The 135,467-nt window shown below is 47.4% G+C and overlaps 3 protein-coding genes across 5 annotated transcripts in view; 2 read left to right on the top strand and 1 right to left on the bottom strand.

Annotated features, from left to right (window-relative positions):
• Positions 1-8,107, top strand: part of TXN (thioredoxin) — a 12,471-nt gene extending 4,364 nt beyond the window's left edge. The window contains exons 2-5 of the mRNA XM_008141811.3: positions 1,790-1,894; positions 2,304-2,363; positions 7,392-7,457; positions 7,905-8,107. Of these exons, the coding sequence (XP_008140033.1) occupies positions 1,790-1,894; positions 2,304-2,363; positions 7,392-7,457; positions 7,905-7,967 (294 nt within the window). The 3' untranslated portion in view covers positions 7,968-8,107. The remainder of the gene's footprint in view (positions 1-1,789; positions 1,895-2,303; positions 2,364-7,391; positions 7,458-7,904) is intronic.
• A 16,396-nt stretch (positions 8,108-24,503) lies between these two features.
• On the top strand, positions 24,504-28,428 carry C15H9orf152 (chromosome 15 C9orf152 homolog). The gene is made up of 3 exons (XM_054727219.1): positions 24,504-24,624; positions 25,192-25,384; positions 27,577-28,428. Exons 2-3 carry the CDS (start codon positions 25,192-25,194, stop codon positions 28,101-28,103), a joined length of 720 nt encoding a protein of 239 aa, XP_054583194.1. The 5' UTR covers positions 24,504-24,624; the 3' UTR covers positions 28,104-28,428.
• An 18,084-nt stretch (positions 28,429-46,512) lies between these two features.
• Positions 46,513-134,448, bottom strand: LOC129147046 (A-kinase anchor protein 2). Of its 3 annotated transcripts, XM_054726885.1 has the most exons (4): positions 134,298-134,448; positions 68,828-71,216; positions 55,624-55,802; positions 46,513-47,207 (listed from the first exon to the last, which is right to left on the bottom strand). In XM_054726885.1, the coding sequence occupies exons 2-4, from the start codon at positions 71,103-71,105 to the stop codon at positions 47,109-47,111; spliced, it is 2,556 nt and encodes an 851-aa protein (XP_054582860.1). In that variant the 5' UTR covers positions 71,106-71,216; positions 134,298-134,448; the 3' UTR covers positions 46,513-47,108. The 3 variants fall into 3 exon arrangements, with proteins under 3 accessions (XP_054582860.1, XP_054582859.1, XP_054582858.1); XM_054726884.1 differs by lacking the exons at positions 55,624-55,802; positions 134,298-134,448 and having other exon boundaries at positions 47,147-47,207; positions 68,828-71,163; XM_054726883.1 differs by lacking the exons at positions 46,513-47,207; positions 55,624-55,802; positions 134,298-134,448 and adding an exon at positions 58,513-58,749 and having other exon boundaries at positions 68,828-71,163.
• Between the last annotated feature and the right edge of the window lie 1,019 nt (positions 134,449-135,467).

Here is a 135,467-nt window from a genome sequence, read left to right as displayed (position 1 = left end):
TCTGGAAACACCATTTGTGAATTATTTCCCAAAAAAAAACATGAAGTAAAATTAGAAATCTAGAGAAGTAACTGTACTTCATGGGAATTCATTCATTCGAGGTCTTAGTGGTGCTTTATTTATTTCCTTTCCCTTTCTACGGGACCAGATCTGATCTGATTCTTAGCTGTCAAAGGAGGGGAACATTTGTGGGTTGGTTTTGTTTGTTTTTTTAAAATATATTTTATTGATTTTTTTACAGAGAGGAAGGGAGAGGGATAGAGAGTTAGAAACATCGATGAGAGAGAAACATCGATCAGCTGCCTCCTGCACACTCCCCACTGGGGATGTGCCCGCAATCAAGGTACATGCCCTTGACCGGAATCGAACCTGGGACCCTTGAGTCCGCAGGCCGACGCTCTATCCACTGAGCCAAACGGGTTATGGCGGAACATTCGTTTTTAATGAAACCAGTGTGATCCGCATTTTCTCCTTGAAGAAAACCTGGACTTCAGATGTAGATGTTTGTGTCTTGATTTCTCTTCGTTGCCCCGGTTTTGATCAGCACTGACTGACTAATTGTGGTTAAATGAGTTCCTTAACTGAAATGTTAGGTTCCCAGGGTTACAGTATCAAGTAAATTATTCACGGAGGTTGGTGGTGAGGGATTTCTTGGTCATTTCTGCTCCTGGCATTTTATTTAACACGCATTCCTTAGGAGGAACTAAAACTGTCTTTCATTCGGTCAACAATGAGGGCAGAGTTTTGAGATAAAGGGCAGAAGTCAGCTGTACACAGTTCTGATCTGAACTCTGGAAACGCCACTAAAAGGAATACTAGGAAATACGCTTAATGTCGCCAGTGACTGAATGTAAGCATTTGGAGGAGGTTACTTTTCTTTTTTTGCTTTTGGAAAGTTCCACCATAGGAAATATTAATTTAATGAAAAAAGTGTTAGATTAAAAAATACAACAACTTGTGTTGTAGATGGCAAAATTCTGTGTCTTTGTGACGCCTTAATTCAGGTGATCCCCTTTCACCAGGTAAACGTTTAGTAAATGTGTCCAAAATACAGTGGAACCTTGTTTCTCAAACGTCTCCCATCTCGAACAGTTCGCTTCTCAACCTGACAACCCTTTCATGCTGATACCTGTAGGATGAGTCACACATCTCCCAGGTGACAAAGGAGAAATTGTGCAAATATAAGTCAGTTTACTACTGTTAAGATATCAAGATATTGTGCTGTGAATATTTTTGTGGTTTTTTGTTTATTTTTTGCTGCTTATAATTTGTAAATTTTTCGTTTTTACTATATTTCCTTTAGTTTTTGTTAAAATTTAATTTACATTTCATGTCCTTTCTGTACTTAAAGTATTTATTTATAGATTACACAGAATAGACATATACTGTATGTGAGAAAGGTTAAAACGGAATCTTTGGGGGTCTGGAATGGATTATATTTCTAATGGGGGAAAAAAATGATTCGGTTTTCGAACAGCCTTCCGGAATGAATTAAGTTTGAGAAATGAGGTTACACTGTACCTAGATTTGATGTGGAAACATTTTTAATACAAATGTCTACTTTTTCCTTAGTTTGGATATAGATTGACTAATATTTTATAAAATATTCATAGACACATGAATATGGATACACTATACACATACTTGTTTCAAGTTTGTTTTTCAAGCAGTTTCTTTGGGTTTTTCTATTAAAAGATGGGTTTTGCTTCCAGGACCTCTGAATTGTGTCACATTTCATCAGGTTTTATTGGGGCTTTTTATTTGACACATGCCTTTCTTTTCTCCTCAGTATGCTTTTCAGGAAGCCTTGAACAGTGCGGGAGATAAGCTGGTAGTGGTCGACTTCTCCGCCACGTGGTGTGGGCCTTGCAAAATGATCAAGCCCTTCTTTCATGTGAGTGTGGAACGCCTTCTGCTTTGTAAGAGATTGGTGTTCCTTGGGTTGGTGGTCACAATCCCTAGGGGGGAAAAAAACATAGTTTGTGGGTTGGTGGTTGTGTCTGGTCTTTGGTCTAAAAGTAATAATGTAACAACCTAAATAAGTTAGCTCTGACACACAGAGCCCATTGAAGACAGCGTTGACAAGCTAATTCGGTTGTCTTACATAGTTCTGCTTTAGTTCGCTCTCTCTGAAATGGGGTCCTCGAGTTATTTTAACTCTAGGAGGAATTTGATTCTTCTGCTTACCTGGTCCCCAGTCTAAATTTCGGCATCTTTTGTTATATTTCCATTTAAGAAGGTTGGGGTGGACTGCCGTTAACAAGTTCTGATTCTTGGTGTGTTTCTCATTTAAAATGTTCCAGTCCCTGTCTGAGAAGTATTCCAACGTGCTGTTCCTTGAAGTGGATGTGGATGACTGTCAGGTACGTGGCTGGGAGTCTGGATGCTCCTTAGTGCACAGGGTTTCTTCTGAAAGAATAGGTGCTTGAGCCAACGAGGAGCTTACTCCCAGATATCAGGAGGTATGTGTATCGCACCCTAAAATAAGCATAAAAACAGATGGTTGAGGCTTCGGTACTTTACTTCCCAGTTATCTACCTCACGCTATAGAGTTGATGGTTATCACCACATGTGGAGACCACTTTTAAGGTTCTTATGAAGTAATGACATGAGAAAGTATATTCACACACTTATTCTTATCTAGTCTTAGTTGATTTTGGTCAATTAGAAAACCCAACGGTTTTAAAGAAAAAAACAAGTTGCCTAGTAGAGAGAGAGCTGAGAGAATTATTAAAGGAAGACTCCAGGTGGGCTGAATTAACAAATGCTGGTTTAGCACCTTATGGGCCAGGCCCTGGTCTGTGCCTTACAAGTACTGACTCCTCTAAATCCTGGTGCTGTCACCCCCATTTTACAGAAGAGAGAGACAGGTGTGAGGTGGTCCATGGAGGTCCAGTGGCAGAGCCTGGGTTTAAAATGAGGTCGCTGGCTTCCCAGCCCTTGCTCTTTCCCGCTCAAGGCCGCTCGGTGGTGTGGGGGATGCAGATCAGGTTCCCAGCAGGGGACCGTGCCCCTCACAGCCCCCTGAGCGAGGAGAGCCTGCCAAGGCGTCTCACTGGGCGCCCTTTAGAGCTAGGTGAGCATTTGCCCCTGCCCCAGTGGGCAGGAGCGGTCCAGGCTGTGGTGTGGCCACAAAGGCGCTAGACCTGGGGTCCAGTCCTGGCTCAGGGACTTCTGCTTCAGGCTAATCCTCCTTCCCTGAGCCTTGGTGTTTCGCTACGGTCAGATGTCAGTACCTGCCCCATCAGCTGGCCAGAGTTGCATATTCGTTGAGCAACTATGGAATGTACTAAAGGGTCGATACAAGTGGGTCCAGGGTTATACTTTCTAAATCTGCGAGGACCTTCCCACAGCACGTTCGCCAATTCCACACGCGTCCCCTCACTCGCTCTCTGTGCTCTGCGGGCTCGGCCTTGCCTTTCCTATATCTGATGAACTCCAGCTGCAGACTTCACATCTGTTCCAGGAATGCTTCTCCAGTTACCCCGCTTTGTGCCCCAGACTCGGTTAGTTTCCCTTCCTCTGTCCCCATGGTATCCTCGGCCCCTTTGCCTCTGGCATTTACGGTTGTGGAGTGGGGTGGATCCTCTTCCCAGGAGACTGCCTGCTCTCCCCCCAGCTCTGTCCCTTGTTCGCTGTACAGGCTTGGTTATCCTTCCTGTGCCTCAGTTTGAGCCTCTGTAAAATGGCAATGTTAATGCAACATCATAGGATAGTCATCAGGATTAAATAACACCTAGAAAGTGCTTAGAACAATTCCCGGCACATGTTAAATATTCACTGAATCTTTAGAATGGCCTGTGTGTCTATCCTTGACTGTTAGTCTCTAAGTTTCTTGGGGTCAGGAACTCGGTCTTACTCACCTTGGTTTCTTCACTAAGCACACCTTCCTGGCATGCAGTAGGTGTAAAGTGAATGGTTGTTGAGCTGTTGTTCTGATGTGTTGCATAGTTTTAGGGAAAATAGAATTGAGAGTAGATAGTACGTGTTAGGTTAAAACAGGGAGCAAGGGTTTTTTCCAACTTAAAGTCTTGAAAGAAACTTCTGGTGCTGACCCTGTCAGATAGCAACTGAATACATTTTTTATTGGAAAGTAATACCATGTGCTAGGTGTTGTGGGAAGCTCTCTGCATGCGTTAGGTCACTTAATCCTCACAGGAACTCTGAGAACAGCTTCTTAGCACCCCCGCTGAAGAGCTAGTGGACTGTAGCACAGAGGTATGTCAGTCAAGCAGAGTTGGGGAGTGGGGGGGGGAGGAGGCGTGTTGAGCCCTGCCCCGTAGCCCAGCGCTCTTACCACCTCCGGGGAGATGTGCAGAGCAGGCAGGACTGCTGTATGCCTGAGCTGCTCTTCCACATCTGGTTGGCATAATCACCCTGAGTTTCCAAACCTTGAAGTGCCCACTCACACACTGGGGGCCTTTCACTTTGCCTCCCTATTCTAAAGGTTGAATACCTTTAATGGCTGCCATTACAACCACCTTAGTAGCTTTATCTGTTGCAGAGGTAAAAGTTGAACTAATTCCAGAACCCTTTGATCACCACATACACATAGCTGCAGTCTCTGTCAGCTCCTACTCACCTGGTCATTCAGCCAAAAAACAATTCCTTAAACAATCCGTGAGTCGTTTCGCCGTGGAATTCATGAATTACGTGAGTGGGTCTTCTGGTTGCTTGGAAACTCTAGGTGAAACCATCACCTCGTGTGGACTCTGAAAGAATACAGATAAGGGGTGAAAATTACATCAGTCTCATTTCTGAACATTAGATCGTATCATTAAATAGATGGAATGCTTAATGACTGAATTAGTTTTTAAAATTTATGTACAGACCACTCCCGACCATGAATGTCAGACCCAGGGTAACATACCTTTATAATGTCTTTGGAGCAAGCAGCACAGTTTTGAAAGAAGGAGCTATAACCCCGAGGATAGGAAGAAGTTACCTGTTGGGTGTAATAGATTCAAGTGGGCAGCTAGGCGGCATGGACACGTAATGTGGTGCACCAGGGAAACTCGGTATTCACAGAGAAGTGTGCGTACTAGTCCTTTGGGAACGATGGGCTCCCAGCTCTCCGCAGAGTGTGGTGCTTCGGTAAATTAAAACAAGAAACAAGTGGTTTAGCCCTGCTAGTTCTGTGACATTTTAGAACAGCCAGAAATGAGTTAATAATAGAGCGGACAAAAGCAGGTTTAAAGATATTTTGCTATATGGAGTGTAAGCCAGAAGCCAATAAAACAAGGTAAAATGTAGTCTTGTTACACTTACTAATAAATGCTAATAAAAATCAGAGACTGGGTAAAGCTGTAGGGATGGAGAACAGGTCGGTGGTTGCTAGGGGGCGGGGTGAGCGGAGGGTTTGACTACGAGGGAGCTGCTGAAGGGAATTTGGGGGGAGTGAGGGCATAGTTCTGTGTCCCGGTTTGGGCGGTGTTTCTATGACTGTGCAGGTGTCAGAACTTGTCCACACACACCCCCAAAAGTGAGTTTTGCTATATGTCAGTTTACAATTGCAGATTGCTCACCAAAAAGAAACACACACAAAACAGGTAGTGGTGTTATTGGGGAGTAAGCTGGCTTTTCGTTTCTAAGGGAAGTGATAAGAATGTTTTCAAAGCCTCGGAGGTTACTACTTAATTTTTAAGTGCGCACAACTTTGAAATCACTTCAGAAATAGCAAACCAGTCCATAGAAGAAGAAGAAAACAAAAGTGATAAAAGTAAAACATTAACTTTGGATAGCAAAGGTCAAGTCCATAGAAGAGTGTGATAGGAATACTATGTTCCTGCAATATTGACTCAGTACTATTAAAATGTCAGACTCCCGCCCTGGCCGGTTTGGCTCAGTGACTAGAGCATCGGCCTGAGGACTGAAGGGCCCCGGGTTCGATTCCCTGTCAAGGGCACATGCCCGGGTTGTGGGCTCGATCCCCAGTAGGGGGCGTGCAGGAGGCAGCCGATCCATGATTCTCATCATGGATGTTTCTCTCTCCCTCTCTGAAATCAATAAAAACATATTAAAAAAATGTCAGACTCCCAAATTTGTCTAACTCAATCTGACATTTTGGGGAGCTTGACCGTGACATTCTGAAACAATGTGGCCAGGGAAACCCCACGGAAGTTCTTGGGTTTCCGAGATCTGGGTCCGGGGCTCTGCTGCCGAGGGGGCTGTGAGGTTCTCCGTTTCTTACCTGCTCCTCTCGAGTGCCGAGCGGGCACTGTCCAGCCCTTAACAGCTCTCTTCACCCGAAACACTTGTCCAAACACGACTATTTTCATGGCATTTCCCTCCAAACCTTATGTGAACAGAGTATTGTGTTAAAAGTTCCTGTGACAAAACCGAAGAGTGCTTGATGGCCTTTGAGCTGCAGAAAAATCTTAGGTGTGGGAAGAGCCGCATCTGGGAGAAGGAGATAGGAGCCCACCAGCCCGATTGACTGTGCTTTGAGTTTGCCCATTTGTCTCAAAGCTGGGCGGCCCATGACCGTTAGCGTCAGATGGGGCTCAGGCTTGTCGTGCCCCTCAGGCAGTTCTGACGATGCAGCCGGGCTTGTTTGAGAACTGGCAAGTCGAATTTTAATTAAAAACAGAGAAGAGCCCTGACCGATTTGGCTCAGTGGATGGAGCGTTGGCCTGCGGACTGAGGGGTCCCAGGTTCGATTCCAGTCAAGGGCATGTGCCTTGGTTGCGGGCACATCCCCAGTGGGGGGCGTGCAGGAGGCAGCTGACTGATATTTCTCTCTCATCAATGTTTCTAACTCTCTATTCCTCTCTCTTCTTCTCTGTAAAAAAATCAATAAAATATATTTAAAAAAACAAAAACAAAACAAGAACCAGTGCGTGCCCCTTTTAGATTCCCCGTGACATTATTCTTGAACAGTTTTTTCACAAGTAATTTGCTCCTCTTTCTAACACACTGGCCTTTAGCCTTTATGATCATCATCTCTGTACCCCATTCCCATAATAAATCTGGGAAAACGAGGAGCAAAGATAGAGGTGCTAATTCTGAGGACTAGTTGGGATGATAGCCCTCAGTGTGACTAAAGAATGTGTTGCTTTATGAGATTCTTGAAATAGCCAAGATATCATTGGACGAAACAGCTTATTGACTCACCGGACAGCATCGGATGCAAGTAGCATTCGGCTCCTTCCTCGGTGCCCCTCTGAGGAGAGTACATATTAGTAAGAATTTTAATTGAGAATATAACTAGGATTTTGTGTTACCATTATATTCATTGCTGATTTTTATGCGCTAAATAAAGGCCTCATACTGAGATATGATTTATACAACAGAAAAAAGAATCCGGTTTTGGATTCTGTGCTTCTGTCAAAGTTCAATACTAAATTTTATTTTTATTCTCTCTCCAACTACCCCCCCCCTCTCCAACCCAGGATGTTGCTGCGGAGTGTGAAGTCAAATGCATGCCAACCTTCCAGTTTTTTAAAAAGGGACAAAAGGTAGGCACATCTGACCTCGAAGACAGCTGAGTAATAGAAAATCATGATATAAATGAAGAAGTTACTTATTCCTTCATACCGAGAAGCATGTCCCCATTGTTTACTTTTAAGAACTTAAATAGGTCGCTCTTCATTGACTGGGTACATAATGTGGCATCTATTTGAAAATTGATCTTTGCTAGACCCAGTCACTAAATCTGTGACTGGTACTTCATATTCTATAACAAAGTATACTTGTCGTTGTTAAGAGGTATTTGAGTCTTTTGCCTGTTCTTGAGGGGCTATTTCCTCTTAGTTTTTGTTTTTAACTTAAAACTGTGTTATCTAAAGTGTTAATTTTGAATAAGATTATACCTCTCCTTGGCCCCCATTCTGTGATCATGTCTTATGCACAAAGTAGAGATAACAGAGCTACCATCTAATGTCAATTCAATGTTTTCTTAACAGGTGGGTGAGTTTTCTGGAGCTAATAAGGAAAAACTCGAAGCCACCATCAATGAATTCATTTAATCATGTTAACCAGCCATCGGCTCTTGTAATTTTTTTTATTTACAAAAAAAAAAAGAAGATAGATCAAGTATAGAGACTATATACTCAACTACCATCTGATTATAAATGACAATAAAATATTAATTCTACCCTTTTTAAAACTGTCTGGTGTCTTGACTAGCTTTCAAAATAAATGAAAAGTGGCCAATTAGAAGGTATTTAGTGTCCTAATTATTGTCACATATTCTTGATCCCTTTTTAGTAAAACTTGTAGGTCACTGATTGCTTTTAAGATTTTTCTTTTGTATTGTTACTACTTTCGTGTATTTCTAGGAAAATCTTGTTGAGAGCAATGTAGATTACTATTTTTAAATTCTATTGTTTTATTCTTAAGAACAGAGAAAATAGCATTCTCTACTCCTGCAGGCAAATCCCCTGTGCTCTCTGAATGATCAGTGTGACCCAAACTAATGTCCATCCATGAAGCAATTATTTCTCTGGTTTGAGATTCCTGTCCCACAAGGTCCCGTGAGCTTCAACTGACTCCTGTTATATCAGAAATTCTTCATGGGCTGCTCACAAGGGAATGAATTCCTGCAAACGTTACTGTGGGAATTTTGATTCCCTCAAAGTAGCTAAGAAACTAGTTTTGGAGAGTAGCTAGAAGTTCCAACCTGAGTGGTCAAGTGTGTGGGAGTTACTGGTTATTTCACTCAAAGAACCGGAAGTTTTAGACAGCAAAGCGCTGGGAGAATGCTTGAAGTTTTAAAATTTGTATAGTAATTAAAAAATCCTAGACTTAATCATATGCCCCATATCATCCTTAATTAATCTTTACCTTCAAAAAAGTGGGTATGTAAACTCCCATTTCCCAGTGAGAAAACTGGCCAAGAGGCTAAGGAATTTCCCCAGCATCACACTAGTCTGAGGATCCGAGATTCCAACCACGGGAGTCCGGAGCCCGGGCACGTGGCTCTCGACTGCCTCTCATTGCAGCAGGCTGAATAAATAGTAAAATGATGGTCCCTTTCCTGGCTTCCTTTTCTCATCTAAAATCAGAGAGTTGAACTTAGGTGATCTTTCAAAATATTCACAATGTTTATTCTGTGCGAAACTAGGGCTGTAACTGTAAGATACCCTTCCCAGAGATTACATGCAAACTAGGGGATGATAGACAGGAATTTTATACACGATCACGACAAGCCCATGGACACCATAATGGAGAATAACAGAGCCTGGCTCTGGATGGAGTGGTTGGGGCAGGGTTCTGGGAGGTGACAGACCCGGACTAACCTGCAGAGTTCCGTTAGAAAGAGCAGCATGCACAAAGGCCCTGAGGCAAGAACCAGCTTGGTACATTGTAGCCGAAGCAGGAGTTAAAGCTGGATAGAGTGGCAGGGACCAGTTATCTGAGGCCTTGTTGTAGATGCAACTATAAGCCGTTTAAGGGTAAGCCAGAGCTAAAGTACTCCAACAAGAGTTATTGGCAGCTGTATGGAAAATGGTCGGGGGAGGACTGGAATGTCAGGCCTTTGCAGAGATCAAGGCCAGAGAGAGTGATGGCTGTGACTGAGGGAGGGGGTAGAGATGAAACAGTGTGTCCAGATCCCATAACATTTAGGAAAGAATATCCAATAACTTACGGGAGTAGAATTCTAGAATAAATTCCAGCTTTAGGGTTTGAGCAACTTGGTAGTTGAAGTTGTAATAGATGAAGATTGGAGAGGTCATGTTCTCTGGACGTGTGAAGACGGATGCTCCAGTGGTGTGTATTCAAGTGAAGATCTCCTGCAGGCTGTTGGGTACTAACCTGGAACTCAGGACAGGCCTTGCTGGGGTAGGAATTTAGAAGACGTCATGTAGATGGCGCTTCAAAACAGGAATATGTGAGATCACCCAGGGAGGGAATTCTGAGTAAAGAGCACTCAGTGCCGCCTGACGAACATCAACATTTAGAGACCAGGAGAGAAGGAACCAACAGAAATCTTAAGGGAAGCCCATGGAGGAGGAAAACCAGAAAAGGGTTTTAGTCCCAGAAGTAAAGAGGAATTCAAAGAGGAAGGGGTGTCAACCATCAAATGTTTGAGAGAAAGGTGACAGGAACACACAACAGAGGTGGTGGCGTGTCCAAGAAGTTCTATGGAGCAATTGGGATGGAAGCCAGATGGGTGGGAACTGGAGAGAGTTGTCAGAAATGACCTGGAAGTCACACTTTTCATATCCTTCCAAGTATCCTATCTAATAAAAGAGTAATATGCAAATCGACCATACCTCTGCTACACCCACAAGCTATGCCCACCAGCCAATCAGGCATGAGTATGCAAATTAACCCATCCAAGATGGCTGCAGCCATGGAGCGAGCAGGAGGCTTGGGTTTCCCCGGTAATGGAGGAAGCCAAGCTTTCGCACACCCTGGCTGGCCTAGGCCTCCACTCAAGGCTACAAAGTTTCAATTATAGAAGATAAATAAATCCCAGATACCAGGGCCTCTGCTTGGGTCGCTGGGGAGTGTGGCCAGCCTGCAAACCACTAGAGGCCCCTTGCCCAGGCCGCCCCATGCCCCAAGGGAACCCCCACCCTCATCCGGGACACCCTTCAGGGCAAACCAGCTGGCCCCCACCTGTGCACCAGGCCTCTATCCTATCTAATAAAAGAGTAATATGCAAATTGACGATCACTCCAACACACAAGATTGCTGCCCTCATGTGGACACAAGATGGCCAGCAGGGGAGGGCAGTTGGGAGGGACCAGGCCTGCAAGAGAGGGCAGTTGTGGGCGATCAGGCCAGCAGGGGAGGGCAGTTGGGATGGACCAGGCCTGCAGGGGAGAGCAGTTAGGGGTGACCAGGCCTGCAGAGGAGGGAAGTTGGGGGCAACTGGGCCTGCAGGGAAGGGCAGTTAGGGGGAACCCAGGCCTGCACAGGAGAGCAGTTGTGGGGGACCAGGCCTGCAGGGGAGGGAAGTTAGGGGTGCCCAGGCCTGCAGGGGAGGGCAGTTAGGGGCAAACAGGCTGGCAGGGGAGCAGTTAGGCATCAATCAGGCTGTCAGGGGAGTGGTTAGGGGGTGATCAGGCTGGCAGGCAGAAGCGGTTAGGGGCAATCAGGAAGGCAGGCAGGCGAGCAGTTGGGAGCCAGCAGTCCTGGATTATGAGAGGGATGTTTGACTGCCCTCGAGGAGTCCCAGATTAGAGAGGGTGCAGGCTGGGCTGAGGGACACACACCCCCCGTGCACGAATTTCATGCACCGGGCCTCTAGTTACAGAATAAGGAGCTATTACTACTAAAATAGGAAAATCTCAGTGACTACGTGAAATAAAGCAAGTTGCAAAACAATATTAATTCAGCACTGAATAATTCCATTTGTATAAACCACAAGACTTGCTGTCTATCTCTATAGGTAAATCTGCATGTAAATTAACAGGAAAATGTCTCCAAGGAAACATTTCTAACTAATCACAGCAGTGATTTCTGGACACTTACAAATGAAAAAATATGTATTTTTAAGTAATAGAATGTAAAGAGGGACAAACAGGGCTGTAGAACTCATGAGAAACTTTGCTCTAAAACAGAGCTGAGCAATGGAGTTAAGAAGCATTTTGTCGCCCTACCCAGTTTGGCTCAGTGGATAGAGCATTGGCCTGCAGACTGAAGGGTCCCGGGTTCGATTCCAGTCGGGGCACATGCCCGGGTTGTGGACTCGATCCCCAGTGGGGTCGTGCAGGAGGCAGCCAATCAATGACTCTCTCATCATTGATCTTTCTATCTCTCCCTCTTCTTTCCCCTCTGAAATCAATAAAAGTATATTTTTTAAAAAAAGGCATTTTGTCTATAAGATGAGTGTGTTTGCTAGCATGCAAATAGAAATGATAGAGGTAGAGACTGATTTTGCAGGAAATAGGATACCTGAAAAAGGGAATTCCTTGTGCAGTCAAGAAAAAATGGGACTCATGCATATATGCATAACCCATGGACACAGACAATAAGGGGGGGGGGGTGAAGGTCTAGGGTGGGTGAGGCAGAGGCAGGCTTGGAAAAGGGGCATATGTAATACTTTCAACAAAGATTTTTTTAAAAAATGGACTCAGAGCACAATGGGAGAAGCTGGTCACTGCATCATAGCCAGTGGAATAAAGATGTGTGCATGAGCACCTAAATATATGAAGCACATATTAACAGACCTCAAGGGAGAAATAGGGAACTCTTAATGTCCCACTTAACATCAATGGATAGAGCATCCAGAAAGAAAATCAATAAGGAAACATCAGCCTTAACAGATACACAGCACATTCCATCCAAAAGCAACAGAAGACACATTTTTCAAGTCCACATTAACATAATAGATCATATAAAGTCATAACAAGTTTAAGAAGACTGAAATTATATCAAGAATCTTTCCCAACCACAATAGTATAAAACTAAAAATCAGTTACAAGAAAACTAGAAAATTCACAAATATGTGGAGATTGAACTACATGCCACTGAACAACCAATGGGTCAACAAAGAAATAAAAAAAATACCTTGAGACAAATAAAAATACAGTATATCAAAACTGATGGGAGGCAGCAAAAGCAGAGGAAAGTTTTAAGAGGGAAGTTCATCGTGATAAATGCCTACCTCAAGAAATAAAAATTTCAACCTAATTTTGCACCTCAAGGATCTAAAGAAAAGAACAAATGAAGCCTAAAGTCGGAAGGAAATAAAGATCTGAGCAGAAATAAAAAAAATTAGAGAGCAAAAACATAATTTAAAAGATCAATGAAACCCAGAGCTGGTTCTCTGAAAAGATAAAATTGACAAACCTTTAGCTAGACTCAGCAAGAAAAAAAAAAGGGAGCACTCAAAATCAGAAATGAAAGAGGTACATTACCATCGATACCACAGAAATACAATTAGAGTAACCTAACCTACAAGAAATAGACAAATTTCTAGTGACATAAAACCTTCCCAAACTGAACCATGAAGAAACAGAACACCTGAGCAGACTGATTACTAGTCAGGAGACTGAATCAGTAATCAAAAACCTCCCAACAAATAAAAGTCCAGGACCAGATGGCTTCACTGGTGAATTCAACCAAACTTTAAAGAATCCTCCTAAGCAATAAAAAGTCATAAAAATAGTTACAGTTATGAAACTAGTTGTGGTGATATGAAGGGCAGTATAGGGAGCACAATCAATAACACTGTCAATAACTATGTATAGTGCCAGATATATCCATAAGATATATAAATGCCTAATCACTATGTTATACACCTGAAACTAATATCGTATGCCAACTGTAATAGAACAAATATGCTTTTAAGAATCCTTTTCAAACAAATCACCCAATCCATCTCAAGGTCTTTCAAAAATGGAAGAGCAGACACTTTCAAACTCATTTTCCCAGGCCAGCATTATCTTGATATCAAAACCAGACTAGGATTCCACAAGAAAATTACAGGCCAATATCCGTGATGAACGTAGCTGTAAAAATCCTCAACAAAATATTAGCAAACAATTCAGTAATTCATTAAGAGGATCATACACCATGATCAAGTGGAATTTATTCCAGAGATGCAAGGATGATTCAACATCAGTAAATCAATCAAGGTGATATACACCACATTAACAAAATGAAGGATGAAAATTATCCAATAGATGCAGAAAAAGCTTTTGACAAAATTCAACATCAATTTATGATAAAAACTTTCAACAAAGTGCACATAGAGGGAACATACCTCACCATAATAAAGCCCATATTGATAAGCCCACAGCTAATTCGATATTCAACAGTGAAAAGCTGAAAGCTTTCTAAAAAAATTATCTTTATTGAAAGTATTACAGATGTCCCCCCCCCCCCCACCCCACTAACCCCTCCCTCTCCACTCCCGCTTCCTCCCCAGGCCTTCGCCACACTATTGTCTGTGTCCATGGGTTACTCATATCTGCATATAAGTTCTTTGGTTAATCTCAACCCCTCCCCCAACCCCAGGAAAGCTGGAAGCTCTTTCTCTAAGATCAGGAACAAAGCAAGGGTGGGCCCACTCTCACCATTTTTATTCAACATAGTGGAAGTCCTAGCCAAAACAAATAAATAAAAAGAAATAAAAGGCATCAAAATCGAAAGGAAGAAGTGAAACTGTTGCTATTTGCAAATAACATGATATTACAAAGAGAAAACCCTGAAGACTTCACCAGAAAATTGTTAAAATAAATGAATTCAGTAAAGTCGCAGGACAAAATCAATAGACAGAAATCTGTCGAGTTTCTATACCCTAATAACAAAATATCAGGAAGAGAAATTAAATAAGCAATTCCATTTATGTTGCATCAAATATGATAAAATACCTAGGAATAAATTTAACCAAGGAGGTGAAAAACATGTACACTGAAAACTATAAGACATTGATGGGAGAAACTGAAGATGACACAAATAAATGGAAAGCTGTTCTGTGCTCATGGGCTGGAAGAATTACTATTGTTACACTGCTCATACAAAGCAAACTACAGATTTAGTGCAATCCCTATCAAAACTCCAATGGCATTTTTTCCCACAGAAATAGAACAAATAATCCTAAAACGTGTAGAGAACCACAGAAGACTGAGAATGGCCAAAGTAATCTTGAGTAAGAATACCAAAGCTGGATGCATCATACTCCCTGGTTTCAAACTATATTACAAAGATACGGTAATCAAACAGTATGGTATTGGCATAAAAACAGACACAGATCAATGGAACAGAATAGAGGCCCAGAAATAAACCCACACATAAAGATGTATGCAGATTTATTTATTTTTAACATATATTTTTATTAATTTCAGGAAGGGAGAGGGAGAGATAGAAACACCAATGATGAGAGAGAATCATTGATTGGCTGCCTCCTGCATGTCCCCCACTGGGGATCGAGCCCACAACTCGGGCATGTGCCCTTGACCAGACTAGAACCCCGGGACCCTTCAGTCTGCAGGCCGACTCTCTATCCACTGAGCCAAACCGGCTAGGGCAAGATGTATGCAGATGTAAACAGGAATTTGGGTTTGGGGATAGGAAGATGGAATTTCCATCTGATGGTTTCTATATTCTGAAATGGAAATGGGAGGAGAGCAGGCAGACAATTTTAAGGAGAAGGAAAATACGGTGAAATAGTAATCTTGGAAGCGTGGAAGCAGAGCGAGGTTTCCAGGCGGTGTTGAACGCCCAATGAGACGTGTGTTAGGACTCCGAAGCCCCGTTCTGTGCTTCCCCAGCCACATTCGCTGCCTCAGTGCAGGCAATCAAAGGTGGGAGTCTGAGCGCAAGCAGGAGTGGGTCTTAGTAGGCAAGTCCAGTAGAGGGAGGATGCAAAAGGGTTGGCGGCATTTTCAAAGGGCTGATGATACTGAGGCAGTAGAGAACCGAGGCTGGGTAGGTAGAGAGGCACAGCCAGCAGGAAAAGGCCGGCAGAGAGAAAGAAGTGATGGGGGCTGGAGACCAGAGGTCTCGACAAGGTCAAAGAAAGGTGGCGGTGGGAGTGATTGAGCAAGATAGGAGGTGGTGGACAGAGTGGGATTTAAAAACAGATTTTAGAGGTAACGCCATTTCCAGGGTAGACAAGAATTCAGGTGACTTTGGAAAGGTAGAGGTGGGGTAGAGGGAGATGGTTGTAACTCCACAGGTCAGGGATCTGAGACCAGGGATTAGATGGGTCGCTGGAAATGAAAATGACAGCAGGAATGGAAAGAGTGAACCATCTTCAGTGAATAGGGGGACTGGCATACAGCAGATGATTGCAGTAAGGAGGGTAGGAAGTTGGTATAAGGGCATAAATGAGTTTCAGAAGAGTAGATTTTGCAGGAAGGAGAGGTGGTTTGTAAGAGGCATTAGAGGTCGAGCAAAAAAAAACAATCACCTCCTGACACGGGTATACAAGGTTAGGAGCGGGAAACCTTGGGAGATTTCTGTTGAGGAAGGAGGTGATGCTCCAAGAATACATTGAAGATGTAAGGAGGGCTCCTGATATAGATTCCAGCAGGTAACGGAAGGGACTGGGAGGGAGGGAGGGAGGGAGGGAAGATGGGGCGGGATTGGGTCAGATGAAGGGTTTGGCTCTCAGTCTCGGCAGCACGTTGGAATGCTAGTATGTTACAGAGATACACTCCATAGTATAATCACACACTGGAGTTGGTCATGGTCCAGCAGAGGAGAGAGATATCAGAACAACTACACGTGGCTTGACTGGGTCTGAGGTCTCTGGAAACGAAAGAGTAGTTATCGTGCCCAGAAATTCTGAACCCCCTTTGCACCGGTGATGGGGTTTGATCAAAGCCTAACGGGAAGGGGGCTTAGCGGCCTCTCGGGATCTTTGGAGAAAGGCAAGGAGGCCACCAGCTAGAATCTGGGGCTGAGCAACAGATGAAGCTGCGAGGAAAGGCTGGGCCCTCGAAGACCTTCGAGGTCATTTGGCCCCTGGGACCCTGTTTTGCGATGTTTCATGTCACGGTCCGAAAAGAAAACAATTGAGTAGCCCACGGGGTTGAAGTGGAAAGGATTTGGGGACATCAATATGTGGCCTAGTGAAATACTAACATATTATAAATCATTTAAATAGGAAAATGAACTAGAAACCATTAGGGAGGGTGTTAATAGAATTTATACAAAATTCCAAGAAAAACATCCTAATAATTTAATGTGACACTTCAAACGTGTTTTCAAGAATATAACTCCTTTTAAATGTTTAATTGTGAAATACAGAATATATAAAACACATGTGCAAATAAATATGTAAGTGGGATTGCAATAAATGTATTATTCTGTGGTCTGCTTCTTGCCCTCATCTTCATAACTTGTGAATATCACCCATGTTAACATGCACACCTGTGGTGCATTCGTTTTCCTGGCTGTATAGTATTCCATCACATGGCTGCTCCACACTTTATTCTCTCCACTGTTACTGAACGAGGGTTAGGCTCTGTTTTTATTCACAGTGTTGCTGTGAACATTGTTCTGTGAAAGGGGTTCTTTAAAATAAATGCTTGGAGTGGAGTCACTGGGTCACAGAGCAGTGCTTCTCAACCACGAATGCCTACAATGGAGGCACCTGGAGACCTTAAAATGAGTCTGACGCGTTTAAATCATAAGACCCTGGTTCAGGTCTGAGAGCCTGCAGCTTTGAGCTCTCAGGTGACGCCAATGCTGCTGGTCTGAGCACCACACAGAGAGCAGGCCAGGCGTTTTCTCCGTCTCACCAGGTATTGCCAGTTTTACAAGGTGCTTGTAAGAATAAGGGTTCCTCTTGTGCCACAAACTCCACAATACTTGGTTTTCAGATTTTACATGTAGATGAAGTGAAATCCAATTTAGTGGGCACGTAACCATGTTTTGTTTTATTTTGCATTTCTGCGGTTACTGGTGACGCCGGGCATTTTCATATGCTTTTGGCTACTCAGATTTTCCCTTTTGCGAAAGCACCTGTTCAAGTCTTTCCCCCTTTTTTCCTATTGCTTGTTCATCCTTTTCTGACTGGTTTTTCAGCATTCTTTATCCATTCTGGGCACTGGTCGTTTACTGATTTTAGGTTGCAAGCATTTTCCAGCCTGTGGCCTAACTTTTCGCCCACTTTGTGGAGTTTGGGGGTAAACAAGTTCACAATTTTTATACCACTGAACCCTTGGAAGTCGGGTAGAGAAGTTGCCTTTAGCACCTGGGGACGTTTTCTGATGGGGTATGTCTGCTACACAGCCATTTCTAACCACGTCTTTCAAACTTTTCTCTTTGTATCCTGGCTAGCGACCATCGATGAACCCCCAAACTTTAACCCCACACGTAGGTGATAAACCTTTAAGCAACCGTACCCATCAGCATGGAAATGACATTTAAAAGCAAGAACAGTTACTGCTAAAATGTAATGACGCCGATCGGTTTCAAATCCGTTCTCATGCTTTCAAATCAAATCTTTTCAAGTGCTACTGCCACTGGTTTTCAGAATCCGCCTGCACCTGCTGGAGTAGTCACCCTGGGACCATGCAGAGGACACACCAGTGACCCTGGGGCTCAGCTTGTGGCTGGTCTTTCCACCCACCCCAGCCCGCGTTCACCCCCCTTTCCCAGCCAGCCAGCCATACCTTAGTGTTGAGTTTCCTGGGCACTGCGGCCCTGTTCTCCTTCTGCCCCTCGGTTGGCACCTCGTCTGCAGTGGGCACAGGAGTTCACAGGGGCCGGAGGGGAGGGGAGATGAGGGGAGAGCAACCGCCACGCAGCCCGAGCTACCACCCCGGGGCTGGGGGCGGGACTCCGCACAGCTGAGCCCACGGGCAGGCTGAGCACCAGGGGATCAAGGTTTCCTGCCACACCTGCCGTCCGCCTGGCCTCTCTGGGACGCAGGCGGGGCAGCTCTGCTCTGGGCAAGAAGAAATCGTAGAGCACGAGCAGGCAGGGCGAGAAAGCGCGAGGCAGGCAGTGGATGAGTTACAACAATCACTCGTCCTGGCTGCACAGTCAGAACCGCCGGGTTTGCTCTGAAATCACGTTGGTCGCTGGGGCCCCGCTCCCAGTGGGCTGTGGGCGAGGCGCGGGCATCAGTCAGTATTTGTTAAACGTTCTCCAGGTGATTTAAAGACACAGCTGGGGGTGGGAATCGCTGTTCATATGCCCCAGGGCCGGCATGTCCGTGGGGAGTCTGTGCAGTGAGGAACGGGAGGACCTGAGTCCTTCCTGAGGCGTGGAAGAGGGGGTGCTGGCGTGGACCCCTGTTTCTTAGAGCGTGGTCCTGGACACTTCTCCCCCAGGCAGATGCCTGGGCCTGCAGATAATTAGGGTTTCTAGGGCTGGGACTCAGTGGTCTGCATTTTAAATAGGCTCTCTCCAGCTGGTTCTTACAACACTAACGTTTGAGGAGTGAGAGGTATTTTGGAGGTAGAACCTACAGGAGTCAATCATTACCTACAGGTATTGATATAAACATTAAAAAAAAAAATGACTTTAAGGATTTACCAAAAGGCACGCCCCAGAATGAGCCTCGGTAAAACCAGTAAAAACACGCCGGCCGCCTTCAGAGAATTCATTCACCTTGTTGTTCGCCAGTAAGCCTCGGTTTTGAGCTGGTTTGGGGCTCGGCAATCTATCACGGGTTCAGCTTCCACATACCTGGGTGGCTGCTGATGGGGGAGATTGTTTAATAGCCTTTAGGGTGGAGAAGCCATAGGTCAGAGAAAAGGCGTGCCAACTCCTCCTTCTCAGCCTGGATGCCACGTATCCTTTCCTGTCCTCAGAGACCCCCGCCGGCCTCCCTTCGGGTTTCCAAGCTCCGTTCTACCCACTCATTACTGTAGTGTTTGCAACAGTTGCACCTGGCAACGGAGGAACCTTTTGCAGTGTAACAGAATGCATCTCATCTTTTTTTTTTTTTTAATATATTTTTATTGATTTTTTACAGAGAGGAAGGGAGAGGGATAGAGAGCTAGAAACATCGATGAGAGAGAAACATTGACCGGCTGCCTCCTGCACACCTCCCACCGGGGATGTGCCCGCAACCAATGTACATGCCCTTGACCGGAATTGAACCCGGGACCCTTGAGTCTGCAGGCCGACGCTCTATCCACTGAGCCAAACCGGTTTCGGCAGAATGCATCTCATCTTGAATTTGCATATAAATATATAGGCCTAGATGTAACACGTGAAACGTGCTACTAAGGTATAATCCTTTCCATTGGCAAGTAGATGGACATGGGATACCAGAAATGAGTAGTTTTATTTTTTTAATAAAAAATTGTTTAATAAGGTTTAATTAATTTTCCCAAATTAAGTAAACATTTTGGCTTTAATGAATAATCTCTTTGTTTTTGTCCCTCAATTTTCGAAGCAATTCTGAATATATAAAGAGAAAAATCATTTTTGAAAATGTGAGACCATTCTGATTTTTTATTTTCTAACTTCTGATTTATATCTTTAGATTAAATTATATTAAAATTTTGAATGTTTGGAAACAGCTACACATCATTTTTTAATCTTTTGGATCACTGAAATGATTACGAGTCAAGATCATAATAGAAATAGATAATAATGTCAGAGGAGAAGAAAAACTGAAAAGGGACAAATAGAAAAATTCCAAATAAGAAGGCTGCTTAACTTTTTAAAAACTAGGAACAATAAAAATTAAGATTATATTGAACATCATCCTTGTAAAATTTAGAAGTAAGCATTATAAATTATTTATTAATGAAGGTTTAATTTCTCTTGAAAATGAGTAATTATTCTTATCGAATGCACACCTTGAACTTCAGGCCAGATTAAATGCTTGCAACTTCCTATTGCTTCCTAAACGATTCTTTAGTGCTGAATGAAAACATTGAGGTGGAAAAGAGGATTATTCATGCCAAATACATAATTCAGAGGTGACAACTGTAGCTCTGGGCTGCACCTCGCCAGATAAAGAAAATGATAGCCATGAAACCAGCAAATTAATCGGAAAGGACAAAACCTCTGGATGTTACTATGTTTGTTGGGTAACGATACTGAAGAGAGACTCTAACCCTTTTGATAGCAGGAGATTATTTCCAGCAAAACACAAATGTGCTTCATATTAATGGTGTAGACGAAAAAGGGGCTACATGGTAACCTGGCCAGCTGTGGGGAGGAGGGCGGAGTGTAATGCAGCTCCGACAAGCTCAGTGACCAATATTTACCACACAAGCTGCAAAACGGCCACTTTCCAGAGCATTTTCTCAATCTGCTGAGCTCTTGCTTCTGGGCATGTTCTCAAAATGTGGCTCAGACTCCTACAAAACGCTCTCTAGGTTTGGATGTTCTTTCATCCACGGTGATGATGGTTTTCCATCAGTTAATCATGACATAAATTACAGTATTGTGCCTGGCCGCGGTGGTCAGAGGTTGAGAGTCAACCTATAAACCAGGAGGTCACGGTTCCATTCCTGGTCAGGACACATGCCCCGGTTGGGGGCTCCATCCCCAGTAGGGGGCATGCAGGAGGCAGCCAATCAATGATTCTCTCTCATCATTGATGTTTCTATCTCTCTCCCTTCTCTGAAATCAATAAAAATATACTTTAAAGAAAATTACAGCATTGCATTTAACACCAAGTCTTTCACACGAAGTGTATCAAGCATGTCTTTTTATTCTGATGTTTTAACACCTGGCGCCTTACTGACAAACACAAACATAGTCCATTGGAATATCAGAAAGGGGACAATTAAAGATGAAAACTCCACAGGGAAATGATGCCACGCTGAACAACTCTCAGTTGGCTGATTTCTGTAAGCCCAGGGGGTCAAGAGCAAAACCTCCTGGGCTCCCAAAGTCATTTTCCAAAAGACCTCGATGCATGGAAGTCTTTGGTGGAAATAGAAGCCAAGAACCATAGGGCTTTCAGTAAATTTCCTGGCATTTGGTACACGTACTAGATCTGAGCGTGGTGCTCTGATGCCCACAGTGTAGGCGAACAACAGAGCTGAGGTCTGCACCTTGAATGACAACATTCTAAGCCGAAGCTCGCAGCCTGGGTAGCAAGACAGGGCAACCTTCACAGGTCGGACAGCTGTAGGGAAGTCCCGCCAGAAGTCTGAGAGATTAGGTTCTCTATTCTTCCCTGAGTCTGTGTAACGGGCCTGTGGAGTGCCGGCTCCAAGAGTAGAAGCTCATTATATAGCAGCTGAAACATGGAAAACACGCAGTTGTTTGTGTGGCTATGACTCAAAGTGCCCACTAGAGGGCACAAAACTCTAAGATGGATTTTTTATTTTACAGGTCAATAAACTGGATAAATAACTATTGGAATAAGTTAAAAAAAAAAAAGATAACTTTTATTGCACACTTTCTAAGGGCCAGGAACTCTCCCAAACACCTTATATGCATAACTTTATTTATTTACTGTATTCTCTTCACCTAGCCGCATCATAAATTATAATTAGGCAAATTGTTAGTTAACTTGTTGATTTTTAAATGTGATTAAACCAAAATGTATTTATATTTGGCCAGGGAATTTGAAATTTATTTTTCCAATCATCTTTTGCTTATCTTGTTAATTAATTGTATTCGTTAGTTAACTTGTTTTTCATTTCTGTCCCACCACTGGACTGGAAGTTCCATGAGGATAATGTGGGTTTCATTTATTGTTCTGTCCTGGTTAGTGAGTCTGGATCATTGTCAAAACTAAAATCAGTAAGATTGCCCCTTTAGAAGAACTTGTACTTTTATTTAGTTGTTGATTATGCTGATTAAAGGTATTGGTAATTATTTAGACCAATTTGTGAATTTACATTCAAAATACGCTCATATAATGCTGACCTCATTCCAAGCACAGTTCTAAGGACATTGCATTCTTACAAAGGTGCTGTTATTAGCTCCATTTAACAGACGTGGAAACTGAGGCACAGAGCTGCTTTTGTGTGTGTTTGTTAATTAATCCTCACCCAAGGATATTTTTCCACTGATTTTTTTTTTTTTTTTTTTTTTTTAGAGAGAGAGTGGAAGAGTGGGATAGAGACATGGAGAGAGAAACATTGATGTGAGAAAGACACATCGATTGGTTGCCTATCGCACCTGCTCTGGCTGGGGTGGGAGATGGAGCCTGCAATCGAGGTTCGAGCCTTTGACTGGAATTGAACCTGGGATCCTTCAGTCCGTGGGCCGATGCTCTATCCACTGAGCAAAACAGTGGCCAGGGACAGAGCTGCTTCTTATGTTAGGAAACATGCCCACGATTTCACAACCAGTAAATGGCATAGCCAGGACTCAAACTCAGGTGTCCTGGCTGCAGACTCCAGACACATAATCACTACTCCGCCTCTAAAATTCACCTAATGATTTGATACAATTATTACATAAAGCAGTAATTGCATCAGTAATAATTCTTCTGAGCCGCAGCAAACAAATTTAGGGAAACTTTTATGCCTTTTTCACAATGGACTTTCAATGTATTTGAAATAGTGGTGCTGGGAAAATAAGCATATCAAGGACAGAAGGTATCCTTGCTTCTCAAAACCTTGTTTTCACCTGGTGAAAAATTATAAAGCATGAGCTCCTTTCCAAAAAAACCAAACACCTGAACCAACTAACATGCAAAGGCCAGCCTTCTTGGCACGTCCACAGAAAAACCGAAGCATGAGACGCAGAAATCTTTTAATATCATCAGGGAAGTTTTGCAATTCAAACAACACACAAAACCACATGACTCGGCAATTCCACCTCTAGGCAGAGCACCCGAGAGAACTGAAGACAGGTATTCCAACAAAATACTCCCAGCAGCACTAGCCACAATGATGCGATTCACAGCAGCCAGGACGTCCATCAGCAGATGAATGGATACACAAAAGCTATTGCCCTGCAATGGAACATTGTTCACTGTCAAAGGGGATGAAGTGCTGATCTGTGCTACGACGGAGATGAACTTTGAAAACACGGGGCTGAGTGAAAGAAGTCAGGCGGAAAATGTCACACTTTGTATGCTTCTATTTATCCGAGGTCTCAGAAGAGGCAAATCCATAGAAACAGAAAGCAGATTAGTGACGGGGAGGTGCTGGAAAGAGAGGGGCCGAGGGACAGCTAGAGATTGGGATAACCAGCTTCCCCTGGAGTCTCCGTGGAACGCACTTGAAATGAAAGCCCTCCACCAGGACAGGGCTCACCCTGTCCCACCCGCACTGTGCACCTCGCTCTCCTGGCCTTCGCTTCTCAGACCGGCTCCCTCACAGCTGCCGTCTTCCAGCCCCTGGGACCCCACTCCCCGATGGCCGGCCTTAGGGCACAGGGACTCCAGTCGGATCTCTGGAGTAGTGCACTGGTGACAAGTGGCATTCAAGTCTCATACAATAGCGGATCTTTTTTCCATGTATTTTTTATTGATTTCAGAGAGGAAGGGAGAGGAAGAGAAGGAGAGAGGGGGAGAGAGAGAGTGAGAGATATCAATGATGAGAGAGAATCATCAACTGGCTGCTTCCTGCATGCCCCCCACTGTGAATCAATCCTGCAACCCGGGCATGTGCCCTGATGGGGAATCCAACTGTGACCTCCTGGGTCCTAGGTCCATGCGCAGCCACTGCCATAGCTGGGTCTTTGGGGCAGGAGCGAACGTGGATTCTCTGGGTTTCATTTCCTCTACTCTCAGCTCCAGTGAGAGCTGGAGGACCTGTGAGCAGCCCTGTTAGATGAAGCACAGGCTTCTCTCTCAGAAGACAGAAAGGGACTCCCCTGTCCAAAGGGAGCCAGGGTAGGTCAAAGCTGGTGCAAGCGACAGGATGCCTGCGGTCCAGAGAGCACACGGCGGGAGCAGGCCCCTGGCTGTGGGTAAGGTAAACAATGCTGGCTTGGCTGGGGAAGGCTGAGACCCCAGAGGCTGCACCCAGTATCTAAGCGGTGGGGCTGGCTGGGGGCCTGGGCTCCCCTGGGCTCTGTCCCCCAGAGAGAGGACGGCGTGGGGCTGAGCTGAGGGGACCTCTTGGGGACCCCTTTGCCACTGGATTCTCTGGGCCTTGGCTGCAGCAGGCACGTCCCCGGGGCCCCAGCTGTGCGAGGCTGCACAGCGTGTTCCTTTTCCTCCTGCAAACCAACCCACCCGACAGGTTTGCTGATGCGCGCCCCGTGCCAGGCCGAGAGGTGAGAGCGGCAGGCACTGGCATTCCAGCCTGGGCTGCGGCCTGCCGGCAGCCGGAGACCTCGCCTGGCTCTCGGAAGTGCAGTCCCACCTTCAGGACCAAGCGGGAAGCACCTGGAGTACGAAGCCCCGCGGAGCCCCAGGAGGACTCTGAGCAGCTCTGCCTGCCTTTCTCTTTATCCCCCTCCTCCTTCCCTCACCCCTGTACCCCTCGATCTCTCCCCCCACTCATTCCTTTCTCCTTCCTCCTCCTGCTGCCCCGACCGACCTCCCTGTCTTCTCATCCATTAACGCCCCCCCGCAACTATCTTCTTCCTCCTCCATTCTCTCCTTCCCTCTTTCCATACTCTTTCCTTCCCTGTTCCCCGATTCTCCCCCCTCCCCGACTTTTCCTTCCCCTCACATTCCCATCCCCCCTTTCCCTCCCACCCCTCCACCCCACCCTTAGCTTTACCCCTTCCTCCACCTTTCCACTGGGCCCAACAGTTCCCTCCATTTTGCTTCTTTTCACTTACCTCTCCCCCCTAATAGCTCCCTCTCCCTCCCTTTTCTTCCCGGTAGTCTTTCCCCTCCCTACATCTTCCCACCCTCCCTCCTCACTTCCCTCCCCCCGCCTTTTCCCCACCACCCCCCACGCCTCCCCGCTCCACCCCGCCCAGCAGTGTTTGCTTTTCTCCCGGATCCAGATGAAAGGGTTGCCCTGCCCCGGCCTGTGCCCTGCCCACTTCTGGCTGCTGGGGTCCTCCTTCATGGCTGAGGGCTCGGGGGCTCGGGCCCTGGGGAAAGGGCCCTCTCTCAGCATCCAGCTCCTGCGGGCCCAGTACGAAGACCTGAGGCAGCAGCAGAGGGCCCAGGCGCACTGCGTGCTGCTCCCCAAAGGTAGGGCCGGGGCAGCAGGGAGGGGAGGGGGGCCCGGCTGTGGGGGTGGGTGGGGTGGGTGGGGGGTCCGCAGCTCTAAGCAGGGCTGGGCCCGGGCTCTGCTGGCCCGCCCTCCTGATGGGGGAGAGCGGGAATACCTGCGCCTCGAGTCAGAGCCAGAGAGGCTGGTGCAGGCAGCTCGGAGGGCTCCGTGCCCCTGCCTGCTGAGCCAGGGGCCTCCCCCCCCCCCAGGCACCTGGCCGGCAGCCTGCTGTGCCCTGGCCTCTGCTCTTCTGTTCCCATCCTGCCGGACAGGTCTGCCTGGGGCACAGGCTTGGCCCCTGCAAGGCCAGGTGGGGAGATGGGAGCTCTGCTTCCTGGCTGGGTCTTACCAGGCACCTCTGGCAAACCCAAGAAACTGGCTCGGGAGAGAGGCAATGTGGCATCGCCACCAGCCCGGGCACTGGCCAGGGGAAGCGCAGGGCTCGGGTCCCAGGAGGAGCCCTGGCTGGGGAGCTGGCTCCTCGCAGCCTCAACAGCAGCCAGGGAGGTGCAAGGAGACACAGCAGCCCCCTCCTCCAGGGGTGAGGCTGCTCCCGTGGGAACTCAGATTTCATGGCAGGAGGACGTTAGGAACAAGGCGCAGAAATCCAGCGATTGTGAGACCCTGGCTCTGGGTCCAAGGAGGTGGGAGGTCCCTGCCAGGTCCAGGCTGTGCCTGGGAGTGGCTGTGGCCATGGGTTCAGTCAGGATGGGGCACTGAGGAAGCAGCGCGTCCCCACCTCCCCTGTTCTCAGAGCAGCACAGGGCACTTTGAATATTTGTGAAGGTTTTCATGATGTAAGGGTGTCAATCCCAGAGCACACAGCCCGGAAGTGAAGAAAACGGCACCGCGGCTACGAAGCAGGAACCGGCCTTCAGATTTCCCACCCGCGTTCGTGTTTGCGGGACAGGGACTTCGCAGACCTGGCACAATGGGGCCTGGTTTCTCCTGGATCCCCAGGCCTGGAGCTCAGGGCTGCCTCTGACTCTGTCCCCCAGGGCTCCCCACTCCCGCCAGACACCGTCACCTACTGGGCCTCCTGCAGGCGACTAAGGCCAGAATGCCCCAGGGAGCTGCCCTGACATTCCGGAGGGCCCCCCCTCCCCCCCCGCCAGGCCGGTCACAGGCCTGCTTTTTTGGTCCGCACGCTCACCCCTGAAGCTGCTCAGGGAAGCAGTGGGTGCTGCCATTGTGTCCCCAGAGCAGAGTCCGTGGGATGGAAGGAGAAGGGCCAGTCCCCCAAAAGGGGCTGCTTGGAACACAATGCCTCCCTCCTCGCCTTGGGCGGTAAACCCGTGGTCAGAATCCCAGGACACACAGCCCGTAAGTGAAGACTTTCCCACGGGCGCCGGATGTGCATCCTGACATGGGTGACCACGTGTGTGCCTTCGCTCCTTGACATTCGTTCAGCCCGAAATGCTAGTTCCTTAGCTCTTCCTCGGCTCACTCCCCCGATGCAGGGAAAAAACTGAGGCCTAGTCGGGCTGGTGTGGCTCAGTGGTTGAGCGTCGACCCAGGAACCAAGAGGTCACCAGTTTGATTCCTGGTCAGGGCACATGCCCCCGTTGGGTTGAGACTTGACCCCCAGTGGGAGGGCATGCAGGAGGCAGGCAGATCAATGATGTTACTCTCTCATTGGTGTTTCTATCTCTCTATCCCTCTCCCTTCCTCTCTCTCTAAAAATTAATAAAAACATATCTTTAAGAAACTGAGGCCTATTATTAAATTCTATTATGCTTGCATCTTTCTCCAAATCATTGGTCCCCTCCCTACATTTTATTTTATTCATTGGCTTGTTTTTCTACCCCACTAGAACACATCATGAAGGTATGTGTTCACTGCTGTATTACCAGGACCTAGGATAAATAATGCCTGGCACATAATAAGTGTTCAATAAATATTTGTTGAAGGAATTAATAATTGTGTGTGTGTGTGTGTGTGTGTGTGTGTGTGTGTGTGTGTGTGAAAGAGAGACAGCTTGCATGAGTGTGAGTATGTGTGTGAGGTTGGGAGTGCACACGTGTGATCATGTGTGTGTCCATGTACATGTGTGCACACACACGCCATGTACTGGGCACCTGGCCTCTGTGATATTTGGGGCGTAGCCCTCTTTAATGGAGTTGCCCAGGTACCTCCCAGCGGTGACCCTGCTTGTGCCTTGCTTTCTCAGGAGGGAACACGCCTGCTCCTGCCGAATCCATGGTCAGTGCTGTTTGGATTAACAAGGAGAGGAGGCACTCACTGTCCCAGGACAAGGGGGACCCCGAGGCAGCGGCGACGCTGGAGGAGGCCGACGGTGGCTCTCTGCAGGTCCCCAGGTCTCCGTGGCACACGCACCTACAGATGCACTGCTCGGTCCAAACCTTCCACCAGGACGCCAGCCATGAAGGAAAACACCAAGGCCTGCTCCCGGGGGCTGAGCAAAGGCTTCCTCCGGAAAGAGACTCGGGCTTGTTGGCAAACAGGCCGGGGACCCCGCAGGAGGCCACGACCCCAGAGGCAGCCCAGCATGAACATGGAGTGGACACTCCCCAGGCACAGACCGCGGCCTGCGGCCTACACAATGGCCTTCCGTGTCCTTCTCCCACAAAAATCCCACAACGGCCTGGGAAACCGGCGCACTACCCCTTCCCCCAGAGGAAAGCTCCCCGGATCTCCCAAGCTGCCCGGAACCTGGGCTTGTACGGCCCACCCTGAAGCTCTCTCCTCAGCCCGATGCCCCAGCCTGGAGGCCAGCTCTGGTCTCATCACAGAACCCAGAGGCAGAGCCACAAGGAGGACCCCTCGCTGTGAGCAGAGCTGGGCTAACTCACTGGTAGGGATTGTGGGAAATGAGCCTCGCAGTGGGCACGTGGTCTTGTCCTTCAAAAAAGAAGAGCTTGTCCAGAGCAGGTTGCTCCCAGTTCAGGAGGGAAGGGCGCTGTCCGGTCCGTGCAGCCCGCTCCGCTCACACAGAAGACATTGCTTCATTGCCAGGGAGCCCAGAGGCCCATTCCTCGGGGAGGTCCAGGAGGACACCCGCTCAGTCAGTCCCTAGAACCAGGGAGCCAGTTTGAAACATACAACAGGGACCCTGGCCAACGGAATGCGTAGCAGTGCCCTGGAGTCAACGAACGTGGACAGCCTTGTTTCCCACATCTTCTGGTGACTTCTCACACGTTCTGGAGAAGATGGCCTCTGAGGATTGGCGTTTTCTGGTTGCTCTGCCTGGAGGCCAGCTCACTTACAAGTCACTGCATTCACTTTAGTGACCACACCATTTCAGCTTGAGCTTCCCAAGGTATGGTCACCCTGGGTATAGAGGGGTGGAACAATGCCACCGGCACCCCCTTGTGAGTTTGAGGGTCTTTAGGAAGGGTTGGTCACCTCTCACCTCTCACCTATCACCTCTCACCGAGACTGCACATTCCAGTGTCATCACAGATTTACTTCCTCCTGTCCTTCCCTTCCTCGCTCCCTTTTCCCTCCTTCTCTCCCTCCCTTCCTCCCTCCCTCTCTCTTCCTTCCTTCCTTCCTTCCTTCCTTCCTTCCTTCCTTCCTTCCTTCCTTCCCTCCCTTCTACTTTTCTAATTATCTGTCATCTCTCTTTTCCTCTCTCCCACTCCCCTCTCTCCAAATTGAATTAGTAAACACTGCCAATCACTGACCATCTAGAGTAATAGCAGCCCGAGCAGAAGCAGCCAAAGAAATGCTCCTGCTTAGAAAACGTGTTTCCCACAAACTGCTCCCCTTTCAGCCAAACTTGGATCACTCTGATCCTTCTGGGATATTTTAAACCCAAGAGAAAGCACAGCAGGTGTTACTTGGGTGTGATGGGGAATAAAGTATGTCTTTCCTGGTTAATGTTTGACTTCAGTAATGATGTTTAAACACATCTAAGGTGCCTTTTCCTCATAGAAATCCCCTCTCTGTAAAGTTCCACCCCTCCCTCCCCCGCCACACACCCCAGGGCACAGTCTTGCCTATCCCCTTCCAGGATTGTCATTACAAGTAAAAAATACATATGTGCCTGCTCCTTGGACCATCCAGAAACGCAAGTCCAATTTGGAGATTCCTTGTGATTCCTTTTGTTAATAACTAATAAGAGCTTGTTGTTAATTTTTTTCATTGTTAATTTTTTAATAGTCTAATGAAAAACAAGAAAAATTTCTGAAAAACACTGTGTTCTTTGATTTTGTTTTTAAGAGGATTCCCCACCGAACCCTCCTTATTATAGCGTATCAGTCAGGATAGGCTGTGTTTTGCTGCAGAAACAAACACCCCCCAAATCTCACAACAGAATCTTTTTTTCTCACTCATGAAGTCTACTGCGGATTTGGGCAAACTCCCAGGGCAGCTTTCCTGCATCTATTACCAGCAATTCAGGTTGCTTTAATCTTGTGACACCACCTTATCAATACTGGCAGGAGAAGACGCTATGCATTAATAGTCATGTGCTGACTCTTATCACTTTTACTCCCATTTCATTGTCCAAAGCAAGTCACCTGGTCATATCTCCACGTTAAGGGTATGAGAAAGTACAATCATCCCATGTGCCAAGAAGGAGAGAAGAAATGGAAGCATGGGTGAGCAGCACTAACGGCTAACACAGGTAGATAGGGGCCAAGCCATAGCACAATACTAGGTTTCACTCTGAATACAATAAGTAGCCATTAAGGGATTTACATACAAGACTAAATTATTTTGATTTGCAAATTAACCAGATTACTCTGGTTGTTCTAAGGAGGATGAGTTGAGGGTCACATGAAGAGGCAATATCATGGGAAAGGAGGCCATGGCAAGTTCAAGTTGGAAAGATGCTGTCAGTTCAAGCAAGAGTGGAAGCAGGGAGATGGAGAAAATGTGAACACATCTGATACATACTTTGGAGATAGAATCAATAGGATTTACTGAAGGAAAACCCTAAGTTCCGTTTGGAGAAGACTGAGTTTGAGATGCTCATGGGGCACACAAATCAAGACATCAAACAGCCCTAGCTGATTTGGCTCGGTGGATAGAGCACAGGCCTGCGGACTGAAAGGGGGACTGAAAGGTCCCGGGTTCAATTCCAGTCAAGGGCACATGCCTAGGTTGCAGGCTTGATCCCCAGTAGGGGACATGCAGAAGGCAGCCAATCAATGATTCTTTCTCATCGTTGATGTTTCTATCTCTCCCTCTCCCTTCCTCTCTGAAATCAATAAAAATATATTTTTTAAAAAAGACATCAAATAGACATGTGGAAAAATGAGGCTAGGTTCTGGGCTGGACTTACGAGTTTAGGTGTCATGAGTATGTAGAGATTCTCCAAAGAATGAGAAAAGAGGAGGTCGCCTAGGCAGAGTGCAGAGAGAAGACGGGGTTCAGAATGAGTCCGGAAGACTCCCAATTTACTTAGTTGAAGAATCTCCAAGGATTTCCCCAATTCTTACTTAGAAGAGGTGGGGCAGATGGAGGAGGAGGTAGCAAAGGGCACTGAAGAGGAGCGACCAGGAGAAAGAAGCGCCAGGGGACGTGGAGTCACAGACCGCAAGAGGCAAGAGACAGGCCCTGGCCAGTTTGGCTCATTGGTAGAGCGTCGGCCTTCGAACTGAAGGGTCCTGGGTTCGATTCCGGTCGGGGGCACATGCCCAGGTTGTGGGCTCGGTCCCCAGTGGGGGACTTGCAGGAGGCAGCCAATCTACCATGATTCTCTCTCATCATGTAAGAGAGAGAGAGACAGTGTAAGGTGCTGCACAGCCCCTCCCCTAACCGCAAACCTCCCACCAATGCCCCTCATCTAGAGTCCGCCTTCGTTAGTCTGGAGTCACTTTTTCTTGAGTGTGGTTTTTTGTTGTTGTTAGTCCTCACGCGGGATATTTTTCCATTGATTTTTGGAGAGAGTGGAAGGGAGAGGAAGAGACACAGAGAGAGAAACATCCATGTGAGAGAGACACATCGATTGGTTGCCTCCCATCGGTCCGGCACAGGGATCGAGCCTGCAGCTGAGATACGAACTGGGGACCCTTCAGTCTGCAGGCCCATGCTCTCGCCACTGAGCCAAACCAGTTAGTGCCTGATGTGTTTTTAAGAGGCCAGAGTCCAGGAGGAAATGTCACAGATGTGGGAAAACTTCTCAGCCAAGGGCAGGCCAGGTGGGTGTTAGCAAGTTCAGGTTCAAGCTCACGGCGAGTGCCTTGGCCCTGGAGGCCTGCCTTTCCCCGGCCCTGGGTCCTCCCATGCCTGGGTGGGCTGCGGACTGAGTGTTTCCCGTGGCAGAGCTGGAAGGGGGAGGAGGCCAGGGGAAGCTAGTTGGCCATCCTTCCACGCCCGTCCCACAAGGCTGCTTCTTCTGCCAAGAGCATGGGCCTGGAACCATCCCTCTGTTTCGCAATCACACGCTTTTACCAACCCTTGGGCTGTCAAACCTGCTGGGGCGAAGGGCTCAGGTTGCATCTGGGCTCTCACTCTACTCAAGACTCTGCGTTTCTCTCCGCTGCTGGCCAGGACTGGAGCTAAGGTTCTCTTCCCTCACTCTCAGCAGTCCTAGCAGGTTTCCCTAAACCAGAGAGCAATCAGCTCACACCATAAAACCTGCACCAGGCAGGTTACCTTCCTTAGAGTCACCCCTCAGAGCCCGCCCCCAACCTCTCACCACCCCCAACCTTCCGGCCCACAGAGAAGGCGCCCCCGCGTGGCTCCCCTGAGACTTGCTTCAGTCTTCCCGGGCTTGGAGGCGGGGGCATCTGGGCTTCAGCCTCAGCACTGCCTTTGTGTAGACATGACCTTGGCCGAATCACTGAACACGCAGAGCCAGCTCCAGCTGTGAAGTGAGGCGGTAAGGGCCCCCGCGGGGTGAGGATGCGGACGGGAGAGTCCTTCTCATCTGCTGTCAATTCTGCTCCGTCCCGCGAGGGGGCAGGCTCCCTGCACGGCGGCTCAGCCCGATTTCCTCACTTTGCAGTCGCTCTCCTTCCTGAAAGGGCTTTCCTTCCCGTGCTGAACACGTGAAACCATTCGAGTTTGAAAAGTCTGTCTCATATTCAAGTCAGAGCCCACCAACCCTCCTCCCCCGCCCCCCTCCCCCGGCCACCCCTCTCCCAGCACAGCCGCATGTATACCTTTAAGGCCAGAGGGAGGGGCGCGGTCTTGCCGCTCAGCCACCCCTCCCCCTTCTGTGCCCACAGCTTTTGGCGCGAGGGTAGAAGGACAGAGAGGACACGGGCTCTTTATGTGGCCGGCTGTTTGTGTGCACTTTGGTCTCCTGAACCCGGGCTGTTTACACTGACCTGGCTCTCGGTGTGGACACGTGGCGGCCCCCACCGGCCCCTGCAGGGGAGGGACCCCATCCCAGCAGCTCCCCTGGCACTGGGGGTCCCTGTGAGAAGGTTACACCTGCACCGGCTTCACACACCATCGGCCCCCCCGCCCCCCATCAGAGATCCTCTTCTCTATGCTAGTGGGTCTCATCTACCCACAGCTGGCCCAAATATTTGAATCCATTTGTGCTAAAAGAATTTCTTAAATTCCTTAACATGCCTCCTTTTCTCTTTTAACACTACTAAGTTAAACTCCCTTCTTCTGACTCCCTCCCTCCCTGATTTCTATGCCACCATAGCTGGGAAACCCCCTTTCAAATACAAGGTCGGGCAAAGGCACGTTTCTAGTTGTGCGTATGGAAAGCAACACAATAATTAATAACTAGTAATACAAGAATATGAACTCTGCCCTAGCCGGTTTGGCTCAGTGGATAGAGCGTCGGCCTGCGGACTCAAGGGTCCCAGGTTCGATTCTGGTCAAGGGCATGTACCTTGGTTGCGGGCACATCCCCAGTGGGGGGGTGTGCAGGAGGCAGCCGATTGAGTTTCTCTCTCATCGATGTTTCTAACTCTCTATCCCTCTCGCTTCCTCTCTGTAAAAAATCAATAAAATATATATTTAAAAAAAAAAAAGAATATGAACTCTGTGTTTCACATACTCACAAGTGTATTTCTGAATACTCACAACTGTATTTTGCCCGCCCTGTATTTTTGAAATGAAACAGCCGGTGGCGAAATGGGTGCTTCTCTGTGGAGGCCAGAGGGGACCATGATGTTTTGTGAATACCTGTGGATGCGGACGGGACTGTGTAATAGAGCTGACCAGCTGTGGGGAAGGGGGAGGGGAGGGGGGAGGGGGCCCCTGGCAGGAATGACAAGCTCAGGGACTGAAATGTACCACACAGGGTGGTCTGATCATGAATTCCTAACTGGGCAGGCCATGCGGGGGGGTCACGTCCCAGGCCTGCAGCTTCCTTCGCAAAGGTCAGTCTTTACCTCAAATGGTTCTTGCGCCTCTAGGATGAGATGCCTTTGAAACACCAGAGCCATTTTTTTCTAGGCCCCTCGAAGGACAAATGCAGGCCCAGAGCACGAGGCCACAGAAGCCCTCACTGTTACCTTGTCTCCCCCTGCCCAGCACCATCTCTACGGGCTGTGCATGTGAGTTGTTGACGATCCTGCACCTGCCCGTGTAACAGAGGCATTTTGCTTTTTATCCGGTCCTGGAGATTGCCCTGCTTTGCTCTCTCTCGTCTCCCGAATCTACCACGCGTGGATCTCCTCTGGCCCCACCCTCGTGGCGATTCCTCCTTGATTCCAATGGCTACGCTGAGCTGCCAAACTGCCATTCTCCAGAGCATTTTCTTGATCCGTTGAGATTTTGCTTCTGGGCATATCTTCAACATTTTGGCTCCTATAAACTTTTCTCCAACTTCCCTATAGGGAGGACATGCTTCCTAAAACCGAAACTTCCCCAGGCTTTGAGGCATTGATCGTCTCTACTCTGCACAAACACCCCTTCAGACACTTCCTTGTTGTTGCAAAAGACCCAGTGCCCCTGCTTTCCACGTTTCCCATCTGTACACCAGTTTCTTTCTTTTTTAAAAAAAATATATTTTTATTGATTTCAGTGAGGAAGGAAGAGGGAGAGAGAGATAGAAACATCAATGATGAGAGAGAATCATTGATTGGCTGCCTCCTGCACGCCCCCTACTGGGGATCGAGCCCACAACCCAGGCATGTACCCTTGGCCAGAATCGAACCTGGTACCCTTCAGTCCGCAGGCTGATGCTCTTACCCACTGAGCCAAACCGGGTAGGGCTGTACACCAGTTTCTTAACAGCTCCCCTGCTGTGATTGCTTCTCCTGCAGCTGATGAACAGCCGCTTCCTAGAAGCCATGTTCAAGGGATTGAACCTCCCCCTTCATTTCTTGGCCTTGGACCATTTCCACCCGGAAAGATGATATACCCACTATGTATTATTCAGCTCCCCTTTGTCCATTGATAAATCCACTCCGACAGTCCGCCTCAGTGGTTCTCAGAGTGTGCTCAGCAGCATCAGGGTCACCTGGGAACAGGTCAGAGATGAGAATCCTCTGTCCCCACCCAGACCCACTGACTCAGAGACTCTGAGAGCGAGGCCCGGCTATCTGTTTTAGCAAGTCACCCAGGGGATTCAGAGGCAGGCGCCCTGGTCATGATATAGGCTGTCCCCTGCCTTCATGTGTGATCACTATGAATGGGGCACATTTGGTAGATCTCTTCTTGTATATTTTAAATATATATATATATATATATATATATATATATATATATACACACACACATACACACACACACACACACACACACACACATATATTGATTTCAGAGAGGAAGGGAGAAGAGAGTGAAATATCAATGATGAGAGAAAATATCATTGATCAGCTGCCTCCTGCACACCCCCCATTGGGGATTGAGCCTGCAACCCCGGGGCATGTGCCCTGACCGGGAATCAAACCATGACCTCCTGAGCACTCAACCACTGAGCCATGCCGGCCGGGCTCTTGTAGGTTTTTTTTAAGCCAAAAATATCCCCATTAGTGTCCCAAACACTTGCATGGAGACATGGCGAACTGCTCACTAATTTAGGAGAGACTATGCCATTTTTTAAAAATATATATTTTATTGATTTCTTACAGAGAGGAAGGGAGAGAGAGCTAGAAACATCGATGAGAGAGAAACATCGATCAGCTGCCTCCTGCACACCCCCCACCAGGGATGTGCCCGCAACCAAGGTACATGCCCTTGACCGGAATCGAACCCGGGACCCTTCAGTCCGCAGGCCGACGCTCTATCCACTGAGCCAAACCGGTTTCGGCAGGAGAGACTATGCCATTTTAACAAGTTTGCTTAGTAACCTTCAGCAAAGCCCCTGAGCACTGGAAGCCCAAAGTCTCCCTGTGTTGGGGGACTCTTATATTGAGCTGGTCCCTCCGCATGTTCCAGCCACATGGCCAACCTTCAATGCCACTCCCCCTCCTGGCTCCACTAAGACCAGATGCATTTCATAAACTCAATTATTACTACTAAGCATCTCCGGCAGGCCAGTATGTCTGTCCTGAAACAACTCATAAACTCACGGTTAAAGAATATCATTTATCTTTAGTTAAATACATTACTAGTGTCCTGGTGCACAGATTCGTGCACATTGAAAGGAAATTAATTAGAAGAAATATTTTAATATCACTATTTGCATCTTGCTAATGAAAAGAAAATAGGATTCTACCGAGTCTCCTATCAACCTACTCCAGGACTTCTGGGAGGATCAAATGAGATGAGGCATGGAAAAATGCTTCATAAACATTTGGTTAAACTGTAAAATGTTTGCACCTGGCTATAAAGCAAGTCGGGTTCCTGGGCTGAAGAAACTCCAAGGAAACTAGTTACTAGGGAGAGGAAGCCGGGTGTTGCTATGTGACGTCATTACCCAGTGCCCACAGCCACCGTTTCCAGGCAGGGCTGCAGGCCGAATTTTGCACGATGGGATCTTGGCAGTGTTGGCTGCGATTTGGTGGGGTATCGCTCCAGGGTGGTGGCGGGGCTTGTGTCCCACTTGGGGGAAGCTGAGTGTTGGTTTGTCTGCTCCAGGTCCATGGTGCCGTTACTTTTTAAATGGCCAGTGTGCATCAATGCAGCTCCTGTGTTGAGCATCTGCCCCCTGGTGGTCAGTGCGCATCATAGCTACCGGTCGGTCAGATGGATGGACACTTAGCCTTTTATATATAGAGATAGAGTGTTAGCTAAGGGTCACGGCCATCCTCTGGCAACTTGGGAGATAAGCATGAGGTCACTCCAAACTAATGGAGATGAACCCAGACTAAACAACGTGGCAAAGATATCGGGCGGCCACCAGAACCTTCTTCGGGTCCATCTATATGGCTTACAACTCAGGTCAGAGAAACTCGAACAAGTACAAGCAGCTGCATGACCCGGAGAGGCTCCGAAAGGCGCTCCGCTGCACGGGAGTGGGACAGATGACATGACTGAGGGACATTTGAACACAGTCATCTTATTTGTATCTGTGAGTGGTTGTCCTTGTGATGTCCCAGTCCAGGCCAAGCCTCCGCACGAGTTCTTGTAAGTATGTCAACACTGCTCCCATAAGCCTCCGCGTGAGTCCTTGCTAGCATGCCCACACGGCTCCCTTGCTGTAGGACTGGAATGCGGGAGCTGGAGGGCTCTTTGCATTGCACAAGGAGGCACGCGTCATCCTTTGTGTTAAGACGCAGTCAGTGTCCTGCTTGATCTAGAGGACGTTCAGGGCCGGTGGGCGGTCCCGTGTTCCTCTCCTCTGTCCTGCTAGCTGTTCTTCTTCCCACAGTTTGTGCTGTTGTAACTACGGGAAGGGATCAAGTCGATGTGGACCGTGTGATGAGGGAGCATGGGCAACCTCAATGAAGGTTTTAACAGCTTATTCCTTCGGGCTGAGAGCCGTCCCCTTGCCGGCTTTCGGAATAGCCATGGGAATCCCAGAATTACTGTCTCCCAGTCTCTAGAAGCCAGTCTGCTGTCTGCTTCCATCAAATCAAGGAAGTCAGCCTAACTGGTTTGGCTCCCTGGATAGAGCATCGGCCTGGGGATTGAAGGGTCCCAGGTTCGATTCCGGTCAAGGGCATGTACCTTGGTTGCGGGCACATCCCCAGTAGGGAGTGTGCAGGAGGCAGCTGATGGATGTTTCTCTCTCATCGATGTTTCTAACTCTCTATCCCTCTCCCTTCCTCTCTGTAAAAAATCAATAAAAAGTATTTTAAAAAATCAGGGAAGTCCCAGCTCCTGAAGGTCCCGCGAAGATGCAGGGAATGGGCACACCTGTCGCTATTATTCCAGTACATGGCTTTACTGCATCTTCCCGTTCCCTAGGGTTGGACCATGATAGCAGGTCCTGGCGGTGCTGGAGGAACAGGGTGGAAAAAGTTTGAGCTTCTGAAGTGCTGCTTCAAACAAGCCTGTCCTCGGACCTCGAATGCTCCCCGTGGACTGTAACGTGAGAAACAAACCCCTATCTTCTTTCAACCACTGAATTAATTATTGGGGCTCTTGGTTGACAGTCTAGCTTTACCCGACTCAATACAGAAACGGACACGTAGAATCGGGGTGATTCAGTAATATATGTGTGCATGTGTGTGTGTGTGTATGTATGTATGTATGTACATGTGAACAGTGGGAGCCAAAGGAAACAAGTGCTTTGGGTTGGAGAGCTGGAGATGCTTTCTATGGCATTCTAGAACATTTGCATAACCCGGTAAGCACGTGTGATCACTTAGTCCCCATGCCTGTGTGCTCAGGGGACCTGTTGGAAAGAGCCGGAATTTTAGTGGGTGTGGGCTCTTAGTGACCGTGGCTGCTTCTGGCAGGGACTGTGGATGCCCCACTCATACCCATATTCCTGCGTTTTAACCACTTCAACACACAAGCCCAGTTTCCAACCGTCAGCAGTACCCTCTCCCTCTTGGTGCTGGTCTGTGCTGAGATGGGCTCTCCTGGTCGGAGAGCAAACAGAGCTGGCCCCGGGCCAGGGCTGGAGGGCTGTTTGCTGCTGAACCAAGTCCGTGAGAAGGGAAGTTTGGGAGGTAAGAGCACAGGCTTTGGCACGACCGCCTGCGTGTGCATCCTCCTTCCACCACGGGTCGCATCACCTGAAGCAAGTTATCCAAGCTGAGTGTGCCTTTCCTCATGTATAAACCGGGGCTGACACTAATAGTAGACACTGCAAAGGAGCACTGTTAAGAACTGGATTAAATCATCCAGGGAAAGCTCTCAACGCAGCGCCTGGGGCAGGCGTTATTGGTGTGAGCACGCAGGGGTCTGCTGCCCTCTGGTGGCCACGGGCCGTTTTCCATGGAAACGCAAATGTAAGTAAAGCGCCGCACCTGAACCGCATGTAGGATTGCAGCAGCGGCGGCTTTGCACGGCGGTGTTTTGGGGGCGGCCGCGTGTCTTTGCCGATGGAGTGCAGTCTAGCATGAAGGGTGAGAAACGCCCTCCTGGCCAGGAAGGCTCAGGGCTTCAGTTGTTTTGACTTTAGGGATCACTGCCACCTACTGGCCGCATTTCATACTTGCAGGCAGAAGTGACCATCTCGAGTCAACTCAAAACACTGAAAATAGCGCAAGGAATTTCCTCCACTGACTAAGAGGACTTTCGTCCTACATCTTGGGTCATCCAGTGTGTCTTCTCATCACAGTGGTTTTGTTCTCCACCAATTATTAAATATTCCGGAATTATGTGAACCAGTTGTTCAACTTTGGGCATCCTGAAATCAGCCATCATAGGAATAATTACACCACGAAAACTGGCAAACACTTGTGAGGACAAACAGGAAGGATGGTCATGCTTCCTACAGCAGAAATCATCTTGTGGCATCTGGGGCCTTTGTTCATTTGAGCGCTTTCTCAGCGTGCACCTGTTACAGGTAGAGCATGCCTATGGCACCCCTTGTGGCTTGTTTATCTCCTGATTAACTCAAAAGTTTTACAGCTGAGCCTAACAGCCACAGGCATGGAGGCTTCCAGGCAGGAGGAGAGCTACAGCCCTCTCCTGACATCAGAGCAGCTTTGAACCCCATCCCCCCCAACACACACACACACACACACACACACACACACACCACCAACACCGCTCTGTCTCCTGGGACCAGTGAGATGGGCCAGTTCAGTCCCTCAAAGCCTCTCATTTCCCTTGGATGTTGCCCCGCCAGAACTTTCTGAAGTGGATCAGGTCACGAAGCAAACACATTTCTCCACCACACCAGTGATTCACAACCCTGGCTACACATTAGAAGCACCTGGGGAGCTGCTAAAACATACCCAAGGCCATACCCCCGTCTGCCCCATTTAGAGAAAGTAAGTCAGAATATCTAGGGAGGAGGCCCAAGCGCCAGTATCTTAAAAAACCACAGCACTAGACAGTGATGTTCAATGCGCCTGGGACCCTGCCGTTACGTCTCAACATATACAGGTGTTATCCTCTCTACCTGTTCTTCCTCATCTGCTCAGACCCGTCAGAAGGGCTTCGCTGGAGAGTCTGGGTGGACTCTCAGCTCTGCTTCTCCAAGACCTACGCAGCGGTGAGTCGATATGCTGGGCAAACACATAAAAACCCAGCCAATATTCAAAACAGCTCAGAACTGCACGTGACTGTACCCGTAGCTTAGAAAGCATGCTGCAATTCGCCCGTTTTCCAACAGAGGTGGTGTGTCCAGACCCTGTTGGTTACTCACTCTCCAGGCGGGCGATTCCAGAGTGAGGTCCCTGGTCCCGGGACCACCCCCAGCAGCAGCAGCGTCTCCGGGCCAGAAAGTTTTCGGGCTGCACCATGACCTCCTGAGTCAGAAACGCTGGACATGGGGCCCCGCTCGCTGCGTTTAACAAGCCCTCCAGGTGATGCGAATGTCCATTCGCACTCGAGAACAGTGCCCCCCAGAGCCACATGGGTGTTAGCAGCTGACCACTGCGGAGACGGACTGTTGTCTAGATGCGAAGGCCGGGAAAAGCCAAGGAGGGAGAGACTCGTGATTTTACTTCTCTAGGGGACCGGCAGATCCATTCCAAGCTGTTCAGAGTCCGCCACCTGGGAACTTAGAATCCAGTGTCTGGATAACGCCCGCCGAGGCTCACTGACACTGAGGTTACGTTATCTCGGGGAATTTTTTTTTTTTTAAAGCTGTACTATACAGACATTTTTCTTTCTCTGAGAGAAAGCATCTGGATGCTCGGGCCACCTTTGGAAACGGCCCGTGTGGCCTCTCCAGTTATTTCCCGAGGCCCCGTTCTTTGCCTGAGTGTCATCTTGCGCATTTCAAACCTTTGGAATGGCTCCCTTCCAATCTCCCATGTGATCTGCGCCCCAGCAGCCCGTTCTGAATGCTGTGTGGGTTCTCCGTCGGGAGGCATCTAGTCCCTACCCTCTTGTGGCCCAGGAATTCCATAGTTAGAATGAGCAAGGCTCCAAAGTAACCTCATGGCCTCCTGGGTCCCACAAGATAGCCTCTTTGCCACCAAAAAGGAACAGGGGAGATGAACCTGGGGTGATGGCCACAGGTTCCCTCTACCTCTCATCACAGATGAAAAGCCTGCGTACCTGCCCCCGCCCATGAGGGGTCAGTGCTTCACGTGGGCGGCTTTGCAGGAAGAGCCTCCTCAGAACCCCTCCAAAATGCCGTCTACTCGGACCACACCAGGCACCACAGCCCACTCCCCGGCCTGTCTCAGCCGGAGTGCTCAGCAGCCCTGCCCACCAAATCTCAGTCGCGTGTGCCTTGACTCACTGGCTCTGCCTAACGCCCAGATGTTAGAATGGATAGAAAGAGGACCAGGACGTCTGAACCCACAGCCAATCACAACCCACCTGGTCCTGGTTGGGGGCGGAGGGGCGGGGGGAGGGGACACCCAGGCCAGCAAGCTTTCTTCCTCATTAGCTGGTGAATCTGGCGGTCGCGTGGTGGCATGGACCCCACTCATTCCTTTCCATCTAGGGCTGTGTGGTCTCCTTGGACCCTTTTCATGGACGCTTATTCTGGTTTCTTTAGTCCGTCTTATTGGCTGCAGCTTTGTGGTATAATTTACATGTGATAAAATTTACCCACTTCAAGTGTACAGCTCAATGATTTCTAGTAGAGTCGTCAAATCATCACCACAGTTTGATTTTTGCACATTTCCATCACCCCACTTGTGGTCTCTTCTGCTTCCTCTTTGGCAACTGGGATGCCTGGGCCAGCTCCTCTCACCGCGTCCTGGAAGAGCTGATCCCTGGGAAGAGCCCAGAGGGAATTCATTCAGATGAAGAAACCCCACTCCCCTCCCCTCCCCCGACTCTGCACCTCATCACAGCCTTGGCCTTGATCCACGAGCGCCCTATTCCTGCAGAGTACAGTGAGATGCTGTAAGGTCACCAAGACCTTGCACACGTGATCAGATCTACTGACGGTGCATGTACAGTTGCCAGTGTGTGTTCCTGCGTGAAGAGTGGTTAATGTAGCCCGTGGACACAGACAGCAGAGTGGTGAGGGCTGGGGGAGGGGTGGCTGGAGCTAGTTGGAGGTGAGCAAGGAGGGGTGGATGGGGACATCTGTAATAGTGTCAAAAAAAAAAAAAAGCAATACCGTAGTGAAGACATGGGCGGGGGGGGGGGAGGGGGGATGGGAAAGGGCTGGGCGGGGGGGGGGGGAAGGAATGGGAAATATCTGTAATACTTTCAACAATTAAAAATATATTAAAACAACAACAATGCCTTGAGTCAGAGTGCCCAGGTTCAAATTCAAGTGCTGCCATTTATGAGCTGTGGCAGGTCTCCTGACATGTAAAGTGGAAATCAAAATAGTACATCCAATGACTGTGAGAGACAGAGGACCTGCGTGGGGACCATGGAAGTGCCTGCCGCGTTCTCGGTGCTTCGTACATGTTACACGTTATTACTAGTTTGGTCAAATTTTCAAAGAGGCTGTATCATTTCCCCCCAACCCGCAGAAGAGGAAGATATGGTTGAAAAGGATTGGAAGAAGCCACATAGACGGGGAGAGATGAAGAGGCAGCTGGAGAGGAGACTCGAGGCAGAGGGAAGGGTGCGGATAGGCAGTGGGTGAGGGAGAGCAGGAAGCAGGTGGTCAGGGGTGCAAGTAAGTGCAAGGGCTTGAGAGATGGAACAAAGCAGCTGGATTCTGAAGGGGTGTGAGGAGGCAGGAGGGAGGAAGGCAGGATGAAATTTGGGGAGGGAGCTGACTAACCTGTCAAGTCTGAAATTCTGAATTCTTTAGAGGAGAGCCAAGCAAGGTGCTGGGAATCCTATATAATAAAAGGCTAATATGCAAATTGCCCCCTCAGGAGTTTGACCAGGGGTTCAATCACTAGCTATGACATGCACTGACCACCAGGGGGCGGTGCGGAACATGGCAGGCGACCAGTGGTGGCAGCGGCGGGGAGCTGAGGGAGTGAGGGAAGGGGGAAGCACAGAGGCGGGAACCTGATCGGCCCTGATTGCTGGCCAGGCCTAGGGACCCTACCCAGGCACGAATTTCGTGCATTGGGCCTCTAGTGTACGAATAAAAATGAGAGCCTCGCCCAGGTGACCTATGAACCAGGGGTTCACGGTTCGGTTCCCGGTGAGGGCACATGCCCGGGTGGCAGGCTCTATCCCCTGTGTGGGCTGTGCAGGAGGCAGCAGACCAATGATTCCCTCATCATTGATGTTTCTATCTCTCCCTCTTCATTCCTCTCTGAAATCAATACAAAAAAAATTTAAAAATAAAAATGAAAACCCAAGAGCCACCTGCAAAGCTGGAGTTTTGCCATTTGTCCTACCTTCTCTTTGACCTTGGAGTCTGCCTACCTCATCCAGAGACACCTGCAGTATTCGGTGGGTCCTTTCAGAGATTCTGGCTTCTATCGAGGGCAGCGGGGGACCACATAGCAAAAAGGGCACCCCACCAGCTACGATGCTTTCTTGGTTCCAAGGTGCAAGCAGCAGATCCTGCCACACAGAAGTAGAAACCAAGGGCAATGGATGCCGCCGGCTACTCAGTCCTCTGACCTCCCTCCCACAGCCAAACGAGAAGCCATCGTTTATAAGAACACAACACACACTGGGTTTTAATGAGAAAATAATTGTATACTTGCATTGAATGCCTCACAATCACTATAAAACCGAAGCAGAGGAATGACATCTCAGTGGTTAACATACACAGGAGAGCCGGATACAGAGTCTAATATTCAAACACAGTATTGCTGCTTTTGCCCCCTCCTCCTCCTCCTCCTCAAAAAAAAAAAAAAAAAAAATGTCATTTAGGTAAAAAGCAACACAAAATCAAAATTGGCAGCTCACTCACTGAATGCTTAGAATTCGGGAAATTGGTTGTCACTAAAATTGGATATAGTCACCATCTCTAAACACGTAAGCTATTTTTTTTTCAATACATAGTTTAATTACATCCATTTTTAGTTGAAAAAAATGTTTGCTTATCTGTCTTCAGAGACAAGAGCCAACACTGTTATAGTGTTCCTTGTTACGCTTGTGTGTGTGTGTGTGTGTTGTGTATATATGTGGACACTGATCAATATACTGCTTCTATGTCATTGTCTAGGGTGGGCAGCATGCACGGGTGGAAAGAGGCAAAGGGAATTGCATTGTGTCATCTGAGTAGAGCACAGCCTGGCCTCCGGCCACTGACAGACCCTGTTTCCATCATTTCTGGATGAGAAAGCCAAGGCTTGTCAGCAGTTACTCAGCGGCGGAGGGACGTCTATAAACACTGCTGAACGGATATAACTTTCAGGAAAGCCTTTAACGTCTACGGAATCTAAACATCTGTTCTAGTCGAGCTGAGCAAGCTTGCGTACTACCTGGGGGCAGGGATGTGGACGGGAGGCCACGTTTCCCACCAGCCTCTTCCTCCCGGAGGATGCGGCAGGAATGGCTCTCCTCCCGGGCTCTGTTACATCTTCAGAAAGTTAAATAGGGGTTCGTCGGGGATCCCAGAGCCTAGCGCAGTGCTATGTACAAAGCAGGGGCCCAATGTTGCTTGAATGAGTACAAAAACTCAAAGAGCGCAGAGAAAATCTGGCTCTCCCCAGGGAATTTACACGTTCGTGGGATTCCAGGTGAGTGGAGGGAGGAGATAAGACAACAGTTGTCTGTGGAAGGCAGTGGGAGGGAATGGACACATGCCAGGGAGGAGGGGGCCACCGTTAAAACAGCCATGTGACCGCGGGCTGTCATGGAAACTCTGCATTTGTTGCCTGATCTACACATGGAGCTCGGACCAAAGGACTCTGTGGTAAGTGCCTCTGGCCCAACCAAAGACCGAGGTGTCTGCCTCTGAAGTGACCCCGTGGCTGTGTGGCCTACAGCCTTCCTTTCAGCTGCAAACCCTCTCCTCGGATGTGGGCTGGAAGTAGGTGCACGGGATTCCTTCACATCAGAACAAACCTCTCCAGCTAAGCCCCGAGGACTGCTTCCTCTTGTGAAAGATGCGGAGGTCCTTCAGATCCTGTCTAGGGTCCTAGCCGGCTCCCGAGTCAGCTCTGGCAGCAGGCAGCACGGCTCGTGTCTGGTGCCGCCCACAGCAGCACTCTGCTCCTCTCCACCCTCGCCAGCGGCCGCTGTGCCCTGGGCCGCCCCAAGCTGCCCACCCACCTGTGTTCATCCGCAAGCCTGCCTTGGGGACACGGGACATCATCGGGCAGAGCATCCTTCCTGGTTGTCCCAGGTCACCTGACAGGACTTCTAACCTAACCCAGATCTCATTTTCCCGAGAATGTCTATCTCCGTGCCAGCCTCCCCAACTCCAAAATTAATCTCTTGCCACAGGGGTATTATTCGTCTGGTGCCCCCAGGGCTGGGCACATGAATATTCACTTGGAATATTCAAGAGCAGGATTCCTACAAAGATGGCACCAACTGCCCATGGGTAGAATGTGGCTTCAAACTGCAGGCTCCCTTGGCAGTCTTCAAGGATCCTTGTAAATGATCCGGCAGTTCCCATTTCCCTTGGTGTCTGTGAATCAACTTCCCCCCTAAGTCAACACTAGTCTAAGAAAAGGAACAAAGAGAATGTGCACAACATCTACATACAAATTTTGTGGAACTGCTACTCATCAGAATAACATATTAGAGCTTATGACACATTATAAAAACAAAAATGAATTTTAGTGAGGTCTGACTTCATTATTGCTTATTTGTAAAAACCACAGTTTTAAAACAAAAGGAAAAAAAAAAAAAAAGAATGCTGGTCAGGTTTTTCTCATGGCCAGAACGGAACATTTTCTCATCCAGAAATGTAGGGCACTCAGTTAGGGAGTGCCCTTGTCACATTGCTTTAAATGACAGAGAGAGTAAAGCTGGCATCCTCTATAGTATGCTAAGCGTGAATACAAAGCATGAGAATAAATACGGTACTTTCCTACACGTCAAGTTACAAAACTGCTCCAAACTCTGCAACTGTGCCTCATGCAAATACCACGTTAGGTCAGTTTACAATGACAAATACTGCATCAGTTCGGTGCCTCTATATCCCTTTTCATAAAAAAGGAATCCTCACTCACTCCTGACGCTGGCTAACAGCTTTGGAGGAAATCACTGTACACCTTGTCCCATGATCATTCTGGAATTTTAATCCTGACACACACACACACTCTTACTCATGAGCATACACACTTTACACCCACACACAGAGGTAGGTGAGTGCATGTGTACACAGGCACACACACACTCACACACACCGTCTTTAGCATTTGTAGCTGAAATGTCTAGTCTATATTTTTCTGTATCATCCTGAAAAACACTGCTCAACAAAAATATCTCTTACTTCCTTATTTCCCCCGCTTTTCCTCCCTCCCTTCTCTCTCTACCTTCATGACCTTTCTTTAATGTTTCATTTCTGATTGATCCAAAATAATTTCCCATTCTTCCTACCACCCCTAAGGTCCACTTTATGATATACTAGTAAAATATAAACCCCTTTTCATTTCTTGTCATCTCCCTCTCTAAGGCAGAGTTTGCCCTTTTTCAATTGTTGCCATTCTAAAAATACCCCTACCCTCTTGAACCAGATGTTCAATGTGTACAGGCTTTATACATGGATATATTTCCCCATCCCATCATAAAAATAGTTGTTGTCCACTAAATATAGTTTTCATAGGAAGAAACCTAATCATGAAAATGTGTTCTAACCTGCAGATCAGTCAATAGCATAAGCAGACGAGATCCTAAAGCTAAAATAATCCATTTGGTTTGGCCTTCTCCCCCTTTCTCAACCTCCTCATGTAGAACAGATTGTGTTTTGCAATATGAAGAAACATTGTCTTAGAAATAGGGATTTTATGTATTGCGATCATGAATTGCTCCCGATTAAAAACAAGGAAATGTCAGATAAATGGACTCATCATTGCCTCTTCTCAGCAAGGAGAGAAACAGGATGCATGTTATGGCTGCTGGAGTCGATGGAGTTCACCCAACACCTCTGATGCTGAGCGGTAGGCGGGCCCTGGGTGTAGATTGCACCAGCCTGGGCCCCCTGCTCTCCAATGGCCCCATCGCCATTGCGTTGCCTCCCACTCAGCCAGGCTGGTCTCAGTTCTGCCTGGAACAACCATGGTGATTTGCTTGTCACTTCTTTGTCCTTTGGAGCAGTTGTGGATTGGTCCAAATCCAGGCGGTTCTCTGAGCCACAAAAAAAAAAAAATCCTTTCTCTGGTGACTCCTGGGTGTTAGAGTTGGATGGGTGGACTTCTTTTTTCACTTTATGGTTCATCGTTGCAGCTTCTGGTCTAGGGAAGGATTGCTGAGTTTGTTTGCACTTTAATAAATATTCCATTAAAATGCTGTGATGTGTGGATGGCTTGGCTTCTTGGTAACCCAAGCACGCATGAAGCTTCCTGGGTGGAAGGAAGTTTATTATTCATTGTCCTCCTCCTCCTGGTTGGCATAGATCCCCGCCTCCCAGCGCAAGGCCAATGCGCTCTTCCTTCGATTAACCCGTGTGGCCTCAAGGACCTGAAGAGAGAGGGGAAAAAATTACGCAGAGTTCATGATGTTAATTATGTATACAAACCAATTTCTCCATTGTTTTTTTTTTTTCCCTCCTTGCCCACTCAATAGCATCTAATGAGGGGGAAGTAAGAGTGCCCTTTCCGCTGGGAGGTAGGAGGAAACACAGGGGGGTGGGAGGTTTTGGGTGTGCACTCTTAGCCAAAGTCCCTTTGCTATTTGACCGATAGTTAGTAATATAGATGACTAATTTTCCTGAAACGTTCTGCAAGTTTCTTTGAACAAGACTTGACTGTATCAAGTCTTCAGATGGGTGCTGTCTGACAGAAATACCCTGTACCTGGGCCATCCAGTAGGGTAGCCACCAGGCACCCACGGCACCCAGCACTTGAAATAGGCCGGGTGTGGCCGAGAAACTAAATATTTAATTTTAATTAATTTTCATTGAAATATCCTCAGAGCTAATAGTGACAGCACAGCTCTAGACTGCCTTAGTCACATTGCAAACAAGCAAACTAGAGAACAATGCCAAACCACTGGGCCAGTGTGGACTCAATCCATTAGGCTTTGTGGATCTATATAAGCTGTGATCATATTTATATCATGAAAGCCTACTTTGGTATAATTAAGCTTCAAGGAGACATTAAGCGCGGGGGGGGGGGGGGGAGGCGCGGGGGGGGGGGAGGAGGATAGCTTTTCAGGCCAATGAAAAGCAACCTGAGCATTTTGATGCAACTTGAGGGCCTTAGGTGCTAATAAGTGAGATGAAAGGTGACAACATCAAGGACTAGTCAGCTCACCACCATCAGGGTAGGGCCTCCCTCCCTAGAATAGTCTGTGGGCTCCTGGGCAGGGGGGGAGTTGTGGGGGGAATCACTTCTGGCTTTGGTTCGATCAGGATAAGACCCAGCTGAATAACATGTAGGTTGCCAACATGTGAGAAATGGTCGAGTACATGACACTCCTGACACTCCACCCAAAGCATGCCCATGCCAGCCAGCCAGCTCAACTGCTGTGGCATTAGCTTAGGGTGTGAAGTTTCTGATTTTAAAGAAAAGTCCAGCAGAGCCAACCCTGGTTGATAATCCAAACAGCAAGGAAGGCTTTGCTTATTCTAAGAACAATCATTTTGACAGAGACAGTGATGCTGGCAACTCCAGACAAGCAAGGAGATGCGGGTGACGGGCAGTGCTGGGAGCCCAGACATAAGCAGATCCTGGGGGTCCCTCTCAACATGCTTCTCTGCCCCCCCCTGACAAATAAACCGACTTCCCAGAGCGTCAGTGTGCTTCCCTCTCGGAAGCCTCCCTCAGTCCTCCCAGCAGGGACAACTGGACTTGACATGTAGGACAAAGTCTGTTACACACGTAAGCCATGCCATACAGTGTTTTGTGTGTAAGCATATCATGGCCACTTACTCAATATCTAAGAATAAGGTATCAGTAGGAAAAAGCATGCTTTCAAATGCGTTATAGTTATAAGTGGAGGATTCTTCTGGGCAGTGCATGGTCACATGGTTTTGAGCAGCAGTGCTGGAGCGGAATTGGAAGTCCTGAGCTTTATTTCCAGCTCTGGAGCATGTTGTTCTTGTTCCTGGTATCTGGTGCCTCAACTTTCTTCATCTGCAAAATGGACACCCACCACTGCCCTGCGCCATAGGCTTTCTCAGGAGGCAGTGCTGACTCTGAAGTCCAGGCAGGTCTAGGTGTACATCCTTGTGACTGTGTCACCTTGGAAAAGTTTGCCCTCATGCCTCAGTTCCCTTGTATGTATAATGGGAACAATAAAAAATACAGTATAGAGTTGGCCTGAGGAATAAATGAGGCACCATATGGGAAGCATTTAGCAATAGCTCCCAGTGTATAGTAAGTTCTCAAACAATAATTATTTCTATCATCGTGTGAAGGGAATTCATAAACTATAGAGTGGTAATCAAATATAAGGCATTTTTTTATAAGGATCTCTACCCTGTGCAAACTGGCCATCTGTCCACCTTGCACATACAAACTGAAAGGTGTACCTGAAAGCTAAAAAATACATCTAAGGCTCTGAAAACCAGTTAGACATTGAGAAAAGTACATGTGATGATATTCTCAATATTCATTTTATACCTGATGAAAGGCAATTGCTGACAATCATCAGCTTATGTATCTAGTTAATTATAATTATTTTGCTAAATAGGGAGATTTAAAGTATACTGTGCTATGATTAGCACAACCAATATGAAGGCTAATTTTCAATATGTAGCAAATGTGAGGCTATGTAAGCCCTATAACCAGTACTTATGTTTCTAATACGGAGAGAAGTTCTCCCATAGGTGCACAAAGAGATATGGATGATATCATCCAGCAAAGCATTGTTGGTAGCAGCAATAAAAAATTTTTTAGAACAAGAAACAACCTACATTTCCATCACTAGGAGGGTGAATAAACAGTGACATGTTCATTCAATGGAATACTATACAGCAGTTATGAGTGACCTAGAACCATAAAAATCAAGATAGACACATCTAAAAACAATGCAGACAAAACAGGAAGGAGTGGAGGATACTACAATATGATGTCATTTATAGGAAGTTCTAAAACATGCAAAATCAGAACATATTATTTACAAGTATATATAGTGTAAGTATAAAAACATGCATGAAATCGATGAACACCAAACTCAAAAATCACTACCTCTCAGGAGAGAAAGGGGAACTGGGAGAAGTCACAGGAGGGGTAAGTTCTACTTGCAATATTAATTTCTTTTTAAAATATTAAGCACATATTATGAAGTGATAAGAATGGACAAAGCTGGATAGATAGACTTCATTATTTTATTATATTATGTTATTTAGCACATTCGAATGCCTGCTCCATGACATCAGGGACTGTTTTGTTGACTGCTCTCCTCTCAGAACCTACAAAAGTGCCTGATGCATAGTAGGTGCTCAAAAAGCTGTTAACAGAGCAAGTGAATGAACGTGGATTCTCTCCACAATTCTGTATATTTGAAATAATTCTTTTAAAATAAAAATAATACAATGCTGTAGAAATAAAAATACAAAATGCTTTCTCACAGGAAAGATAAAATATTAAAAAATGGGGAAAATGAAAAAATGTGCTTTTTCACAGCACAAGTTTGTTAAATCTGTATAAGAGAAAGCTGTAGCCCCATTGGCGTGGCTCAGTGGTTGAGCCGTCGACTTATGAACTAGAAGGTCACAGTTCGATTCTCAGTCAGGGCACATGCCCAGGTTGTGGCTCAATCGCCAGTAGGGAGCATACGGGAGGCAACCAATCAATGAGTCTCATGATTGCTATTTCTCTCTCTCTCTCTCTTCCTCTCTGAAATCAATAACAAATATATTAAAAAATAAAATAAAATAAAATAAAGTTGTAGGGGAAAGGAGACTTTCAGGGAAATTCAATGCACAAAGCTTCCAAAACAAAAATACAGATTTAACAGTTGGGTGAAAGGGAATCTGGATGGTTCACTTCTGGAATAACTTATCCTAAAGCGATGACACGGAGCTCCCCGGATGTGTGTTAAGGCAAATAAAGGACTCGGTCCTCCTGAGCTGCATTGCTTTCTAACCAGACCAGGGTATATTTGCTATCAGTGCCTGAAGAAACAAAAACAGCTTCCAGCTCCATGAGCAGGGCAAGGTCTTCTCCATCCCACCACACGGCACAGCAAAGCACAGCAGGGTGCATCGTGGTTGCGTGCACGCCAACGTGTTGAGGCAGTTCCCCCCGTTCAGAAACAACAGGAAGGAACAGATACGGAGACACACTGCTTTCTTGTCCTTCTCATTCAACCCACCAGGAAACGGCAAACCACAACCGCATGCACCTGGTCAGGCATGCAGGAAGACCAAGACAAACAAGTTGAAAAGTACCTCGGAAGTCACCTTGCAAGACAGTAACTTAGAGGTGTACTGGCAGAGAGGGAAAAGACCAGGGTTAGTACATGGCAGAGACACACTCCCAGACCACCCCCCCGCCCCCTGCTGGGAACCGGTACCACAGGGGGCAGACAGGAGGGCAGTAACACCAGGAGACCATTACACACCCATGCCAAGACTTGCTTCATCTGATATTAGTTTATTTAGAAATCTGTATCTTTTGGAGCAAATAGATACCCTATTATTTTTAATAAAAAATATCAGATAAGCCATACTTTGTTAATTCAAGATTTGTTGCTTCCATTTTCTGTGCTTTGAATTAACAAGATCCGCCCCCCCTCCACCCGTTTTGTAACCAGACGCCCACAGCAAGGTCTCTGAGGGCCATTTTGGATTTGCTAGAATCCGAAGCCAAAGCGCCTTTTCTCTTCTTGTAGCATCTCTGAACTCCAAGGCAGTCTTGTAGCTGTTTGTCCAATGAAAAGGAGACCCTAACTACAGATAAAGGTGGCTCGAATGCAAGGTTTGTGGAGGTAGATTCTCTGACGCTGACCTCAGGATGCCTAGGGACCATGGACAAGTTCCTGCGAGTGGGGTGCTCACAGAGGAACTGAAACGATCCTTGAATTAATTCCTGTAGGAGACTGAGTCACTGCAAGAAAAGCTCAGGGGGTGGGGGGGGAAGTCCTGGTCACGGGAACTGAGAGAGAAGGACCCACTTTGGGCAGCCCCCGCCAGAACTGTGGTTGTGATCTTGCATTTACACTGGGCTTTGGCATTGGTAACCACTGAGATCACAGATCTGTGATCACTGACTGCTTCTTCTAGGGAGCACTTCAAAATGACCGTTCTGTAGTGATCAGGCTGCTGGCTAGGAGCGGATGAATTTGGAGTTCTCTTCTTTGCACCTTCCTAGGCTGTGAGTGAGAACCCAAGAGAAAGATGGGCAGCACAGAGCCTCACTGATTGTGGGTGAGCCTTTGTGTGGAGGGACTGGAGGCAGGTGGGCTTCTTTCAACCACTCGGCGGCGGTACGGCCACAGAGGGTGTCCCAAAGGGTGTCCTTGTCTAGAGAAAAATGTGTGCCAGGAATTCTTAGAAAGGCAGTAACTGCTTGCCCCCAGCTTTGATTTAACCCGGGGGGACGGATGAGGCCGTCTCTTATTCCAAGACAGGCAACGATGGCTGAAAGTCCTCGGCACCCATTCTCGGGGCAACAGAGAGAGAGCCCCGGGAAAACTCATCAAGAGCAGATCCTGTGCTAGGAGGGAGGGAGGGGCTGGATTTAGACTCAGGCTAGCATCCCTTTAGCTGAGAAAGAGAAAGCAACCCCACCAAGTTCAAGGGCATCATTGACTCAACCCATCGTTGTCTGAGGCTCAGGTCAAGCGGGGGGAACAGCTGGCCAGAAAAACAGTTGCCTAAATATCCTTCTTTTGCATGTCACCGAGAAGCCCTTTAGAACACCGTGACTCACCAGTCCAGAATGTGCTGTGGGGAGCAGAGATGGCATCAGGCCCAGAGAAGGGGACCTTTCCACAGAAGGTTTTCAGATAAGAGACACCCACAATAAGAGCAGGCCGGCTGCCTTTGGGCGTGTGGTGTGTGCACTGCACAAAAGCACCAGGGTCGGGGAGGGGATCGGCGGGGTTGAAGCTCAGTCACCCCACTCCACTCACCTACTGGGTGGCTGGTGCAGGCTGGGTCCCCACAGAGGAAAAGGGGTGCCTTTTTAACATTCTCACGAAGGCCCTGTGCAGGCTGCTGAACAGCCCAGGGCAACTCTCCTACCCCCAAAACAGCCAAGAGGCCCCTTAGTGAGTGAGGCCTGGCTGAAGCCGCCAGCGTGGAGACACTCATTGGTGGCCATGCCATGCAGGACAAGGAAGCCAGCCCAGATGGGTGCAAATGGTGGGCACCTGCTCTGAGATGGTAACAGGGATGGTAGATGGGGATACGTTTTTGAGAAAAGGGGCTTTTTTCTGGTCCTTCGTCATTGACTTTTTCACCAACTGCAAAATGAGCAGAATGCCCTCAGTCGACTCACTGTCACCGACAGGGACTCCTGAGTGATGCTGCATGAGAAAGTCCATGATTTAATTCTCCATCTTCTGTCCTCCTCTGAGCCCTCACCTCGTTCCCAGCAGGAGCGGAGACAGCTCAGGACCACGAAAAGCCCACCAAATGCTCTACAGTCGTCCCCCACGTCACCCCCTGGCAGGGATTCCGGTGCGAGGCCTCCCTGCCGATCCTGCACGTGATTTTTCACAGAGTGTGAGAAAAAGTCAGCACCTTGAGCTGGAGACAGGTCTCTGGAGACCAGTGCTGCTCCGGGGTGGGGGGCGCCACACCTGTTTTGATGGCGAGGGACAGTTTTCGCAGGTCGCGTGGCAATAGCTACTCATGAGCACTGCAGGTGCGGCTCCGGGGGCTTCTCTCTCTCCCCTTCCTTCTGTCCTTCATGCGCGTCCATGCCCTGGTGTCTAATGTATCCCAGTGCATACATCCCAGCCGCCCCATTTTGTTAAGTCTGCCTTCTCCTTAGGAAGCACAGCAAAGAAGAATTGTTTTTGTTCAATTCAGAAAGAGCTGAATTGAACAAACGTATGGACAAGCCCAGGGCTGGGTCCCGGTCATGGGTGAGGGAGTCCTCAGGGAGTTTTTGGAAGGCATATTGGCAGGTGGACCCGCCAATATTGGTGCCGGGGCGACACTGGACCCAGGTGAGCCGTGTGAGGTTCTTAGAGGCTGGAGAATCTAAGAAGCCATCGTTTGCCCAGAGAACAGCGTGTGTGAATGGAGCCAGGACAGAACTACAGCTTCTAGGGGCAGGGAAGCCGGTGACACAACTCAGGCATCAAGCCGCCCATCTGCTCCTACTTATTCTCTTTCTGGGATCAGAGACAACTAAGGAAGGGGCCCCGGACCAGCCGGGAAAGCAAATGAAGGCTTGTTCGTTCCGGCAGGTGAACTTCAAATACTCCCCAGGGACTGATGCAGGCACAATAGCAAAGACCCCCCTGAACCGAAAGGGCTGGAGACGGGATAACGGGGGCTCTGATCACATGTTTGCTTTAGAAGCAATCTGAGTATGCTTTTCCTAAATGTGGGGCTCTTAAAAGGACGTAGGGGATTGTTTTGTGCTGTTCCTAAGAATGTTCAACAACAAACTTGGTTCTCTTGTCCTATTAGTAACGGTGAAAAGCACTTGGCCTTGTGGATCCAAGATCGGGGGATAGTAACCACTTGATTAGTTAGTGGGTTTCCTCCTTGTAGGACATGTTCATTTCCTCGAGAAGAACAGACCCAGGAGGCCGCCACTTCACCGCACACACGAAGAGCAACCAGCGTATTAAAACCCCGATTCCGAGCAGCTGCCCCAGCGCCCGGGGAAAGCCAACCCGACGGGCATTCGCCGGGGCGGCTGCCTGAGAGCCAGAGTTTGCACGAAAGAGGCTCCCGCCTCTGCCTATGGAAGGGGCTGGCAGCAGGCTCTTCCCTTCTGTGCGGGGTTCCCCTGCAGCCTCTGCACCTCCACACACAAAAAAGGCACCCACGAGAGACACCGAGCCGGTGCTGAGAACACACTCGCGTGGCCGCCCATGCAAAGCGGTCCCATCAGTGCTCCCGTGTAAGGGGCACAAATAATTTATCATCCCAACTGGGGTGCTTTTAAGAGTGGAAGGGGAGCTATTCATAATGACACCAGGACAACAGCCTTACACCAGGGCTGCCCCAGGTAAACTGGGTGGCGTCCTCCACAGACCCAAGCTTTTTGTGACCTACGTGTCAGCGGGGGGAAGAGGCAGTCACCTCAGGAAGTGCTAAGAGACTGGGTGGGGCCAGCAGACTCCTAGGAGATTGGCGTGGACCCCTCAGGCTGATCCCTGGCCCCTGGCTGTGGAACCACTGCCCTCACGTCTCTTGTGGGAGAAAGAACCCACAGAGCAGATGACTTCCTTCATGGTCAATGTGAACGGCACACGCGAAGTTCCCAGGGTTGAGGGGAGCAGGTGGCCGTGTGGTTTTTAACGGTCATTTTAAATGGCTCTTTTCCTGCTAAATTGAACGCAAGGCTTGGTTAACAGCCCCAAACGCACTCAGTCTTTTGAGCACCGAGTCACATTTCGAGGGATGGCCCAGCGTAGACGTTGAAGGAATAGCATCATCATAGTTCCCTAGAGAAATGAAACCCTACAGAGCGGGCAGCGATGGCAGCAGGCAGCTCCCTGGTGCCTGGGATGATTTCAGGGCCCCTCCATCCTCCAGCCTCCTTCCCTTCTTGCACCAAACATCCACACACTCACATGGCCAGAGGCTCCCATGACAATTGGCAGGAAAAAAGACCGCTTCCTGGCCTGCTCCATGTTTTTGGAGAAACAAGGCAAAAATCCCAACCCCACCTCCAGGCGTGTAAAACCACACATTTGAAAATCGGCTTAGGAGCCAGTTTCCTGGCAGACAACTGTCTACACGTCAGTCACGCGACGTGCGCCCTCGGGGAAGTGGAAGAGGAAAGGAGAAGGAACTTACACTACTATCATCCATTCTCTCGCGCCTTTTAGATTTGTGTGTCTCATAGTCTTCCATGAGGGTCTGCATCAGATTCTTGGGCCGCTGGGATCCGGCAGCCTCTTCGGGAGCTAAGTCAGGCTGCGAGCTGGGGCCTTCAGGTGTGGGGGATGGAGGAGGTCTGACTTTCTCTATTTTCCCTGAAACAATACGAAGAGAACACCCTTTCTAAGCTTGTCTGCTCGTGACTGCTTTCAGAAAGAGGAGAAAACTGGCAAAAAAAGAAAAGCAAGCGCCGACATAGTGGTACCAGAACAATGGTTATGTGCAGGCCGTTTTGTTACAGGGATCAAAGTACGTAAGGATAATGTCACAAACCATCCAACAGGGACCTCAAGGAACCCAGTGCTCAAAAGTCAGATGGAAGAGGCCCATTGGGCAGTTTGCAAATATAGGTCAGGCAGACAGACACTGGCCCCAGTTTTGGGGACATGTCATAGATCACAGAATGAGACTGTGAGGGGACAGCACCTTTGAGCCTTAGAGACCCACCGCTTATAGATGAAGGAAACCGAGGTCCTGCAAAGGGAGGGTTGTGCTGAGGTCGCCGGGAGTCAGTGATGGGACCCAGGTCTCCTGGTCCCCTCACCAGGTCCTTTCTTGTCTATCAAAAGCCATCATCACCTACCATCTCACCTGCCCAAGCTTCAGGCGTGGACAGTCAGTGCTGAAGGACCTTTGAAGGAGAACTAGGTTTGTTCTTCCCAGGTCACCGCAGTCTTAGCAGGCCAGCTTCATTCATTTACCTTACCTGCCACGGTCCCAAAGCTTTCAGGTTTGAGACACCCCTGCCCAGCCCCCAAACCGTGAGGAATGCATGCCAACAAAGACAGCTTAGGTGTCATAGGAAAGGCGTGCACCAGACTTGGGAAAGGTGAGATGCGGACTTTGCAAATGCCTTACAGGAATTTTCAGATAAGACCAGGTCAATGGTGGTGGGGTGTGGTGGCTCTAGGCACTTTCACCAAGACCTTCTGCATTCCTCCCTCTTGGGCCAGGCCCGGCCCTGACTTCGGCCCATCAAGGGGTGGGTTTTATCTCCACGGAGCCCCAAATGCACCTCTGAGAAGTTCCAATTATGCCCTTTGTGGGAGATGAAGGGTCTATGAAAAAGGAATGTGGAAAAGCACACAAAACACATGGGACCATTCAAGTCCAAAGTTTGGAAACTGCCAAGGTTAAAGGCCAGTTTGACCCCTTCCAGTCCCAAGCTGAAGGTGACTCATCTTTCTTCATCTTCTTCCCCAGACTTTTACCTTGTCTTACAGGTGAAGTCTGGGGTCTGTGTCTCCATGGGGGCTGCTACAGCCTCTTTCTGGGCACAGCTGCTTTTGATGGGAATTGAATTCAGAAAATCCAGGTTTTTATTTCATGAATTATCTGTTGTTGGATATCTAATCCTGGGCTGATCATTAAGTTCTCCCAGCTACAAAATGAGAATTTTGGAAGAAGCTGTCTGTGAAGTCCCTTCTAACTCAGACATTTTGCTATTCTATCAAATATATCTGGCAGGGAGATCGACCCTGATTGTGTAAAGAAAAAGCATGGCTCTCACATTTGACAATTAGGTGGAAAGTTGTTCTTCATACACAGAACAGGGAACTTTATCTGCAAGAGGTACCTTTACACTAGTAACTTAGGGAAACTCGTCGTCTTGATCTAAATTACCCAAGACATTTACAAAAAGTCTTTTGACACTAACAGCAAGGTAAAAAAATATTTCAGATTTATCATGTCCGCTAGCAAGGATTTCAAGTTTTTATTAGGGAATGCTATAATGGCTCCCCCTTGAATACACTGAACATTTATCGAGATTTTACCACACCCACATCCCTATCCTTCCTTCCTTCCTAACACTGAAATATTTTAAAGCAATCAGGTAATATTACCTCTGCATACTTAAGATAGGTCTCTATAATTTCAGATTGACTCTTTCAATGAAGGTTTGAGAAACGCTTTGGCACAGAGGTGAGCACGCAAGGCCTGGAGCCAGCCTGCTTGGGCCTGAATCCACTGCTCAGCAGCCCAATAACCCTGGGCAAGTCACTTACTGTCTTTCTATCCCAGGTCCCTCATCTGTAAAGTGAGTGTGGTAAGAGGAGCCTACTCCATACATACACTTGGGATAAGGACTAAGTTAATATTTAGAACAGCAAGCATCCAATTTACCCAGTTACTATGTATTTGGAACCTCAAAGAATAATGTCCCTAGAACGAGAAAGAGCCATTTTGTGGGTATTGTGCATAAAACGTTTGCAATTCTTCTAGAACTAGAAATAAACACCAAATCGCCGAGGTTGGTCGGCATTATTTTCCAATTGACCTCTTAAGTGTCCACATTATCTCCCATCAGCCACTCCCCCAGCATTAAACTTCTAGAAAGCATAGTCTGTATTCCCTGCCTTCACCCTTTCACACACACCACGGTCAGGCCTCTGCTTTAGGCACTTTTTTAAATATTTCTGTGAAAGCCGTTTTCACATGCTGACTTGTATCACATCTGGTTGTTTAAGTTTCTCTTCTCAAGTAAGCTGCCAAGTCACCTAAGGATAGGGACCATCTCAATCATTTATGAACCCCTTAGCTCATCTGGATATAAACGGCATAAGGCAGGACCTTGTCTGTCCCGGTCACTGCTGGATCCCAGCACCCACTGTGGTAGGACCTCACGTTTGCTGAATGAACCATTGAGGATATTATGAAATACACATAGCAGCCACTTAATTCAATGCTTGCGGATGGGGACAGAATTCCCAATGGAGAATCTGAGGAAAGCGTTTAAATGTCTTCACCAAAGCACATGAACTCAAACAATTTTGGTCTACAGAATCACAGGCTCAATGGCTTTGAAGTAATCACCACCACATGTAAATGGCATTTTATTAACAGGCTTCACGTCACTTGCTCCTCACAATAACCTTGGGATGTAGTCAGGGTGGATGCCAGGACGTCTGTGAACGGTTTAGACCATGGAGGCTCAGACGTGAATGCCAGCCCAAGTTACGTTAGCTGTTAGCAATCAGAGTTAGGTCTGGTCTGGAACCCAAATCATGTTGATTATGGCTAAATGACACTGATGGATGTAGGCTGAAAGAGAATTGCAAAGAGGGCAAAGGGTTAGTATAGAGAAGTGGTCAACCATTAAACATTAGAGACATGCCTGCTTATGTCTTTGTATTCTAGACTTATATCTTTGTACTGGTCCCTAGAGCAAGTTTTACCATTAACACTAGAGGGCGCATGAGTAACAGCAAAGAAAGACTGGTTTAGCAGGTTTAGAGCAGCTGCTTCCAAAGAGAAAGTGGTTGAGAGGTTTCAAATAGCCAAGCCCACATCAAAGCCTCCAGAAGAGCTGTCAGGTCCCCAAAGAAAGGAGACACTGCGCCCCATCCCCTTGGCCAGGCTTCTCTGCTGGGCCCTGTGATCTGCAACCCCTACCTCCCCCCACCCCCCATCCCCAGTATTGGTTCAAACCATGCATTGGGATTCTGTGTCATGTTAGGAACTACACAGACAGCTACGAAGCTGTAGAGGGACCTGTTCACACCCGCCTTCTTCCTCAGAAGTCTACAGCCAACAGTCGTGGCAATTAGGACGGTGAAAAACGTCTAATGTTCTTCCCGCAGTGGGACGCCCCAGACACCGCCACTGTTTGGGGCTCTGGGATCATTACATGAATGTGACCCAAATGGTCTGTGCCTCAGGCCTGGAGAGTCTAGCTCATCCTTGTCTATGGTCTCAGGGACCCTAGAAACTTCTTAGCCCTGAGGACATACCCTGTTAGGATCCCCAAATAGTGATGGGTCATCTCCGGTGCTCATGGTCATGCATCGACCCAGCCCTTCCCCAGTACCTCCAGGCTCCATCCCCCACTGGCCTCATCAAAACTTGCTCTCATTCTTGTTTATTCACCTGGTGAATGGCTCAACAGCTGACGACAGCTGAAAGTGAGCTCTATTTTCAATGACAAACATCCTGGGCTGAACACTCTACAAAACAGCTCTCCTGAAGGACCCCAGTCTTGGTCCCATGGGAAGCAACATGAATGGAAAGTGTCACACAGACTCAGGGCAGACCAGGTGGTCTTAGCCAAAGGCTGACACCTGATGTTGACAGAGCAGGGAGCAGGGAGGGACCACACCTGAGCTCTATGACAAGAGGAACCAGCAGAACAGAGCTAGGCTGGAATTCTGAGGGGAGGGCAGAACACAATTTCGAGTTAATTTTATAAACATGATTTTGCTCAAACCACTGCACCTAGAGTGATTTTAGACTTAAGCTTTTCAAGGTGTTTGAGGGTGAGCAGCTCCACTTGGCTGGGACGATTGCAGAGCCGTGTCTCCAAAGCTATGTCCAAGCTAAGTTCTGTAAGAGAGCACTCCACGCGGCAAACAGTCACTGGCCACAGGCCTGGGAAACAGCGCTGGTTAAAGAAAGCTTTAACCACGAGAGGGAGATTTCTTTGCCAGAGGACTTCACCAAGGTTTTAGTGCTAATATGTTTGGGAATCTCCAGTTCAAGGATGGGTGTATGGCATTTCTCACAGGTATGTAACCAGAGAGCCTCACTTCACAGAATCCCTATTACAACCTAAGGAAACGTCTGTGGAATACCGTTTTCTAGTTTATACCAAACCAGCTCCCAAGGAACTTCACTAGTTCAGCAAATAAGTGTGGGCTGCCTCAAACTTTCACCATTGCCTTTTTCAATAATTACATACGTGGAAACAACCAGGATATCTGACTATAGGAGAATGGTTAAAGTGATATGGCTCATTTATATGATGGAATATATAGCTAGCCATTACAAATCACGTTTTAGTCAGATTTAGAAAAAGAGTTAGGGACATGGGACACTATTCAAAATATATAAAGAGAGAAAAACAAAAACAAAAAACAAACAGGTTACAAAATCAGATGTATTGCAGTTGTTTTAAGAGTGCAGGCTCCAGACCTGGACTTCCTGGGATTAAACCCGGGTTCGCCTCTTATTAGCTGTGAGAAAGAAAGCAAAAGAGTATGCATGGCACATGGTACAAACCCCATCAGCCTGAGGTGAACAAAAGTAGGCAGGATAATGGCTTTCACAAAGTTGCCTAAACACTAATCCCCCAAATCTGTGAATATGTTGCCTTATGTGGCAAAAGGACTTTGCAAACATGATTAAGTTAAAGGCTTTGAGTTAGGAAGACTATCCTAGATTTTCCTGTTAGGCTTGATGTAATCACAAGGGGGAGAGAGAGAGAGAGAGAGAGAGAGAGATACATCTGTGTTGTTTTAAGCCGCTGTATTTGTGGTAATTTGTCTCAGCAGCAATAGGAAATGAATACAAATGTAAACCCAATATGACTTTCATGCATATATGAGAACGGAACAAAACAAGGCAGGCAATGGGTTAGCATTGAGAGCCACTTTGACTTTAGCATTATTCTCCCAATTTTTTTTTCCTACAATAAGCATGAATTAATTTTAAAATATAGTCACGCAGAAAAGTAGAGAGCTGCTCGCTTTAACCTTCTCAAACCAGACAGATCCACAAGCCTCCCCATGTCACCAGGCAGCACGCACCAGGAGAGCTGCTGAGCTGACACTTCCGCGGGGCCTCAGAGCAGCAGGGCCTGGCACAGCGGCCCTCTCCGGCTGCAGCACTGAGAGGCTGACCCAGGAGCAGAGAACTTCACCCCCAATCAGTAAGTGCTGTCTCTCATCGGGTGGAAGAGAACACTAGGAAATGTGAATTTGCGTTTCCTGTTTATTTATTAGGAACAGTTAAAGCACTTCTGGGCCTGAGAAAGCAAGCCATGCCTTGGCTGGAGTTCTGGACTTCCCAAGCATGACGGATTTCCCTGGGGCATCCGCGACAGGACGAGCTGGCGAGGCGGGGAGAAAAATCCGCGGTCCTCCCACCCAAGGGAACCTGAGCGAGGGCTGCATGTCCTCAGAACACAGCTGTTGCCACCCCTGTCGGCCCAAACACGCCTCCTGTAGGAACAGGACTCCATTCTAAAGAGCCAAGAATGTGGCTTCCAAAAGTTGAGAAAATTAATTTGGTCAAACATGTGGATTTTGGTGATTATTATATTCCACGGTGTCTTGAGATCTTAAATCAAAGAGCCTTTGTTTCTACACTTTTTCAAAAGCAAAGAAAAAGCCAGCACCCACTCATTTAAAAAACAAACGGAAGTGAACAAAGACGCCCACCAGATGACATGCCTGGGCCCAGGCCTCCTTCCACGATGACCTTTCTTTACGCGGCCCTGGGGCGAGGTCGCAAACATCAAAAATGGCCCACAGGTCATTGAAATGAGCTCAGAGAGAAATGAGCTCAGACTTGCATCTGCAATTTCATTTCCCCTCAGTCAAAGGGAAGATCCTGCTGTCAGACCCCGAGTGTTTGTGTGGGTATGGGTGTGGGTGTGGGTGTGAGTGTGGGTGTGGGTGTGAGTGTGGGTGTGCGTGGCTTGTGCACTGGCAGCTGTGACCCCCACTCTGAGAGCTGGTCCCTGTCCTTTCATCCCCACTGAAGGCCCAGCGGTGGGAGAACATGGTGTTCTGAATCTTCACATTAGAAGCCGAGCTCAGAAATGAGAAATACCCTGCCTGGAGAAACATCCAAATAGCATTACTTAAAGGTCAGCGGGGTGTTGGTGAGCCGCTGATTGGGTCCTTCTTTGTGAACAAAACTGGAAGATGCAAATGCTAGAAGGAAAGCGCTCTGCTTCCCGGGGGAAGCCGAGAACAGAAAACATTTAATTGAAACAGAAAGCATAAAAAGTGGCCCAGACGGCCGGCATGGCTCAGTGGTTGAGGGTCGACCTATGAACCAGGAGGTCATGGTTCGATTCCCAGTCGGGGCACAAGCCTGGATAGCAGGCTCAATCGCCAGTAGGGGGCATGTAGGAGGCAGCCAATCAATGATTCTCTCTCATCATTGATGCTTTCTCTCTCTCTCTCTCTCCCTCTCCCTATATTCTCTAAAATCAGTAAATATATATATATATATATATATATATATATATATATGTATGTGTATATACATATATATATATACAAATATATATATATATATATATATTTAAAAGCATGAAAATCGTGGTAAATAGTAATTCCCTTTCCAAATCTTTTTGTTAAACACATCTCTACCAACAGGGTGGGCTTGGCTGTGTGAAGATTACTCCTCATAAAAGAAGGAAATGTTTTTATGGTAATACTTGTCATTTTATTGTCACCCAATGCACTCAATGATAGACTTGGTGTTTTTTTAAATCATAGTTGGCTATTGAAAACTAATTCCTGAACTCAGATTTTGTAAGAGAAACTTTAATTCTAAGTAACAGTGAAAAAAAATCCCATCTAGAAAGCAATGTTATAATGCATATCCTGCCATTAATTTCTCCTGCAGTGGCAGGAGAGCGACTCATAAGTAATCCTGCTAAGGTGGTCTCTGCCTAAACATATCGGTAACTAACAACAACCACAACCATAGTAACTCTGTTTGGGAGCCTTTTGTGTGCCAGGCACTGTCCAAACCGATTGATGTGGCTGGTACCATTTTATTCCCATTTCACTGGCGAGGAAACTGAGGTTTAGACAGCTATGGAGCAGTGGAGTCAGGATTTGAGCTTTAGATAGAAATCCAGAGGAGTGGCTGTCACATTTAGGTCCGTAATTTTCTTTGACCAGCTTTTTCACCTAAAGTGTGAATTTCTATCCGAGTAATGGAGGCTAGCTCTCACGTCAGATGCATACACGTTCTGGGAAACCTCTGATGCTTACCTTCAAGCTCACGAGAAATACATTACACGAAATATAAACGTATCCTTTGGGGACCTAATGGTCTGTCCTTCACACTCTCCACCCCACCACCCCTGTGCAGCAGCTTCTTCACAAGATCAAACGGATCTGAAACGCCAGTCTCCGTAGGGAACACAGCACTCACCACGTCTGGTGAGAGGCACACTCATATCCTGCCCTGAACTCCCGCAGTCACAGGGACATCCTGTTCCCCAGCCTGGCTTTGGTTAGCTCACATTTCTTACCAGGCGTAAAGCAGGGATCTTGCAAGAATTCGGTCTCTTTTTTTAAATATATTTTATTGATTTTTTACAGACAGGAAGAGAGAGGGATAGAGAGTTAGAAACATCGATGACAGAGAAACATCGATCAGCTGCCTCTTGCACACCCGCTACTGGGGATGTGCCCACAACCAAGGTACATGCCCTTGACCGGAATCGAACCTGGGACCTTTGAGTCCGCAGGCCGACGCTCTATCCACTGAGCCAAACCGGTTTCGGCTAAGACTGCATCTCTCTTTGCATGTGGTTAAGTCTGACTTCTCAGAAGCCAATCTCCTAACTTGGTACGTGGGGTAAAAGGCAAGCCACAGGGACACCATGGGGTGTCCCCAGCAAGGGATAAGCCCCCTGGGAGCCAACCCAGACCCCTGGATATATCAGAAGACCCAGCACAATGAGCAGTGACAACAGGACCCGCTCACAGAAGGGAATTATACTGGTGAGAAATGTGCATTTTCCAAAGTTCTACTTCCCAGAAGCCATGAGCACAGTGTTGTCACGGAAGAAAGGACGGGGGGCCCTCTCGGGAGTGAGGCTGCAGCTTCAACCAGGGCAGTCGCCCTTTTCAAACCACTGAGTGGAACGTCCAAAAAGAACTGTGAATTCTGTAATCTGAGAAGTCCTGATTCATTTCATTTCATTTCATTTCATTCATTCACCCCTGGCTTCACTCTGCTTCCCTCTAGCCTTTTCTTACCCATTCCTTCCCAAATAGCATTTTTTTAAAAAAATGAACATATTTTGGGGGCTCAGATAAATAAAATTCAGGGAGTTTCTGGTCCAAGCAGAAGGATCAATCTCAAAGAGCCAAAGACCACCAGTAAACTAACTCAGGGGACCTCGGCCCCACTCTCAACACATTCGGTTAATGGAGTAAACACTTATCCCTGCTCGTCCGCAAATTAAGAAATGGATTCCTTGCTTGAGTACCCAGTGCTTTCAAAGATTTCAGGGAATGAGCCTGTGAGGAGCATCCGGATGGCTGCGCTTCCTCCTGGGGAATGAACTTTCAGAAAGAACTCGGAACAACCAGGCCAGACGCTGGGCTGCTGTGGGCTGTGCTAGTCCCTCCGCCATTGCTCAGATCTTTGGGCAGCACCAGCAATTTGGCCTATTGTAATTTGGAGCATTGGGATTTAGTTCTAAAAAAAACTCACAAAAACTAACAAAACAACAACAACAACAACAAAGGAACCACTCTGGGTCACTGGGATACCACTGTCTCATGACCTCTTGAAGCAAACTCATCCACCCTGGCCACTGTGAGCAGAGGATTCCAGAGCCACAGGAGAAAGACCACAGGGGCCAGGCCTAAGCCCCGGGAGAGGGCAGAGGGAAACAGCGCAATCACCGTAGGTGGGAGAGGGGAGCTGTTACCACACACCTCATGGGCCTCAAGGGCATGGGGCAGGTCCAGCAGAGGGCAAGAAAGGGTGTAGCCAAAATACAGACTCTGGAGTCAAATGAACCTAGGTTTGAACCTGGCTCTGCTGGGTGACCTCGGCCAACTTACTTAATCTCTCTGGGCTGTATATTAATTCTTAGAAAAGGAAATACTATTCCAGGTCCACGATCCCTCATGCACAGTTCCAAACTCCAGAGAAAGCTCTGAAAACCAAGTTTTGTCATAAATTATTTGGCAGCAAAACCTGACATGAAGCAGCATGAGGTTCTTCTTAAGTCTTTATTTTTTCCACTTAATGTAACCAACTCTTCTTAAGATTTATGGTAGAAATCTAATTTCATGAGGGGTGCTGCCCCAGACTCCACCTCGGTGTGTTATGTAACAGTGTATGCATTGCATTGCTTTTCTAAGTAACAGAATATACATTTTATGGCTTTTCTAAAATAAAATAAAAAAAATCTGCCCTAACCGGTTCGGCTCAGTGGATAGAGCGTCGGCCTGCAGACTGAAGGGTCCCAGGTTTGATTCCGGTCAAGGGCATGTACCTTGGTTGAGGGCACATCCCCAGTAGTGGGTGTGCAGGAGGCAGCTGATCGATGTTTCTCTCTCATCATCGATGTTTCTAACTCTCTATCCCTGTCCCTTCCTCTCTATAAAAAATCAATAAAATATATTTTTAAAAATATGAATATATCTGGCCTCAAGGGTTTGGGTAATTTGTGTTAAATCTCAGAGGCCTGTTGTGGGATTAAACAGAAAATGTGTGTGAAATAACCAGCATAGGTCACAGCTTTAAGATCTTGGTCAGTCATAGCCATGATTAGCCTGTGTCACCAGAGAATGTCCAGGAAATATAGTAGCAGACATACCCCTCACTGGGATACTACACATGGAACAAGTCACCAAGCTCTGCTTCATGAATATTGTGCTGACATCAACTTTTTTTCCCCTAGGACTTTTCCTTTGATATCTGAAGATAACGAAGGGGAAAGAAAAGAGACCCAGCCAATAATCTTTACAATAGAGTAACAATCATTACATGTGCATTGTAATTCAAACTGATACTAGAAGTTCAAACTCCTTCGAAATTTTATTTTTTTAATATGTATATCACTATCACATCTTTCCACATATTAAAAGAGATGGACACTCTTAAGCTATGGGACTCGGTATCACACCTCCTCCTTGACCACGCTCCATAATGTCCCACTTATCTGGCAACTTCTCTGACTTGGCAGAGCAATTCAACATCTGGCATGAAAACAGAAACTATTTCAAAAACTAAACTTAAAAAAAAAAAAAAAAAGCAAACCAAAAAAAACCCCCTAAACTATTCACCTAGGTAACTGGGTTTCTCTGTCATGCCTAGAAGTTGGAAGTGAAACCAGGAAACCTAATAATAGACTACAGCACGAAAGTGAGAACTGTCTGCTGACACCTTAAATTTGAAAAGACATTTGAAAGGTCTACTAGTACACTGTTAACTCCAATACAAGGTTTGGGTTGTCCGCCCAGACTCCCTCCTCAAGGGTATCTTCCAGCGGTAAGTGGGTTACACCTTCAAATCAGGCTTATACACCTGCCGGAGCCCTTGCTTTACGCTCTACTTCTAAGTACCAGGCACAGGAGGCGCACGTGTGTTCATTCTTGGGAGCATGGCCTCTCACAGAACACATGTCATCCGTCAAGTTGGCGGCATGCCTTCAGAAGTGCTCATTCAGAGGAAGAGCTCAATCGAAGCTGGTGGAATGAACTCACTAAAGCAGGAAGACTTTTGAGTCCATCAGTTCATGCATGAAGGCAGGACCGCTTGGAGATGTGTAGAGATAATTACCCTTCTGAAAGTCCTCATTGGCTTCCGACCGGCCATGGGATAAAGTATAATATCTAAAGCCTAAATGTTGTCTGGCTCCAATCAATTTTGCTTTGTTTTAGATTTCTTCCTCTAACCCACCCAGACCTTCTATAAACACCTCAAATGTGCCGTGTTCTCTATTCCTTTGGGGCCTGTATAGGTGCTTTTCCTACAGAAATGGTTCCTGGACTAATTTCCTGCACCCCTGAACCTAAGACCTCCCTCAGTTCAAAGTGGAGAAGTTTCCTGAGAAAGGACGACTTCCCTTATCCCCCACGGAGGTGGTTTTCTGTGTTGTGTGCTTGTCTCCGTGCTTCTCTGTCATGAAATTTCCACCTCCGTTTGGGGTTGTTTTCCTTCCTGAACTCTAAGTTTCCCAAAGGCAGGAACTGCCTTGTTCACCTCTGTATGAACAAAGGTAACACAAACCCTATTTATGTAGCACTTCTTCCTTCCTTTAAACATCACACGAGAACCAATAAGAAAAAACTTCCAGAGGTTTTTTCTAATAATTGTTCTTTGAAAATGACTATATCCTTTTAAAAACAGAAACCTTATCATCCTCCATCTTTGAAAGAGAGAAACTAAAAGCAGAAACATAGATTTCTCCCCAATCATTCAGAATGAAAATGATATTTAAACTTGGCAACTTTTCTTTAGGTTGAAAATTATTAACAAAAAGAGTTCTCTTGAATCATTCATTGTTGACTTGTTGGAAGCCAAGTGTCAAGATAGTGTTAAGAATTGGAAGCACTGTTAGAAGAGGTCAATGGGGGATAAAAGGAGACATATGTAATAATTTCAACAACAAAGATTTAAAATATACATTAGGGTAATACTTTGAAATTATTTCTGGTGAAGAACCGGTTTTTTCCTCCCCAGTCTATTTCGGGGCAATACTTTTTAAAACTACCAAGTCCCACACTTGGATTGGAGGACAGTATCAAATTGCTACAAGAGTTTCCAGAACTTACTCTCACTGTCTTTATGTCAGCACAGCCCCATAACAAACACCTCACAGATAGTGTCTCTCCATGATAGGATGTGTGGGTCTCCAATTGCAATCATATCCAAATGGGAAATAAAAGCTACTGGTCTACATTGTTACTCATAATGGTAGCAATAATAATTACCATATCATTAGCATCAAACATCTATACAAAGTATTCAAGAAAGGGACTGCCCAGGCAATGAGAGGGGATGAAAGACCTGCCTTTTTATCTAGCAACTCAGCTTCTCTAAATGGATCATAGAACATGAATAGATGAGACCACCCCTAATTCCAAAGTAATTGCTTTGTGAGGATGAAAAGCAAAGCCAATCATAGAGAAGACGGACAAAAGCATCTTCTATGGGTCCATCTGCAGCACCAAGTCATGACTGTCATTGTTGGAAAGGGACCTCGCATCAGAAGGGGTGAGTAGAGCACACCCCCCAACTCAGATGGGTTGATTTAACTACAGACACCAAGGGTCAAGCTGTTGACTCCAACGGTCCGCATGGGCCCCACCCAGTCACTCCCATTGCCAAGAAGCAGCCCCTTCAAATAAAAGAGAACAATCCTCTGCCCTAAACCAAGACCAGAGCAGAATAATGAGACAGACCTACTGCATTCCATTCCTCTGGGAAATGGCTAACACCAACCATCCAGGCTCAGGGTTCCTCCAGAGGACGCTCTGACAGTCCTGTCGCATGAACCAAGTGCTGAAGTCCCCGCGCCTGTGCAGCCTGGACACGTATTCCAGCCCCACACAGAGGAGATTCCGCAGAGAGACCTGTAAGCCGAAATCCACCGCTAACACCTGCCTCTGGAGGGCGGCGCTTCGCTTACCTGGAGCGGTTTTGTAGCACGATGTTCGGGAGGGCAGCGACAAGGCGTTCTTTGCCCTGGAACTTGGGGTACTCTGCAAGACTTGTCTCTGCCTCTTCAGCTCCTCTTCCCTTTCCTGGGCCGCTCGGATCTCTTCTTCGATCATGGACAAAGTCCGCTGCTTCCTTGACCTCAGCTTGAAGGGCCCGACCATCACGTCAGACTCTTGAGTGGCCAGGAGCGAGGCTGTGCTTCTCAGCTCTGCGGCCTCTGAGTACTTGCTGAAATAGCTCCCTTCTGGTCTGGTCTCCTCCATGTTTACTGGGCCGCTGGGCTGCACTGCGGGCGGTGGGGAGGAGGGTCCCCGTTCCCTGAGCACCCTGTCTTCGGCAGGCAGCATCTTTGGTACTACATCCCTTTTCTCTTGAACAGGAGAGGACACCTGAGGGGGTTCAAACATGCTCTGAGGCTTCTCTGAGCGAGGAGCCCCAGTCCCGGCTTCCTCTGGAGTTGCTTTGGGCCTCTGTTGTTCTGCTGCACCCTGGCTGGGTCCAGGCCCAGCTCTATCCACTTGCTCGGCTATGGCTTGTTGAATGGCGTTTTGAACCAGGAGACCAGCCTGATATTCCAAGGGGTCATCAGCCGACGGAGAGTCTCCCAGCGTGGATGAAGGGGAGTAGAAACCATGATCGCTAAATGACTTGGAGACACCTTCTCCTCGGCCTTCTGAGGGGTTGTCAGTTTGGGGAGTCTGGGGCAGAGAAAAATCAGCCAGTGAGTTTTCCTGGAGGGCGTTGGCTGTTTCGTTGGAGGCCCCGCTGTCGCTGATGTTGTCCATGCTGAAATCATTGGACAGGGTCTCCAGGACAGTGGTATCCTGGGACCTCACTGACAATTCATCCAAACCAGAGTCAAGCTCCTCCTGGGTCAGAGAGACGTTGACAGACCTTGAAAACTGATCCAAAATCCCAGGGTCGTCATCCTTGACCACGGTGAGGACGGCCCTGGCACTGGTGAACTCTCCGTCCTCTGCCCACAGTTTGGATAGGGGGCCGCGTTTGGAGGGCTCACTGTAGGGCCCTTCCTTCCCCTGAGGAGCTGCGCTGCCCTGGCCTCCTCCCGGAGGCTGGCTCTCCAGGGCACAGGGGGCTTTCTGCCCCTTGGCCGCCGACGTGCCCCCGTCTTCTGCAGGACCCCCGAGGGAAGCTGGTCTCGAGACGGTCAGTGGCTTGTCCGAGTTGATGGAACCCAGAGGCCTATAGAAGGGCTTGATGGAGAAGAGCCTGGGGTTACTCTGGCCCTTGGCCAATGGTTGCCTGGAATTCTCCATGAGCTGGAACTGTTTGCGAGCAGCAGAGAAATCGATCTGCTCTGTGACGATGTCCTCCTTCGTCTTGGCAGTCGTGCCGGAAGGTTCCCGAGAGGAGGCGGGGGCTGGGCAGAGCTGCGGCGGGGGCTGCTGCTGCATCAGCAGCTGCTCCTGCTGCGCCCTGCGCTCCTTGCGCTCCTTGTACTTTTTGTGGGACTCCAGATGTTCCTCGTCCAGCTGCTCCTCGATGGACTTTTCCTGGGGCGGATTCCACCATTTGGCCGCGATGCCAGGATTCTTCTTCATGGCCTGACTCCGGATGAGTTCTCGCCTCTCCTTCTCCAGCTCCAGGATCTCTTCCGTAGGCCTCACCTTTCGGACACAGTACTGTTCTTTCTCGTCGTCCTCAAAGAGCTTGGAGGGCTTCTTGTCCTCGTGGAAGGCACGCAGCTCAAACTTGGCTTCCTTCTTCAGCGTGGTGAGCGTGAACTCCCCATCTCGGGATGAGCACCAGGAGCTGGTGGAGGAGCTGGGGCTCACGGGTGCCTGCAGGCTGTCCCCCAGCAGATCTCTGGGCTGGTCAGGGGAGTGGCCGTTGGCTCTTTCACCCTCCGCCATGGCGTCCGAGTTGCTTTTGCTGAGCTCAATGTGAGGAGGCACCTGCCTGCCGGCGGCTCTCTCAGTGGGCTCTGGCTGGACGGCTGTGTGGGCAGGGGGGCTCGGGCTGCCCACCAGGATGGCTGCGCCGGGCTCCGGGGAGGATGTGCCGTTGTAAGTTCCGTCCGCAGAGGAATCGCAGCAGTTGGCCTCCAGCACCTCGTCTAGATAGCGGATCTCACTGGCCACGTCATTATCCAGAGATTCATGGGGATCAGCGAGGAGGCCATTGTGGGGGGGCGAGTAGAAAGGGGAGGGGTGGTCCATGGAATGTGGAGCAGAGGGGATTCCGGGAACACTTTTACATTCTGCAACGGAGACCTCAATTTCCATGTTTCTGTGATTGGAGGGAAGCGGGCTGATCACGGCATCCAGGGGGATGGCACCACAGTTGTCCCCCTCGTGTTTCAGCCGGATATCATCCTCGGAGAGCTGGGGCGGCTTCTGGAAGAAAGAGGAAATGAAAGGCAGGGTTAGACACCACATCTCTTATGGATGTGAAGACCGAGAAATTGACTAGTAACTAATAGGAAGGGACATCGAGACAACAATGACAAGTCCTCTTGAATGGAGAGTTCCCTTCCAACAAGGCTCCACAAGCTCATGTTGTGGGGGCGATGGTCCCTACCCCGGTCCATTTCACAGATTCCACTCTGTTCACCAGGCGTCCAGAGAATGTTCAATCAATGCTAGGCCCGTGTTTGTTTGCTTTTTTAATTTAAAAGTAAATTAGGGCCTGGCCAGTGTGGTTCAGTGGTTGAGTGTCAACCCACGAACCAAGAGGTCCCCAGTTCCATTCCTGGTCAGGGCACATGCCCGGGTTGTGGGCTCCATCCCCAGTGTGCAGCGTGCAAGAGGCAGCCGATTGATGTCTCTCTCTCATCGATGTTTCTATCTCTCTAGCCCTCTCCCTTCCTCTCTCTCTCTAAAATCATTAAAAACTTATTTAAAAAATAAAAAATTATATAAATTTAAGTTAAAAAAAAAGTAAATTAGGACTCAGATCATTTGAAGACATACTCAGATATCTTCGAAAGTACAAGACATTATATAGCAGTTGTACCAGTCTTTCAAAAACAGTCACAGCCAATTATTGCACAAATGTAACAGCAGTATTTGTGTGTCCCAACTGTAAAAAGAAGGTCCTTCTATACGAACAAACCTTGAAAACATATGATTCTCTGCCAAATGCAGTACAATTATTCTAGCTGGGCGAAGTAAAAACCTTGCCCACACTGATCTCCTGAAGACAGCAGTGCCTGAGCCTGCCTCCACTGCATTTCCCAAGAACACTTGTTTGGCTCCTCACGTCAGCCTGCCTCTTCGTCCTGGACACTCCACAGTTCAGTGTCTGACAGAGGACGAGCAGATGCCCTGACAGCTTTCTTTGTGAGAACTTAAAAATTACAACAGTTCTTTCCAAGGCATACTTTCTGAACTAGCAACAACTGTTCCAATGCAAAATTTCACAGCACATGTTTGCCGCAGTGTCAAAAAACTACCTTCGCCTTTCAGTCAGAAATCATGAAGTCTACTCGTTAGGTCTCCTGTGATGTATCCAACTGAGGCTTTTACAATGCTAATTATTGGTTAAGGCCGAAGTGTGCAGTCCCCGTGTACTGTGAGATGGTTCTTTTCCAACAACACATTTAAAAGTATATATTTAGACACGGGAGGGTGTGAACGGGATAGAGGCTCTCCTTTCTGTCAGTTACTTGCGCCCCGCCTCTTCCTCTTCTTTCCATAAGACATCCTGACCAGCTGACAGCTATTCTGGGAAGACAGGTATCAATTTAGAAAGTCCTTCCAGACCATTCCATCCTCTTCAGGGAGCAGCAGCTCCAAGGTCTAAACCCTGATCAGGGTAGAAATACTTCAAAGAAACAAACAGCTTTGCAGTATTGATTCACAATGGTGCATCAGAGGCCCCAGAGCCTAACAAAAGAGCAAATTCCTGAGTTCTGTTCTTGGCAGGAAGAATCTGCCTTCATGCAAGGAAGCCTGGTGTGATTAAAGCCACCAGTGCCCACACAGGTAAATGAAAATGGGCTAGAAATCCCATAGTCCGAATCTGGCAGGAGTCTGGGCTGACATCATTAAATGATGTCTTGTTCAAACCAACAAATGCTTATGGCTCCCTTTGAAGATCAGAAAGACCAGAATTTTCTCCGTGCTTCAGATAATGTGAACCTGATTCCAGATTCAGAGAAAATACATATTCAATAAATGGACTGGAAAATCCTTTCTGGAATAAACTATGCCCCAATCAAAACAAAACAAAACAAGAAGACATGAAAGAACCACCAAACTGGGCTTTCAAAGGTCAGAGAAAACCTAGGGTGGTAAGGGACCCATGGGAAATCACTGGCTGTCCCTGCTCACACTTCAGGTGGAGCCCTCACAGCGTGGCTCATGATACTTGTCTTCCCAGAATAGCTGTCAGCTGGTCAGGATGTCTACTCTACCATTTACTTTAAAATACTTGGGCAGAGACAATGCCATGCAGCTGTGTGTGTGTGTGTGCGTGTGCCTGAAATTAGTTTAAATTCTATTCCAGGAGCAGACAGCCATCCTCATCGGGAATTTACGTGCCAACAGTGGTCAAGCAGGATCTACTCTGGAATTCCGTGTTCCCCAGGAGGCGGCTTCCTTCCGCCAGTAGTTGAGCTCTCTTTAACTCCCACAGGACCCCCTGAGGCTTTGCTAATTGGCATAATTAAGGTGAGAAATGAATTTTCATCTGTGAAATTAATGGCTTGTCAATTAGCATAACAAACTGTTAGAAAATGGTGGTGTTCAAATTTGTGGATTGGACATATTTTCCAACCTTCTATGAGTAGGGTCTATGAACAGAATGAGCACTTTGGCCTGTACACCCGTAGGAGTGGTGCATGAAGTCAGAACTAAACAGCCCCAGGCCCGGCCTTTGGTTCAGAGTTTGGTGGTTGTTTAATACCCACTATGGAGTAACAATCTTGCGCGTCTGTCTTCAAGCAAGGTGCAGTTGCAGCATCTACAATCCACCGGAGCTGAGACTTCTTTGAGGTTAGAGACAATAGTTTTATACGTACTTTTACAAATGTGTATTTAATAAATATCTGCATGAGCGCCAGAATTTGATCTAAGACATACCTATTCTTATTCCTTTTGCCTGCTTCCCCAGGTAAGTTTTGTCCTTCTACCGAATATAAGCAGCTGGCTTTTGGGGGGAAGCGGTGCAGAGCAGATATTCGAGGTAACCTGCTGCTCTCCATACTGCCGGCATTATTGGAATACACGTTCATACAGGATCAACCCTGTCTCTGCTTAATTGGCTCAAGTAGTGACAGGCAGCCCAGACGCTTTGATTGTCCTGTTTCACTTTTACTATAACCTGACAGCCAGGATGCATCTAAAGCTGCCATTGCTGACCCAAATGTGTTTGTCAGATAATTATGTAAAACGCCCAGATGGTGTGGTTCAGTGGTTGAGCATCAACCCATAAACCAAGAGGTCCCCAATTCAGTTCCTGGTCAGGACACATGCCCAGTAGGGGGCTCCATCCCCAGTAGGGGGCATGCAGGAGGCAACTTATCAATGATTCTCTCTCATCATTGATGTTTCTCTCTCCCTTTTCCTTCCTCTCTCTCAAATCAATAATAATTTTTAAAATTCTGCCGAAACCGGTTTGGCTCAGTGGATAGAGCGTCGGTCTGCGGACTGAAGGGTCCCAGGTTCGATTCCGGTCAGGGGCATGTACATTGGTTGCGGGCACATCCCCGGTGGGGGGTGTGCAGGAGGCAGCTGGTCGATGTTTCTCTCTCATCGATGTTTCTGGCTCTCTATCCCTCTCCCTTCCTCTCTGTAAAAAAAATAAATAATAATAAATAAATAAATAAATAAATAAATAAAATAAAATTCTACTTAAAAAAATAAATAAAACATTAGAATAAGAGGTTTAGAGAAGCCCAGGGATTTTTCCCAAGATCGCCTGGCTAGTAAGTGGCACAGCCAGGAAGGCCAGTTCTTCCTAGCCTAGTGCTTCCAGAGGTATGCACAGTGGCGGGAGGCTTCCAAAATGACAGGGAGAATGTCGGGCGGATGGCTTTAAAGAGCATGCACTTGGCTTTCTGGGTGACCCTTTGCACACTTGACTCTCTAGAAGTCACGTGAGACTCGTGACCTGGCATCAAAGACCCGTTTTCTTCTCTTTATCCAGAGACAGGCTCCCTGGAGATTAGTATCAGCTTCTACCTTCTGCTCTACCTGCAGGACCCTCCAGCTAGAAACGGGGTGCTGACTTCCCTTTCAGTCCGGGGACTTGACCCTCGGGACTGGCCTTTGAGGCAGGTCCCCTGCTTGCTCTGATGACAAAAATATTAAAATCCCAGTCATCGCAACAGATACTATGGAAAAAGGGCTGGGACTCCTTCCCTGCACCACAGAGTCCCCGGCACGGGTGAGATTCTAGAAGCCTGTTTAGTTTGCACAGAAAATGCATCAGGTCTCCTGACACCTGGCCACCGCCTCCTGACACCTGGCCAGCTGAGGCGGTGGCTGGCAGTGTGCTCTTCCCCTACAGGCTCCCAGGGGCCTACCACTGGGTGCATCACGACAGAAAGAATGCACTTTCCTTCACAGATCTGGCTGGGCCCGGGGGACACCAGGAAGATGTCCTTCACTCTAAGGACAAGCAGGAAGCTGAAGCTTCTACTCATGCCTGCTGTGTTCTCAGCTTCCCAACTTGCCCATCACACGCTGGCCGTTACCTCTTGACAATGTCTGTTACCAACTTCGACCTCTTTGGCTCACGCAGTGTGACCCAAATTATTCAAACATCAGGTGCCTTCTGGGCAACCAGGTTTCCACACTCTGAATAACCCAGATTACTTCCTCCTACGGCACAATATTTAAATTAGAAACCCTTTCCCCCAGGTAATAGGTGACCTGATCCTTTAATCCAGTTATTTTTAAGTTCCACCAAAAATACACTCACTCTTGGCCTGGGAACAGAGACATGGCTGTGAAATAAAACTTCCTCACAGCTGTGAAGCCAGACAGTGTCTCTATCCCTTCTTCTCCACCCCCCCCCCCTCGGCCCCCCACTCTCTTTCCTAAGTTGGGTTTTTAGTACACAGAGCAAAACTGCTTTAGGCAAAAAACTGGTTCTACTGGCTGTTCAAGGCAGGCTTTAGAATGGTACTGACAAGACGCAACTTCAGCTGAAGTTCCATCACCAAGGCAATGGGAGGAGGGGGTACAACCTGGGTGATGGATGATGCTCAGACACCTGCTTGCAAGATGCCTACTTAGGTATGCTGAACCTCAACAGCCTTGAGGGAAGCAGGGTAGAGCTACAAAGTCAGGAGGTCTAGGAGAGACAGCTCATCACACCAAGGGAACCTGAGGAATGTGGGAGGGGAGCACAGAGGCTACAGAGGTCAAAGGGCATTCCTGCAAGGATAAGCCAGCAGGAGAACGTGCAGAGTGACAAGCCCTGTGCCTGGGGCCACGGGAGGTCCTGGGAGTCATGGGAGATTTGGGGGGCTCTGAGGTGGTCCCCTCTTTGCAGCAAGGAGCTTAGCGCCTCAAGGGAGGAAGAGAGTGCCAATTCACATCAAGAGAGCACAAACAGCAGAGGGCACAGGAAGCATTGTACAGTAACGGGAAAGAAAATTCCAACCCTGTGCCATGGTGCCAATCGTGCAGGCTGAGGGGAATTGATGAAGGAGCCGGGCGCGCCAATGGTCCGCAGCAGCTGGCCTGCAGCAGCTCTGCCCCCCACCGCCGCCCCTGCTGAAGACTGCAGCCTGGGGGCAGGCTGGGGAAGGAGCTGGGAGTCTGAGTGGGCCCCTTCCACCCGCCCCTATAGACACAGAGAGTAGGAATGTCTGAGAATGACTCGACTTGCTTCAGGCAAATCCTTCAGGACGGGAAGTGGAGGGTAGAGGTGATAACCTGGGCCACATTCCAGTTCAAGGCCGGCCTTTCCGCTTCCATCCCCAGCAGCGCTGCTCCCCGCTGTGGGACCAGGGGCTGTGTTGGTCATGGGAAGCCGGAGCCCAGCCACACATCCCAAGGACAGAGACCCCACTGGCTGATGGAGGGCAGACTTAAGACCCCAAGCACTCCAGACTAGTTACAGGCTAAATTTAGACCAGGCAGGCTCGGGTTAACTCTGTGACCCCTCCAATTCCCCTAACCCCCCTTTTAAGGGCACGAAATACTAACAAAGCCTTTTGGTTTCCCTCCCACCGACCTCTTGCCTTGAAGCCATTACAGCCCAAAGTGACAAGGCCAGTTCCAGTCCCTGCAGACCCAGCCTCTCTCCCCCAGCGCTCCCAGGACATTGGTCAACACGGCAGGCACCACCCTGCTATTCTCTCCGGCTTCGGCCTCAGGTACAGGCTTGAAGACGGGATGAAAAGACTTCTGAAAACCCCTTTCACTGGAAACAAGGCTCCCCTATGCCTTGGCTCGCCCTCCTGGTGAAGGCAAACGGTCAATTTGTACCCTAACGGCATTCCCCCAGCACCACAGCCTGCCTGATGAATAGCAACCCTCAGCCCCGCTGAAAAGTCACCGGCTCACATGGCAGGCTGCACATCTGGAACATGTTAAGGTGTTGTTTGATTAGCACATTTACAGCTCGGGCTTTCTGTGCAAGAAACTGAAGATGGTGTGTGTGATGGGGGTGAGAGGTGGGGAGGGGAGGAAAGGAAGGAAACCGTGGCCTTCCTGCAGCCACTGGTGAAAGGCGTGTTTCTTTCGGCTCCTTGGCGGTCCACTCCCGACAGGAGGGATTGAGAACTGCGGGGAGGGCTCAGGGTCTCCCGGGCCTGAGGCGAGAGATGCTGCATTTCAGCTCCACAAAAGTCAGCCTTGGCTTCCTCCTCAACGTGATACACTCCATGCTCTACCGAGGGGTCCACAGAGGCTCTTCTCCTCCAAGGCCTTCCTGCTGTGAGGCTGCCTGGCAGGGCAGTCCCGACCTCCAGAATAAACCAAGGTCAAGGCCACGGAGGCAGCGCTGGCTCCTGCAGCCGGGCACTCCTAGGGTAACGGATTCTGCTGAAAGCAAAAGCAAGGCCAGCTTTGGTTCTTAATAACTAAGCTGCGTCCCTCTTGGTTTTAAGATAGTCCAGGGCCTTGGGTTCATGCCTGGCCAACTAGGAAAGGCCGAGAGCAGAGGCTAAAAAACAAAACCAACCAACCAACCACTATGGGCCCGGCAGAATTTCACTACACGGAGGCAGCGAGCCAGGAGAAAGGAGAAGACGGTGCCAGAAGCTTCTGGGTAAGCCTTTGTCCACAGTGACTCTGTACATACAAACAGCGCCAATGAGGTTCCCTACGGCAGACAGGCACACTCACTCCCTAACGAGCCCGAAATCACTGGGAGCATGGAGACCTCCACGACATGGAGCTGAAGGCTAGTTGCAGACTAAATAAACACAACGCGCTAACCAGAAAACCAGTGACCAGAATCACTGGGTCACTTGGTTCTGCTCTGGAAAAGGACACTCAGACACTCAGACACACACACACACACACACACACACACACACACACACACACACAGTTGCACAGACACACTCACACACCACCTTCAAAGCATCATCTGCCACAGATGGCATATCTTTGCACGCACTGCATGTGAAGTGAGGAGCTTTCCATTTGCCCTTTAGCATGAAAGCTGGAGTTTTACAAGATTTGGGGGGGGGGGGGGAGAAGAGATGCTAGTGGCCAGTGTGACCTCGGCTGCCCACTCTTTCTCTAGCAGGAAAGGACTCCACAGCACAGCACTGCAATCGCGACTCCTCAGCCTCCAAAGGAAACCTGCTCCTTCCAGATGAGAGAGAAAAGACAGCAAGGTAAGTCAGCAGACTCGGCTTACCCTGCCCAGAGCGAGCACCTCACCCGGCCGCTTTTCCAGACAGATTCCGGCGCACTGGCTCAGCTGGACAAATTCCTGCGGAGCCTGGGACTGAAGCCTGTGATGTCACAGCTGGCCCTCCCTCTGCTCCCTAAAAGGCCATTCACACAAAGAAGGACTTCACCCCCTTCCAAGAGGCCCGGCCCCTCCCTCGCTGGCCGCAGCCCGGAGGGCAGAGGCTCCCGAGCTCAGGGCTGAGTGGGGAAGGCCGGTGCTGATAGGAGCCAGTTCCAGCTGTCTTGAGTCAGAGACAAGCCTTGGATAAGCAGGGAATTAATACCCCGGTGAGGTTGAGGTAGCAAAAAAACCTGAAAGAGCCTGAGGATGCAGTTAAATGAACATTTTAAATGAACATTTTGGGACAGAAATGCTCACTGTAGAAAATAAATTCTTCTACTTGGAGTAGCGAACACACAAAACAATATACAGATGATGTATTATGGAGCCTATATAACTTTATTAACCAATGTCACCCCAATGTATTCAATAAGAAGGAAATCAACATGAGATTTAAAAAACAAGTTATTCATCCTCCCTCCACTCAGAGAAAAAGTTAATATTTTACTGCATTCCATGTGGTCTCCTTTTTAAAATGTGTATTTAATATCGTTAAGACCGGACAGCATATACAATTTTGTTGCCACTTTTTTTTTGTGCTCCACATTAGCTCACAAGCAGTCTTCGTGTCCTTTCATGGTCTTTGTAAGGCATATTTTAAATGGTTACGTGATGTCGCATAGAAGCGGGACAGGAGAATTTGAAGTCAGGGATGAGCGCTCTGATTTCAAGGACTGTCTGGGGAAAGTGGCTCCACTTTTTCCGCCACAAAGAAAACATCTTCATTTGCTTTGGGTAGACGCGAGTGTCACAAACACCTCTCTCCCTCTTCCCCAGGCCAGGCCCCCAGCACCACACACGAAGGCTAACTGAGTGTTGATGCACCCCTGTGCCTGGGAGCTCCGACTGGCTCCCAACGCTGCCCCCAGGCTCCACCCCTCTTCCCCCCAACTCTGGGTTGACTGGAAAGTTCGGGGCACAACTTGGGGTCTGGCTAACTAGGAAGTCAATCAGAATTCTAGGTCCATGCAGGGCCATGAAGAAGTCATTTTCTTCAGTGAGATTTTGGAGAAGACAAGAGAATTGAGATTTACAGTGAAGTGATTAGGAAGAGGAGGACAAATGTCAGTCCTGCCGGGCTAGCTCTTTGGGGTCAGTTGGGAGCAGTTTGTCTTGGTCAAGCAGGTGAGCAGCCCAAAGATGGCGGCCGGGTCCCTGTGGCCTGCAGGCTGGCCCACCATGCAGACCTCCTGGGACCTCCCCGAAAACACAGTTCCAGGAAGGAATAATCAGAGTGGAGGGAGCCCAGGAAGGCCCGTTGGAAAAGGAAGCTAAAAGTATGTATACTTGACAACTATTTACCATGCCTACACAACTTTTAAAAAATATGTTTTTATTGATGTTTAGAGAGACAGAGGAAGGGAGAGAGAGAAACACTGATGGGCTGCCTCCTACACACCCCGCACTGGGGATGAAGCCCCAAACCCAGGCAGGCATATGCCCTAGGCGCGAATTAAACCTGTGACCTCATGGTCCAGGGGACGATGGGACGATGCTCAACCCACTGAGCCACCCTGGCCAGGGCCTAAACAACAGTTTTAATACGCTGGAATTTATGAAGAACTACCCGGAAATCTCTCAGTGATTGAGGTGGTGACACCAAATCGCCAGGGACTGTGTGGAAACGGAACTGATGTGCCCTTTGGAATAACTGGAATGTTTGGGTGTACAGCCAAAGGCATTTCAAGATGCTACTTAACCGTCTAGAGGAAAATGAGGTGGGAAAAGACAAATAAACACCAAGGGTGGCATTGCTCTGCTGGAGAAGGATGAACCAGGGCGCGGTCTTGCAGGAAGAGGTGCCTCCAACCAGGAGGCAAGAGTGATACCCAGCACCCGCTACATACTCAGACCCCATGAAGAGGTTGCTAAGAAAATGTTTGCAATGTGCCCTGTTCACGAGAGAAAATGATATATACTCTGGAAGTACTATTATCTAAATAGTAGGCATGCTTCTGACTGGAGTCTGAGGTGCTACCATTCACCACACATGTATGTACACATACATGTACACTGTTATAGAATGAATTGTGTCTCTCCCTACCCATCTCACATTTTATATGTTGAAGTCCTAACACATAGCTCCTCATAATGTGATCTTATTTGGAGATAGGGTCTCAAGTAATCAAGTTAAGTGGTCATTAGGGTTGGCCCTAATCCAATAGGACTAGTGTCCTTATAAAAAGAGATTTAGACCCTGGCTGGGTGGCTCAGTTGGTTGGAGCATCGTCCCATACACCAAAAGGTTTCGGGTTCAATTCCTGGACAGGGATCATACCCAGGATGCGGGTTCAATCACTGGTCAGGGCATACAAGGGAGGTAACCGATCAATGTTTCTCTCTCTCCACCTTCTTCTCTCTCTAAAATAAAAATATATATATATTCTTGGGTGAGGATTTTTTAAAAGAGAGAGAGAGAGTTAGACACAGAACCATACCTAAAATGAAGACAATGGGGAGAGACAGAGAGATGACAGCCATCTATAAGCCACGGAGAGGGGCGATCCCTCCCTACAGCCCTCAGCAGGAACCAACTCTAACCACACCTGGTTTTTGTACTTCTAATCTCCAAACTGTGAGACCATAAATTTCTGTTGTTTAAGCCCCTCAAAGTGTGGTACTGTGTTATTGTAGGACTTGGAGCAAAGTAATGCACACACTCACACAGACACACTCATAAATGCACATGTGCATGCACATAGAGGCACATACAGGAACACACACTTGTACCCAGAAACACATAAATGTACACACATACACCTGTACGCACACCTCCCTCCAGCTACACAGAAACGGGTGGAGTTTAGAAAGCAATTCTGTGGCAACGGGACAGGGAGGTGCTCCAGAAAGTGGCTTATCCTCCGAGGCAGAGGGAGAGAAATCCAACCAGCAAGGTGGCTGTAGGCTGCAAAAGCACACACCCAGCTGCCCACGTCTGAAGGCAGAGGGGTCTCTGACAGGAATGAGCAGAGCGGGGCCAGCAGCACTCACCTCGCTCCTGCTCAACCTTCCACTTCCCTTCCCGCTTGGCAGACTCTGAGCATGGGCTGACTTTTCTGAGTTTACCCAAAGCAATTTGGACTGCCAGAGTGCTGTAACCCGATCTTCTGTTTAGTCTCGGAGGGTGCCTTGCACTGGGGGACATGAGGCCGTTTTGAAACATGTCCCGGTTGACTGGGAAGCAACATGTAATTTGTGAGGCTCGGCCGCTGGGGTCTGGAGGCCATCAGTGATTTGTGACCAGCATTCGGCAAATATGCAAGGCACACCTCCTGGGTGCCAGTTCGGTGCTGCACACCCTTACCCACCTTCGCTATTTGCTCCTCCCACCAACAGCAAGGTGGATGGAGAGTCTCACCCATTCCACAGAGGGGCGGGCCCCCGCCTGTGGAGCCAAACCTTGCCGGTGGGTCAGGAACAGAGCTCCGAATCCACCAATCCCACCCAGGGCAGGGCTGGCCCCTGGGAGCCACACCGGGCAGTTCAGGAGGCAGCAGACCCAGGAAGGGTGCTGTGCTAATCCGAAGGACCAAAAAAGGAAACTTAAAGAGCAGATGCGAGGCAGCCACAGACTGTCTTTGAAACCATGTGCCTGCTGCTTCGTGGCTTTGGGAAGGCCGTGTTTCTTTTCAGGGCCTCAGTTTTCTAGTCTGTGAAATAGGAAGATCAGACTAGGTGACCTCCCCCCGCCCACGCAAACACACACACACACACACACACACACTCACACTCACTTCCTTTCTGTTCCTACTATGTAATTCTGTGATGTCAGCATGAGCCTCGTGAACAGGGGAAGTATTGGGTAGTTCTGAGGCTGGTGATGTAAGGGCCGAGCTGAGAAAAAGCAAGCCAGACAGTAAGCGGAGGCTGCTGCTGCCGAAACCCTGGACAGTTTTGCCAGGGGAGATTTCTGGGGTTCCGGGAAGGAACTCATGCCCCTTGTCAGAATTTCATCTCTTCACTGGATGGAGTTTATTCTGCTAAATGAAACCATCCCGTGTTTGTACTTTCGTGTGATGGAATGTTCCACAGCGGATCTGTTGAGGTCAGGAGGAGCCAGAGGAAGCAGGCAAAGTGGAGAGGCCAGACCTCAAAAATGGTAAGACCAGGAATTGCAAAGTGGGGAGGTGGAGGGGGGCGAGAGGAGGCAATGGGGAAGGATCACTCGCATGCTCCCCGAGGTGTAGGGAAAGCTGGAAGTTTGCAGCTTTTCAAACTGCTCCAGGGCCCAGTTCAAGGCACACCCATGGGCCTGGACCTCCAGATGCCCTTTCTCAATGGCCAGGGCAGTGGCGTCCCCCCCAGGCTGCCCTCTCCCCCTTACCTTTCCGTTAGGGCCCCCCTCCAAATCCCATCTCCAGGACCATCATCTCAACAGGAGCCAGGTCTTTAAAGCAATTTGCACTGAGCTGTGAATCTGATGGGAATATTTACAACCTAAAATATTTAAAGTAGGAGCTTGTTTACCCAAAGGAATTATAAACAGATAGGTGGGTAAGAACTCAAAGGAAATATGGCCGGCACCCATGATGGGAAATCAGAGACCTGGAGGAGACTGGATGGCCAATCGCCCGCAGGACGTCTTTTGCACATATATTGTTTGGAAGAAGCACATCCACACATGAACGGTGGTTAACCCTGGACAACGGGGAAAACCTAATGTTGAAGGGAGGATGCAAATCTGACATGAAACCTATAAACTTGATCTTTATAAAGTTTTGCACTACTGGGCTTGTATTACTTTTGTAATAAGTTATAATTGGAAGTAACCCTTCCTAAATAAATAAGTTACAAATCTGCGCTTTAAATACACGTAAGACTTACAAAGGCCAAGGCTTGGCCACGTGGCAGGCCCTGCCACACCCCCGTCTCCATCCTCTACCAGCATAACGAGCAGGGAGGCCTTCGCTCAGCCGTGGTGAACGAACGTGCACCAGAACGTGGCCTTCTCTTGAGGCAGGTGTGCTTCCTTGCAGTAACCTGTCACACTTTCAGGAGCAGACCTTCACTCTACACAATTGTGTGACAACCTAATCTTCCTTTTCCCTCACAGATACGTCATTGACTCATTGTGATACACAGACATTTTCCTCCCAGGAGCTGCCAATGCCCAGAAAACTTGTGAAACACCTTCTGAGTCACCAAATTCCTCTTTGGAATGTCACAGAACTTCATGGACTATGTCACAGACAGGATTTGTCATAGGAAACCCCCACTGAAAAGTTTCCCAAGGTCTGATCGGTCAAGTAGAGGAGAAATTGGAGGTTGACTTTATCTGCTATTCTAAACAACAGTCATTTTTTTGCCCCATTCAACTTAAATGTGCGGATGAGTGACTCTCATAACTGCCCCATCCACCTATAAGACAGACAGACAGACACACACACACACATACACAAAAACAGAAACTCAATTCGCTCCATTTGAATAAATTTTTTGTTCTAGTAAAGTATTTTGGAGCTTGGAGTAAAGTTTATAAAATAATATTTTGCCTTTGCTAAATCGAGTCTTATAAGCAAAATCACCATTTTTTTTTTTGTTTTTTTTTTTTTTTAATTGATTTCAGAGAGGAAGGGAGAGAGAAAGAGAGAGAGGGCAAGCATGTGCCCTGACTGGGAATTGAACCATGATCTTCTGGGTCATAGCTTGACACTCAACCACTGAGCCACACTGGCCAGGCTCGCCATGTCTTTTATTAGAGTTTAAAGCAAATGCTGGAGGGTGGGGGATATGGACAATAAGTCTGCGCTGAAGCAATGCCAGACCCTGGATCCAACACCAGTTTAAGATCCTGGCCCTTCTGTCTCCCCGTTACAGGAATCACCAAGCCCTTCCCGGCTCCAGGGCAGGAAGTGCTAAAGAACAAGCCTTCCCATTCCTAAGGCAGCACTCAAGAAAACCCACCCATCAAGACAGGCTTTTTAAATGACATTCCTGGTCAGCGCTAAGAAAACTCAACCAAAGGAGGTACCTACCACTTACCAACAGGAAAAGGGTTGATCCTACAGAATCAGCTGCTGAGAGATCGCAAGGGAACTGCCTGCCGGAAGCTCTAGAACAGGGGTGAGAACATGCGGCCCGGCCTTATCATTTGGTCTGGCCCTGCCAAGGCACCGCGGGCGGGACTTGCGATTCAATAATAAATCTAGGAGCTTTCTTCATAGCAACATAATGTTTAAGTTCATAATTTTATGGCCCGCGAATGATGTTAGAAATATCCAAATGGCTCTTGGCAGGAAAACGGCTCCCCACCCCTGCTAGAGAAGGTTTAGATGGCCACCCACAGAACAGGTCCCGTCATCATGGGTACTAGTGTCACCAGGAACTGCTGCTTGTTCTAGAAATCCATGAATGAGTGGCCTTTGCTCAAGTTTCTTTAAAAGCACAAAGCCATATGTGAAGCCAGACCGGGCCACAAACAGCCCTCTGATCCCGTTCCCTCTGACGCGCACTGGCGGAACGAGAGGACTCCAGGCAAGTCCAGATGGTCAGAGTCTGCTCTGCCAGGACCAAGGAGTCTGGATCCGGCAGGCCCTGGGGGCACCGCCCGATGAAGAGCAGGGCCTGGAGGGCAGTGAGGGCTCGAGCCAGGCCCGCTGAGGTTCTGAGCCTGGTACCAGAGGTGTGTCTGTGGCTTAAGCTAGGAGAAACTTGCCCTGAACACAAAGCTCTGGCTCTGCTGCACCCCTGGGCGGTAGCCAGGACCCGGGGAGCGCCTGGAACCCCCCCCTTTCCTACCACTGCTCTGTGCTCCTCTAACCCTGCCCTGGGCCACATTCTGGGGAAAGTTTGGGCAGCCCAGCTCTGGGGGCAGCGGAGGGCCAGTCACCTGCTTCCGCCGACTGCTTCTGTGGTTCTGAATGCCAGGAAGGAACCTCTGCAGGAGAAGGAAAGCACGGAATTTCTCCATCCACCAAGGGGATACGTGATAAGCACAGCCAGCAGTAAGATGGGGTGCAGGGAAAGCTGGGGGAGGGGATTGGGCTTCATGCAAAGAAATGGGCTCCTTCCCTTTGCTTCAAGCCAACAGCACTACCTCGTGTCTCATTTATGGGGAATCTCTCTGCCCGGCCATGGAGTCCCGGGAGCAGAGCGCTGCGGTTGAGAGCCACACGTTACAGTGATTATGCCAACAGGATAAAGTCTGAAAACCAGCCACAAGAAAGGGGGTTGCCATTGGTTTCAACAGCCTCTGCCTCACCCTCTGGAGGCCCCCTGTGATGTAGTGGCCAACTGCTGCTTACCATACTGCTGCCCTGGTTCTCAGACCCTTGTTTCATTGGCCATTTACTAGTTGGGGTAAGGAGATCCAGCAAGAAGAACATGAGTCTAGAGAAGAGAAGGTCGGGGTTTGAATCCACTGGTGTCGCACACGGACTGCGTGATGCTTACTAGTACGGGAGGGAGGGGTTTCCCCCTCTCTCTGAGACTCAGGTTCATCATCTGACAAATGGGTATAATTATTGTAGCCGGTGGAACAGTGTCCCCTCCCAAAATTCACAATCGCTTGGAACCTAAGAATGTGGCCATTTTTGAAAACAGGGTTTTTGCGAATGTAATTGGTGAAGATGAGGTCCTACGGGATTGGAGTGGGCCCTCAGTCCCACAACGGGTGTCCTTCTAAGAGGAAAGGACACACAGAGATAGACACACGTGCAGATACGTGTGGGAAGGTGACAATGACAGGTGAAGACACTGAGGATCAGAACTTTAATCATCTGCCCCAGGGCACAAAGCCAGGAAGTGACCCAGTTGAGCTCTAAGCCCTGGCCTGTCCAGCTCTCCGAAGTCCACCCGAAAGAAGCAACTCGTGACATCCCTTTTGCTTTCCCAAGACACACGGTGTGCCACGGCTCACGGAGTCTAAGAATTCACTTGGAGCTCTTAGCTGTGCCTGCAAAATCTGCGTCTGCCATCTGCCCCTACTTCAGATGCTTGGAGTTCTCTAAATGCTCCAGGTGAGTGACCGCCTCTTCAACCGAGTGGCTGGAATTCTCTAGATAATGTCTGGTCACTCCCAAGAATGTTTGTTTGTCTTGTACACAGTTTCGCCCACAATAGCAGGGATCCAGTCAGTCAGTCCATTCCAGACATGGGACCCCTCCCCCAAACAAGCAGGGCAGAAGGTGGGGGATCCCAGAACAGGAAATAACAGAGACAGGGTGTGGGGACAGGAGGCTTCCCTGCGGCGGGACCACAGTCAACAAACATCTCGGGCCGTGAGATGTTAGCAGGCCGGCTAGTTCAAAGGCTGGCAAGAGCCAAGATGCTGCATAGCCGTATTCTAAAATGCTCAATCTCCCATTCCCCCCCCCCCCTAAGTGTTTTGGGGTTTTTTTAGCACATCTTATGCCAAATGAAAAAATATAGCCCCAAGGAGCCGTGCTCCCTGCATTGGTGACATCATGCTGAACCTCAGAATTGGTGCAGATGGTTTCAACTCCTGTATCTCATCTTATCAGGATATTTGGTCATTGGGGGATGGAGACAGGAAAGAAGGCGAGGCTTTACCTGCAAAGACTGGGTGTCACAGGGGAGTTCTCAGCCCCCAAAGTCCACCTTCCTCAATGTCACTGCAGGGCCGAAGTGCAGGAGTTGGCATGTGTCCCTTTCAAAGTGGTTGAACTTCTCATGAAAAGCATTCTTTAAAATCGCCTCTTGATTTCACTCTCTCTAATTCATGTTTGAAAATAATAGATTGGGCTGGTGATTTTCAACCGGTGTGCAGCAAGAACTTTTAAAACATGCAATACCTAACTATTTAGCCGGGGCACTGACCTCTTTTCCCTTAGATTGTCAAATAAAAAACAGCCACAGCCAACACAATACTCACCCAGTGTAAATGAATCAGAATTATACCTTTTCTTTTTTTTTTTTGTCAGATCGGCAAAAAAATATAATACATTTTGTGGTGTGCCCCACATGTTTAGTAATTAGTTTATGTGTGCCATGAGATGAAAAAGGTTGAGAATCGCTGGGGTAGGCCAATTCATTTCAAAGCTGGGATAGCAACACAAAGTAATAGGTCAAGAGAATATGAGATGTTTACAACCTGGAGCCCAATTAGATTCCAATACCCAGCCTGCCTTAGCCTGGACCACATCCTCTGCAATATTTCAGAATTCAGGAACATAAATGCGCATGACAACTACTTCTGGACTAGAGGCCCCAGGGGTACAAGAGATTAGATGTGTGGTCCAGGAAGATGCCCCCAGTCTGTGGTCTGAACCCTAGCCACCCCAAGGGGTGCTCTAGATCACTGTGGCTTGCTCTGGATCTTCCTTCCCCTACCCCCAAAGCTTGGCACAGACAAACTCAAGCCCTTCCCTCTCTCACCGGGCTTCCCCACACAAGGCCCAGTTTAAACCGGCTCCCCCCAACCCCCATCCCAAATGGTGTGAGAAACAGCCCAGGGAATGAACTGCTCCTCACCATCCTTCCAGAGGATTTGCCTGGTTATGGCTGGGGCCCCCTGAGGCCAGGGTTTGCATTTACACTTTTGTAAACTGGAAGGCTACTGGGGTAGGTCCTCACCTGTCATTGTCACCTTCCCAGGAGGCTGCTGTCCACACAGGGCTCTAAGGACCTCAGCCTGAAACATGACCTCCAACCCCCAGGTTTCTGAAGTTTTAACAGGCCTCCCCACTGCTGAAATTGGCCCTCTGAATTGGCTTCATCCAAATGCTAAAGAGTATTGACGAGTTTCAGTTTTTGAATCCCAGGAAGAATAAATTCCACCCTAAATTTTTTTTCTGGCATTACAAACTCTGAAATCTGTCAGTGCTATACCTCTCGAAACAGAAAAAAAATAAAATAAAATAAATTAAGGGAATAGTATTCATATACTTTTCTAAAAATTGAAGTAAAAGAGATAAAACTAAAAGTGGTCGTTTTTACCATTTTAAGTGTATAATGCAGTGGCCATTCATTCCTCTCACAATGTTGTGCAACCATCACCACTGTCTACTTCTAAAACTTTTCATCACCCCAAACAGAAACTGTGCCCATTAAGCAACATGGGGCAACATTTTTGAACTATCTATGAGGCTAGTTAAGTATAACACAGAATCTAGATAGAAAGATTACATCTTTGCAGCAAACATAGGGGGAAATCAGACTAGAAGAATATAAAATAATTATTGATTGTATTAGGGTGGCGGAATAACTACCCTAATTTACTTTCTAAATTTCTGGCAATTAATTTTTTATATCCCTTTTTTGGTCTTATAAGCATACTCGTAAACTAAAGGTATACTGAAAAAAAAAACACCCAATATGAAATAGCTTGATTTGTGAAATTAATGTTTTCCTAAATTGTATGTAAACCAACACTAGCATTTGTCAGTATTTGAAAGTGTCTGAAAGTAAAACAAATGAAAAAAAAAACCTTTCATTTGCAAATCTCAAGCACACAATTACTGACTTATCACATCTGCATTGCACTTGAATTCACCATTTTGTTAATATTATCATAAAATAAATGGTTCTACTTACTTCTGTAAAAAACAAACAAACAAACCTGGGTATTTAATAGTATGAGGACCAATTCTTGAAGGAATTTAAATGCTCGCTTATTTGGGAAAGAAACCATTGTCATTTCTACCCAAGCCTTCAAGATCTGAGATCCAATTACTACAGTGACTTCTAAAAGCAACTAAATAACTAGAATACTTCTGCAGGCTTGTCTGCCTCCGTCTAGGTGCAGATTAAGCCTTTGCATAAGAATATATCCCAGATAAATAATGTCAATCAGTGGTTAACAATCAGAGATAATCCCATTCTCAAAATGCTGGGTTCACAGAAGCCTTATCTTCCATTAGGAGCCCCTTGCACATCAAAGCATTGTTTGGCAACAGGACAAAGTGGACTGGAGGGGGCTCTTTACCCCTCAGGCTAACTGCTGGAATTGAATATTTCCTAATGGAGATAGCCGCTTTCAGTTTAATAAACAAGCCATTTGTTTGAGAACTGAATGGCAGCCCAATTTCTGGGCTGTTGATGGATGATGTCTTTGCGTACACGCACAAAGCAAACGCAAGCTTCTGTCCTCCAAGCCTCTCAAACCCACCCCCAGCTGGTGTTCACCCCCTCCCCGAGCCTTCCTACCTGGCCGCACCTGGGATCACCAAGGTGCACTGAGCGCTTTATGTACCGCTCTCTTCCCACTCCCTCTCTCCTTCAGAGCACACCCAACAAGGGAGCCTTCTCCCTTCCCCCCTAAATGAGAACGCTGCAGCCTTTCCCGCGCCCCCAGCAGCGGCGCCCAGAGGAGTCTTGAGGTGCTCAGAAGTAGGATTTTCCTCCTTTAGGCCCTTGCTTTACTTCACTCTCCCAGAGCTGTTCTTCTGGGGTGAGGACCTCCAATCCCCTCTGGACCCAGCTCTCAGGACCCCCCGACTCCTTTGCAGTCACAGATACTGATCATCTTCAGTCTTAAATGCTGATCACCTGGGGTTGAAGCTGAGACCTGGTAGTTCCAACGGGTCGCCACCTCGGAATAAGACTAACCTGACAGACCCAAGGTTTTCCTCCTTAAAAAAAACAACAACACAAAAACATGTTTGCCAAAGAAGTACTCTTATCAATGCAAGAAATATGCAGATGTAGCCACTTGACAATTTCTAAAATAGTTTAGGCTGTTGTCCCCCTGGACTGCTTTGCTTTATCAAGCAGAGATTCTCACAGCATTATACAAAAAGGTTTAAAATGAAAACTGCTAGACTATTGTGCAAAATTAACTAACTAGCTGAGGGCCCTTGCAAGTCTAAAAGGTACCTGTAATAAACCTACTTCCTCTTGGATTTGCCTGCTGATAAATTTTTGTCCACCCACATGTAATAAAATAAAAGTGAGACCAACTACCCCACAGTGGTGAGCAATGAATGATGAACAGTAAAATGTGATGAATCCAGCCAATGACAGGTGTTTTAAACATATTAATTTGTAGCCACCAATTGGGCGGTATTAAAACCTCATTTCTTTAATGACATATGGACTATGTGTGCACATGTGGACGAGTAACCAGAATCCTTTAAAAAAACCACCTAATGTCAATGACAAATCTCCCCCAAACTGTAGAAAAACAAGGTGCTTCCATCAAGTACATTGAAGTTAATTTAGTTCTTACAATTCAATTTCCAAGTAGGATCTACAAAGCAACCAAAATTTGAGTAGCAATAATACAGACATTCAGATGCTACAATGGAACCACTAGTATCGACTGTTATTGCATAGGAACTAAAAAGCACCCATTTACCTCACAAATTCTTTGTGTGTGCCCTTTCCTGGTATCATTAACCCACGGGCTTTACTACAAGTCAATTCCAAAGGAAGACACAGGATCCGTACCCATTTAAGCTTCTGACCTATTAACTTCGATAAAACTCTTCATTAAAGGAACCATTAAAAAAAGTATACAGAGCCCTGGCCAGTGTGGCTCAGTGGATCATCGTCCCATGCATCATTTGGCATTTGGGAAGCCCTGGAAAGACAGAATCAGTACTTCTATGATTTCAACAGCAGCCTTACTAGAGAGCTTGGATCTATCATCATCATGTTTCAGAGATAAATACACAAAGGAAGCATAATTCCAGGTTCAAAACATTCTAACCAGGTGCAAACATCTCAAGCGAGTCCAGGTTCCAAGCACATTACGACGGAGCCGAGGAATCAGGTTCAGAAACGGGTTTCATTCCACAGCCGTGAGCTTTGGCAGCTCTCTATCTTAACTCTGCCTTCTTGGAATTCCTAAGCTCGGTCTACTCTGCTCATCCCAATTATTCAGGTCTGAGGCATTTCCAAGCTATTGGAGCTGACAAACCAAGTCTTTCCACCAGCTATAAAAGCCATCCTTCAGGGCTCGGTAAGAGGAGGCCTCCGAGGTGCGGATGCTTATTTTTCAAGTCACTGGAACACAAGCAGATTAATCGTTAACTGTTTTTTACCATGAGTGTTTACTAGGAACGCAGAGATTCAAGACTGAAGAATGGCACTTAGGGGTAGCTTCAAGGTCAGGGTCGATTTGTGCTCTGGGAGGAATCTTAAACATTACCCACTCTGGCCCTGTTTCAGCTTAAATCTCAATTTGTTTGGGGCCTAAATGTCTGAAACCCAAACAAAAATCTGGACAGATTCAGGATGACATTGAACGGCAACGCAAGATAATATAGCAACTTGCCCCCACCTCTGCCTCCAAAAAAACAGAACTCCTGAAGTTCCCTAGCCTGCATTCATATTTAGAGGACAGACGAGGAGAGAGGAGGAGAACTGTTTGTCCAAGTTCTACTCCTCCTCTCAACAGGAGAGCTCCTTGGCAGAAATTCAATAGGATTCCATGTTCCTGGGTGGAGACCCTTGAGAATTCCTACAAGATGATGACTGGCATGCCTTTAGATGGTCCGGGGATCATAACATAGGGCAGGAAGTAGCAGGGGAAGAGGACATGGATCCAAGTTCATGTGCCCAAAAAAGAAGTCTGAGCAAAAAAGAAAGTAATACAAATTTTTAAACGATTATTTTTTTTTAGCCAATAAAAGAAATAACTTCTCCCTACGCAAAGGGACTTTGGGACCAAGAGCCCAGTTCTATCTAAGCCCAGACATCATGGTTTCAGTGCCTTTACGGATAGCAGATCAAATCTCAAATACAAATACACCTGTTAGGGCTACGGAGGTGTGCCACGTGAATGCATATGTGGACTTTCCCCCTCAAGATAAAAATGCAAAAAAAAAAAAAGTAGAAAAATCAGCCAGAGGAAGCACTGCAAAGAATATTCTCAGCAAAGGTCATACTCCAGATCCCAATTCCTAAGCAGAATTTGCATAAGATGAAGATCAAGTCTTTCTCAAAAGCTGATTCTTTAGAATTCCCTCCCACTCCCCTAGAAGAACTTTCCATTGGCTATTTGCGCTAAGAATGGCAGAAAATATGGAAACTTGAAGTGAGAGATGGCAAGCTCTCCTTTTCAATTTAACACCACTGCTAAGAAATGTGAGCTGCTCACCACAGCGTCTCCCTTGCTGCAACTTGAGTACTGACTATGCAGTCGCTCGGAGCCGGATATCTGAATACTATGCCGGGCTTTACTGTATTCATTCATTTGCCATTGTAAATGAGTGCCTACTGTGTTTCAGACACTGTGCTGGGCACAGCGGGGAGAACTTGTGCCCTCTGGAAACAAGACCTTTTCAATCACAAATAAATGTAAACTGTGTCTATGGTTAAGTACTTTGAGTGAAAGGGACCTAGTGCTTTGACAACCTCCAATAGGGGAATTTGAGCTAGACAGGAGGGTCCTCTGCAGAGGTGACCATTGAAGGGGACTGAAGCCTGTTCCAGGTCGGTGTGAAAAGCCCTGAGGTGGGATCAAGACAAGCTTATAAGAAATGTACTTACAAGAAATGGCGATAGTTTTGGTGGCTGGTAAAACGTAGTAGCCGAAATGCCATCCTAAAATATGCCACTTTGACATAAGGATTATTTTGAGCTGAAGACAACTGAGAATGGACAGATACAAGAAATGCTCTTGGTCCTCCCCCGTTTGCCTAAAAGCAGGACATACGTGTGTAAAGGTGCCCCCTCTCCTCTCTACCAGGAAGGACAGATGTTAATCACCGGAGATCATTCTAGACCCTTATCAGCCTAGAGATGGCTGTAGAGGAATATGTAACAACTCTTGGTAAAAACTAAGCCTTCTCTGCCATTACTTTCCCACAATATGCTGCTCCTAGAAACTCCAAGTCCTTTTCCCCTTTGTCATGTTATTTCTCTACAAAAATGGTCATTCCTTGCTAAGATGCTGTGGAAGCTCGAGTTCTAACCAACCCTTTGAGTTACCCATCACTACGTGTTCCTGAATAGACACACAATACACATATTAACAAACTCTGTCTTTTGTCAGTCTACCTCCTCAAGGCCCCAACCAATGAACCTAAGATGGGTAGAGGAAAATGATTTTTTTTCCTCCCCTACATGGTGGAAAAGATGCCTGGAGAAGTGGCCGTGGCCAGGTCGTGTAGGATTGGAGACTTCATTTTAAGTGTCATTGAAAGGATTAAAGTATGGGGTGGGGAATGACAAACCATTTGCTTAGCCAGCCTGGGTTATCTGTCCTGATAGTGGCCTGCTGGTTTGGCTAACCCCAGCAAGGCCAGGAGCCTGGTCAGGGAATGGAATCTGGGGTGCCCCGGGCCTCATGGGTCCTAGGACTTCAGGATTATACTTCTGAAGTGGCCCTGTAAAAACAGTGACTTTGAAGCCAGGTCTGAAATAATTTATTTATTTACCATTTGTTTACCTTTGAGTGTCTAATGTTTTTCTCCTTAACTTAACCTTTCTAAATCGGGCCCTGGAGATAACACAAACAATAACTATAGGATGCCACAAACACTGGACAGCAAGTTTATTCTCTGCTTGATAAAATATATACTTAACACAGGATAATAAGTTCTGGTATTATTCTCGAACACTTGCATCTTTCTAACAGACCAGGAAGTACGGTCTGGGATACAGAAGGGACATGGATGACTCTAGGCAGGCCCACAGACGTCAGCCGTGTCCTCTCTCTAGGGAGGCCAGTGGGAATGGCAGCAACAGCTGCCCCAGGATCTCAAGTGGAGAAAGGCAGCAGCAGGTCTACGTCCGAAAGTGCCCATGAGAGTGTGCAGCTGCCTCTGTCCACCATGTCCTGGCCAATCCCCTGAGAGGCACTGACAGAGTTTCCTCCCCTCTGTGTGTCTTTCAGGCAGATCCGGAAAGTGACAATGAGAGAGGATCCGTTCCCAGTAAATGTTCTGGATACAGTGGGGGGAGCAGGGGACTCAATTTTGGGGGCACTTTAGTGTGCCTTGTTGTTTTTTAAATATATATTTTTATTGATTTCAGAGAGGAAAGGAGAGGGAGAGAGAAATAGAAACATCCATGATGAAAGAGAATCGTTGATCGGCTGCCTCCTGCATGCCCCTACGGGGGATCAAGCCTACAACCCGGGGCATGTGCCCTGACTGGGAATTGAACCGTGATCTCTGAGTTCATGGGTCGACGCTCAACCATTGAGCCATGCTGGCAGGCTGTTTTTGTTTTTTAAACAAGGTTTGATCCCTAATTTTGATAGGAAAGCTCAAGAGGAGACAACATCCACTAGAAACCACAAGATCACATTATGGACCTCCAATGCTTGATGGAGACTGATTAGCTCTCAGAAGCTTCACCTTCTGTGGAATGGTCTCCATCACCTCCATTCACATTCTTCTAGTCTAGGTTCCTGGAAAAGGTCTGGTGGGACATCGAGTTGACCTCAGAAGACATCATAACTCAGCTTCTGGGAATGTCCTCCAGGCACTCAGCTCCCCAGCGGCCAACCTTGGCTCACTCAGCAGAGACCTTCTGCCTCACCAAGGTCAATCCTCAGACCAGAGTCTTCAAGTTCACTGTGAGAATCCACTCCATTCCTGGGCTGAGGGGGGCCTGGGCAGGTCTCACACGTTCTTGTCATGTGTTCAGTGCAAAACCATCACAAGGTTCCTTGTAGTTATTCAGAAAGGTTCCTTGTAGGTATTCAGAAAGGTTCCTTGCCCAAATCCTAACAACAACCCCTCTTTTACAAGAGTGCCCTTGTGGGCCTCCTAAAGGCCAGAGGGCAATTTTGAGTGTCTACATATCAGGTCGTTCATGATATCCTGTCTTTCTTTAGTGCAAAGAGCTTCATCTCTGGGACACAGATATGAAGTAGAGAAGTGAAATTTAAGTCATCCACTTCCAAGGCCCTTTCTCAGACCCGTTGTCCCAGCTCATGTAAACAGAGGTCTTTGGGGAAACCACCACAACACCTGAACCAAAACCTGAGCCCATTTTATATTAAACTAGTAGCCCTGCACACAAATCCATGTGCCAGTAAATCGCTGCCACCCTCCAGTAGCTCTCCACCTACTGCCCCGCCCTCCTGTAGCTCTCCACCACCCGCTTGTAGCTCGCTGCCCCACCCTCCTGCTGATCTGTGATCTGGTCATTACCCAGTCGTTACAATTCACGGCATGACGACCATTTGCATATTACATCTTCATTATATAGGATAATTCTGCAAAGTCTTAGGATTAGCTGCCTCAGTTTCCTCTGCGTGACTGAAAGATGAGTAGGTCTATGGACAAATACTGAAATAAGTAGCAATTAGCAGCTTCCTTGTGGATGGGCACGGGGCTGCGGCACAGCCTTCTTCCCCTCTGCCTCACCTTTCCAGTATAGCAGCAATGCAACCACCACCTCCCTCCGGTTAGGTGGGTGTTACCCACCCTGCCCTTTCAAACCTCTGCTCGGCTTAAGGTCAAATGTCTAGCCCTTGGTAAACCAGAGTTACAAAGGCCTGAAGTTGTTTGATGAAAGGAATCTATTACCTAGTTCTTCTTCTTTTTTTTAATAATTCTTTTCCTCAGGTTAGTTTTCAGATATTTTTAAAATTTATTTTTAGAGAGAGAGGAAGGGAGAGGAATAGAGAGATAGAAACATCGATACTGCACGTCCCCTAATGGGGATCAAGATGTAAACCGGGCATGTGCCCTGACCAGGAATTGAACCATGACCTCTTTGTTCCTGGGTTGATGCTCTGCACGGAGCCATACCAGCTGGCTATTATCCCAGTTCTTAGTATCTTTCTTGATAAAGTGCTTAAGGCAAAAAATAACAGCATGTGTGTTGTGTGTGTGCACCAAGCGAGCCTCTTTTTGACATCTCTCCCTCCACTCTTTCCCTCTGGCTCTCGGCTGTCAGAGCTCAATTATAAGCCCCAGATGCCACTGTCCGAGAAAAGAGAAGGAGAGACAAAAGGTATGTACAACTGGTTTTGTTCCTCCTCACGAGAAATGGAATTCAGTTAAACACCCGCTCCATCACAAAAGTGCCAAATTACAACCATTATGACCTGCCACGTCAGAGTAGTTTCAGGGCAAACCTGATTTTGACAAGCAGCTATACATTACCCATCCTAGTTCATCATTTTTCATTTTTCAGGTTTTGTTTCTTCGGGACTCCTGAACTGATTCATGCCAAGTAAATGAGATTTCATAATGGACGGTGCTACAATTGCACCCCCTGGGGTGAACCTATTCATTAACTGTCAGGTGAGGTAATGCTGCCATCTGCTAGCAAGAGCCTGTGCTGTCTGGGCCACTGAAGGAAGAAGTCCTTCAAGTTCATCTCGGGGAAATGTACGGGCTGACGGCGTGCACCTTCTTAGGTTTCCTTCCTAAAGATAGTTGCTCGGGACTCCCAGGAAGACGTCTCATTCAGAGCTGCCTAGAAACTTGAGCCATTTTTTCCTGATAGTAATGTCACTGGTTCCGGGGAAGCGGTTTTCCCTTGTCCTCAATACCAGATGTCAGGAGACGGAAGAAATCCCAGAACAAAGCATATGGCAGAGAAAGCAGGAGGCTGACGGGAGCCGGAGGCTGCAGGGCAACTCTGGGTCTGAAATGGTTTCAATTACTATACAAAGGGATTGGGCAGGAAAAACGCCACCATTTGATTTCTAAAGCACTTCTCTCTTCTTCTGTAGTCTCGATCTTTAGATTTAGCAAATCTCAAGAATGAGTACGATTTTCTTTCACCATGGGAACATCTGTTCCTAGTTTTGGTGGTGGTGAGTTGGGGGTGATTTCTAAATACTGTCCCTGTCTTGCAATAGGAAGCTAACATTATTCTTTTCTTTCCTTAGAAGCTATAACTCTTTTTCCCTTTGACAGATAATTCCTTTTTTTTAATTGATTTTAGAGGGAGAGAGAGAGAGAGGAGAAAAAAAAAAAATCAATGTGAGAGAGAAATATCGATTGGTTGCCTCCTGTACACACCCTGACCAGAGATCAAACCCGCAACCTGGGCATGTGCCCTGACCGGGAATCGAACTGGTGACCTTTTGGTGCATGGGTCAATGCTCAACCAATTGAGCCATACCAGCCAGGGTGACAGCTAAGTCTTAACGTTAGAAAGTGGGGGATTGAAAGCAATAGTTCAACTGAAAACCCTAACTGCAAAGTATCCATTCTATATTCAGAGCTGGAGAGAATCTTACTATGTTTTCCCTAGCACATCTATGTAGGCATTTACAATACATTTGTCTGAAGTCTTGGAAAACATGGAGGTGTGTGGCAGGTGAGGGGAACTACTGGAGATGGCCGGTGAAGGGAGAATGTTAAGGTTTTAGGGGTTAGCATTATTTTTTCTCAAGGGCTGGCTCTTCGCCAGGACAGAAAGTGACCTTGGCTTACAATCTGAATTGCAATTTTCATTTTACAATTTGCAAATAGCTAGGCTTGTGTGCCCGGGGACTTGAGCTCTCGATGCATCTCTGCTACTCACTCAGCTTGAGCAAGTCACTTACTTGCTCAGTTTTAAAAGGCAGCGCTGGCCACATAATAGGTACTCAATTCATTTTCCTTTTATAAACAACTGCATGGAGATGCAATTCACATACCATGAAAATCACTCTTTTAAAATACACAACTCAGTGGTTTTTAGTATGTTCACAGAGTTGGGCAACCATCACCACTATTTTGATGAATGAATGAATCAGAACACTTTTTGTGAGATACTTCATGCCATGCCCCTATAAACCTGTGAAATCGGTGCTATTATTACCTCCATCTTACAGAGAGGTCAACTGCGATGTGGACCCAGGTCATGCAGCTACCGAACCAGCACTCTTTTTTGTTTGTTTGTGTTTTATTTTTGTTTTGTTTTCCGTTTCATTTTAATTTTTTTTATTGATTAAGGTATTACATATGTGTCCTTATCCCCCTATTACCTCCCCGCCCCCACTCATGCCCTCACCCCCTGTTGTCTGTGTCCATTGGTTAGGCTTATATGCATGCATACAAGTCCTTACCGAACCAGCATTCTTAATAAACTTGAAAATTCTGTGATTCTATGAAGAGTCCTTAATAAATAAGCTCCTTATTTATGACATCACTCCTGCTACGAATAAAAATAAAAAACCAACAGCCTGCCTTTGCATGTTTGTGACAAATTTGCTATGCTAGACCCCAAAATGTCTCTTTTCCAGGAAGCAGCAGGAAGATCACTAGCCTGTACACACCTTCGTGCAGGGCTGCGTCCGACTCATTTTTGGGTCCCTAGCCCCTGATACTTAGCAAAATCCCAGTCCGTGACTGACGGGCGGGGCAGGAAAAGAACACCGCCTGCCGTGCATCACGCATGGGCCGCCTAGGCATCCCCATTGAGGTCAGCCCGAGGAAAGAGCCAGGTGCCTGCGGTGCGTTATGAACAGGTCTGAACCACATTGGCCATCACCACTGGAGCCAGATCGGGCCTGACACTGGCATGGCTGCCGCCGTTTTATCTTTGGAGCAACAAGAATGAATGAGTCCAGATAAACCAAGGAGAAACATATCACCCGCTTCCGTACAACAGAAGCAGTAGCCTGACTCTGCCCAGACTACCATGTCAACTGGAAATCAGATTCGAGCATGTGCTGTCAGACATCACAGCTCACAGGTTTGGGAGCTTGTGTGAGTAGCTGTACATTTGAGCAGGCAGGTGGGAGGGGAGACGTGGTAATTCAACACCATGCCCAGCCCCAGCCCCAGCCCCACCAGAGGACAGGTAGGTGGTCCTATTCCATTAGCTCAGCTCTCCTCCCACCTAAGTCTCTTAACAGCCATCACTTTTCCACTGCTCGGCCAGTGTTGTGATTCAGCCAGGAAAAAAGCAAAAGTCCTGATGCCAGTCTACTGCACAGAATGGGGGGAGGGTCCCAGGAAGGAAGAATGACAGTAATGTACTTTTATGCTAAAAAAAGATCTTCTCCCCCTCTCCCACTTGCTTTGCTCCCCAAGAACAAAAAGGCTATTCTCCTGCTTGACAGAGGCCATATGTGATCTGCTTTTGGAGCTCAGGGTCCACAGGAAATCCCAGGGTTAAAAGGAAGCTCAGCTGGGAGCCTGCACTGGCTGAAGGGAGGGCGGGCCCCTTTGTCTCTAAGGCAGGCCACCAACCCAAACACAGCAGCGCGAGTTAAAAGCAGGCCTCCCCCTGGACTGTCCCGAAGGAGCTCACAGCTGGGGAGACGGCCAGTGTCCCGCTGGTCTGCAGCATTCAATGACGCAGGTTTTGATCCTGCTGTATTCAGGACGGCCCACTTAGACAGTGTCCCCATTGACATGATTGTCGGAGAAGTCTCCATGAGGAGCTCCTGAGGCTTGCTGGCAGCCCCCTGCTCCCCGGCAGAAGTCCCAGGGAACGAGGGAGCTGCTGCCTTACATGGTGGCTTGGCATGAGAAGAAAAAAGTCCAGCAGCCAGAATACGCAGGAGTCATGATTTCTGCTCTCAGACTTGTTCTTTGTTGATTTCTTTTTTCTTTCCCATCCAATTTCACCAATCTGGATTCCCACATACATGGTAGGGGAAAACGTAATGGTCAAAAGTGAAGTTAAACATCAGCAAAAATCTGCACGGGAAGCAGCTAAAGGGTGTGGCCAGGCCTCCCAGTTCACCGGGCAAGTTGTAAAATCAGATAGTATCCTAGGTGCATCCAAAAGGGCCGGAAGCAAGGCCCAAGCATACACACACACACACACACACACACACTACACACACACACACACACACACACATAAGGAAGTAAATTCTGATAGATGCTATAAAATGGATGAACTTTGAAAACATTTTGCTACATGAGACAATAAAAAAGGATGGAAAAGGACAAATATTATGTAATTCTGGTTGGGATGATGAAAAAGTTCTGGAAATAGAGAGTGGTGATGGTTGTGTAACATTGTGAGCGTACTCCTTACTGAATATTGCAGTTAAAAATTACTAAAAGGGTCATTTTTATGTTTTGTAGATTTTACCGTAATAAAAAAAAATTAGACAGGAGCCTCTCGGAGGCCGAGATCCTGTCTCAGCCACCTGGAGTATCTCTAGTATCTAACACTCCCGCTCAGAGGGGCAGCTCCCCGGAGCCTGCAGAAATGGCCACTTACGCAGTAGAGTTAATGCTTCTATCCGTTTATAACACACCTCCCTCCAGGCACAGCTGATGCCCCAGGGTCCAAACCACATTGCAGTTATCATTCCAAGAACTCCCACAAAATCTCATCTGCAGGAGTGAAAACGCATGCGGCTACACTTCTCCAGAAGCTTCATGGCCATTAATCCCAGAAAAGTTTCCCATAGGTTTTCTTTTTTTGTTATTGTTAATCCTCACCCAAGGATATTTTTCCATTGATTTTTAGAGAGAATGGAAAGGAGGGGAGACACACAGAGAAACATTGATGTGAGAGAGACACATCGATTGGGTGCCTTCCCCATGCACCTCAACCAGGATTGAGTATCGAGCCTGCAAGCGAGGTATGTGGCCCTTGAACCCAGGACCCGTTAGTCCACAGGCTGATGCTCTAACCACTGAGCAAAAACAGCTAAGGCCAAATAGATTTTCTTTCTCTTGCTTCGGGGACTGAACACTGGCTTATAGTCTAAATAATGAACAAAAACATATAAAAACACACACACACACACACACACACAAAAGGGCAACAAGAGACAACTGTTGAAGAGTCTTCAAAGTCACGATTATTTGACAGAAAAATGCAATTTGGAAGGGGGTGATTTGTTTAAACACCCTCAACTGAAGCATAAAGTATACATTTATTCAACAAATATTTATTGAGCACTTCATCTATGCTGCTAGGTGGTGTTTAGTGGATTTTCTTATATTCTAAATCTGTGAAAATCAATTTAATCTGAACTTATGTTCATTCCTAAAATCACTTATTATTACCAGAGGACATATTATCCTAATGAGACTGTGGCTTTTAAAAAAGTACCATGCTGCCGAAACCGGTTTGGCTCAGTGGATAGAGCGTCGGCCTGCGGACTCAAGGGTCCCAGGTTCGATTCCGGTCAAGGGCATGTACCTTGGTTGCAGGCACATCCCCAGTAAGGGGTGTGCAAGAGGCAGCTGATCGATGTTTCTCTCTCATCGATGTTTCTAACTCTCTATCCCTCTCTCTTCCTCTGTAAAAAAATCAATAAAATATATTAAAAAAATAATAATAAAAATAAATAAAAAAGTACCACGCTAACACTTTAATTTATTCTACCATTTGCTACAGTAAACCCCAAAGCTCTTTCTGCAGAAGGCTGAGAACACAAAGGCATGGGAAGACAAAGAGAGCCTGGGTTTACGGCTACCTAGTACAAGGTAAATATCGTCCCCAGTTGCCTTGTTCTTGGAAATGACTAGTCTTTTCTATGTGTTTGCTAGTAACTAAATTTTATATTTTCTTTTCTTTTATTACTAGAGGCCCAGGGCATGAATTTGTGCACAGGTGGGGGTCCCTCAGCCTGGCCTGCAGGATTGGGCCGAAACCAGCTCTCTGACATCCCCCGAGGGGTACCGGATTGCAAGAGGGCACAGGCCAGGCCGAGGGACCCCAGGGGTGCATCTTGGGCTGGTGAGGGATGCAGGAGGTTGGCCAGCGGGGGCAGGGCCCGCGGAAGAGCTCCAGGGCATGTCCTGCCCATCTTGCTCAGTCCCAATTGGCTGGACCCCAGCAGCAAGCTAACCTACTGGTCGAAGCGTCTGCCCCCTGGTGGTCAATGCACGTCATAGCGAGCAGTTGAGCGGCCTTAGCAAATCATTAGCATATTACACTTTGATTGGTTGAATGGGCTTTTATTATATAGAATATTTAAACTACTCTTTCCTGAGGACCTACGCTGAGCCAGACATTTTGGTATCAGAGATGCAAAGAGGCAGATTACATATATGGACCTCAGCCTCTTGGAGAAGATGAAAGTCAAAAAACGGAAACATCCAACCATGTGGCAAGTGCAACGCAACCTGGGTTCTCAACTCTGGCACTGTTGACATTCTGGCTCAGATACTCTTTGTTGGGGACGTCCTGTGCATTGTAGGATATTTAGCAGTATCCCTGGCTTCCACCAGCTAGATTCCAGTAATCCCACTTGTCAAGATAATCACAGATGTCTCCCAGCATTGCCCCTGGGGACAAAATAGGCACCAACTGAGAACTGCTGGTAAAGACACACAAGAGATATCAGGAGAGCACCGAAGAAATCCTTGAGCTAGAGTGGCACAGTTAGTGAATGCTCCTCAGAGGACCTGCCATCTGACTGAGTCTAAAGGATAAGCATGAGTGAGCCAGAGAGGGATTCCAGGTAGAGGACCCCAGCTACTGATGAGACAGGGTGGTGTCACATGCCTGATGTACACTCCAAACTACAGGTGAGTGACGTCAATGACAACGTGGAGGCCAGCAGTAGAGGGAGATGGGTGAGGCTGGAGAGGTAGGCAGGGGTCAGGTGGCACAGGCCATGTTTTGGAATCTAGCCTTCATTCTGGAGGCACTCTGCACATGACTGACTGGCTATGCCAGTCCTTAACCTTCATGAATTCTCATCAACTATTCCTAATAGTTATTTCTACCCAAGGCAACAATTCCGCTCTTCTCGGCAATGCTGAGCAGTGCCGAATTTTCAGCCGACTGCCAATCTCTGCTATCTCTTTTGTCCTGACTCTTGTTCCTCAGATGCCAGGTTCCCTACCCACTGATAGACAGGGTACCAGTTTTCCTCATGTCTCATCAACCTAACTTAGCGGAGTCTCACAGTCACTCCATTTCTACTAATCTCCTCCAAAAATATTACATCTCACATCACATCCAGTACCACCTCACAAGTAAAAAAAGAAAAAAGGAAGAAAAAAATTCGATCCTGAAAACTTTTGCTTGTCTGGGAGGTTAGCCTAGAATAGGTGTTTATAACTATGAATCTCTCTCTCTCTCTCTCTCTCTCTCTCTCTCTCACTCACTCTCACACACACACACACACACACACACACACACCTGATTATATAACCTAAATGTCCCAGCTATAGAGGACAAGTATTGCCTTGATCTGTCTGGAGTACCTGCCCCTTGATCTTCCTTAATCTCTTCTGCCACTGTCTCCTTATGCACTGTGGTCTAGGGGAGCCTACACTCCTTTGGCTCCTGCAGAAGTGAGCATGGGACCCAAGCCCAGCCAATCAGAACACTGTGCCCTGCCACCGCATGGTCACGAGGGGCAGGAGAACCAATCAGAGCCAAGGAGACTCCAGTCTGAGATTTCAGATGGAAATGTAAAGAATTGAGAAAATGGGGGATAAAGGCCAGGAGCTTTGGTCAGTCATCTAAATACCACCAAAAAAAAAAGGGGGGGGGGGGCTGACCAAGAATGGAGCCAGCACAAAAGAAAACACAGCTGAATGGAGAAAGAGGGACACTGGTGACGTCATTTGAACCCCTGGCTTCTGCTGTGACCGAAGCCTATCCATGAGCCTTTCAGCGATTTGAGCCCTTAAGTTCCCTTCCCAAGTGGCTTGAGTTGTGTAGTCCTTGCTTTCAGCAGCATTTCTCTTCCCTTAACCTCACAGAACTGAATTTCCACAGAAATGTAAACCCCAACTGCAAAATAATTTAACTTTTTCATTTTTAGTATATTATTTTTACTAACCACAGTACTTATTGTAAATTTCTTCAGTTGTTTTTTATAAAGTGTACTTTACATTGTGCCATTTTCATCCGCTAATTAGAATATGAAGAAACAACTAATCACAGTGCCATTTATAACTCTGAGCAAAGGATCAACAAATCAAGCTTCTGACATCTCACTCAGCCTTGCACATGGAAAGTGCCAGACACTGCTGTTATTTGTTACCCAGTGGCTTAGTTCAACTTCAAAAGAGTAAACTCCATACCCAAACATGCCAATAGGAACTCTGAACAGAATACAATGCTTGGGATAATAGAACCGTTCTGAATCTTGCCTATGGTGATGGAGTCGCAACTGTACGCATTTATCCAAACTCACAAAGAGTAAGTTTTTCTATGAGTAAGTAAAAAGTGAGTAAACCTTAAATATAGATTTAAAAAATCAAACACACACACACCAACCACACAAAACCATATGGGACTAGAAAAGCCACAAAAATCATCACACCCATTACTTTACAAATCAGCACACGCCAATATGAAAGGGTTCTGAAAATGAAGCCGCCCCCCTGGAGTTATGAGGATGTTTATTTAATAGTCTGTACGGACCGCGGACAATACCAGGTGTCTGTGAATGTGGAAAAGCTCGTGTGCACCGCACGCCTCCTTCCTCGACTTCACTATCACTGGCGTGCTCTAGACAGGATGGCACTGCACCTCCTGCCACTCTTTGACTTGGGTTAGGGAAAGCTCACAAAACACAAAACTGCCCCAAGCCCCTGCAGGGCACCCAACGCCTGGCCAGAGTGGGTCTGAAAGGCAGTTCATATCATAGTTTCGAACCCTAAGAAGGATATTCTTCAGCTTTGCCCCATGCCTCCCTACCCTGCCAATATGTTCAAGATCAGAGGCAGAAAATCTGACCAGATTTAAAGCAAGACATGTATACCTTTCACGTATTCCCCGGCTTACAAACTCCATGCCTAGTTTCCCAACAATGCATCTCAAATCATTGCTAACGGGGTTAAGAAATCATTATAGCATGCGGCGATCAGTTAAAAGTCCCAGAGGACATTTCTCCTTACGCTTTGCCTCCCTGAGAAACGCTATCCATATAAATGGAAGGTTCTCAATATTTCAGTAATGAACAGGGAGAGAGAAATCACTTATCCCAAAACGGGACCGGAAACAAAAGAGCATTTTTCTAGCCTCAGAGCTCTTCGGAAAGCTTTCTTACAGAAAAGTTGGCCCTCGGAGCACCCTGTGCATGCTTTCTCTTTCTGGGCGACTCCAACGCCTAGCCTTCACAAAGGTGATTTCCCTTTGGAATAATGGAAACGGTGCCGGAGTGAGCTGGAGGCACTGAAGGTGGAAGTTCCCTGGAAGTGGCCGAGGAGACCTACCGTGAACAGAGAGAACAGCATCCAGGTGGCAATCATGACCTCACTGTCCCTCAGGTACAACCTGATCTTCAGAACCAGCTGCTCCTAAACCTTCGCCCCGGTTTCCCTTTCCTCGGCCGGACACGCACGGTAAGGACGCAGCCCTCTGCCAGCGCTTCGAGGTGCAGAGGGACCAGGCTGGCACCCTGTGCGCGGCGCGGACCTGGTGGGCGCGGCCCCAGGAGGCGCACCGACTGCAACGTGAACCGGCCCGACTTCTCCGATGCAAAGGCACACTTTGGAACCATGTGAGAGCCTTCAAGGGCAAATGAAACACGAGCCGAGCGTATTTGTTTTTACACAGCTACTTATGATCAGATTACATTTGATCAGATCAATTATGATCCGACAAATGCTAGCTGTTAGTTGAATTCAAATGTAATGGGGATAAGGAGCTCCGAGGAGGCTGTGGGCGGTCCCATTTTTTTTCTTAAAGTTATCATGACTTGTTTTACAGTAGAAACACCACAAAGTGACCTCAGGACTTTTTCCTCCTGCAAAGCCGCTGGCTCTGCACAATGAGGAGTGTCACTGGACACTGTGTTTACAGTGCAGACAAGTAACTCTGTGGGCTCAAACAAAGGCACCTTTGCAAGGGGAGGAAACAAACCTGTTCAGCAGAGAGGCAGGTGCAAAAAGGGACGCGCATTTCGTGAAAGGTGATACGAAACGAAGTCAAGGCACCGATGCCCCTGTGAATGGGACAAAGAACTCGAGCCTCCTAGGACACAGACGTCAAACTCCTGCTTTTACCAAGAACTGTATCAAGAAGGATGTGAAAGAACAACGTCCCGTCTTTAAGAGATCTGGGGGAAAGACTTGGGAAACGATGTTTGTGGATCCGTTAGGAGGGCCGACTCTCCCTCCTTCCGAGGCTGACGGGGCCGCACGTGACCTCACCCACCAGCCACTGAATCAACCACTATTTATCTCCGGGTCAGGATGTGCTCTTCAACAGAAGCCTTTCCTCGGTTGTTATTATTATTTTTCACGTGCTTTGTATTATCTATAGAGATCATTCTCATTCCTTCTTTTAAAAATTCTACCAGACATTGCCCAGCCGGCGTGGCTCCGTGGTGGAGCGTCGACCCGTGAACCAGGCTCTAGGAAGAAGGATGAAATGAGCGTCTGCTTCGAATGATCTTCATGCGCCTGGAGACGTACCGGTGGTGAAGAACTTGGAAAAGGGCCGCACACCTGAGACAAAGACGCTATGTAGGACAGGGATGGAAAATACTGCCGGCGTGTCCAGGAGCCTGCTGGTGTCAACGGGGCCAGAAGGGATCTGGCTGCCAAAGACCGGCTGACGCGGTCACATCATCTGGACCGACTCTGCAACCTAAGGCAGGTGTGTGCACACCCCCACACGCGTGCATGCACGTGAGCACACACACCTGCGGGGTCACGAGCCCAGTCCAATAGTGACAACCAGCCGCCGCAAGAAAGGTCACGTAGTCACCTTGAATGCCTTTGCCTTTTCTAAGTCTGTTTTCTCTAAAGTCAATTAACAGACCTTTTCCCCTTTTACTTAGTATTTCACAGCCTTAGGGATCCACACCAAGATTTTAACCACGTCTCCAAGTCTCTCCTCATGACACTGAGATGCGTTACCTATCCTATGACTTCCGCGCTGGGAAAGAAATCACTTCCCGAGCCTTCGGACGGATTCTGGGAGCACAGCTGTCCCGCTGGGGTTTCCCTGTCACCCCTGGAAACGTCCTTTGCGTCTCTCACGCTGTCTCACTTGTAGTGTTCTTTCCCCTGGTTCGGTGGACCTCCTGCTCCAGTTGCTTCCTGAAACTAAGAACTAGAAGTGATATTCCTGATTAGTACACAGGTCCCCCTCTTGACTACAAAGGTGGCATTTTCCGGAAGATACTACAAAGGTTATTGTTAGCGGTGAGGGCTTTAGCTACAGATGGAATCCAGAGGGAGGAACTGGGCTATGTTTAGCCTGGTGAATGAGGTTGGGTGGGTTGGCGGGTATGGTGTGAACATGCAAACATTCCTTTAAGTCTCTAATATCTGAAAGGCGATCACAGCACAGGAAATGCACAGATTCTGTAAGACCCCCAAGAAGGAGGACTCGCAAGAAGAAAAGTCAATGTGAGAGGCCCGAGTTTAGTATAAGAGAGAACGTTCTGTCACTTGGGCACGGCCCAAACACAGACTGGACTGGACTCCCAATGAGAGATGAAGCCCTGCCGGTTGGCAGAGAGACCACATGGGAGGAGGGGCCGGGCCTGGCCTGGCTGGCCTTTAGGCGCTCTTTCGGTCCTGGGATTGTCTGTGAGAAGGTTCATGTCCACAGAACATCAGCCCGGCCAGTAAACAAGAACATAATCCACCGAGAAAAACAGGCTCCTACAAAGGAACGCATGATTACAGGCAAGGTGCGAGCCGCGATTCTAGCCCCGCCCCTGCCTTCCCCAAGTTTCTCTTTTGAACAATGTCAATTCCAAAACGTGACCCTAATTCCCAACGAAATGCTCTGGTGTGAGCTGTGAATGTTTTTTCCCTAAAAATGCCACCTTTGGGTTCATCATTTTCCATCAAGAGGAAAACCTGAAACTCCGACTAATTTGATTGATTTTCCAAACTACACATTTTCCTAGAAGAAGGCTTTGGAAAATTAAGCAAATAGGTGTACTCCCACCTCACCCCCCCAAAGCACCTTCTCTTATTTATTAAAAGGTGTATATTACTTCTACAAAACTCCCAAAGCAATAACTTCAAGTTGAAGCAGTATGAATGTATATCTCTTATTCAATTTCTGGAAAGATTAAAAATTTCATAACACAAACCTCAGATTCTTGAACTTTTGTTCTCTGGTTTCTTAAGAAGCTCAAAACGTTTTAAATATGCAGTTTATCCAATTCTTTCTAAACACCAGTGAGCACAGCTTTTATGAATGGAGGGAGTAGGAGAATCACTGGGAATGAGAACACTCGGAGGACAGGCTTCCCATGTCTAAGCATGACCACTGTGTCCCATGCAGACATTCCACATGTGCTTTCCGTCTTTTATCCTACCTGACGTCACTCCACTATGGTTTTGATTATCTAGAATTATCAACCTTACTGGCCATTTCTATTAAAACCCTCACCCGACGGCATAAAGCACAGCGATGAAAATGGATGAAATACGTGGCTTTTTCTCCCCAAAGTTTTCATTCTCTTAGGGCCGTGGTCGGCAAACCGCGGCTCGCGAGCCACATGCGGCTCTTTGGCCCCTTGAGTGTGGCTCGGCGTTAGAACCACTTCTTCAAAAACAGACTCGCCCAGGCCGAAAACCGACTTCTGCGCACGGGCCACGAAGTTTCCATCGCACTGTACGTGCGCGCCCGCACGTGGTATTTTGTGGAAGAGCCACACTCAAGGGGCCGAAGAGCCCACCAATTTCCATGGCTACCATGGGGATGCCGCCTTCAGACTGCCAGGAGGTTCACCGTGATGATGGGCTATACGTTTATCGCCCCAGGGCTGCCCGGGACAGTGCCTTTCACATGGTAGCTGCCAAATGTATGTTCATGCAACTGAATGAGGAAGAGAGAGAGAACAAAGATACTTTTTGAGATAGGGAACCCCAGCCACCTAATCAAAGTCTTTACTCTCCCCCAGGAGGTAATGAGTAGAGAGCGACAGCTACACAGCGCCATGCTGTGCATCATCCAGACGTGACAGCCCTGCTCTGCTTTGGGCTGAGTCTCAATCCTATTCCTTGTGGAAATACCCAGCGAGACTAAAGGTGAACTCAACATCTCCGCTGGAAGAGGAAGGCAAGCTACCTGTCCTCGCTCCTCGCTGTACATGGGAAAGGCCTATTTGCTTCTTTTCACATGAAACGTTGACCATGGCCAGGAGGTTCCGAGGCGCTTCATCAAATCCTACAAATGGGAAATCGTATTTCTTGGCAGGCTCATGTAGAAAAATCATGGAGGGCAACAAAGCACTGATTGCAAAAGAAAACACTGTTATCCAGCCAAGGTTAAATTGCCCAGGGCAATATTTCAAATTAACGGTACAAGTTCCCGAAAATTACTTGTCATGTGGGGTTGTTATTGTTGGACACCCTCGTGGATAAAGTACAGCTAAATGTATTTCGACACGAGAAATATTCCTGGAGCAAACACCCCATATGTATCCACAAGCTGGGTCTTTTCTAGATTATAAAGGATAGTATTTACTTTTGAGAGAACAAATGTGCCCTCAGCCATTATTCTTAAAATTATTTGAGTTAACAGTAGCACAAGAGTGCAATTGAGTTGTCTTTCTAACTAAAACAAAATCTGCCTAAATCCCCAAAGAGAGTTTTTACTGAAAACTATCCTCGGTGCGAGAGAATGAAAATAAAATAACTGATCCATAGTAAACACTAAGAATATCTGAAAATATTTGGTTAATCTACACTTGAGAATAAAAGCCTTTTTCCCAATCTGCTTTTAGTGTAATTTCCGAACAATGAACAAAAACGAAACAAAATTTAAAGTTCACAGGTGCTAAATAAACCATGATCTTTAAAAAATATAGACATCTATAGCATTAGAAAAATTCACCACAGGAAAATACAAACTGATGGAAGTTCTCATGTATTTAGCAACGGGTGACCCAGCACCTGCTATGTGCTAGGCCCAAGCTATGGAGCATTCTTCATTATGTCTAATAACTCAAAAGAAGGTCCTGGTCCTGGTGTGGCCAGTATAATGAAATGCACATGCCTCCCGCCAGAAGTGCAAACTGTCGAAATCAGGGGTTGATAAAACAGCCATGCCTCAGCCAACACTGGCTGCCACCAGTTCTTATAAACACTGTGTTACTGGAAGGTGGCCACGCCCATTTACACATTGTCTAAGTCTGTTTTCAAGTTCCAACGGCAGAGATATTGCAACAGAGACCATACAGGCTGCAAAGCCTAAAATATTTACTATCTGCTCTTTTACAGAAAAGTTTGCCGAAGCCTGGTCTGTATCAAGACCTACCTGTAGGTGAACCTGGGGCTTACTCAGCATTTTCCCAGATAGCTTTGGACCTCCAGGTACAGAGTCATGGACCAGGCAGTGGATCTCAGGACCAGAGCCCTGACCTGGGAGTGACAGAAGTGAGATGAATGCCTAGTCTTGCTGTTTGGCAGCTACATAGCTTTGGCAGTTCACAGAACCTTTGAGTCCGGGGTTTCCCAACTGTCAAATGGAAGAATGAACACCACACAAGAAGCGAAAGTGATTGGGGCTGCTGTCTTAGGGAAACAGAAGACATTGGAGATTGGGCTATTACAATAATTATGAAAGCTAACAGGGAATGTGTGCTTAGGATGTGCCGAGTATCATGCTAAGTGCTTTCTCTGTGTTATCTCAGCCACCCTATTAGAAGGGCACCATTACCATCCTCCTTTTAGAGATAAAGGAACCAAGGTTCAGAGAGGTTAAGGGATTTACCCAGTGTCACACAGCAAGTAAATGGTGAAGCCGAGACTCAAACCTAAGAGTGTCAGACTCCAGGGCTTATGCTACTCACTCATAAGAGCACTGATGCCCAAAATTGGCCACTGAGTAGTCATCTACCAAATCTAACTATGGGAAATGTTACTAATTGGTGAAGAGAGCACAACAATTCTTCGTACTATTTTGGCAACCCTTTTGTAAGTTTAAAATTATATTGAAATGAAGAGCTAAAAAATGTCTAAAATTTTTTTACATGGGAAGATGCTTATGCTTAAATGAGTAAAAACATTAGGATACAAACTATGTAGTCAGCATGTCTCAAAAATGGGAGCCGTTTAAAATATATACATTAGAAAGAAACAAGCCTAAATGTTTATCAGTGACATGTCATTTCTGAGTGGTGAGATTCCAGTTGAACTTTTATTTTTTAAATTATTTTTATACCTTTTGTGTATCTACAGTTTTTATAATAAGCATGCAGCATTTTCATAATCAGGGCAGGGAGGAAGTAAAATATTATAGGAAGAGTTTACATTTTTATGAATCACATAAACATCTGACTCAGTCTTCAAAAACTTTTATGCACTCGTTTAATACTTCACTCAGAGGAATTCGAAGATAAGGCATCTAAGCCCTAAGGAGATTAAGTCCTCTGTCTAGCAATATCAGACTGATAAATTTCATTGCATATTTGAAATTACTTTCCACTCGAACCTCAGAAGAGCAAGAGCAGATAGACAACAGGATGGTTGCATGGAAAAGCTGGCCTTCCACGCTTCAGCTAGAACTTCCTCAAGATCGTCAAGCTGACAGCATTAATGACTGTGCCATGATAAAGAACATACCCTTCTCGTTTGCCCCTTAGAATAATGTGTTTTACTTTATTCAGTTGTAAAAGTTAAAATACTACATGGTGTCCATGTGTATATATAACTTTTTCTTAAACCATTGGCGTTAGTTGCAGACATAATGCCCCAGGATTTCTATATTTCAATGTACATTTCCTAAAAACAAGGATATTCTCGTACATAAGCACAGTACAGCCTCAAAATCATGCAATTAACATTGCCAGACTGCTACCAGCTAAACAACACACCTCCATTCAGATTTTAACAGTTGTCCCAATGATGTTCTTACCAACAAAATGGTCCAAAATCCAGGGTCCCATGTGGCATTACACGCTCATGTCTCTTTAGTTTCCTTCAACTTGGAACACTTTCTTGTTCTTTCATGTCCTTGACGCTTTTAAAGATTACAGGCTGGTTATTTTGCCAAATACTCTTCAACTTGGGGTTAGATCCAAGTTCTGCATTTAGCAGGAATATCACATGCTGTGCTTTTCTCTTGTTCGTCTCGGTGTCAATTTGTCCAATGACTGATGGTTTTAACGTTGCATAATTGATTAGGGTTGTGTATACCAGGTTCATCCTCTGCTAAGCTACTATGTTCCCTTTGTAATTAATATGTATTTTGCGGGGAGATACATGAAGCTAAATAAAACCCTGATGGGACAGTATAATAGTTAAAAATTCTATACCAAGATGCAATACATTCAACCTCCAGAAAAAAAACAAAAAACGAACACATCTTCATAATATATTTGCTTGTTATAGTTAAGAAATACAGTATCCCTATTTTCCAGAACCTCCACAGAGATAAGACTTTGGGCGGGGCAGGGAGGGTGGACTTCCCATAATATAGACACTGCCATTTGTCAAAAGTCAATCTACTTTTATCGCACAAGTTCCCCAAGGATGTGCAACCTCTAATCCCTGGGGAAACTGAGAAAAATAAATATCATTTGATCTCTAGCTATATTCTTGGAACTAGCATCTAAACTGCATTCTTGCCGTATCTGAACTTTCTTGTTTGTTCTTTTAACAAAAGCCTTTTAACTGAGATGAAACAAGCTAGGCTAACCCTGGTCCAAGTTGGTGGGTGGGTCACAGGCAAAGTGGGTCCGTGCAGAGCATCCTAATCAAAGCCGTGTCCGCCATGGCCGTTCTCAGCCCGGGCCATGAGGCTCACGTCCAGGATGCCGGTTGAGAAGATTTCCAGGAACTCCCATGGGAGCACAACCTTCGTCTTTATACTCAAGCCTTTTCCCTGAAAAAGCTCCGTGTTTATCTAAAAACACAAGACCAGCGATGACGCACTCTTGCTCAGGACAGAGAACCTGTCATAAGATGAACTTGCAGATAGATAGAGGGCCCAGGGCTCATTCTGTGCTGCAGAATTTAGGACGAGGTTATTAAAAGAATTTATTGTGATTTTCCTTTCTTGTACCTGGTAAGCACAATAGCAGACACCTGTCCTAAGGCAATACTTAGGAGTTTGGGTTTGCTGCTGTGTGAATTCCTAGGCCGGAGCGAAGGTTCTAAAAATAAACAGTAATGCATTTCTTCTTTCTCGTTACCCCATTTTTTAATAAAATGGCTTTTTAGAGAATCAAAATGGAGTTGACATGCAAAGTTAAGCAAGGAAGGAGAAGGGAAATCCAGCAAGGTGGGCCAGAGAAGATGGGTCATTTGGATACATTACACCTTGCGGTGGTTCATATACCTACAGCTCTTACCCTCTGATAAACACTGCTTCCCCAGTCAAGACCTAATCCTGTACCTAAGGATGGCTGTGTCCTCCTCCAGATCTCCCTCAAGGCCATGTCTTATCCATCCCCACCCCTAGGCCCTAGTGCCGTCTGCAGATACTGGAGGACACAGCGTATATGTCACGTCTCTCAGGTCCACCCTCGTGATGAGTTACTAAGTTTATGAAAAGCAAGAATTCACTTGATGAATTCCCAGAGCTGAATGTAAATGGCAGATCTTGAAAGGCTGCTGTGGAATCCTGCCCCCACTGAGGACAAAGGGTCAAAAGGAGGAAGGATGGAAAGGGAGCCAAGCAGGGCTCACAGGAAAGGTCAGGGGAGAATCAACCTGCCTCTTCCTTGTTTTCCCACCGCCATCCCCCTTCAAGGCTCCCTGGCCTTGGACCACAGCAAACGCCTCCAGGCCCATCCTCTAGTGGCCACCGGGGAAATCTTACTAAATGACACAACTTTAGGAAAATGTTTTCTTTCCGCCTTAGGTCTGGTTTTTAAAAGGGCATCTAAACACACAGTGCCTGACCCTCTCATATCACAATATTATTGACAGTCACTGCCACTGGGAGGCTTTGAAATTTATTCTTCCAATGCTCTCATTTGTTCTATTTCCTGTTTTCATCTAGATTGCAACATGAATAAGATGCCTAGTGATAAAACTATGCAGACAAGTGAAACAGATGACACACATCTGCAGCTTTAATGAAACAAGATAAATCTGGAAAATGTATGCAGGGAGATGTGTATCACCACTAGGCATAAGGAATTGTTGAATGAGTTAAGTTTTACATAAATGCCACCTTCCTTTTCCTTAATCATTCCAAAGACAACAAACAAAAAGGCTTAGCTTGTCACTTTTCAGAATAGAAAACCAAGTGGAGTCCTATGAAAAAAAGATGAAGATTTAGAATTGTCTCATTTTCTCTTCTTTCTCTCTCTGCCTTCCCCCACCTCTGCCCACGTCAACTGTTTGCTTTATAATGAAACATGTTTGAGAATCTACATTCTACCAATAGGGTTAAGCAATGAATTTCCCTGGGTGTAGTATTATATTGGTTCAGAGAAAATTTGTGAGAAGGAAAAATGGGAAAATCCAATAAAAATAATAACATGAATTAACACTAACTCACCGCTTCACTGTTTCCCTAACGCTGTCTGCACTATCTATAAACATCTAATGGCAAGAAAATCACAAATAATCAATTATTTTACTTAGAATGAATAAATTTACTTGTATATGTATAAACAAGTCATATGAAGCCCAAGGTCAAACATTTAGTCAGTAACAGTGATGTCCTGAACCAGGGATCCCCCAAATTACCCTTAAGCTCTTATCACTCAATAACACGACTTCAGTGTAAGGGAATTTTAGGGCTATGGTTTTAGACAAATTTTACCCGATAATAAACTAGGACAGCTAAAAATATGCCCATTTTCTATGCATCAGTGAGGTAGGGCCGTTACTGCACAGAGAAGCGTCTAACCTAAAAAATCATTGATCTTCAATGGAAGAAACTGGAAAAAGAAGGGGTCACAGAGGGGTCTCCATCCAAGTGAGCAATAGCAGGGTGGGAGAAAGTGAGCTGAGCCATGAGCTCTCACAGACATACGTCAAAAAGATGGTCCTGAGGGACTGGGGAAGTGGGCACTCATGTACTAGTAAGTAGAAATTTTCCCAAGTCAGAGAGCATCTGCATACATTTAAGAAAATGCAACGCCATATTTGTGCTCCTCGTTTCTTTTAGAAAACAGACATTTGGTATCACACTGTAATGCCCATGAAAATTATATTTTTTAGCCCCTATTACAGCTCCAATAGCTTTACTATTCACTGAGTGCCTATGAGGACTGTTTGAATATCAGGTTGCACCAGAGGAAATTCCCACGATTTGACCATTTTAATCTATAAAAACGGCCACTTCAGATGCATTCTACCTAAGTCATTATCTCTAATTTCTAATTCTAGCCTTGCAAGATGGGGAGTGTTATTCCCCTTACGGATGAGAAAGAGATGCAAAGAGGAAGAATGAGTGCCCCAAGGTTTGGAGGTACCAACAAGTGCCATGTTCCAACCCCAAGTCAAGGACAGCCTGAGGTCACTGGGTTAGCCCAGGCAGCTAACCATGTATTTAGCAGAATACAGACCTTACATCATCATAGTGAGACTATGAAGTTTATTTTACATTGAAATGTATTTGACATATACCCTTGTGTAAATTTAAGGTATACAGCATATTAATTTGATACATTTATATATTGTACTACAATAATTCACACCTCTATCACATCTTCAGTGATTGGAATATAGCCTACTAAGCTTTGAGATATCTTTTCTACTACTAGCCCGGTTCTCACATTGACCAAGTTACATACTTGCACTTGTCTTAGACTTCCGGCCTGTAAAGATGAGAGGACTGGACTAAAAGATTGATAAGATCCCATATTCATTTTCTTAAGTTTAAATAATTAAAAATATGATAAAGGAAATTTTTAGCTTTTATAAATGGTTAATTTAAAAAATATTGTTCTTTGGAAACTAGCCAACCAATATAGAAAAGTTGAAAGTAGAGAAAGTCTAAATGTTCCCTCTCCTCTACCTGGTGCTCAGTGTTCATCTGGATTTTGCCAGATCTGAGCCATTTGTGCCCGGGAGACATTCACCTAGCTCCCGGGATTGTTTCTTCGTGTGCAAAATGGAACGGGGTGATGTCAGCTCAGCCTCCTCCCAGAGGAAGGTGAGTGCATCACAGCAGGCGAAAGTGTTTCCATAATGGGTTTTGTGCAGGGGTGTGAGGACCCATTTGCTGGGAGTCACCATCACGTTTCCCTCTCTGGAATTTGCCAGAATACCCATCGGGTGGGGATGCCTGCCAGCCCTCTTCCTCCCAGGGGTCTCACCATTCATTAGCAAGCAGCCTGCCTCCATGAGTCAGGACAACAGAGGTTGGGCATTCTTGAGCTAATCAAATGACTTTAGAAAAACGGAAATAGCCACCAGATGACGGTTCAACCAAAATACAAATTCTTCTGAAACCACCTGTGAATCACGTTCGAATCAGTCCCGATAAATCAGACCAGGCGGAAACCGGTGCGTGGGAGCGAGCCTGGGAGTCACTCCATTGCAGCTCTACCTCTGCCTCACTTGTACAGCTCTCCCCAAGCCTCTGTGGGGCAGATGGGCTGTTTCCTCAGCGCCTCCTGGTCACCCCATGGTTTCAAAAGCAACAAGCAAATGCATGCTGTGCCCCCAAGAATATACTAGTAGGAAGGTTTAAATTATCCACATTAATAGGCTGTAAGAATGCAGGGGACTTAAAATACAAAAACTGCACCTGTCTCCTGGTCGGAGGATATTTCTCCTCTGTTTCTGGGACAAACAAATGTTCTGAAGTCAACTCAGAGGCAAAGACAAATCATATCAGTAGTTTTCAAAAATACTTGAGCATGTCAACTCATTTGATCCTGAATGGTCAGGGAATATACATTTATTCAACACGACATTATTGGAAATGGGCCAGCCACTTTGGGTTTGTGACTGCACTTAATCCTTCCCAGCAACAGCTAATCCTACGCATTCTTCACCCCATTTTGCAGTTAACAGAACCAAGGCGTTGGGAAAGTGGAATAACTGGATTACGTCATTCTGAGTTTCCCACCTTTTCAGGCCTCTCTTCCCTACCGGGTAGGATTCTGTAACCTTTGACCTTAGTGAACCTGTGGATTACTCTATGGCTTTAGAAAATAAAAACGTGTTGCAAATTAAGTCATGTGGACACTGAAAAATGTCAACTTCCTTCCTCCGCTATGTTCTGGCCTCCGCACTGTGAGACCCTTCTTCGGTGGGCAGTCCCACCCTCTGCCAACCAGGGCTGATTATTTCTGGCACCATGTTTACCCAGAAGTCAGGCAACCCAGAGAGGAGCTGCTCCCTTTTAAGAAATTCGGCCCTAGCTGGTTTGGCTCAGTGGACAGAGCGTCAGCCTGCGGACTGAAGGGTCCTGGGTTCGATCCCGGTCAAGGGCACATGCCTAGGTTGTGGGCTCGGTTCCCAGTGTGGGGCATGCAGGAGGCAGCTGATCAATAATTCTCTCTCATCATTGATGTTTCTATCTCTCTCCCTCTCTCTTCCTCTCTGAAATCAATAAAAATATATTTAAAAAAAAAAAAAAAAAGAGGAAGAAGTTTGAATCCTGCCCTCACTGGAGAACTCCCAGTCCCAGCACTGCAGTGGCTCAAGGGCTAGAGTGGGGCTCCCTCACCAACCCAATAGTAGCGTGAGGTGCTACCCAGCCCACCACAACACCCCTCAGTAACTGCACCACCACCATACCCCTCATTTTCACGTGACTCAGCTGCCCTCGTAGAGGGGACAGAAGTCTCATCAGGAAAACAGAAAAAGAACAAAATTAGCCAAGTGAGACCTGCTGGAGACAGTCCCATTTAACCAATCCATCCCGCAAGTTTATTTGAGTCCAATATACCACCCCCAGGGGACTAAACATTCCATGAAATTCTATCCGCCTCCAGTTCTACTGATACTCAAAATCATGGCCTTACAAAAGAAAAGTCTGGAACATCAACAAACATGAATCCAAATCCAATCTGGGAAGTTCTCACTTGCTGAGTCCTCCCTTGTTAAAAGCCACAGAAGTCTTGCCAACATTGCTGCCTTTCATTTCATTGTCAAGAGATTTGGACAAAAAAAAAAAAAAAAAGCATAAAAATTTAAATAGAAAAAAAAAAAAATCCCCAGGGTCTGTTTTCACTTTTACTGACAAATATAAAAATAAATTTAGAGGCAGCATGACTGACTGTTCCCCCACCCCAGCAGATTGAGCAATCATCAACCTAAGAAATTCTTGATCAGAAATACTAACAGGAAGACCACACACACCAGGATAACAGGGATGGTGTCAAAATAACCTTCAGGGGTCCAAGGAGCCTGGGCACTCTGAGTTCACCAAAGCAAAAACTCCAAAGTCTGCAAATTAAAGTGCAAACCATTCAGTTTATACCAGCCTGTGGGGGAAACCTTCCTTCATACTAGTAAACAAATAGACCAAGCAGCATGCCAAAGGAAGTTGAGACCTTGATATTTTCTCTCTCTCTCACAATATTAGCTTACAGCTTAGCAACGGTGAGGGTGGAGGAGGAAATTCCTCTGTTCACACCCACCCCCCTCAAAGGCCTAATTTTTAGAAGACTGTGTACAATGCTTTTTTTTAAAAAAAATCTATTGTTGGGGCGAGGGAGACTCAGATGTTTTTCCTCGTGGCTAATAATGGATACGATTGCCTTGAAGTCAATGAACTGCTGGGGAGGAAATACCAGGCAGACAAACAGGAATAGAGGGCAATGCAGCAGCCAGATGCTGTGTCTTAGACCTACATTCTTTAGGGCATGCTTTAACACAAACATATTGCAGTCAGCCCAACTATTCAGTGTTACTTTTGTTTTTAACTTTAAAAAGTTTTCATAATTGTTACTAGAAAAACTGGAGATGAAAATAATCTAAACATGAAATCCTTCATGAGAAAACAGCCATGATAGCACCACAAGGCTACGTACAAGGGCAGTGTCATCAGACCTACGGTTACCAGGAGACTGGAACCCGGCAACCTCCGCCCCCTAATCTGCTCAGAGTTACAGAAAGCGAACTCCCTTGTCAAGGAGATGAAGGTTATCTTCTAACCGTCATTTTCCTTCCTCATTCTGCCTCTTTCCAATGATAAGTAAGCCGGTCCATATTTACTTTTATTTTCTATTATCTGATAAAAACAAGTGAAGACCTTTCTCTCTACTTGATAATCTGAGTCTCCCAAGTTGCTAAAAGGACTATGATCTTAAAAGATGAAGTAGGAAAGGCAGCATAGGAACCATGAATATAGGGTAGGGTGTCCCCCCCAAAAAAATGTACACACATACTGGGAATAATTATAAAGGCAGTGCTTATTAAAATACGTTTCCTTTTCAAAATTGAGCTATCAGCTGTTAAAGTGTGTATACATTTTTTGAGGACACCCTGTACTTCCAAAACTGTGACAAGTACAGATACTAATGTTTATGATCCTAGTCAGAGGACAAGAACAGTATGTTAAAAATAGCCAAACGGCCTGACATTTAGGGTAAAATGTTGGTTCCTCTATCGTTTAGTAATGAATGCTAGCCAGGTGCCAGGCCCTCTGTTAAGCTCTCTGTCTACGTTTTCTCCTTCAATCCCCCCAACAACTCTATGAGGAAAGTGCTATTATCCTCCATGTTGCAGAGGAGGAACCTGAAGCTGACAAAGGTTCAATAATTCACCCAAAGCCACATGGACAGTAAGTGACAAAGCCACTGAGCTTGGGTTACCTGCCTCTGGAATCCATGCTTTAACATAAACTCTCTCCAAGCCATCCATTTGCAAAGCCATCCATCCATGCTCTTGTGACCATCTTCAATGGATGTCTCATATTATACAATTTTTTTTTTTTTGTACTTTGGCACTTGCTAGAGATAGTGAACTCCCTGAAGGTAGGAACGCAGGAATGTCCAACCTCACAGATGGACCACGCCTCTCAGAAACAAGGATGAGACAAAAGGTAGAAGCAGCCATGTGTCCATCAAGGAATGAGTGGATAAACAAAATGTGGTCCGCGCATACAAGGGAATATTATTCATGAATATTAAAAAGGAAAGAAATTCTGGCACATGCTATGACATGGAAGAACCCTGAGAACATGCTAAAGGAAACAGCCAGTCAATGAAGACAAATGTTGTATAATTCTACTTTCAGGAGGTACCCAGAATAGTCAAAAAATCATAGAAATAGAAAGTAGAATGGTGGCTGCCAGGGGCTAGGAGGCGAGTTGTTGTTTAATGGGTAGAGGTTCAATTGCGCAAGATGCAAAAGTTCTGTGGGTGGAGGGGGGTGATGGTATCCCAACAATGTGAATGTACTTAATGTCATAAAGCTGTACATTTCAAACTGGTTCAGATGGTAAATTTGATGTGTATTTTACCACAATTAAATTACAAACAAACAAACAAACAAACAAGGGCAGGAAGTAGAAGTGCCCATCACAGAAACCCCGCCCCCTGCACCTGGGGGCTGGCAAGCAGAAGTCACCTGGGATGGACCTTGGGAGCTGGCCCTCCACCAGGAAGTCACCCTATTAAATGAGGCACCAGAGCCGTTGGCAGGGACTCGCCATTCAGAGCTGCCACCACCGAATTTCCACAACCTAGCAACCCAAGGGTCGCTCTCAGCACGCGCCCTTGGTAACAGCCACGGGCGCACAGGGAAACAGCCATCGCCAAGCAAGTGTGTCTTGGAGACCTCGACAGGCACCTCTTCCTGTCTCAGAGGTTGGGCTGTGGAGAGCCCCCATATCTGGCACTTGAGTGCCAGAGACAGGTCTAGGCATCCATCATTTCCCCTGTCAGGGGGCCACCGTGGGAAAAATAGGGAGGGAGGGGAGGAGGCGTTTCCACCTTAGAAATGTGACAGAGTTAATTTGCAAAGGAAACCATCGTTGAGAAATGTGACAGCTCAGGATTCCTTTGATGATGGTATTTAAGGAGCCGCCCTGGTCCCAGGGCCAGAGAGCTGCTCAGACAGCAGGGAAAAACCAGTCTCATCCCACTGGGGGCGCTTCAGGAGAATGGACCACCTGGACCCTCAACACGCTCTGAGCCAGTTCGCAATGGGTGTTTAGGGCCCACAGTGTTCAAGACTGAGGCTGGGCTCGGAGGTGAGACAGGACCCAGCGCGTCCCAGGGAAGATGAACGCATCCACCCCTGGGCCATTCATCTACTTGTGTCCTTTGACTTTCAATAATAGTTTTCCATGAACTTTTTTTTTTTTTTTTTTTACCGTTTCAATGATTTATTTTTCATTTCTGTCATTTGGATATTACCTTTTTACTACTTTTAATTAAAGTCAAAACCTGTACCAAGGACATAAAACCTCCGCACTGATGACTATGCTTTTCTTATTGTGGTAAAATACATATAATATAACATTTACCATTTTAACCATTTTGAGGTGCGCAGGTCAGTGGCATAAAGTCCATTCACACTGTGCTACCGTCGCCACCATCCACACACAGAACTCGTCATTTTGCAAAACTGAAACGCTGTACCTTCTGAACATCAGCTCCCCGTCCCCCTCTTCCGCCAGCCCCTGGCAACCACCATTCTACGCCACGAACATTTTTGAGACCTTAGGCAGCCAGCCAGGCGTTTAATGGAAGTGCTTGCTTGGGGATCTGGTGTCAAGGAGTGAAGATTCGGCCTGGCTTCTGTCAAAACCTGAACCTGCAAGATTATGCAATGGGTTTTAGAAACGGTCCTTTCTCCCTCCACCCGGGGCGTGCTGCTCTGCCTCTGGAAGCTCCCCGGGGAGCCGGCAAGACTTCAGAAAGGGGAGATTCCAGGCTCCGGGCTTCCGGACTTGCCGAGGATTGCCATGTGCCATCTGGCTCCTGCCTGCACGAACTAGCAAGAGCCTCAACCTTGACCATGTTCACTGAAACAGTCAGAAGCAAGGCAGACATGCGACTGGAAATCAGAGCTCAAACCAGTACAGATGACACCCCTTCCCACAGCCTTGCACCTTCTCAAACGTTAGACCCTGGATGCAATCACAAGGTGGGTATGTCTCTAAAATAACTGAGGTTAAGTTTTCTGTTAGCTGAATAGGTTGAAGACTTGGAGACAAAAATTTAGGTACGTTTTAAAATGCTATATTTTTGCAAGCCTTTGTTTCTGATCTGAGATTGATACCCTCACCCGTAGTGAAAGGAGAGGCCAAGTATAGCTAACATTGAACCCTAAGAGGCAGAATAGGAGAGCAATGAATAAGGAATTATCTATAAAAGCCAGACTGTAGGAATTCAAATCCTGGCTTTGCCACTAGCTATGTGCCCTTGCCCATAAGCCCTGTGCCTCAGTTTCTTCATCTGTAACAAAAATATTATAATAATGGTATCTTCCCCAATAGGATGTGATGAGGGTCAAAGACGGCTGGACTTCCAGTAAATATTCATTATCAGCAAGCAGCTTAAATCCACTTGCATCTCAGACTATCTGCTTTTACGGAAGATTCAATTCACTGAAGAAATATAAAAATTTGAACATTTTTTTGAAGTCATACTCTTCTGAAAGAAGCCTGATCACAATGTGTGGATAAGAATGTGCCCGTGCTACAGGTTCAAGGTTTTATTCAATTGTATGTGCAGCATATTATGTTTTCCTGTGTTCATACAAACTGTGTCCTTGGTTTGGATCCATTCTTCCTAAAGCCCTAGTAATTGTTACTTTGTATTTGTCCGAGTATTTGCAGCAGCCAATTGTGTGATGGTCCTTGTTAGCATTTTTCCAGCCCAACTTTGAAAAGCGTAATTTGTGGCAGAGAGAGTTAATGGATGTTGCAAGAGCTGACATACGGTAGCAAGCCCAAGAGGACCCTTGAGGAGTTCATGAAATGTGACAATGCACATAGAGGATGTGGGCTGGAGAGAGGAGGGGTGCCTTTTGGGGACAGAGCACTTAAGGACAAAGACACACACGTAGAGATCGCCTTTAAAATCAAGGGACTAGCCCAGCCGGCGTGGCTCAGTGGTTGAGTGTCCGCCTATGAACCAGGAGGTCACAGTTCGATTCCCGGTCAGGGCACAAGACGGGGTTGCGGGTTTGATCCCCGGTGGAGGGCGTGCAGGAGGCAGCTGATCAGTGAGTCTCTCATCATGGATTTTTCCATCTCTCTCTCCCGTCCTCTCTGAAATAATTTATAAAAATTTTAAAAAATTAAGTTAAGGGACTGAATACCCAGGGTAAGGGGTGTTCAGACAGTTTAAACAAGCAGCTTTAAGTATATCAAAGTCAAAACTCCTGGTCCAGTCTCCTCTCTTTCCTCGGGAGAGGACAGAGGCTCAGCCAGCACAGGAACAAGAAGGGAACAATATCCACCCGTGGGCCTGACCTGGACCAATGCATCTCACCTCGCCCAGCTGCAGTGTCTTCACTTTTAAAATGGGATTAAAATGGCCCAAGCCCCCCACAGGGTTGTTGTGGCGCTAAAATAAGATGTACCGCAGTACATTAAAAAGTTACCTTGCTATATACACTGCCTCAACTTATCTTGGGTCATTCTGTAATAATCATGCCACATTGCCAAAAATGTAAGCTATAGAATATTGTAGGTCTGTGTGGCATTTTATGTAACGTAATAAATATGCTGCTACAAAATTATTGACACATAAAGTAAATAAATGGTTTATATTTAAAAAAAAAGAGATTTACCTGGCCTATAAGACACATTGATTACAGTAATAAAAAAGTCTAGCAACCATCTCTCAGACAGCCCAGGTGGCGTTTCTTACTTTTGTTTTCACACCTTTAAGACTGACATTAAAGACAAAATTATTTCTATTACAAGTTTCCAAGTTAGTTTCTTAAAACAACACTAGGAATCAACTGCCAGGTGTCCAATCTCCCTTTCCTGTGACATAACTGATAATCCTTCCCAGCAACTCCTGTCGTGTTCTCTAGCCCCTCTACTCCCTGTGGCACCCTTTTCCAACGTAAAGCCTTCTGCAGTAGATCAGCTGGTCTGCTGGAGAGACACAGACCTGGGCAGGTACATTCCCCGCTGGCCAGAAGCCCAGCGCTCTGGCTTCTTCTGTCCTGGCCTCTGAGTCCAAACGCTGGGGGTGGGTGTTCCGTGTAGCCCGCCAGTCACTCCCCAGCCTCCTTCCACACTACGACCCCGGCTTGCACTTGCAAGAGCCATGAAAGTTATGAAAAGAAGGTGCACAGAAGTTGCAAGGAGGTTTCCACTTACTTGCCTTGCTAAAAATCGACTTTGGTTCCAAAACTTGTCTAGAATAATCTACTTCACTGATAATATTCATTAAAAAGGAGTGGGAAAAGGTTATTATAATACCAACAATGAAAGAAAGTTGGAAAACACAAGAGAATGGAGAAAGAACTCTGTTTTAAAATTCTGAAGCTCAATAAAAAGCAAGTTTAATCAGAGTAATACAAGAAAGTAGGTGGAGAGCCAGTTTGGCATGGCTCAATGGTTGAGCAACAAACTATTCTGATGGGGCAAGATGCGAGCTTGATCCCCAGTGTGGGGCGTGCAGGAAGCAGCCAATCAGTGATTCTCTCTCATCATTGATGTTTCTGTCTCTCTTCTCCCTCTCCCTACCTCTCTGAAATCAATAAAAATATATTTAAAAATCTATTTAAAAAATAAAAAGAAAGTAGGTAGAGACATTGGTAGCAATTTTGAAGGAGACCCACAGCGGAAGGACAGGGGTTCTTTATTGGCAATAACTTCACTTCAGAACTTTTTCCCCCTCGATATACACTGGACATGTTAGTTTTACTCCTCTGTCATGATTTCGGTTGACTTTTAGCTCACAAAAGGAAGAAAGAGAGAAAAGAGAGGGAAGCAGATGGGATGGAGGAAATATGGTCCCAGATGTTCGGGGCCAGAATCTAAAGAGGAGAAGGGAGAGAGGACAGCCGTTGACCATTGGAAATGCCTGCAGCCTGGTGGAATTCAAGGAGCTGAGTGAGGGTGGAGGGAGATGCATAGACCCTAGGAGGCAGGAATGCAGCTTTGTCTTTCATTTATTCCCTTGCAACCCACAGCCTCCAGGTGGCACAGCTGACCCAACACAGAACGCTGGGGAGGAGATAGGACAGAGACAGGGGCAAGTTTGAGAAAAAAAACAACAAAGAAACAAAGGGCATTGTTGCCAGGCAGGATGGGAGAGGGACCCCTTTTAGCATCCTCGGTGGCTCCCAGTTCATGCTCAGAAACATTTCACAGCATCTTAGGTAGGGGACCCAGCCACTCTCAAAACCAGCGGAAATCTCTCATGGCGCAATTTAAGCTCTTGTTCTTTTCCGGTCCCAATCAAGAGAATCACATTTGCATAGCACATGGCAGTTGGTACCATTTAATTTACAATATGCCTGCTAGAGATCTGTAGCTATTTGAACCTACAGAGACACATTTACAGGATCTGAATTCTAGACGAGGTCAACTAGACCGGGGTTTCTCAACCGTGGACCTTTGGGGCAGGGGAATTCTTTGTTGCCTGTGTGCACTGTGGCATGTGCAGCTGCACCCCACTAGATTCTAGGAGCACCCTTCCCCGCGCCCAGGTAGTCTAATCTCTCAGTTTGCAGATTCAGTCCTGAGGCTGGGCTAGCTTTCAGAGTGGTCAGGCGCTTCTCACAATGGATTTAGTTCAAAACGCAGATTCCCGTTCAATGGGTCTGGGATGGGGCTCCGGATTCCTTAGTTTCCACGAGCTCCCGGGCGATGCCGATGCTGCCGGTCCCAGACCACACTTTGAACAGCAGGGCCCCAGAGCACCTGGTAGGAGGGAGCTGGGTAGGGCCACTGGCCTGGCATCCTGTCGCGGTGGGACCCCCGGCTCATGGCAGAACTTCCAAGGGCCTCCGGATCTTCATTTGAAAACTGAAGATGACTGTGAAGGATTCAGTAAACCAGGAAGATGAAGCAACCAGTTTGGCATCTGGCACTCAAAAAATGTTCATCCCTTCCCCTTCCCTCCTAGCTCCTCCCAGCACCATGCCTGGAAAACTCCAGACCAAGGGATCCCGGGGGATTACAGGGAATTCCCCAGAAGAGAAAACTCAGTTCCACTCTGAATGGTGTTTGGAGAGGAAGGGGTTTCTTCCCCCCCATCCCCCACCCCCTGCCCCACTTTCACTCCTCTGTCCTATACCCTCCATGCTGGTTAGGCCATAACATCTGCCATCCTTTTAGAGGCTGTGAATTGTATTCATAATGAAGCATGCCATGGAAAGAATATTTAAAAACAATGTACACATTGTGATTCATGCAAAAGCAATGCCTCCCACTTCAGGCCCATCTCTGGGCTGCATTTAATACTGAACGGGTCTTTTCTCTAAAGGACAAATGATCTCAAACAGGAATAATCACAAGCACTTTGGATGCGGCCTAAGTTTTCAATGCAGTTTGCTCATTGGCCTCCCCAACTGGATGAATTCCGCTCATCTGGACCTGTGTCAGAAGAGCATTCCTGCTCGCCTTTGCAAGGATGAAATGTTCTGATGCAAAATATGAATCAGCCAGGCTACATACAGCCCGGGACCCATCCAGCACGCGGCACATGGACCTGTATTTTTATACGCATACAGAGAGAGCTTTGGAATCCAGGGCAGTGAAATACTTGACTTTTCTAGAAAATTAATTGAGGTTTATTCCTTTGGGAATAAAATCACTCGCCCAACTCCCCACATAAAAAGAGCGAAACAATGGTGTCTTTCTCTGTTTAAAGGCGGTCTCACAGCACTTACACCAGGCATCGCTCCAAACAAAGTAACTTCCAGCATATTCCACGGTGCGAATGACGTCATGATGGCGGGAGCCAATGCAGTCAGGGGGAGGGGCTGAGAGCAGTCCGTTAAGCCTCCCTCACACCTTCTACACAGGCTTCGCCCAGGTGCGGGCACAGGGGGCCCTGGCAGAGCTCTGCATCCGAGGATGAAGGCGGCTGGGCTGGAAGGAGGCAGGTAGATTTCTCCCTCTCCCCTGCACAGGTTTGGGGCTCTCCCCCCCGGGCAGGGCCATCTCCGCTGTCAGAAGCATGAGCTCAGTCCTGGCCCGCAGGTGCACCACAACCAGCCTGGGAGAGTCCCGGGCTATGGGTAGGGCAACCACTGAGGAACCCCTCTCTTCACAGGACTTGGTGTGGTGTGGGTGGCAGTTAAAAGCACACACACTGTCCTAACCAACAAAGGACGATACCCCTGGAAATCCTGGCAGAATTCTCCTCTGCACCTACCAGCCAGGGCACTCTGAGCACCCAGTCGGGCCCCCTCTGACAACCCAGGAGAAACTACTCCAGCATCACTGTGATCCTGACGCTTGTGGACAAAAAGGGGCCACATGCTAGCCTGACCAGCTCAGAGGAGGCCTGCGTGGCGGCCTTGCAAATTCGGAGGCCGACCGTAAGCACAGAGGATGGTCTGAAATGAAAACTTTTTAACTAAAGCAGTTTATCGGCGAGTAGTCATGTCCTAGGCCGGCATCTTCCCTGACAAAGGTCAATCTTTACCCTGAGGCATGACTATTGTCTGTTTGCACCTACGAGAAACCTATTGTTGGAATGTCCAAGTAATTGTCCTTTTTCCAGACCCTTCAAAGCACAGGCGGTGCTCTGCGGAGACCACAAATCCCCTCATTGTTATGGAGTTAATTGTTGACTGTTAACTACCCTATACCCACCTAAGTAAAAGAAGTATGTGTTTACCATTTTACTTTTTATCCAGTCCCAGATTTTCCCCACTTTCCTTTCTCCCGCCTCTCTAATCTATCACCAGTGGATTTCATGTAACCCACATACATCTCTTTTGATTGTAATGTATAAAATAAGGTGCAAAACTGCCATTCTCTGGAGCATTCTCTCAATCCATTGAGATTTTGTTTCCCAGCAACTGTCAACAGTTTGACTCAAATAAATTCTTCACAGGTTTGAATGTTTCTTACAGTAACACTGTCCACAGTAATAATCCTTCTCAAGACGCCCTTTCTAACGCACGGGCCAAGCAATCACATCCATCCTTATGTGTTCAAAGACAGGTTAGTATTTCTGGACTGGCATTTATCTCTCTTTACAAATTGACTCAACTTCTTACCGGTCCTACACAGCAGATAAGGAGCTTAGGCACCCCTCAGGGCAGAAAGCTCAGGCAGAATTCACAGACCTGTCGATGTGGCCCCAGAATGGCCATCGTCACCTGCTGCATGGCATCACCCGGAAAGCAGTTTAAAACAGCGGTCGCCAACCGGCAGTCCGCAGACCACTGGTGGTCCGTGAGGTCCAAAAGGCTGGCGACCGCTGGTTTAAAAGGCAGTGGGTGTCCAGGCTCCTCCCAGATGGAAACGGACAGCCTGTGCCAGGGTCTAGGAATCCCTCCGTGGACACGGGGGTGCCTGGACCACACGTCCAGTCCTGCTGCCCAAGTGAACTGGCAAATTCCTGGGAAGCTGGGTCTTCATGCAGCGGGAGGTCCTTCCACGGAGTATAGACGCTGGAGGCCACTGGACCTGAGCTGGGCAGCCCCCCCTCCTCCACAGACATGTTGAGCAGGGACTTCCCTCCGGCAGACAGTGACTAAAAAGAAACCTGCGCGTAGGCAGCACGGACTGGGGGTCAGGTGCCGCAAGGTTCTGCTTTTTAAGTCGTGTTGCTTGTGAATTCCCAGCTGCTTTTTCTCACTGACTCACTTCCTGAACTGTCTAAGCTCATCCTTGTCCACGGCCCCACTGCTGGCTGGCACCACGAATGTGGTGGAGAGGTTTGGACCAAGGGTGCTAAATACAATAAATAAAAGCATGCAGCCCTGAAGAACCAACTCAAAGTAATGTTCCTCGTGTGTCCATCTCACCATGGTGCTGCTGAATCCATCTGACCAGCCAACTGGACGGCAGATCTGTGAAAAGTTAACTGGGGGCTGGATTCTCAGGGTCTTCTGAAAACCCTTTTTATTTCAACCCTCCCTGCAAATCTTTAATACATGAATCCGAGTTCCTGTCTTGGCGACAGACTAAACTCATTAGAGTTGGCAAAGCACCTGCCGTTATCCCGGAGTGGAGTCACCTGCTGGTCACTGGGTGAGCTCAAAGCCCAGGACTGGGGTCCTGAACATTTGGGTCCCAAGGAGAAGCAATTGCTGACTTACTCAAAGTGTCACAAGGGAGCAAGCAAAGAAGACTGGAAGAAGCCTCAGTATAACAGCGTCCGTGCTTCGGGGGTAAGGGGAGATGAGGGGTGTTACCCAGACTCCCCCAGGTCGAAAGGAGAGGATTGCAGGATGTGGGTGAAGGTCAGGCTGGGACAAGAACGTCCGTACTCAAAGCTTCTCGGTCAGATCAGTGCAAAGGAGGAACAGCTGATCCGTGACACAGTTACTGCGGTTTTTAAAATGAGCTTTAAAAACTGTCTGTCTCCTTTATGCATCTGACATAGGCTGAAAGAAGACTTCGGTTAATTTAAGAAAACACCAATGTTGGAGGGGACTAAGGCATGGTGCTTCCATATACATCTCATTTAACACAAGGTTTGAAATAGGTGGGCTTTGGTATCCCCACTTGTACAGATGAGGGAACTAAGGCTCAGTTTACGTGACATGCTCCAGGTCATACAGAGACATGGCCCTGCCATGGTCTAGAAAACTAACTGGGCCCGTAGAGCATCCGTGTGTTAGGCTCTGCTCATCCCATCTGCTCAATCAAGCATCAAAACCAACCACAAAGTCCCTGTTCACACATAAAGAAAAAAAAGGGGCGGGGGGGGGGAGGGACTCAAAGAGCAGTGACATTCCCCACGGAGTTCTCCAGCTTTCTCCCCTCCCCTGGCATTCACACCACAGCCCTCTCAACCAGGACATGTACCTTACAAGAATTAAAAGACAAAACCCTCATGTCCACTTGAGGGAAGCGCTAAGCGCTATCATTTCTCACACACACATACACACACACACACACACACACACACACACACACACACACATACACACACACTCCGCATCCCCTTCCTCTGTCTGAATAAGGAAACCAGCAGCCTTCTCCCTCCATAGGTCACCTTCTCCAGTTGCATGGCCCACTCGGTCACTCTGAGACTCACATGGTCCCATGTTCCTACTCAAATGCATCCCCCAAGGCCTGGTAGCACTGGAGCTCCTAGACTTGAGAGAGGAGAAATCAAGGGAAAAGAGATACGTGTGGCCCAAGGATGGCCTCAGTCCTGTCTGTCCTCTCCTGCACCTCCTCAATCTCCTCATTCACTTCAACAGGAAACAAACAAACAAACAAAAAACCCTTGCTGAACCCTGGAGAAAGCGCATCTCGTTTTATTGTAGGAAGAAGGGTAAGTTTTCATTCATTCATTTTTCTGGCACTCAAGTTTCAAGACAGTGGGGCAAAGAACAGAAATTACATTTGTATGAGGGCATGTGACAGGGGCTAGGGGAGGCTGGGGGAAGGTCTATGGGGGGGAAAAAGGAGATATATGGACTACTATCTGTAATACTTTAAACAATAAAATAAAATTTAAAAAAAAAGAAATAGATTACATTTGTATCAGGATGTTAGTTTTCTCAAAAGCCAGCCTCCAGAATCTGTCCTGGAGTGGGTTCCACCATGACACTTCTACATGCCCATAAATCCTAGTTCATGTCTATGCTAACACAACACTGAAGCTACAAGATCCAGAACTGTCAACGGAAGCACAGCAGTATATTCACCAAGGTAAACTCATCAAGGGAAGGAGTCAGCAGGTAGAGGGTTACAATTTAGAAACACTTTCATTAATAACAATTGAAGCACATTTTTATGACGCTTAAACTTCGGTTATTGTACTATTCCAAGCACTCCCGTTCTTCAGTATTCTAATTAATCGAGTACCACAAACAAACCACATAAACAAACTCTAAAACTTTCTCTTTGAGCAAAATAGTGGATTTTCTGGTTGGAACAGAGATTATTTCAACTTTCCTATAATTACACATTCCTGGAAAATGTGTTTGAAGGGCAAATGTACAAAACTTGAGCAGCAGAGAGATATGTATTCTTAGAAGGAAATTAGCTAATAAGGATAGATCTCCCATTATGGCTCATGAGGGCACTGTCTCCCTCAGCCCCAAGCCACCCAAAGTGCTGTTGGGTGTGGGGCCCTGAACCCTAAGCTTTTGGAGCTTCACAGAAAATCTTCAAATTTCCAATAGCTGGCACAGGATCCCTGATCAATAACCTAAGCAAAGGGTGGCTCCTATATTTCTCAAGGTCACAGAACAGCCAGTCCAGAAGCTAATTGGAGGTAGATCATACCAGTCTGAGAAATGTGTAAAATTAAAGAATGGAACCAAACGCCTTCCTCTTGGCTTTCAGAAGTAAATGTTCAACATGCTCCCGTTTCCATCATTAAAATCCCTCAACACAGCCGCCTTCTAAAGTCAATTCCATCTCTATTTACAACATTTCTCATTACCCTACTAAGCAGAGACTTGTCACGACAGCCATGATAGAAATCTGGGACATGGGTGCTGTAAGAGAGGAACAGATCTAAAAGGATGAGCGCTAGACAGCAATTATAATAATGAGGTAGAAAGTCCGGGGTGTTAGCATATCATAAAAGAAACGTTTAATGTTAGTGCTATACTAAAAGGTTGAAAATTTTCTAAATTAAAAAAATAAAAGAGTGGACCATTTGCCCCTCCCTTGATAACCAAGTTAAGACAACCTGCTTCAATTTATGACCCTGAGATCCTGAGGCAACAGAGTCAGAATGTGGCACTTATGAAAGTGAAATAAATTCTGACAACAGTGCCCTGCAGGCTGCAGACAGGAAGCTGTGCCAGCTGTCCTGCCAGAACTATGAGATAATGGGTGTTTCACAATGTTTGTTTCATCTCGGAGCCCAGCCATCCCGCTCAGCTAGCATCTCAGCATCCCAGAGAGAATCTGAGTGAGCCTGCTGCCGGAGAAACAGCTCACCACCTCACTACAGTTTGCCAGGTAAGGCATCGGGAGACCCACATAGTATCACTTTCGTTTTTTCCTGGCTCATGACTAATTTTATTGGAGCGGCCCAAAATAATTGCAGGACCTCCAAGACCCATGGTGTGCCCCCTCAAAGGAGGAAATCTCTTTAAGCAAAAAAACAAACAAACAAAAAACACAAAAAACAAAAAAAAACCTGTGTCAGAACCGGGCAGGAGAGAGCTAGCAGAGGCCAGCTGTTTTAAAAGGTGCTTGGGGGCAAGTTTCAGCCCTGAAGAAGGCTTTACCATTTAAAGAAACAGTCAACTCCTCACGAGCTGTACCTCTTCTAGACCAGCTACTCTGAAACCTTATTACTGATCACTACAGAAATTCAGGGAGGCTGCCTAGCTGGGGGAAGAAGAGTGATTAATTAAACTGGGAGCATTCCCAGGAAGAAAAGTATGATGCTCCAGTGAATGCTCTTTAAATGAGAACAAAGCCAAAGAAACAAATCCTCTGGGATTACAACGGTGAGGGGTGGGTTTGTTCCTCCTCAGCCTCCAGGCGCCTGGAGAGACGGAAGGGCGTGTCCTCGGAGAAGTTAAACTTGTTCGCAGACTCAGACATACTGTGTATGTAGAGATACAATTCGTGTGTAGTCTCTTTTCAAAGGTAAATACGCTGGGGAGGAGGGGAGGAATTTGCCAAAATTAACGGCGCTGCACTTAAAACGTCTATAGGGAAGAGTACAGATTCATCCAAGTCTAACCACTCAACCTATCAGGCAGAGCCCCACGCGGGAAACTGGCTTTACCGGGACTGGGGAGATAGCCCACCATCTCTCCAAGCGAGTCACCTCCCTCTAAGAAGCCCCCCTCCTTTGGGCGGATTGGGGAGGGACCCCCAGGGCTGGCGAGCCTCTAGCATCAGTGCGGGCGCAACTCAGGACCCGGCTGCCGGGCCGGCTCCCACGGGTCTCCCCGCCGCTCCGCTCCCTCTGCGCGCAGCCCGCCCTTTGCCTTCCGTTCGCCCCGGCCGCCAGCGCCCCCGCTCCCTCCGCGCCCGCCCGGGCGCCCAGGCTTCCCACTCCCCGGGACGTCGATCCGGTCCCCCCGGCCTCCATTTAGTTTCTCCAGAACTTCTCGGGGCCTCGGGTATCTCCGATTCCTGGGTGCGCGCCGCCTCCGAGAGCAGTTTATCCAGCTCTTCCACTCCCCGAAAGGGTCGCGACAGGCGGACCCTCCGGCTTTACGCAGGATAGAACTCCAGATCCTAACACCTGGAATCCCGGCGTTGGGCCGAACTTCCCGGCGCAGCTCAGACCCGGACCCCTTCTCCATCCCCGGGGCAAAAAAAAGGGCTGCTCCCTTTTCCCGCGTCCTCTCCCGAGTTCAGCCCCCCGGACCCCAGTCTCTCGATTCAGGCTCCGGCTGCCCGGGGACTCGGCTCTCCCGGCCTCGGTCTCTCGGCAAAGCTCCCCACTTCCGAAAAGGCCCCCAGCGCTGCCATCCATCCAAGAAGGCAAGACCCGCGCCTCCCACGCGCGCTGAAACGGGCGGCTCCGTGCACCGCTGTTCCCGGGTCTGGGGAGGCAGCGACCACGGTAGGATTCTCAATGTTTTCGCTGTAGGGTCGAGTGTGTGTGTGTGTTGGGGAGTCGTCCGAAATTTATTTTTTAAAGCATATGTAAGTAAATAAGGACGGAGTAAAGCCGCCAACGGCTTGGCCCTCCCCCAAACCTAGGAATTTAAAGCCACATGGCCACAGCCCTTTCCAGCCCAGCCTCCTCCCCCACACGCTCCGCTAGACAAGTGCCATAAAAGCCCCCTTGAAGGTCCGAGGTGGTCCCGAGGATTCCCCAGATCACCAGCCCCTCCCAGGCCACCTTTCCCCACGCCCGGGGCCCCAACACCAGGAGGGCGCCCCGGGGACGTGGTATTCGGGGCCGCAGTACCGACCGCCTGGACACCCACCTCTGGACGCCGAATCCCGAGGGCGCAGTCCTGGGGCTCCGCTCCCGCGCGGCGCGGCCCCTGCCTCCTCCTGGGGGCGTCGGGGAGTCTCCGGAGGAAAGCGTGCGGCAGCCCCGGGGCTGGGGCCAGAGCATTTGTCGAGAGCCGTGGCCGCAGGGAGAACTGGAGGGCTGGGAGCGCCGCCCGCCGGCTCCCGGGACCCGCCCCTTCCCCGCCCCCTCCGGGCGCCCGGAACCGGAGGCTCGCCCCTCCGCCTGCCCAGACCCCCACCGGTCCACCCACACCTAAACTCTGCGGCCTGGACGGAATCTACGCACAAACCCAGAAACGAATGAATGGATAGAACCGAGGGATGGGGGGGGATGAGAGGGGGACACGGAGAAGGGGAGGAGCAAGGGGAGGAGGGGTTGGGCCAGTAAAGCGGGTATTTCCTAACTGGGGAGAGGGCTCTGTGTCTGTGTTAGTGCACGGGCGAGCGTGTCGGCGTGTTGGTGTGTGCACCAGGGCAAAGGAGTAATTGTGGGAGCCTGGGCGCGCTCACAACGCCTGGAGCTGCGGAGTTCCTACCCCAGGGCGGAGCGAGTCCCCCATCCCTTACCCGGCACCACGACCGTCTCTGGGGAAGTGCTGCCGGGGGAGTGCGGCGGCTGGGAGCGGTCGGGAGACTCCTCTTTGTGAATGCGATGGGGTCTCCGTGTGTTTGGGGGCCCTCCCTGACGCCCCCTCTTGCCCCCCCCCCCCCCCGAGGCTGAGGTGTGGGCAGGGATGCTTCACGCTGCCCCGCCCAAGGGGGCCGCCGGCGGCCCAGGGTCAAAACGCCCGCGTTCACAAAGCCAGCGCTGGGGCGGCAGGCAGCTGATACACAGCCTGGGGCCCGATCTGGTGGGTGGCCAGCCGGCCGTCACTCCCGAGCGGTCTGAAATTTCAGTCCGTGACCCCCTCCCCCACCATGAATATTTAAATAATGCTAATGACCCTATGAACACGGACCGCCTAGAAATCCTGGGGGGACGCACACACACAAAATCCCTACTTCAGAAGACAGCATTTTAAAAGCAAGCGGTTATCTTCACTGTGCACATTCTCTGCAGGGGGAAAAGAATATAAAGTCAGATTTCTTGGCTTTAACTTGCCACCTGGCAAGATCGGGGTTTTCATGTCCCCAGGGAT

Source organism: Eptesicus fuscus, chromosome 15 (assembly GCF_027574615.1).
Source record: "Eptesicus fuscus isolate TK198812 chromosome 15, DD_ASM_mEF_20220401, whole genome shotgun sequence".
In the NCBI taxonomy this organism is placed as follows: domain Eukaryota; kingdom Metazoa; phylum Chordata; class Mammalia; order Chiroptera; family Vespertilionidae; genus Eptesicus; species Eptesicus fuscus.
This window is presented reverse-complemented; position numbering and strand designations above follow the sequence as displayed.

What these genes read in the sequence shown, in the direction of transcription:
- C15H9orf152 (XM_054727219.1), top strand. Translation starts at nt 25,192, where the DNA reads ATGAAAGGGTTGCCCTGCCCCGGCCTGTGCCCTGCCCACTTCTGGCTG. An exon ending in CTGCGTGCTGCTCCCCAAAG is followed by an intron (nt 25,385 to 27,576) that starts GTAGGGCCGGGG and finishes TTGCTTTCTCAG; the next exon opens with GAGGGAACACGCCTGCTCCT.
- LOC129147046 (XM_054726885.1), bottom strand. Translation starts at nt 71,105, where the DNA reads ATGGAAATTGAGGTCTCCGTTGCAGAATGTAAAAGTGTTCCCGGAATC. An exon ending in GTGCTACAAAACCGCTCCAG is followed by an intron (nt 55,803 to 68,827) that starts GTAAGCGAAGCG and finishes GTATTGTTTCAG; the next exon opens with GGAAAATAGAGAAAGTCAGA. An exon ending in AGAGAATGGATGATAGTAGT is followed by an intron (nt 47,208 to 55,623) that starts GTAAGTTCCTTC and finishes CTCTCTCTTCAG; the next exon opens with GTCCTTGAGGCCACACGGGT.